General features: G+C 41.8%; 1 pseudogene; it reads left to right on the forward strand.

The window, feature by feature from the left end:
- The first annotated feature begins 41,432 nt into the window (after window positions 1-41,432).
- On the forward strand, window positions 41,433-87,475 carry LOC101391565 (charged multivesicular body protein 3 pseudogene; annotated as a pseudogene).
- The last annotated feature ends 56,704 nt before the right edge of the window (window positions 87,476-144,179 follow it).

Consider the following 144,179-nt stretch of genomic DNA (forward strand, 5'->3'; position numbering starts at 1 on the left):
GGCTGGATGTTGGTGTTCTTTTCTGGGTCTTTAGTGCTGAGCTCAAAAAAAAAAAGTTTGAATTTATGATGGCCCCCCCTTTATAAAACTTTCTATTTAACATATCCTTCCTTTTCCAAAATGGCGGTTGCATATCTTTTGCTTTTTCTCTTGATTATCTCATCTATGTGGAAACCTATGAGTCACATGATAGTCACAAAAAATTCTTTCCTGCTAAGAAGATCTGGCAGGTGGCCCTAGTAATACCTTTATTATCTAGGAAGTGGTTCAATTATTTTCACCTCTGACAAAATGATAAACTTCAGCGTACTCACCCAAGGAGAGAGAAGGGAGGGATTGGAATTACTAGCTCCATTACCCCCATGTGTGGTGAGATAGCTGAAAACAGCCTCGCTCTCAAGCATAAATTCCCTTTTCTCCAAAGAGCAGCAATGGCCGAGGTGTTGGCATGCAAATACTTGCAAAGTGAAAATGGATACACTTCCACAGCTCTTCATCCCTGGCCTCCGGAGGACAGCCTGCCAACCGTGCATGCATGTTGGTTTGGCACCGAGACAAATGTTCCCTGGAGCATAGACTGAAACCACCAAACTGATATCACATGGGACGCCGGCCAAATCCCGACCTTGCTCTCTGTAGGTGAGCGGCTGTGGAATTAACCTGTGATGGTCTCCTGCTCCTGCCTGGTTGGTGGCCTGGGTTTTTTTTTTTTTTTTTATAATGCCATATTTGAATCTTGTTGCTCTCCCCACTCCACTGGTATCTACCAGCCACAGAACGACTCGTGTGGTCTTGGCTTGTGAATGGTGGGCAGCTATTGGCTCCAAGAAATGGGAAAACCTCATGATTTCTTCTTGCCCAGTGTCTTCTTGCCCCTTGAGAGGGAAGGGCCACTAATGGACTGTTCTAAAATCATGCCCAGGTGGGAGGGCCTGTGGACTGGCGGCACAGCCACTTGTGATTGCTGTCTTCTCCTTTTGCATCCTCCTCTCCTATATTTTCTCCCTTGCTGCAACTCGTCCCATCCCCTTTTTTGTTTCCAACTCTTATTTATTTAGTATTTATTCCAATACTCTAAGTTTTTCATGAATTCAGGGCTTTAATTTAGCATGTGGGGTGCTGGCTCTTCCTGCAAGCTGCTTTGGTCATTATTTCCAACTTGAGGGAATAAAAAGACAGCAGGGTGCAGTGGGAAGAGTAGGGGCTGGAAGCCAGAAGGCCCCGGTACTAGTCCCAGCTCTGCTTCTAACTAGCGGTGGGACCCGCTGGGACACACCCTGGCTGAGGGCCTCAGTCCCCTTGCTGACGGGATGAGGAATTTGGACGAGATGATTTCTAAGGCTTATCTCCTTCTATCATTCTATGGAGCTCACTGGCTATGTGAAATCCATGTCGGGTTGTGCCGGTCTCACTTTTCTTTTTCTTTTGAAAAACTTGATTGTTAAATGAATGAATGAGGAGATGTGAGCAGCGTCCCTAAGCTAGATTTCTCAAATGCAGAATATTGAGGGAAAAATCTTTCTGTAAATCAGTATCAGAGGCTTATAGCCTAGAAATCAAATTGTATTTCCTGTCTTGAAATGTGAAACAATGTTTTTCACCAGGATAAGAAAATGATTCAAGTGGTATTTGTTGTTTTTTAAGGATCCTACTTCTGTACTGTAACATGAGCACATATAATTGTTCAAGTAAAATTGTACTTTTGGAAGGAAAAGGTTAAAGTTGGCTACTGATATTCATCAGGAGATGGATATTTAATCTTTCATCTCTTGTCCTAGGCCTCTACTTTGGATCAACTCATTATCCCGAATAAACGATGTGTCATTCCCATTATTTATGTTTCACTGCAGCCAAAGTATCTGGCCCTCGTTTTAGTAAGCGCCATTCATTTCGACCCATTCAGTATTAATCTCCCTGCTAACATCTTTCCTGTTCTATGTGCTGTCTCCTATTTGCTTTTATGTTTTCTGCAGAGTGTTTATAAAAGGATAATCTTCTACAAAGCAGACAGAATTTTTGTGTATAAACTGCTCTGTTTGAATGCCTCATTGATATACCATCTAAAAACTGAAGTGTTCAGCAAGATTAGCAAAGCCCTGAGCTATTGAGCTGGGGGAAAACATGAGAAGCAGTCCCTTCTCTATAGGAGGCAAAGGTGACGAAAGATGCCTTCGCTTTCGCAGCGGCGGCAAAAGCAGAGCCGTTGCCCACACAGGCCCTGATAAGCCTGGTTGCCTGGAAATTAAAGGGGCAAGAAGCAAGGAGCTCAGAAGTCACTGGAAAATGGGCGAAGAGCATGGTGGTCCTATGACTCCTTTCCTGGAATTTTCTCAGAGAATTCCATGGCTCTACAAATGCTGAAGTTACATGTAGTCCCCACTTCAGCTAAACCCTTTTGAACTTTCATGAAGTGTCTGCATGCTGTTGCTCAGTTGCTCGCTGAGGTTAAATTATTTGTGTTATTCTGGTCTACCCTGTGGAAAGGGCAGTAGGAACTAAGTGAGGATCCAAGGAGGAGGACCGTTTCCTCCTCCTACCTCCTCCATCTCCTCACTCCAGGGACTGGGATCGCATCCAAACAGCTCTCTTTGGCAAAGAGGAGGGAGAGATCACTTCATTTTACAATGGACAAAGAAGGTTCCTTTGTGGAATTTTGCATGGCATGGGGTCCCAAATATGCCATCGATGAAAAGACTTAACAGATGGACTCTGAGAATAGGAATACGTTCAAGAAAAAAACATTTTAAAAAATCAGTGGAAGGGGGTTGCAAGTCTGGCCACTGTGGGAGCTGAGCACAGGAAGCCACACTGAGCAAATGCTTTGTACCTTAGACGGGGTGAGTTCAGCTGGTAGAGATGCATGGAAGCATCTGAAACGCAAACTGTGCTTGGGTTTTTAGTTGGCAATGCTGTGGGGAAAAAAAAAACATCCCAAGTTGCACAGTGCCAAAAATTATACGTGCCTTCAAAGAGTATTTTTTTTACAACAAATTGATCACTTTGATTGCTCAATGGCAAGGCTTGTTATTTTTTCAGGCGTACCCTTTGTATACGTGAGAATTTTTGCCTGCATATCCACATTTATTAGGGAAAAGTTCAAAACAAACAAGTAGTTGTGCCATTTTAATGGCATAAACCCTTAAATACTAAGGGCCTGCCAAATCTCTTCTGAAGATCTAAGCTATAAAAACACTCAAAATTTCTCCGTCAAGACTATCAATAGTAAGCACTATTTAGGATTTTGTTTTAGCTCAATGCCACCATTGTTGGCCATTTATTACAGCATTCACTAGGATGGGTGCCCTTGCCTTAATCTGCAATCCACACCAAGATGAGGGCTGACAAACATTTAGGAAGAACTTGAATCCAGTTCTTTGGGGGCACTCTGTGTGGACTTTGGGAAAAATGACAACCAAATGACAGCTCTTCCTCACCACTTGGCCAGAAAGCTCCGTACCTCGGGGTGGTGGAGGAACTGGGAGAGATGGGAGAATTCTTACAGTGAGCCTGGGTCAACTGCGATGACGCAAAGAATACAGCGACTAGGTTCTCATGACAGGGAGTCACCCTCTTGACTGTGGGGAAGTTCACGGTGTTGGCTCCTTTCACTTTGAAGGGCCATCTTAAGACTACAAAATAAGTTCCTCAAGTAGAGGGGCTACTTAGTGATTTCGGAGGTGTTGATCTCAGTGGTGCCTTGTTTTGAACTTTATTTCTTCTATTTTCCATTCTTTTTTGCTTCTACACGTTTATTTCTTTTTCTTCCCTTCTTTTCCCTTTAATTTTAATTTTCTTTACTCCTTCCCTCCTGTCTTTCTTTCTCTTCCTCTCTCCATCATTTCCTTTCTTCATCTTGGAGCTATTGGGCACTATAGTGTATAGAAAATGTGATCCTTGCTTCTAAAAGGTTACAGTATAAATAGGTAAATGTTGCCAACACAAACAGTGTCTAATATAAGGATGGCCAATCGAACTCATTTTGCATTTCAGCGCCTATCACTTATTAGTGGCTGCCTGGAGCCCAGTATTGAGAGGATTCTGAGTTCAGAACTGGGCTTAGAGGGAATGAATGCCCTGATCAACTAGATGTGACAGCAGAGGACATGGGGGAGTGGGGAGGAGGAGCTCTCGTGGCAGAAACTTGCCATCCTGGGTCTAAATCAGGGTTTATCAGCCATGGCACTATTGACATTTGGACTGGATAATTCTCTGTTGTGGAGGCTGTCCTGTGCACTATAGGACGTTTAACAGCATCCCTGGATTCTACCCACTAGATGCCAGTAGCACCCCCACAGTTGTGACAACTAAAACTGTCTCTAGACATTGCCAAATGTCCCCTGGGGGGTAAAATTGCCCCTGTTTTAAAACTATCGGTCTAAATAATTACCAAAGGACTAAATATAATGTAAATGAGAAAGTTATGGGGCTGGAAGGATGCAGAGCTTTTGGGAGGAGGTAAGGCTGTGTGGGAAGTGTAGGATGTGTGATGGCAGAGAAGAAATCCTCAGCCACTGCTATTGCCTGATAGGCTGTGCATTGTGCTATGTTTCCACAATTCTAAGGTCATATCCATGACTAGACCAGGACCCTGGGGAATAGAGCTTTATATCACAGCAAGAAGGGTAGTCTATTGATGGTAAGATTGGTGGAACTCTGGATCATATTATTAATGCAGGTGAAGTTTTCTGTGCTGGAGATTTCAGTAAACAAGGATGATGATGCTCCTTAGGGCTCATTAGAAGGTGGATCAGCCCAGAGGCAGGGGGACAGGAAGGAAGTTCTCTGTGCAGCCCTGGGAATCTTTGAAAAGCAGTGCAAGCCAGGACCCTAGGAAATGAGGGAAACTGGAATCGTATCCGTTATAAACCCCCTTTATGGGGGCTGGATTTATTCACTTTAACTTTCTTGACTTGATTTATGTATTGGTAAACAGTGAGAAAATACTAATATATTTGATAAAATAAACCAGCGGCTTCAGGACACATTCAAAGCGCCCAAATCAATTCCTGACTCTGCTTCCGTTTATGGAACTGGGTTTTTTGCACAGAGCGTTTCAGGGAATGTGTGATGCAGTGAGAAGGTCTGGGTTTGAGTGTGAGTTCTGCTTCTTGCTCAGAAGCTGTGAGACAATGAGCAAGTCATCTCATCTCTCTGGCCCTCAGATTGATATCTGTAAAATGGGGATGGTGTTGCCTGCCTAACAAGGTTGTCATGAGGACTAAATGAGATGATATAAATCAAACGCTGTCGCCCGGCTTTGGCACAAACCAGGGGGCTCACAAAGTGTTAATGACCTTCCTTCTTGCCCTTCTCACTCAGAGTCTTGCAATCCTTCTTCTCCTAGGTTAAGAAAGTGGGAAAGGACAGAGACTTCAGGTTTCTGATAAAGATTTCCTTGAAGCTGCCTTCGATTACATTCCACCCACTTTCGGAACACTGATGGCTAATAAAATATGTGCAAGCCTCAGGTCAGACTGAGGGTTGGGGTGAGTGAATATAAACTTAATCCTGAGGCAGTAGGTCCTCTGGGCATCACTGGTTTTTTGGAGCATCCTTCCTCACCCTGTTCATGCTCTCTGTGCAATTGGAGAGCATGACCTGCCACCATTTCTCTAGCCCAATGAGATACTTCATAGTGCATAAAAAACAAAAGTCATCTCAAGGAACCAAAAGAGAGGATTATCTATCATCTTAGACAATTTCCTCCCAGAAGCTCATAGGATTGAACCATGGAAGCCTCAATATTTAGACAGGAAGGGACTTCACTGAGGATGTGAAGTCCAGCTCATTCTCTTCCTAGATGGGGCCCCTGGAGCCTGGGAGCAGGGACTCACCCAACTAGCACGGCCGTCTTGCTAGAAGTAGTCCTGGGACCAGAGCCCGGGTCTCCTGTATGTTTTGATCTGAGTGCTCAGCCTGAGCTCACACTGCCATCCTCTCTGCACTTACCTGCTCGACGTGTTCTGCTGTGGACCAGATAAAAGCTGTTTATGGGCTTCTGGCCTGCTCTACGGATTTAGTCTTGGCCTCCTAACCAGGCCACGTTCACACGTGTATTTACCACGACTTCAGTCATTTCCAGGTACACATTGATTGTGTTCACATCACAACTCCACCACTTACCAGCTCTGAGACACTGGGCAAGTTATCTAACCAGTGTGAGCTTTGTATTAGTCAAGGTTCTCCAGAGAAACAGAACCAACAAAAGATATCTATCTATCTACCTATCTAACTATGAATTTTGTGTATATATATACATATATATACTGTCTCAAAATGCTTAATGATTTTTGAATAAGAAGCCCTGCATTTTCGTTTTGCACTGGACCTTGCAAATTATGTAGTGGTCCTGGAGTGAGGAATAGGGAGTCTTTCAAAATGCCCAAAGAAGTGTTAGTGAGCTATCTGGGCTCTGCTACATCTAGATTCCCCTCCCCCACCGCTGAATTCTGCAAGCATGAAAATTCCCACAAGACATTCATTTTTAATGACTTGTTATGGGCTTCTTAGCAATATATCTTTGGGTATTAAGGTGTGGAGTCACAGACTTAAAATGATTGATGTCTGTGCTCCACACAAGGGGTCTCCCACACTTACCTAGCGCCAGATATCCACTTGGGAAATTTATGAGAGCTCTTGGCAGCCTAAGCGGCCATCAAATATTAATCAAAAATATGTAATAACTAATATATACTTAAAGAATTGAAGAAAATTAATATTCAAGGGAAGCATTCAGGGACCCATAAAAATAACAAATGCTAAAGAGACTCAGTCAAGGTTGGCAGGTTCAGAACTCACCCTGCTCTAAACTTGCTTTGAGATTCTGGGTTTGCTGGCTGATCTTCAGATGCTGAGATGGCAAGAAGAGGGGCTTAGTGCTTATTCCATTGCATCTGGACTCCTACCAACGAAGAGCGAACTCCTACTTCAGGACACTGGATTTTTACCCCCTTGCTCTGTACGTCTTTCTCGTAGCACCTACCACACCCAACCTGCAGCTAATTCTTTCTGGGACTCTATCCTGGCAGCCCCTTGGGGCTCGATTGTGTCTTGTCTCTTTCTCTATTTTCAACACCTAGGAGAGTGGCTTGCACAAAGTATTAGGTTGAACCATATGATATTTCCACTCTTGTAGGTCAAAAAATGGGCAAATAGCAATTTTCCATGGCTCAACTTAAAAAATTATAAAACTGGACCTGGCCTTTTTAGTAGAACTTTTTAATTAGAACTGAATAGTATCTATGGAGCAGACTGGAAAGATTCTCATAATTCTTGGTTTCAATGACTTAAACTTCTGATTATCCCATAAGCAGTAGGCAAATGTAGGCATGTCCGGTGATTTGCTGGGGAAGTCTCATTTTGCCTTTCCTTAGCGGAAATAAAGGGGCGTAGACTTGCCTGGGAATTGGCAAAGTCAGTTCCGTCGTCCCTGGTTGCGACTTTGGGTTGAGAACTTCTATAGTCCTTTCTTCCCAGTCGTGTTTTTGGTCTTCAGCTCATTCTCAGTTCTGCTTGCTTTGGCAGCACTGGGTACATGGAAGAGTTAAGTGATTAATTTTTATTCACAAAATAAAAGTTATTTAGCAGCAGAACTCAAATGAGCGGGGCTGCTGTGTGTGGTTCTCCCGATCTCATCCATGGAAAGACCCGGATGCCCAGCTTCGCCAGGGACAAGCGGTGCTCTTTACTCCCCAGAGAGGAGTGGATACCAGCAGACCGCGTCTGCTTGGACAGGAGTGGTTTGTTCGGGTGTTGGACCACCGCAGCAGTTGCTCGTCTCTTCTGTTGTTGTGGAAAATCAGGAGCGGAGCCTGTCACTTGTCATCTGTTCTTCGAGTGTAACCAACTTTTCTTCCATGGGCCATTTGGTGTGACTGTGAATGATGGCTCTGGCTAAATGACACCATCCTGATGGTGGGGTAAACAGAAGTGGTGCTGGAACAGACGCCTTGGATCCAGCCTGTGTTTTCAGAGAGCTGCAGAAAGGGCACAGGATGGAGAGGAAGATGGAGAGGAAGATTGAGAGGAATGTGCAGCATGCTTGGGCTGAGGCCTTGCGTGTGGCTCTTTTAGTCTCCCTGAGCTACTGAGGCACAAGCCAGGCTGTTGGTTGGAGAATGAACCTATACACACTCACTTGTACTAGAGAACACCCATGAAATTTCAGTATGATTTAGCTCCATTCTCTCATTTTCTAAGCCAGGAGATGGAGGCTCAGAGAAGCCAAGTGGCTGGTCTTAGCTCATATGGCCGGTTCCGGCAGAGCCGAAATGAGAACCAGGTTTCCTGCATCCCAGTTATGTGCCCCTTCTACTCTGTTGTGCATATATCGCCATGCTATTTCCTCTGTTCTTAGGTGCCTTTGTTTTAAAAAAAAAACGTTTCTTTTGAGGATTAAAAAAACTCTCTGGTCCCGTATTAAATGTATACATCAGGTATAAAATTTAATTTAGAAATATTAAAATGAGAAAAAAATGCATCAAGAGGTAGTGTGGAGTAGTGGATAGAAAAGCAAGTCCTGGATTTCAGAAAGCCTGGGCTCCAATTCTAGCTCTATCCCTTACCTCTGATCTTGGCCAAGTTACTGGCTGTGTCTCAGTCTCATCAGTTGGGGCTAAAAATAGTATCTACTCCAAGGGTTGATGTGACAAGTAATTGAGATAATACATGTAAAATGCTTGACGCAGTCCCTGGCGCAGGGTCAGCACACAATAAATTTGGGCCATTTTTATTGTTTGTATATATATTTGCATACATATATAGTATCAGTGTATGGGCGAGATGGGGGAGGAGTACTTCAAAGACGGGAACAATGCAGTTTTGGGATGGCTGCCTGGTTCTCTGTTTCTGTTTGCCTGTGGGCAACAGAAGATATTTTCTGAGGCATGGCATACTGTCATAATCCTTGGTTTACAGAAGCATCTACTGGTCAAGCTCTAGGCAATACTGAAATCTATTAATAAGATATACTGTTTTTTATATTTTTTGCACCCTTTTTAGCATCCTCCCCCAGAGTTTAATAGAGTTAAAGAAGATAATTCATGCAAAGTGCAACCAAGTACTCTTTGTGTATATATATATTTGCTTTGCACATATCTAGTATATAGTAACTACTCAATAAACATTGTGGTTATTATTATTATATAGAGCCTATTATGGAGTTGTATGAGAGGGAAAAGAACAAAACATAATTAATTTCGCAAACAACTTTTGGTTCATCTATCTAGATGGCTTATTAATTTCCCAAGCATCCTCACAACCCAGTTGGGAGCAATAGGATGTATTCTTTCCATTGTACAGGTGGAGTAACCAAGAGACTGAAAAGTGACATCACCAACAGGCAGTGACCTAAGGAGTCAGGGCCAGAACCAGGTCTGGGAGACAGACTTCCTGGCTCCTGACCCAGGTTCCCTTCTGCCATGCGGCCTTCACCGGGAGGCTGGAGGGACCAGGGAAGTATCTGTTTCAGGGCTCTCTCGGTTGCCCTTGGAAGTTTATCATCTATCGACTGAATGTTGACCAAAAACACACTAATTCCTGAGGAGACCTTACAGGATGTCCTGTTGGGACTTTTCCTCCTTTTTTGTCAGTGCTTTGCTGGCAGATTAAAATTCAGTGGACCCCATTTGTAGGAAGTCTGATAAAATATTCTCATCTCAATTGCAAACAATTTCTCCATCTGCCACTTGGCTGCGAGGATCAGACTCAAACACCCTCATGAGAGGGGAGAGTGATACCAGGCAGAGGAAGGTACAGGAAGCAGCAAGAGTTTGTGTCTGGACCCAGTGTCTACCTGGTCTATTGTCTGATGGAGCTGATGAGTCAGCTCTGTTAAGCAGCTGGTTTTTCTTCACCAAAGTGACTGAATCTGCCTAAAATTACTTTTGTCTATTGTTTGGTATCTTGTAGATGCCACTCTATATATACAGTGCATAGATCTGTAAGAGAAACAACAAATTTGGGGTGGGATGTGGGCATAGATGGACAAGGGGAGGAAAAGATTGAAGGGTCTGTGAAGCGAGATCAGAAGAGCTGATCTGGGAAGGGTAATGCAGTTTGCAAAATAATACCACCTATTTGCAAAGAGATGTTTTGGGGTGAATAGAAAATGAAAAAGACATGATCCTAGATTCAAACTGGTGAGGGAAACATTCCTTCATTCAACAAATCTCAATAAGTGCCTATCGTGTGCCAGGCACTTTGCTGGATCCTGGAGATATGCTGGTGAACAAGAAAGATATGGAGCCCACCCTCCTGGAATTTGCATCTTAGGGAGAGAGAGCAACAAGGAAAATGTGACCATAGTTTGGGATAAATCCTAAGAAGGAAATCAAGAGGGTATTGTGATAGAGAGTGTCAGAGTAGGTGGAGTGGTGCTATTTCAGATCAAGGAAGCCATAGAGAAGAGCATTATAGGCAAAGGGGATTTCAGATGCAAAGATCTGAGAATAGAAATTTTGGTATGCTCTAGAAACTACCTGAAAGACTACATAGTTGGAGTGTAGTAGGGAGGAAGATAACAAAGCCAAAACAGGAATCTAGATGAGAAATAACAGTGATTGGACTAGGATGTGGCAGTAGAAGGGAGACAAGTAGATAAATTCAACTTGTTTAGGGTAGAGGGTGGAAGATGGTAAGACCAACAGCCTCAACTGAGGGATTGGATATGGATTGGATTGGAGGGATTGGATATTGGAGTCAAAAAACACCCAGGTTTCTGGATTAAGAACTTGATATATGGTGATGCTACTTACTGTGACAGGAAGCCCAAGGAAGGAATATCTTTGCAAGGAATGGAATAAAGAATTTAATCTGGAGGCTGCATAGTTTGAGGGGAATGTCCAAGTACTCATGCTAAGTATGTGTGGTTAGATTTGTTGGTCTGGAGCTCAAGAAGAGGTCTGAGTTGAAGACTTGTAAACTATTAATATAGAAAGAAATAAAGAGACAAGTAAAGTGCTATGTGTGTTTAGAGAATGAAGCAATTAATTCAGGCTAGGTATATTTAGATGACTTTAGGGGCATGTCAAGTTCAGCAAAGACCATAAACAAAGGAACAGAGAGTGGCTAGAGAGAGAGTTAGAGAAATATGTATGATGAAAAGAAAAGGTTGAAGATTAGTGATACCAAAAGAACTATACCTCTAAATCTTTCCCCAGAGAAATTAACTGGGAGAAGGGACCAAGTGAGGTCTGCTCCATCATTAAGAAAATGAATACTCAAGCCACAGACTGAGAAAAAAATATTGCAATATATATATGTGACAAAGATCTCACATCCATAATATATAAAGAACTCCTACAAATCAACAAGAAGACAAGCCAAAAAAATGGGCAAAAATCTTGAACAGATATTTCACAAAAGATCATGTACAAATAGCAAGAAGCAGATGAAAAGCCATTAGTCCTCAGGGAAATGCAAATTAAAACCATGGTAAGCTACTATTTCACACACAACAAAATGGCTGACACCAAAAAGATTGTCAATACCAAATGTGAGCAGGTGGAACAGTCAGAACTTTGATATACTTGTTGTTAGGAGTGTAAAATGGCACAACCACTTTGGGAACTATTTGATAGTTTCTTAAAAAGTTGAACATCTATCTATTCTATGACACAGGAATACTAAATTCTAGGTATTTACTCAAGAAAAAATGAAAACATGGGTGCACAAAATGACCTGTACAAAAATGATGATAGCAATCTTAGTCATAATAGCCAAAGACTGGAAACAGCCCAAATTTCCACTGACAAGAGAATGGATAAACAAATGGTAGTCTATCCATATAATGGAGTACCATTCAGCAATACAAAGGAACAAGCCACTGATAAATGCAACAATATCTCAAAAACACTATTTGAGTGAAAGAAGCTGGACATTAACAAGTAAGTGCTGGGCCGGCCCTGTGGCTTAGCGGTTAAGTGCGTGCTCCGCTGCTGGCGGCCCGGGTTCGGAACCCCGGGCGCGCACTGACGCACCGCTTCTCTGGCCTTGCTGAGGCCGCGTCCCACATACAGCAACTAGAAGGATGTGCAGCTATGACATACAACTATCTACTGGGGCTTTGGGGGGAAAAAGTAAATAAATTAAAAAAAAAAAAAAAAGTAAGTGCTCTATGATTCCATTTACATAAAGTTCTAGAACAGACAAAATTAATCTATAGTAATAGAAATCGAAAGTGATTGCCTGGTAAGGGGCATAAGGAAACTTTCTGGGATGATGGAAATGGTCTATATCTTATTTAAGTGGTGGTTATATGGGTGTATACAATTGTCAAAACTCATGAAACAATGTTCAAAATCTTAAGATCCTGCATTTTATTGTATGTAACTTATACCTCAATTAAAAAAAAAAAATCTGGATAGTTCAGCTCCAGAGCCTGCTTTCTTAAAGTACTTCCCAGTTTTAGGGGGAAAAAACATGAAGAGACTACATGGGGAAAATTTATTGAAATAAAATGGATGAATTTAAATTAGCAGGGTCTAATGATCTTGCTTCTTGAGTAACACACATGGTCTCAGCCCACAGCTTCTCAAGTTGATCTGTATTCATGTGGACATGTTGATATGTTACTGAATTAGAGAGCTGAAATTGTTTTGTGGGTATAGTGCAATATGACCTACATATATGTAGTACCTACTGTTTACTGGGCCCTGGGTATGCTGTGTTTCCTAAAGTGGCCTGTTCGCTCCCCAAGGGACGGGCATTTTGGCTTCTATTTCTCCGGTTTCCTCTACAATATGGCTTGCTCTTTCCTTGATTGCTCATAGGATGATGTCTGTGCAGAGTGGGTGCTGAATAAATATTTGGTGAATGAATAGATTAAGAAATGAATTAATGAATATTAAGTGTATGACAATCTATATGAATATAATAACTCAGTGTCTTTCTTTTAAATAAATGTTACCATATATCTGACATTTAAAAAAAGACAAACAAAACGAAAAAACAAGCAGAAAAACCTTCACCAATTTCTCTTCATTCTCTGTAATCCAAAGAGTGGAACAAGTGAAGAAGATACAGAAAATAATATGGTTTCACTCTCTGTCTCTTTTACTTCTGATGTTAAAGGCCAAACTGATGACAACTGGGCTAGTGGTTGGACTTTGGATTATTAAAAAATATTTTGCAAGAAATAAGCTTGGCTTATATGAACCAACAATGAGATAACCTACTTTGCTAAGAATGACAGCAACAGTTGATAATTCTAGGCGAAAACACGAACCAAAACAAGAACCCAAAAAATCCCTTGCAATCTCAAGAGGCAATGGAATATAAGAGAGATTAAATTTAGCTGCAGATGCCAACAGAGAGAACCTTTGGAAGATGTGTTTAGTGAGAATCTTTTGTCAAAATTTACCAACTGCCAATATTTTTTACATGGCATATAAAGTGGCAAAATAAAGCATTTAAAGATTTTAAATCTAGAATATATTTATAAAAATAAAACAGAATTAACCTGGGCCAAATGCTTCATCCTTTGAATGCTTCTCTTAACACTGTGAATTAGTTTAGTGATAAAAGAAAATAAGTTTAAATAAATCACTGTGTTGAAAAATAGAATGTAATTGATAGTTTATGAGCCAGCAACCTTAACTTAAAAAGAAAATCTATTCTAATTTATACATTTGATTTTAGATGGCAGATGAAAACTTGTTAAGTATTTGGAAATATATGAAATTAAGTTTTGTGTTCTGATTCTAAAATTTAAAAACCCAGGTAATATGTATTTATTGAATATTTTTATAAAATTTCAAAATTATTCTATTGCAAATTTAATGAAGAAAATAGAGGATGCATTTTATTTATCTCTGTCTTTCCATGGAATTTAACATTTCTTGCAAGAATCCTTAGTCTATCATAAAATAGAAAACAAATATTGTTGCTTTGAGAATATAAATAGGACACAGGGTGGGAGTGTGATAAGAGGGAATATTTCAAAATAGGGAGAATTTGCAGGCTTTAGTGTCTTATACTATTCAACTGACATTGAACCACAAGTTTAGTTTTAAGTTTTCTGATGACCAAATCAGATAGCAAAACACAATTTATTGACATGATTTATAACCAAATTTACGTTAACTATATTGACCTTAAGCAAAGAGTATCCTAACTAGGAAAAAAGACACAACTCTTAGGGCTAAAAAAGATGTGTGTGTGCGTGTGTGTGTGTGAGTGAGTGTGTTGATTTCAGGAGACTGAATAACAAAATGGATAATGTTCTCAACAATATCCCTTTAATAAATGTAATAGAGAATTTTGTTTGGAAATTTCTTCTCCAGTGTCAACTTGGAAGAGGTAATGCTATATATGAGGAGGCCAAGACAAATAAGGATGGATTGGGCTATAAACCATCTGCCAAGTCCTCCAGAACATACTTCTCATGTAAGTTGAGCTGTAAAGAATTTGAAGTTATCTTCTCCGACATGGTATTGTCAGAGAATACCCTTCTGTGAGGGTATTGGGTGGTGAGCAGTCAGCTTTAAGCATCAATTTAGAGAAGGAGAGTCCTGGCAGACTTTAGCGAAAATTGAGAAGCCAGACTAGGTGAGGATGTGGCACCTGGGAAAGGGTGGGAAATGGCTGATGACCGCAGTGATGATGAATCCTCCTGTTGCTGAGAGTCAATCCACGTAGATGAAATGGTATCCTTGGGTTTGGCCGTCCAAAGGCTTGACATCACCTTTTACTAATTGGGTATCATAAGCAAAATCTCTTAACTTCTCTCTCTGTCAGTTTCCTTACCTCTGCAAGGATACTGGGGAGGAGGAGTTTGTTCCCCACTCCCGATGTTTCTTTCCATGTAGAAGGTGTGGCATTCTGGACCCTTCTCCCTCTCTTTACTCACTTGCTTCAGGGGACTGACTTGTCTGATTGGTACCTTTAGGAAGAATAAACTGGACATGTTTGACCCACCCCTTCCCTTTTCCTTCTGGGGAGCTATTTGCCTGCCGGCAAGAAGCAGGACTTCTCTCTCCCTCTACATTGAACAGGCCATCTTCCCCAGTTCAACGTGCCTGTGCCTGAGAAAGCAATTCTGCCTAATTCTGGGGCTCTCACACTAAGCAGTGTCCTTCCAGTTGGCCTTTATTGGTGACAAAGATTTTATTTTGGCTTCCGTCTGCCACTCCTTTGTTTGATTTATCAATTTGTTCAGATCTCAAGTGAAGAAGGGTGCTATGTATTGGCCACCTCTAGAGACCCTGACAGGATTGGCTATTTTTTAATCATACCCGTCTAACACTGAGTGTGAGGCCTAAACAAGATAATGGCACAATGGTGGTATGGTGTGCAGTGGTTGGTGTGGAGAGTTACGCTATTGGTTATTACTGTGTTGGCCATTTCCCCCAGATGGTTAGTCTGGAGGCATAATTGAGGAATATGGCTCACAATATCCATAATGAGACAAGAATCTCTGGCATCACAGGAGAATCAGTGGAGTCTCAGGTATTTTCCCACCGAATCCTCACATCCTGGTCAAGCGGCCTGCAGACACCTGACAAGTGCTGTTCTTGAACAGCTATCTTCCTGGGGCTACCTATAGGGTCTTACTCCTTGAGGGGACACCATTTATCATGGCTGCAATGTAGCTCCTATCTCAAGATTCTTTCCAGTGCCACCATCAGGCCAGAAAAGCCTTGTTGGCCTCAAGGTGAAAACTACGGGGTCTCTAGAAACAAGTGCCAATTTAATAAATATTAGGAATGGCCAAGTGTTCAAGGTCCTGTTGTCCAACAGGGCGGTACAGAGGACAGGGTGGTAGGCTCCCCATGGCGGTTCTTGTTGTTGAAGATCAGGGCTGACAAAAACACCGTTTCTGGAAACATGGTTTCTCAGCGTGGTTTCAGGTGCCTTCTCCATCTGCTCCAGAAGCATTATTCTGGGCATCTTGATAGGAGGCCTCCAAATGAAAAGGGAGAACAAAAAAGTGCATTTTTTTAATCACCTCCAAATACCTACAGCTCAGCGATATGAATGAAAAACACATATGTGGTGACCTTTCAGGCCTACTGTAGGAGGAGGACAGGGAAAAAAACCCAACAACTATTAAACACAAAGGTACCATCTTGTTTCTTTTCTCGATTCCTCTTTATTTAAAAGGGAAGCAAAAAAAGAAACCTGATGTTTAAACCAACCTGTTGACAGACAGTTTGCTTTGATTTGATTTGTACTTCATTTGCATTAATAAAAAGTAGAGGGAGAGTACTGTGACTTAGTAATATTAAAGCTATTAGAGGGACCTTGCTCATGAGCTTGTCATAGGGCGATTATATCTTGCTTTCAATCACCAAATGCCATTTAAAACATTCCCCCAAAGCTGTGGAGATTGACAGAATGTACAGATTCCTTCACTTCAGGGCATGCTGAGTCAACCGCAGACTGTAAAATTTACCACATTCCAAAAAGAAAAGAAAAGAAAAGTGACTGCTCAGTAACTTAGAGTGTCTGCTCAGTCAAGGACAAAGGGGAAAGGGCAATGTCATCCTTTAGAGCCAGAGAGCTGGGATAGCAGAGCAAGAGCACGGCTTTCCTTCTCCCAAGGAAAGCGCCTTGTCCTGCTCCTTTCCCATGGACGGGACACGGGAACTTTGTGGAACTCACCTGAAAATGCATGGATTCTTCCCCAGAGGGTCGAGGCCCTGCCTGGAGAGCCCCACTCTCCTCAGTATAATCAAAGGTGGTGAGGCCAGCCCCAAGTGTAATTAGAATATTAAGACTTAAGAAGTATTCACAATAGCAGGGGGGCCGGGGGGGAGGGGGCGGTCACTGTGGAAGTATTTGGCCTGAATCCATCTAATTTTAGGCAAATTTACGAGGCTTATGGGTTTTCAGCAGTGCCACATTTTCATTCTAAATCCTTTTTTCGCTTCTTAGCAGAACATTCTCAATTCTGTCATTCACAGGTACAAAAACTGATAATAACATAAAGTGTTGTCCCTTCTAGGGGTATTTATATTTTAATAGGGATTGAAGCCTTGGCTTTTTCTGAGAGTGAGCCTTCAGGACCCTTCAGGACAGTGGGTGGAGAAAGGTTTGAGGCAGGGGAGACAGGTCTACTCAGAAACTGCTGAAGTTCCAGCACTGAGATACTTTCCTAGCTTCTCAGGGGCCAGGAATGTATGTTCATGATGAGAAAAGTGGCTGGATTTCAAGTTTGATTCATAATATTTGTTAGGATATGAGTTTGGCTGCATGTAACAGAAACTCAAAATAACAGTGGCTTAAACGAAATACAAATGTTTTTCCCGTGGAACAGTCTGGAAGAAGGTGCTGCAGTGCTCATATGGCGGCTTTGCCCTTTGCAATTTTTCCAGGGGCCCAGGCTCATGCTAACTTTTTGCTCTCCCTTCCTAGAGTATGGCCCACATCTCCTTGATCCAAGATGCCTTACCACCATGTTCACATTGAAAACAGCAGGAAGGAGGAAGGGAAAGAAAAGGGATCACATCCCTCCCTTTAGGGACATGCCTCCAAGTTGCACATGGCTTCCCCTTACGTCCCATTGGCCAGGCCTTTCTCATATGGTCTTACCCAGGTGCAAGGGAGGTTGGAAAATACCATCTTTATTTGTGTGACCATGTGCCAGGGTTTTGCCTCTGTGAGAGAGAAGGTGAGATGGTTATTGAAGGCCAACTAACAGTCACGGTGAACAGGTTTGGGGAGAAACTGTTGGAAAGCAGAAGTTGCTTGCTTGGGAATGAAGAAGAGGTGTTCGTGTGGGGTTGAGGGGGAGCCACGTGATGAGAAGTCTGGATGCTTATTCTCCTGTGACTTCACTTCCTGCAGTTTGGTTTTATGTGTTTTTATGACTGCTTCCAATCTAATGTATTCAGCCCCAGGCTCCCTTGTACTTCTCAGACTTGTTTTCAGCTTTGGGTTAAAAAAATATAGTCATAGTCTTTAGTCAAATGATTCTATTTAATAACCATCAAGTGAGCAAATACTATAGTTTACGTGACATGTTAGGTGTGGGAATATAATGTTGAATAAGATGTACTGTTTGCCCTTATGGCTTTCTCAACCACAAAACTATTGATATCTAGGTCTAGATAATTCTTTGTTGTGGGGGGGCTCTACCCACTAGATGTCAGAAGCCTCCCTACTTCAAGTTGTGACAACAAAAAATGTCTCAAGACATTGCCAAATGTCCTCTGGGGGCTGGGGGTGGGGGAATCACCCGTAGTTGAGAACCATTGGTTTAGAGTGAGTTAGATCACTGGATCTCAATGTGTGGTTTCTAGGCCAGGAATGTTGTTGAAATGTTGTCAGAATCACCTGAAACTTTTAGAAATGCAAATTCTCAGACCCTACCCCAGAATGACTGAATCAGAAACTCCGGGAATGGTGCTTAGGAATCTGTGCTTTAACGAGCTCTCCAGGTGATTCTGATTATTCTGATTCTAACGCTTCAGAACCACTAAGCCAGATCATTCATCAGCTGGCTTCAATTCAATGTAGTAAGTGGTATAAGGAAGGTATATTCTGAATGCCATGGGAACCCAGAGAAGGGCAGCTATTCCAAACTGTGGAGGTCAGAGGAAGCTTGTCAAAGAAGGCAGAAATGATAACTGCATCTGGAAGTTTATGCAGATAGTAAGCAGATGAAGGAGTGGAGGAGGAAGGATAAATCGCATTAAATAAATCTACTCAGAGGCCTGAAGGAGCACAGTGCATGAAACAAATAAGAATAGTTTGGTATTGCTAGATTGCGAAGTCCTAAGTCAGGAAGCCCTAGGCTTTGGGGATGGAGGGGCAAGCAGGAACTTGGTCACAGGGGGCCTGGCATGGTATGTTGAACAATTGTTTTTTTGTTTTTGCTTTTCTTTTTTTGTGAGGAAGATTAGCCCTGAGCTAACGCCCGTTGCCAATCCTCTTCTTTTTTGCTGAGGAAGATTGGCCCTGGGCTAACATCCGTGCCCATCTTCCTCTACTTTATGTGGAACGCCACCACAGCATGGCTTGATGAATGGTGTGTTGGTCTGCGCCTAGGATCTGAACCTGCGAACCCCGGGTCGCCAGAAGCGGAGCCCATGAACTTAACCACTACGCCCCCGGGCCGGCCCTGAACAATTGTTTTTAAGCTGCTCAGCATCTGAACCCCTTTCCAGTGTGTGGACACTACACTTATGCATGAATCTTGGTGGGAGGCCGGGCTCTTCTTGCATTGGAAAAGGTGAACTTTCAGAAGCTAGCTCTCCCCTGCCCTGTGGCCGTTACGGTGTGGGCATATACCTTAGGCCTGCCAGTCAGATGCCCCTTCCCAGGCTTTGATTCTGGAGCTAAGATGAAGAGACAGCGGGGTACTCAAGCCAGTGGCTGTGGAGGTGTTGAGAGCAGCGTCCACTGTCATGTATGGCTGTGGAGTTCTGTCCAGCACGAGCAGTGGCATTCTCACCAGGTGACTCTTCAGGCATGACTTTGCCCATGGTCCTGGCTGTCGAGGCTCCCTTGGTTCTTCCTCATTTTCTTACCTAGTTCTTCAGCCTTTCTGGTGATTCTGTGAATTACCTTTCAGTAAATTTCTTCTCTGTTTAGCTCTTCACAGCTCATCATTAGCCAGCAATGGTTTCTGTTGCTTGTGACTAGGAATCCTGGATGTCACATGTGGGAAATGAAATGCCTCTGCCGAAGGGATATTTACCATTCATATTTACCATATACAAAGTGAAATGAAGTAATAACACCAATCATTTACTGAGCACATTCTATGTTAGGTCCTTTACCTAGATTCTCTCTTAATCCTCAGAAGAACCCTTGAGTAGACACCGTTATTATCATCCTCATCTTACACATAGAAAGTTGAGTCACAAACCCAGGGATTCTGTCTCTAGAGCCTGTTTCCCTGACAACCATGACCAAAGTCCAATCCAAATCCCAAATTTCCTTCAATACCTGTATCAGTCGTCAAACCCCCACCACAAGATGACATCCTTCATCAAGTTTGCCTTGAGTACCTGACGATCTTTCCCTCATTTTTTATTTTACTCACATGCTGTGTCTGCTCTCTGGCCCACATGATCAGGCACTGGTTTCATGTCACCGTAGAATTATTTCATATCTCTTGAATATCTACGTCTTCTATCTAATCCTGGCTGTGCCACTCACTAGGAGGTGGTCACAGGCCAGATACTTTGAGAATGTAAATATGACCTTGCAGCATTGCAGTGGCCAGGGCTGGTTTTCAAATGGTATATTTAACAACTGGTTCACAAGGGCACTGGCCAATCAGAACAGTCAATGGCTGTAAATATGTGGAATGCCTGTACATGCAAAGGACTGCATATTAGCTCTGGTTGTAAAAAAATAATGGATGAACTTCTTTGTAAGTTGTACAGCATGTCAAACATTCCAGGCATTGTTATTTTGCCTTCTATGTCTCTTTTAGCTGCCTGCAAAGCCTAGCATATTCTTATGTATTTGTTAGGTATTAATAAATCTCTGAATTAATGGATGAATGAGTGGATAATCAAAATGGTCCATTTCCCCCACCTCCCACAGATGGGTGTCAAAACTAGTAATTTCTTATTGTGGTTGAATGATAATACCCTGGTCATCTCTTTGATTATTTGGTGGTGAGGGGGGTTGTGCATTTCTCAAACAATTCTCCCACCATACTTAACTTTGATTCACAAATTTGAACACAAAGTGATATGTCTGCACCTTCCCAGGGATGGAGACTGGGGCCCTCAAATCAAAGTAAGGAAGCTGGTGAGGCAAGTCCTCTCTCAACTTTCCTGGGTCACCAGGCTCAGGTGAGATGATCAGTGTCCTGCTATGCACACCCTCAGGAAGGGTCTGGCTGCTGAAGGGCTGTGTGTGGCATTCTCCCAGGCAAGCAGCAGCTCTTGGGATCACCCAGTGGATCGGCCTTGATTGCCCCAGAGCCCACCTACCTGCCTGGCACTCAGAGCCTGTTGCTGAACGTTCTTCTCACCCTTCTGTTCCATCTTCCATTGCTATCACGCTGACAGCTGCAGGAACACATGGAGGGTGTTTGGCAGCTGCTAGACACAGATGCTGGGCTCTGTAATGCACTTTTTCCCCCTCTGCTGCTGCTTCTGAGTGTTTCTCTGGCTGCCTGGATGTCTTCGTTCCAGCCTGTGGGAGGAGTATGCTCCGAGGTGCTGGTGAGGTGTGAAGCCTTGAGGGAATGGTGCTGCTGAGCAGGCAGGATGGCGAGGTCCTTAAGATTGTCTTTGCCTTTTTCACACTCAAGTGTCAGTTTTTAACTGTTCTGCGTGCCTGAGAATGATTTCAAGCTGGCTTGGAGGAAAATAATGTTGGGGCATCTTTTTCTCTCCCCCCTTGAAGCCCCTGCCTTCATCTAGGTCTTCATTATTTCCTGGTTGCTTTCCTGCCATCGTCTCCTAGTTTAATGGGTCTCTGTGCCTCTGACTTGCTGCATTTCTTCCACCTTCCATGGTGCTACCAGAGTGATTTTTCTATAACTGAATCTGACCACATCTCTTCTTTTTTTTGGAATCCTCATAGCTTGCAAGATCAAATCTGAACTTAGTGTAACTAAAAGGCCCTTCATGACTCATCTCTGCTGCAGCCACATCTATTTTGACCGGAACAAATCAGCTGTTTCTTAACTTGATCTTTCACTTGGGTTCACTCAGCCTGGGAATTTCTTCCTTCCTGTTCCTGGCTGTCCACTCGGTTCACTCTGTCTGAGCAAGAGGGCCTTCTAGGGTGCTCTCTTCTAAGTGTAGCCTCTCTCGGCCTGATTCTCAATGGGCCAAACTAGAGAAGTTGCCGACAGAGCCATCTCTGTGTAGAGGTAACCATTCAGGCAAAGCTGCTGATTAAACAGCCCATTCTGTGCCAGGCACTGGGATACAAACACGAACAAGACACAGCGCCGGTCCCCAAGGAGTTCCGAGATTGTTGGACAGATGTCTGAGAAACACACAATTAAAATAGAGAATGAAATAAGCTCTGTGATAGAGGTAAGTACAAGATGTTACAGGAATTAGATGCCCTCCCTTTGTGCTCCTGTAACATCTTGACCTTCCTTCTATTAGCTCTATACTAATCTAATTGTGTGTTTTCAGTTTGTCTGTCTCCCCAACAATCTCTGAGTTTCTTGAAGGCAGGGACTATCTCTTATTCAAGTTGTATCCCTCATGCCCACCCACTGTCCAGTGCAGAATTCAAGAAATGTCTGAGTTGTTGGGCAAATGCACCTGAATGACTGTGTCCACGTGGAGATGGCCCTGCAAAAGGCCCTCCACTTTAGGCCATCATGTGTCTGTCCAGGTGAGCGGCAAGCCCAAGGAGGTGTCTTGGAATGCTCTTGGGTTGAAGGACACACGAAAGAATCCATGGGAAGTTAGGGAGCTTATAGGTTCTGGAAATTTTCAGAGGCCTGAACCTCTCTCCTCTGCTTCACTTTTCTTCTGCTTTTGGTCAGAAAAAGCATCCATTAAAGAAAATTGCATGTTATTTAAAAGTAATACTGGGCCGGCCCCGTGGCTTAGTGGTTAAGTGTGCGCGCTCAGCTACTGGCGGCCCGGGTTCGCATCCCGGGCGCACACCAACGCACCGCTTGTCCGGCTATGCTGAGGCCGCGTCCCACATACAGCAACTAGGAGGATGTGCAGCTATGACATACAACTATCTACTGGGGCTTTGGGGAAAAAAAAAAAGGAGAAGGATTGGCAATAGATGTTAGCTCAGAGCCAGTCTCCCTCAGTAAAAGGAGGAGGATTAGCATGGATGTTAGCTCAGGGCTGATCTTCCTCACAAAAAAAAATAAATAAATAAAAAATAAAAGTAATATTTATAAACACTTAAAATAAATTAATTTTTACATCTGCACTGTGGAGAAATTAGAAAACTCTAAGTGAGAAGGGAAAACAAAACCTTGAGCAATCCCACCACCCAGAGCTGCCCAAATTGCTGCTCTTGATGTGTTGGTGCACGTCCTTCCAGACTTTTCTCTACACATATGTATAGAAAAGTGTTTGCATTAAGACTCTGGATTCAGGCTGCCTTAGTCCGAATCCTGGCTTCACCACTTACTAGCTGGGTGACCTGGGCCATGTTGCTTAATCTCTCCGTGCTTCCTCACGGCTCAGTGGAGTTCATAATAAGACTTACAGCACAGTACTGTTGTGAGAATGAATTTTCTATCAAGTGCTTACAGCAGTGCCTAGTGCATAATAAGCAGGAATTCATTTAATTAACAAATATTTATTGAGGGCCTCATGCCATGCACTTTTCTAGACAGCATTTAACAGCCAAAAGATCCACTGCTGTTATACAGCTTATATTTTGGCTTAACCACCAAATACATTACCTGGTTTTGTTATTACAAAGAGTATCATACTATATATTATATGGAATCTGCTTTTCTCATTTACAACATCTTGCTATGTATTGTAACATTTTTCTGTGTCATGAAACCTTATATTATTCCTGTAATAGTGGTATACTATTTCATTGAATGGATACCATACTTTATTTAATAATCTCCTTTTCTAGATATTTAGGGAGTTTCCAATTTTTCACTATTTTAAAGACCAGTATGCACTTTATGCACTTACCTGGGTATTCCATCAAGATATAATCTTACAGATCAGGAAGTGTGCACGTGTGTAGGGCTTTTGGTAGAAGTGGCCTCCTGTGAAGATCATGTACCAAATTGCAGTGCCTCCTGCTGTAGGAGAGAGCCCATTTCTCCACACTCCCATCGGAACCGGTACTGAACTTCTTTATTCTTTCCAAATTTTGCAAATTACGGTAAAAATGGTATCATGTCCTTTTTATTTACATTTCTTTACCTTCCAGTGAAGCTGATTTTTAGAAAATGTATATATTTCATTGGCTATTTCTATTTCTTATTTTCTGAGTTGACCATTTGCATCCTTTAAAGCCTCCATTCCGACTTTGATAAGATGATCATGGATGTTGCTTAGATTGAATAGGTTTTCTCTGTTAAAGACCTAGACCTGTGTTCAGCTTCGTGAGGTAATGGTTTCAAGGGACATGTGAACCAATCTTCTCTGCTATGTATTTGCATTTTCCACTAAAAATGTCTAACATGTTATAAATTTGACTTTTCTGCACTTTGGCAGTGATGCGGTTTTAATACTAATGAACCATTTTTTGTACATCTCAGTGAGAGCAGTGGCCACTTTTGCATAGACTGAAAGATGCTAAGCAGTATCTGGTTGTATATCATGGATGTATGATCTGGTGCGCACTTGTATTTTCCTCTGTGGTAGGTGTTGGCATAGCTGAGTGCACATGTGTGTCTGCGTATGTTCATGTCTGTGTCTTGAGTTGAGGTCAGGAAACAGTATGTGTATTTTGGGGTCTCTGTGAAATTACACAAGTACTTTTGTATTTCCACAACCTGAATCTATCTCCCAAGGAACGTTTAGTTCAAAATCTGCTTCTTGAAGGAAAACTGTCCTGATTTCCACTCATTGTCAGATTACTTCCCTGACTGTGAACCTCCTGAGCACACGTATTTCGTATCTAAAATTACTAATGCATCGCTAAAAATGTGTCCTCAATGTAACTCATGTATAGTTTTTCTTGCATGAGAATTGTCTGCCTTTGCCTATGAGCATTTGGAAATGAGATTCTGGGCTTTATCACATTCCCTCAAAACAGACCCAACCCACAAAGCATTAGTGAGTAATGTAGAATTGACTACAACTTTATGGGGAGATAAAAGAGAAAGCTACATGATATGATACCCAGCAATGAATAAAGACCAAGATTTTCACTTCCTCTCATCAAAGTTCCTCTTTAGTCATGGTCCTCTGGGTCTCCCTCGCCATCTCTCTGAAACTTTCCCTAAAGCAGCCACTGAATATCTCCTCCTTTCCTTTCCAGAGAAATTTAACTCTCTCCTGACAAGTCTTAGTCAAAGGCATCAGCTGATCCTAATGCCCAGGAAGGCCGGCATTTCTTCAACAAAAGTGAATCTCTTTCTATGGGAGAATTTACTGCTGAGAAAAGTAAGATTTTCTTCAAATTGTTCCACCATCCTATTTCACGAGGATTTGTTTTGTCCTTCTAACCAGTTTTATGACCATGACCATGTCTTCCATTAATTTTGTGTCCCATCTCAGTCTCCTCTTCTCCCCATGCTTCCTCTAGGGCTTTGCATAAAGTAGGTCCTCAATAAATGTTTGCCAACTAGTAGGGAATCTCTTGTATATTCGCACAGCCCTTGGAACTTAGAAGGCATGTGAATACACAGACAAATAAATGATGAAGCCTTAGTCTATGTGCCTCAGTAATATAGTGGATAAGATGGTGGGACTCTAGCTGGACCCTGTACCGCTGGTATGCCCACTGCTGTCCCGGGGGTTGGGCATCAGCTCTGTAGGGCTCAGCCATTCACTTCCTGTTACTTCTAGTGCTTTTCTCTTTTCACTCTAGTTGGCTGGCACGGTGTCCTTCTATAATTCATTTTATGTCTTCCTTCACAAAGGATTGGGCTGATCTAGGAGAGGATTTCCAAGATCTGTTTCCCAGAATGTGACCCACCATGGGACTCCACCTCCTACCTCAACCATGAGTAATGTGGTTCTTCCCAGCCTCTCCTACATGAGACCTGAATTGTCCGGGGCCTGCTTCTGAGGCCCTGCTTCTCCCTGTTTCTCCCTAGGCCTCCTTCAACTACACAAGGGTCAGGAGGAGGAAGATCTCAGGAGACTAAAGGTAGACATATGATTGATTGCATAAAGGGCAGAAGGGGCAGGAGAGGGATGTGGGAAGGAAGAGAGGATCCCACAGAGAAAAAAGGTAGGCCTGTTCTACTTGGAAATAAAGATGACTGGATGATTGCATCAAATTCATTTCTTGGATTTTTTTTGTATGGCTCCTTCCTCTATGCCGTGGCATTTTCTCTTGACTTCTTTGTGTTATTTTTTTTTTGAAATGCACAAAATGAAATATACCAAACGAGTGAGAAATGGTGAGAAGTAACTGGGAGTCAGAAAGGCATTTCAGTATATCTTTGTATCCAATACCTAAGGAAGTCAGGGGGTTAGCCTGGAAGATGAGGCTTATCAGTCTAAAATCTGTGCAGATGAAGAACTGTCCATCTCCCTCTGGCTAATTCTCACTCAGGAAACCCTGTGCTTTCTTTTTTTCTGCCTCTTCACCAATAGTTATATCTCACAGGATTAGAGGGGGCACGAATGAGTGCTAAATAAAGAGTAAGGTTTTCTTTCGTAACAGTTTTTAATGACCGCGGGTGCTTTTGTTTTCCTCTCTGAAGGCCTCTGATTGTAGGAACTTCCCAGCAAGCCTGGCGCATCTGCCCTTGCCTGAATCAGACTCACCCTGCACCTCTTCATCTCAAACCTGTGCGGTTTTTTTTCCTAATTTATTTGATTGTGGTAAGAACACTTGACATGAGATCTGCTCTCTTAACAGATTTTAAAGTGTACAATACATTCTTGTTAACCATAAGTGCAATGTTGTACAGCAGATCTCTAGAGCTTCTTCATCTTCTTAACTGAAACTTGATGCCCATTGGTTAGTAACTCTCCATTTCCCCCTCCTCCAATGACCACCACCCCACTGTGTTTCTATGACTTTGACTATTTTAGCTGCCTTATGTAAGAGGGATCATGCAGTATTTGTTCTTCTGTGACTGGTTTATTTCACTTAGCATAATGTCTTCAATGTTCTCAAACCCGTGCATTTAACCCCCGCCCATTCTTTTGTGACACGGTGTACGAAAGAACTCAGAGTCCTTGCCCACCTCTGCTTTGTCCACATTGCAGTCCCTTCTTGATAATTCACTGGCCTCCTGGAGCCTGGAGTCCTGCTCCCTAATCCCCTGGTGCTCTCCTACTCTTTTCCCTGAGCCTCCCCAAGCCCTACTTCCAGCCTGTCTGGCCCTGTGGGCCATACCTGCTCCTTGAAGCTTGCCTGCCTCCTGTCTGCCCAGCTCTCCTGCCTCTCCAGGCATCCAACCCTCCCCTCCTGCCCAGACCTGCCCTGCTGAGGCCCCTGCCTGGCAGGACATGGCGCCTCTGAGGACTAAAAATAGGAGTTGTATAAAAGAACGGTGGGACCCAAATAAAGTCTGAAGCAGGAAATATAATGATCCTCCAAAAATATGATTCTGGTGCTTCCACAGGAGTCCTCTATCTGCTTCAAAGCGTGTGAACTATCTTTATTTTGCATTCAAACTATCTTTTGGGGCCAGGTTTCCTTCATAACACAGCTTATTGCAAAACGGATCTGAAACCCTAGGGAGTTTATCTGTAGTTAGGTGTTTTTTTTTTTTTTCTTTCCAGTAACTGTGGGTCGGAGGTATTCCAGCCATTATTAACTAAAGGACTACCCTGTTTTATGACATCTAATCAGGTGGATGTCCCACTGGGAGAACAGATTGTGTCCCTTTTTTCCCTCTGGACTGAGGAGATAAAGAGATAAAGCTCCTGTGTTGTTTTATTTTTTTAAAAAATCAACAGCATAGTCCCCTGTGAGATCTTCACGTGAGCCTGTTATGCATGGAAGTCTGGGCTTAATGGGGGAGACCTAGGGGCTAGTGAGTAGGACGTTTTGTCCTCTGAGTGTCTGGGCTTGGTCTGGTCCAGAAAAGTTCCTATTCAAGGTCATGTTGGATCCCACTGGTTCAGATGAAAATGGCAAAATCGGAGTGTGCAGTCCCCAGATGTCTTCACTTGCCTGAGACACCAAGATCAGCTTTGGTTTAGAGTTGGAGAGGAAGCTAGTGCTTCAAATACTGGGTAAATAACTTCTCAGAGCTTCTGTTGCCTGTTACATAAAGTGGGCCTGATAATGCCTGCCCTGACGATATTCCGGGACTCTAGTGAGACCCCAGGCAATGTAAAACATCCAGCTCTACTCAAAAGCAAGGTATTATTGAGGCCTTGGTTACAATGCAGCTCAAACATCTGAAACTTCCCCTTAGCATATCATATTAACTCTAGCATCCCTACGTTTATGAAAACCCTTCTTGAAACTGTGTATGCTTTCACCCCATGTCACCTCTTAAGACAGCTCATGTCTTGAAGTAGGATAATCTTTCATTTGTCCTGAAACTTCCTCCCTCAAACCAGGAGATGTCCTCTGGGTCCAGAGCTTTGGGATTTGTGGACAAACCTGTTTTTACTCTGCTTGCACTTTTCATGACTGTATAAGTTCCCCTCACTTTCCCTCAGGGTTGGCTTTTGCAGCATAAGTAGGTCTAATTCCTTCAGGCTGTTCTCACACAAAGGTCCCTCCATCCCTATGATCATTTTAGATTCTATGTGAATGCCATCTGTCCATTGGCATTTCCAAATGTGCGTCAGTAACTGTTTTGTCTTCCTTAACCGTAGTCCCCCAGAGGGAGGGAAACACGTTTTAGTAATATCTCAGCCCAGTGCCTACCATAGACCTATGCCTTGATAAGCACTTAGAAAGTTGATTTTGGTAAAGAATTTATGGCTGAGGGCTTTAAGACAAATCAGTCAGTTTTAGTGGCTCTGGCTCATCAAATCTCAGGGCTGAAGGAACCTCTAGGAAGAAACTCCAGTGCTGCCCAAGCCTTTAGTAGAAGAGTAGGGGAGAGATTTCAGAAGTTCAGCAAGGTACCCTGCCTACAACCCTCTTTCCAACAAGTCTACACAGTTCTTTAAGGCATATCCCTTGTTAAAATGAGGGGGCCACCTGGTGTAGTGGGTCAATGCACGGCTCTGGGGCTGGACCACCTGGTTTGAATCTTGGCTCTGCCATTTCCTAGATGTGTGACTTGATCTCTTTGTGCCTCAGTTTTCCTGTCTGTAAAATAGGGAAGATAATAGCACCTACCTAACAGAGTTGTCATGAGGAGGAAATGAATTAATATTTCTAAAGTATTAAAAGATGCTTGGAAAAGAGTCAGTGCTCAGTAAACAGACTAGCAAATGTTCCTGGGAAGAACACAGATAGATTTCACACTGAAAAATACCAAGGTATGAATGCATGGCCTCCCACCTCACGCAGGAGACGGTGGAGAGCAGGAGCTCCTGGTAGCACAGCCCAGTCAAGAACAGCCCCAGGGAGGGCTTTCTGGCTGGAAAGCAGGAAGTCACCTCCTCAGAAATAAATAATAGAAATAACAAAGAATATTGCCACATATTGAGTACTTACTCTAGGCTGGACCCTGTGATAAAGGTCCTGTATTACTATTTCAGTCTTACAGCAACCTCATGAGAAAGGTGCTGTTTCATTCCTATGGGTGAGAAACCAGAGGCTTGGAGAGACCAGTTCACTTGCCCAACACCACATGGTTAGCAAGGGATAGTGCCAGGAGACAAAGCCCATTCTCTTAACAGTAGATCCTCTATGTTTTCATCTACATATCCATCAAGGCAACTTCTGATCTTAATTTCATTTCTCAAGTGGGTGTTATCACTAGGATGCTGGAGTTTATATTATCAGTTCGTAATTTGGCTTGTGGGAAGAGCACTGAATTAGAAGTCAGGAGACCCAGCTTCTGGTCTAGCTCTGCCACTTACTATGCCAGCTGGGACAAGCTATTTACCTCTGCTGGGCTATCAAATGGGAACTAATAATGCCTGCCCTGCCTATCTCAGGGACTATGGTGAAGATCAAAGGAGATCATTCACATTCAAATTCATCAAACAATGAGTGCTCACTATAGGCTCAGTCCTGTGCATGCTGCATTTACATGTATTTTTCATTATTGTGAAATAACTTAGGAAACACTTAAAATGCAAGATTGTATTGTTCCTGTGAATTTGGACAATGTAAACTAGTTTTTATTAGGGCCTAATTGTCCCCAGGCAGGCTAAACATTAAGGCTCCAGAGCTGGGAGACCAAACCCTGTGTTTCAGAGAGCAAACCTTACTCTTGAGACCTTCCCTGGCTTTCAGCCTGCCTTTTCCAACCATTACATGAGTAATAGGCATGTTTAGAGTTGCTTCAGAACCAGGATGCCAGCAAAGTGGGGAAGCCAAATTGAAGGCCCACCATGAGGATGTCTGTTAAGAAGAGGTCCTCATGGAGCGCTGGGTGCTTCTGTCCCTGCATCCATCCACTTGCTATGGTGGGATGTTGGGTTGGCTCCATGCTTCACTAAGAGGAAAGGTATCAAGATGGAGAAGGATTTGAGAGCTAAGGCAATAATAAAAAACAAATCCAGGATTCATATTCAGCCAGTATGTACCAGGGTGGCTATACTGGTCTTTCCCAGCTGGCATCTGTGCTCATTGGTCAGTGCCCATGGTGTGTGGCTTGTTAAATACATTGACTCTCACCCCTGGATAAAGCTTGCCTGATTTTGGGTTTTGCAGAGGATCTCCTTGATTCTGTTCTTTGTCAGGTGCCAACTCTTTCTCCATCTGCCTCCTGGGAACATAGTGGTAGCACAGTAAATAGCATGTGGTCTCGGGGCTGGGCTCCACGCAGGGCTGACATGGTGTGGCTGAAATATCCATTTCCCTGATGTCCGGGAGGACCTGAGGAAATGCTTCTATTCAACTGGCTGAACTCTGAGAATAGGAGCCAGATCTTCTTTAATTCTTCATCAATGATAGTCCTGTGCTGATGTCTAGAAGGTGCTCAATATGCGATCGATGAATGAATGAATCCATCAGAAAGCATCCATTGAGTGCCACTTTAGGTGAGGTGCTGGGTTATTCATGGTAGAGAGTGAATTAAAAAGACTGAATCACAGCTCTCAGAGAATTTCCAGCTGATGGCAGATGATCCCATCCCTATGTGACAAATATAAAGGACACACAAATACCAGCATTTTATTTGTGCAAATAGATTTAATTTTAAAAAGCAAAGGTTATCACTAAGTAAAATGAAAGAACCAAGGGAAATCGAGGGTGAAGAGAGATTTTTCTTGGATGTAAAGGCCCCAGGAGAAGCAAATTCCTTTGGAAACAGCCCAACGTGTGGCATTTCTCATCCCTTCCTTTTGCAAAGGCTGGTTTTGTTGGGTTTTTAACTGAGAGCCTCAGGATGGAAGGAGAAGCTATCTTCTCAGCACAGAGTTTTCTTCCCCTTTTCCAAAGGGAAGGCAGATTTGGGAAACTGGCACTGCCCCTGCCCAGATGGCAGCCAGCAGCTGGCTCTGGCAAGGGGAAGTTCTCACTCTCGGCTGCTGGCTGCCCGGCCCCTCCCGTTTCCCCAGCAATGCCGGGCCGGGCCTTTGGAAAGGAGAGAATGTGAGAGCCCTGCCATGCCAGCAGCTCCTCGCCACCCTGACCTGGCTTCTCTGGCTCTGGCACCCAGGCCTGCAGCCGGGGAACAGGGGAGCAGACCCAGCAGCACCAGCCAGCAGCTTCAGCCTCCCGCTTCCTGCCTCAGCTGCTGGCTTGGCCCTGCGCTGAACACACAATGGCTCCTGACATCTACAGGGCTGCAGCATGAGGGACAAAGGGTGGTGATGATTTCAGAGAGACTGGCCTGGCCATGCAACCACAGGCCGATTTGGGTAATAGGGCCCCAGATGATCAGGCTGGCCCATGGCTGCCCCCTTCCCACACCAACACTGCCGCGTCTCTCAACAGACCCTACCTGTTCTCATTTTCTCCACCCTAGGCAGATTTTTCTTCCTTCCTTCCTTGCCTCCCTTTTCATTCTCCCTTGTTTCTCTTTCTTTCTTCCTTTCTAGTCTTCTTTTCCTCTCATTTTCTCTCCTCTTTTCTTTTCCTTCCATCCCTCCCACCCTCCCACTCTCCCTCTCCTCCTCCCTCCCTCCCTCCCTTCCCTTTCTCTTCTCTCACAATGTGTTTCTCCTACTTTCTTGCTTTCTGCCTCCTTCTTTCTTTTATTCTTCAAACATTTATTGATAACACATTCTGTATCAACCCCTCTGCTGGGTTCTGGGAATACACAGATAATAAAGCTTGGGCCTGCCCCCGAGGAGCTCACCACCTGGTGAAGACATTTATGCATGAGCTGGGATGAGTCTACAACAATTAATGACAATAGAGTGTGTTAAGTACAATAAAGCACACAAATTACTAGGAAAGCAAAGGAAAGAGCCATTAATTTCTACCTGACCCATTTGGGGAAAAGTTAGCTGAGGAGCTGCCATTTTTCAATTTGGTTGCTCCCTCTGATTCTTATATTCCTGAGAAAAAATTTTATGTCACTAAGTCTGGTTGGAAAAATGAAAGTTTTGCTGTTTGTTTCAGTTCCTGCTTATGACTCAGGTCTTGAGGTTTTGAAATTTTGTCACATCCAATTTATCCTTTTTTTTCTTATGGATAGCACTTTTGCTATTACATCTAAGAACTTTTTGCCTAACTCAATGTTGCAGAGATTTTCTCCTATATTTTCTTTTAGGAATTTTATAATTTTACAATTACATTTACATTTAGGTCTAGGATTCATTTTGAGTTAACTTTTGTATATAGTATGTACTGAGGTTTTTGGGTTTTTTTTTTTTTTTTTTTTGCATATAGACATCCGATTGTTCCAGTACCATTTGTTGAAAAGACTATTCCTTCTCTATTGAATTGCCTTTGCACCTTTGTCAAAAGTAAGTTGACTATAGGGGGCCTGCTTGGTGCCATAGTGGTTAAGTTCCTGTGCTCCGCTTCCGCTACCTGGGGTTCGCGGGTCCGGATCCTGGGTGCGGACCTGCAGACCACTCATCAAGCCATGCTGTGGTGGCGTCCCACATGCAAAATAGAGGAAGATTGGCACAGATGTTAGCTCAGGGACAATCTTCCTCAACCAAAAAAAAAAAATAAAGGTAAGTTGACTATATTGGTGTGGGTCGATGGGTGGACTCTTTGAGTCTAATGTATTATAAGATGTATTGTCTCACATGTTTTTTCTCTGTCTGTCTCAAAATAAATGTGTTCTTACTGTGTAAATAGTACCCTATGTATGAACCAGAGTTATTATTTGACTAGGCAAAAGAGAAGAAATTTTGGAAAATCTAGATTAAAATTAACTTTGCCACTGATTGCAGTGTGACTTTTGTGTTTAGGACGTTTTGATCTTGAGGAAATGCAGGTGAGACTCGATAAGAAGTGTCACAAAGATTAATGAGGGCCATGGCTGGGAGAGGACCTGGGATTTGCCTCATCAGCATCCAGATATTTGTGTAATTTCTTCTGTCCCATTTTATAGTGAAAATATTTGGGGGTGGGGTGGGGTGGCAGTGAGGATAACTATGACAATAAGTGTATTGTTACATTATGAACGCTTTATAGGAAGGTCTGTCTTCTTTTGTAGAAAAGAAGCACTTCCTGTTGCCCCTACACTAAGCAGTAAACAGATCTTCAGTATCTCTTGCTTACTTTCTGCTGCATCAGGTCAAATACAAGAATTACCCAGGAGATGTATTTAATGCCTTAGTCCCCGTTGCATTCCTTTGGCTCTCCTTTACCAATAGAATTACTCTTTTACGATTTTTGGAATGAAAAGCATGCAAAATGGTGTCTTCATATTGCTTAAATGCTTTCCACCCATGCCGCTCATTTCTAATTTTCCATGGCCTTAAACCACCATCTGCTGGAAGGGTGGGAAGGACACTTGCAAGGTCGTTGTGTCTTGCCCTCTAGCCTCAGGCCTGGCTGCACTGAGCCTCCAAATGAGAAGTGTTTTTGTCTTTCTCTGAAAGGTTTTCAGAGCTTAGTTCTCATCCTTGGAGGTTTTGTCTTTGGAGTAGGCCCATTTCTTCCCTCCAAGGACTGTATTCCCAGTTGATGAGCAAGGAGACTTCATTCATACCAAACATTCTGGAAAGCTTGTACCATGATAATCATTTTGTGTCTTTGACCAACTTTGCTTTCTTTTCCTTTATAAATCATTTAAACACTTCAAGTCCAAATACTAACATGGGGGACAGCTTGTGATTAACCTCTCTCCTCTCTAAGAAGTAGCCAGCATCAGTGATTCTTCCTTCTAAAATAGCTTAACTAGTTTTTAATATACCAAAAAGACTTTGCCCATAGCCCTCTGGTCATCTATTTTCCTTAATAGCCTTTTATGAGGGACCTTATCAAAAGCTTGCAAGGAAATCCAAGTAAATTATGTTCCTTGGTTCACCTTTACCTACTATTTCATTAACTTTTTCAAAAACAATATGACATAGTTTTCAACATAATTAAAGGGGTTGGGAAAAAACGGGAACTTTAACTACTGCTTGACAGTTTCCGTAGTTGCTTACGAGAGCGGGTCACTGCTCACATTCTGCCTCTGCTTAAGGACACTAATTCATTTCCCAGGCTGTCTGGCAAGGTCAGCCACCAGTTCAAGGTGGAAATGACAAGTTTTTAGGCTTTCAAGTGTGCAGTACTCAGCTCTCCAGAGAGCACGAAGGAAGGAAACCACAAGTTTATCCAGGTCTGGCCCAGAGAAAGAGGAAATGCTGGGAAGAACCAAGACAGGGCAGAGGGCGGTGTCTCTGCAGAGAGGGGCTTGCCCGCGAGAGTCTCAGACACTCCCTAACAACTCTTTATTTTTCATATGAGAAAACGAGGGGTTGATCATAGAATCTGGGGAAACTTTCAGTGTTCCACCAGAGGTATGTCAGGCCAGAATGCAAGAGTGGGCAAAGGCTGGTAGAATGAGAAGGAAAGAGTTAGGAATTAAATAAGCTTACACAACTAATAGTAGCATCATTAAAAAAGATGATAATCATCATAATAATTGCAGTTATGTTTATTGAGTGTCTCCTATGTGCAAGTATGTGCTAGGCATGTGCACGTGCCTATCTCATTTAAGCTTAATAACTGAGGATGGTAGATATCATTATCCGCATTAATAAATGAGAAAAATAAGGCACAGAGAGTTTAAAGGACCTGAAAGTCACACAGGTAATAAATTATCTGTTTGGGAGGCAACCTCTTCTTGCTAATTCTGAAGTACATGGATTTTCATGATGCTAGCTAGTTAATTTTTAGCCCATTTAGTAGCAGAATTTTCCCATAAGTCAAATATTCTGGTTAACTAAATGTTCTAAACATTCTAAATATGAATTACTAGTTTTCATAAAATAAGTATCATTACTCAGTGGTTAAAAAAAAAGGCAGACATTATGTAATTTATATTAATGATTCACAAAAGCATTTAAGGTTGCAGTCCTCAAAACATCTTTATGAATCTCCGTTTTCACTGGTCTGAGAATTTGGAAGTACTTGTTTACAAAGGACTCTGGCTGACAAAATGCTAGTAAAATTGGCTTTTAATGTAGAAAGGAACTAGAAAGGAAAAGCAGAAAAGCTTCCATTTCTTTCTGGCTTCTTGATTTCCACTGGCTCAATGCCTATTTTTCCTTATGTCCTAAGAAATGGGCCATTTTTAGTCTTTTCCACAACTTCAGAAAGCCCACCATAATTGTCCTACCACATGCTTCATGATCTACTGGATGTGATGCCTGCATATTAGAAGGCACTTTTTTAAGTGTCTTTTGAAGACCTACATCCTCTCCCCAGGTGTTCCTGCAGGCTGTTGTGTTCCCATGATAATGATACCTTACCTGCTGGCTCGTGTATGCTTCTTGTGAAATGTCCAGTATCTAAGGGAACAGGTAGGTACCTGAAGGCTCCTGGGCCAGGCCAAGCAGCCCAGCTAATAGGCTGCCCAGTCCTGATTTGTCAAGACAATGGCCCTTCAGACTAGGAGCTTGAGAAGCTGAGGAACCAGAAAAGCAACTTGGGTTTTTCTTCAAAGAATGAATGTGCTAATTGGAGAGAATGCAAATGTGGCAGCCAGAGAGAAAAATAAATCTTTCTATCTAGCATCAAAACTGGGAACCTGAGAGAGAAAAAACAAGTCTCCTGTCTTAGGACCAGAGATAGCCTGGGCTGCTGGTCCTCCCTCACTAAGGTCAAATAGAGTCCAAGGTTGGCAGTTTTGAAGAGATGTTTCAGTGTGCATTTCCGGAGAACAGGAGGCATCAGCCCTGTGTGTTCATTGGGTGTGTGGTCATTAGGCAGGTCTCTGTGTGCCATGCTGGGCAGAGGTGCAGAGACCCTGGGCCATGCGAGGAAGCAGAAAGGTTCCTACCAAGGTCATGCGGCTGCATTGTAATTCTGGCTCTGGCACCTTCTAGCTTTGGTGACCTTGGACAAGTGACTTCAATTTATAACTGTAACATGGGAATAATGCTTGACTTATAGGTGGTTTGAGGAATATGTAAGACAGTGTATGCAAAGTGTCTGACAACACATGGCAAATGATTTCTTTCCCATGAATTTGTGGCCTGTTACCTTTCTAAATACAAAATATAGATTCATAGCACAACTATGGGTGTGAATTTATGTTTTTTTTTGTGTGTGTGTGAGGAAGATCAGCCCTGAACTAACATCTATTGCCAATCCTCCTTTTTTCCTCCTCTTCTCCCCAAAGCCCCGCTAGATAGTTGTATGTCATAGTTGCACATCCTTCTAGTTGCTGTATGTGGGACACCGCCTCAGCATGGCCGGACAAGCAGTGTGTTGGTGTGCGCCAGGGATCTGAACCCGGGCCGCCAGTAGCGGAGCGTGTGCACTTAACTGCTAAGCCACGGGGCCAGCCCCCAACGAACGAATTTTATGTTTTCTATATTCTCTCCACTGATGGTAAGAAAATAACATTTCTTAGATGAAAATGTAGTGACTAAATATTTCCCCCCAATGGGACCTATGATGTGAAAACCTTTTTATAATGTAATAATAGATGAAAAGCCGTACAAAGCTATACAATTTAGATGACATCACGTGTATTTCTATCCAACCTGCGTTCTACCATTTAAAGCAGGGATAGGGCCTCTGGGCATTTTGACCTGAGACTTTGCATCAGTAATACAGTCTGAGGTTAAAAGTCACATGCACTATGCTCAGCTGAGTTAAAAGCATAGTGCATTTTATGTTTCTGGTATAATTTCTCATCTTGCTCTGACCCCCTTGTCTCTCTCTTATAGGGAAGTGGAGGGGAACTGGATGGAACTTAAACCTGACAATTAAAGGCAACCCCTTCTCTTGTTGACAACAGCCTCTTTGGAGTAAATGCCCAGTCTTCCAGGCCCTCTCTTCTCTCCTTTCACCTGTCAGCTAGATAGCATGTGGGCCTGGAAAGAGGCTTATGCACACTCATGGTAGTGGGTGACGGGACTTTGGGTAGGCTTGTTACCTCTGAGTCCTTGCTGAGTTTTGCTACAGGATAGCTCTGGTCTATTCCCTGGGTACCCTGGACTAGTAGCCACAGAGGAGTGGCTTCTTCGTCTAGTCATTTGGAGTTTGTGTTTAATCCTGCCCATGGTCCTGCCATTTGCTTGTGGTGGTGGAGTCCTTGCACTCTGTGGCCATCTTATTCTAACCCAAGGACCCTGCATGTCCTCTGGTCTCTCAGTACCACTGTATCCTCCCACAGGAGTATACAGAAACTTCTGGATTCCATGTATATCAAGTGCAGGCCTTGGGAAGCCAGAAGCTCTACTTTGGGGCACCTAAACTACTATCTCAGCCAGGTTCACCTACCTGGCAATGGTACCATATTGCTGAGGTTTCAATATAAATTGAGGGAGAGGAAGGTTGGGATTCAAATTCTCCTGGTGTGTTCACAGGAAAGCAAAGAATAAGCCCTATTGCTCTGGGGAATTCCTAGTGTGGGTGGCGAGAGAGGTCAGGGACACAATAACTGGCTAGTTTAGTTTTTCAATTTCTTCCTCCTCCAAGCTCCAGAACAACTTTTGACTTTCTCTCTAGGCAGGTAAAAACGCTCCTTATGTCACATTCTAAATTCTCCGTACCTATAAAATCTCATAATGTCACTCAAAGTATTGCTTTGCTTACATAAAGGGAGCTTTTGAAATTTAGAAGTCCCTTTTTCTGAAGGCTTAGCTTTCAAGATCACCATTTTATTAAGCACTGAAAAAAAAAATACTAATTTGTTGGTAAATGTTGAGCAATGACTTCCTTTTTCCATCACTTAAAGACTGAGAAACATTGATTTGATGGATGGAAACTGTAGGAATCGTGATTTAAAGGAAAGGGGAGAATATTTATATCACTTTAACTTGAAAAATGATACCTGTTAGGTATGGTTTGGAGATTACCCCACCCTGGTTATCTGCTGTCATTTAACTACTTAAGTGGAGCTCAGGGATAGCATTGGGGAAGGAAGGCGCTTTGCTGAAGGGCCCATCAAAGCTATAACCAATTACCAGTTTGTGCTGAGCATGGGAAAGTGGCACTTAGCCAATGCCTATGCTGAAACTTCCAAAGGTGGGATTTTCCTGGGCTGTCTGCCTGTTCTGGGCACTATATCTCATCATTAGAAGCATCTACTAATTTCCTTCCTTATGGATTCATATAAACTCATCGTAGGAGTTGATCAGCAGTCTTGTCTCCTTTTTTAGGAGGTGACTTTCTACTCACCTTGCTTGATTTGAAGACTACAAGAAGCTGCAATTCTGCTGAGCAGAACTTTTTCAGAACTTTATTGAATCTATTTAATAAATATTCATTGGGTGCCTACTATGTGCCAAGCTACTGTTCTAGGCACTTGCCATGTCTCTGTTGTAGTACTAAGTATGGAGGAGTAGAAAAAGAGAACATTTGAGGGAAAAGGAAATAGAAAGACAGGGATGATTGCATTGGAAAATCACCAAATACACCATACATCATCAAAATCATACAAAAGATATACATTTCTTTATTTTCCTCTCTGTACAAAGGTTTTGCGATTAGCAGAATCTATTATAACTGTCCATATCAGTACCCTCTAGAAACACAATGATCACTCAAGGACTGGAATATTGCCTTTTATAATTCATAAAATTAAGTATCATTTAACTCCAAATGAATTTGGGGCCCTGGTGATAAAGTTCATTTATCTTGAATTGCCCTCCTCTCCAGTCTGATTGATCTTCTCAGTGTTCTCTACTTTACCAACCTTTACGCTGAAACGTCTCCCTTCCTCTGGATATCTCGAACCTAGCATCCTCCAAACTCGTGGAGTCACCTTCTTCATGGAAGCTTCTTTGAGCCTTCTAGCCAATGCTGACATGAATTCTCTCTCTGAATTCCTGCCACATTTCTAGTTAGCTTCACGTAGTTGGCCTCAAAACTAGATTGAGAGCAGGGTCTATGTCTTAAATTTCTTTGTATCTTCTATAGTGCCTAGAAAAATTGTAAGGCTATTGTTGGCCTAAATAAATAAATAAATAGGTACGTATATACTTATTGGGCACATTCAGGGATGATATTAAAATAGTCAATGCCTAGTGTAGCATGAACAATGACTATTTAGAAACTCCTACCAATTCACATTATCTGAATATCAACTATGCTTTATATATATATGTCTCAGATACTCAGAATGTTACACAGGCTAGATATATTATCTTCCATTTCATAGACAAGAGATGATGGAACTCAGTTTCAGAGGAGTTCCAACTCCTTGCTCAGGGCATACAACTGATGGAAGACCCTAGATCTGTTTCACACAAAACTTGTGCTCTTTCCACTCCACTACTACACTGATTACTACTTGTTGGTAGATTGGGTCCTCTCTCCCCTTGGGTTGAGGTATGCCTGTCAAAGGGGAGGATGTTGAATGACTGGCAAGTCTAACTAGAGCACACAGATAATCAGCTCACTTAGACTAAGCCATCTCCATGTGGGGACCTGCATGGTCATGATTAACTGTCATTTACGGCCAGTTTACACACTAATTTGCCTGGGTTATACAGATTTGGTCAGAAAAGTTTATTTTTCAAAGCCAAAGTTCTGGTAGCTTGTTGGATGATTCACAGTGGGTCCCTTGAAACCTCTCAGTGTTTCAATTTTGTCTCATTTGTTAAGTGGGAAAAATCATATTTGCCTTAAATTCCTTATAAGTAATTTTAAAACACTTTGAACCTGCGTTTTTTTATATAAAAATAAGATGTCATTATTAGATGCATCTAATTGGTGACCGAGAAAAGTTTGTTTGTTTAGTAATCAGTAAGGAGTCAACTCCGATACAGGATAGAGAGCTATAAACTCATCAATCCCATTTCCTGTTCCTGAGCACACAGGAACATTTCACTTACTCCTTGGTAGGTTGAGGTCATGTGACAGGGTTCTGGCCAAAAAATTAGGACAGAGGGATATAAGCCATTTCTAGTCCCACCCCTTAAAAACATCTTAAACAGTATTCTAGCTTTTGCTTCGCCTTCCACAATGAGTTCAGACACCACTGGTTTAAGATTCCAGTGTCACAAAACAGAAGGAGTTTGGGTTCCTGAGTCACCACTTGGAAGAGAAGCTCCAAGGAGGGCTGCCAGACTTGCACTGGACAGCGACATGAGGGAGAAATAAACCTACATGTGGGATCCCTGAGGTTGTTGTTACAGCAACTGGTATTTATTGCTCCAATACAGAAATTGGTACCAGAAGTGGGATATTGACATAACCAAATCATATTCTTTGACTGTTACACTATCCTAAATGTGTATTATTGGTTTAGTAGTTCAGCAACAGGCAGAGAGGAGACTAATACTAGAAAATGGAAAGATGGACATTTAGGTTATGTGGTGACAAAACATTTAGTGTAACTATTGCCTGCTATTTGTTAGAAGGCAGTCACATGCACAGTTTATATCTTTAGGGGAAATGGTTAGAAAACAGCATTTTAGCAGTATTTTTGGCTAATCTAGATATGTATTGCAAGAAAGAAATGACTCAGGAAAGAATTCATGAGTTTGCAAGCAGAAATAGAATAGAGTAGAGTTCAGAAATTTGGGCTGTAGGATTGGAAAAAACAAATTTATTTTAGAGTCAGACAGTAAGACATGGTACCAAAAAAGTTAAGTGAGAAATATCCAGTAAAATTTCTAAATTGAATGAAGTTATTTGAGGCAGAAATCAAATCAGTGGTATAGCCTTCCCACCTATTGTTTCTGATAGCCTCGATATATTTAGGTAATTAAATTGAGAGAAAGGCATGGAGGTGAATAGGCAAAGAAAAAAGGTAGATTTGATAATAATGTCTAGAAAATAACTCTGGGTGTGGTTACTAGCACATGGACCTGACTGGAAGCAAATATATCATATGCCTTCTAAGTTTTTGACAATCACATTGCCAAAGAAACCAGGGTCTTGGACTTGAAAAGTCCTTGCTTATTCGGGGCTTAAAACCATTCTTGAGTTCCCAACCCGTTCCAGACTGAGCAGAAGTCAAGCTTTTAGAGCTGCACTGTTCTGAAGAAAGGGTGTTCCCCCAAACCCTCTTACATGTGGCCAAGGAGAAGAATAAATAAGGGAATCTGTCCTAGAGCCAACTCCACGCATCCACCATCTCCAGAAGGTGTGGGCTTCACAGCGCTGACCCAGGGCAATTCAGCATGGCTGTGGGCCACAATGCTGCATATTGTCTGCTATTTCTTTTTTCAAATGGGATTATTTTCCTGCCCTTTTTCCATCATTATAAATGGGTTGTGATGGTGGGGAAATAGGGTTCAGATAACCTGTCTTTTTAATCTGTCAGACTGATGGAGAAGATGGTGCATCACGTGGATATTCTGGACATTGATCTGGAGGTGGTGATTGGAGGGGACCTTGCACTGTCTTCCTCAAGGTGAGGTGAGTGTGCTCCATGAGTGAGAGGAAGAGTAAAATTGATATTTGGCATCCAGAAGGGCAGAGAACAGCCAGAAACTTTTAGTGGTCACCATTTTGGAGTCTCTTCTTGGACAAGCAGGAAGATTACATCTCCCAGGCCACCCTGCAGTTAGATGGGCCATGTGATCCTGAGCTCTGGCCAATGGAACATGAGCAGAAGTGATGACTGCTACTTTGAGGCCAAATGTATTAAAACCTGGTATATCTTCTTTACACTTTCTCCCATCTAAATAGCTGGAAGCAAAGGACTCCAAGATGAAAGAGCCACGTGATGGAAGGAGCCCAGCCTACCTCAGAGGTGCATAAGTAAGTAATAGCCTTGTATCGGGTTATAGTACTTACATTTGGAAATTGTATTTAATAGCAGCCTGCATTGATTAACTTGACTAATATACTATTCTAAACTGAAGGCTAGTTCTTAAAGCTGGAAAAGCTCTTTATCTCTCTTGAAAGGAGGGAAATCATCCTCCTACTCCATCATCATCACCGTCATCTTCATCACATTTGGTTAAAAAAATACTTTTTGAGTATCTATAACTTGTCAAGCACCATGGCAGGTTGGAATGCAGAAAGGAATAAGACATCGTTCCTGGCCTTGTCCATAATCTGGTGGGCGAAACATATAGGTAAACAGATAACGAGATATAGAATTACATCCTAAGTGTATTCTAGCTATGACATAGCTAATTCTGTTTGGAGGTGGGGAGGGGCAGTGATGGATACAGATCTCACAGAGGAAGTTAGATATGTATCAGGTTCTTTTTTTTTTTTTTTTTTTGTGAAGAAGATCAGTCCTGAGCTAACATCCGTGCTAATCCTCCTCTTTTTGCTGAGGAAGACCGGATCTGAGCTACCATCTATTTCCAATTCTCCTTTTTTTCCCCAAAGCCCCAGTAGATAGTTGTATGTCATAGTTGCACATCCTTCTAGTTGCTGTATGTGGGACACCGCCTCAGCATGGCCAGAGAAGCGGTGCGTTGGTGCGCGCCCAGGATCCAAACCCGGGCCGCCAGTAGCGGAGTGCACGCACTTAACCGCTAAGCCATGGGGCCGGCCCATGTATCAGGTTCTAAAGGATGAAGAGGGATTTTCGAGACAAATAGGGCAGGTGGAAGGCATTCTAAGTAGAGGAAACAATTTGTGCAAAGGCATGCAGATATGAAAATCAGGAAAATGAAATCGATTTCTACAGTTGGAGATGAAAAACATATTTATCACTCTCATAATCGTTATCACCAAATTTATCATCCTATAATCAAAGTTATTTTTTAATTTCCATACAAAGTGACCACATGGATTTGATCCTAGTTCTCCAGAACATCTCAGTCCAAAGGAATGTGGGTAGCAGATTAAGCACTGATCAGGTGAGTTAAGCTCTATAATTCACTTGCTGTGTAATATGTGCCAAGTCACCTGTCTTGTCTTGATCTCCCTAGCACTGTTGTACTAAAGAGAGGACTCATATTTATTCTCCCTGACTCATAGAATTGTTATGCAAATCCATTAAGTAAAACCTGATTTGAAAAAATTGTAAATAGCTAACATATATGTTTATATTTTGAAAAGACAGGTAATGAAGGAGGGTTGGGGTGGGCCAGGCATAGCAGTTTGTATGCCATCATATTAAAGGACACATTTTACTTCTTTCTGGTGGCAGTTGACTGATGTCCTCCAACAGATCCTACCTGTGGGCTGGGGTGCACGTGGTGGGAGAGCCACTATTGGGGGGCGGGAGGGCACACTGACATAGAGAGGTCCATGGGGCAGGCTGGACTAGGTGGGAGAGTTTACTCAGTGTGCATGAAGGCCATCCAGCCAGAGCAGGAATCAGGAATTGGGATCAAAGTTTAAGAGGAAAATAAACATTTTAGTCAAAAGGTGGCTGGTTTGGGGGGGTGAGTGGGTAAGGCTGTAAAAGGGAAAATATATCACCAGACCTGAAGCCAAGAAGATGAGGAAGAAGTAGTCAGGATGTAGAATAGGAGTGAGTTGGGACAAGTGGTTCCGAGTAAGGTTTCAAATAGTGAAGGCATTGAAGGTCCACCTTTCACCATGGTTCCTTTTCTATGGTCTAGGCGTATGGCAGGAAAGCACATTTTTACACATAGTAGGCCGTAACAAGGAGATACGAACCTCAATCCTTAAACTGAACATCACTGTCCCGAAGTTGAAAGTTCCAAGTGAAATAAACACTTGTTCACTTGTTTCCTGTCATCTGTCTTCCTTCCTATTTCAAAGCTTCAGCATAGTGGTGACTCTCGATCTATCAGTGGCACCCAAGGAGGCCATGCAGCAGGCATGGGAATGCCACTGGCCCCTGTAATTGGAAGTAAGTCCCTAAAATACCCCATTTTCTCTTGGTGGTCCATCACAGAGCTGTGATCCATGCATCTCTCTAAAACCCTCTTAAGCCTATTTAGATTATCATAATCTATAACCTTGCAAGGACACAAGTCCCACATAGTCAGCTATTTTGTAAAGTGGTCCTTCCATGTCTTTGAGATCTTAAACCTGCCTCATCAACGCGTAAATGCTTCTAGTATTTTGATATCAGGTAAACCATTTCATTTTAATCTATCGAGATCTCAAAGACTGTGAGCGAGGTCTAGAGCTTTATCTTTGTCAGCTGGGCCTATATGACATTACCTACCTAAAAGTCACTAGTGACGCATCTGAGAAGCTCAGGCCAAACGAAACCCAGGGTAGAAACTTGGATGATATTGCAGCCTATCCAACCCATCGATAAATCCTTGAAGCTTTAACCTTGCCCTCCACCTCCCCCCAATTTACAATGCCCTCTTTTAGGGGAAGGATGGTGGAATTACTTTGCATTAGAATTAATGGTATAAAGAGCTACCTTCTCATCCGAGTAATGCTAATTCATTTCCATCCCTAGTCATTCACTATCTATTAGAAATATCCTGACAGCCTGCACCTCATTACCATTGCAGCAGGTTCGGCTCCCAAGAATAACCTTCTAAGGAGGATGAAATGTACGCCAGTGGCATCTAATACCAGGGCATTCACTTTCATATTTTTAGCAGCATATATCAGTTAGCCCAACCTTTAGTGTACTGTATGTACTTTTAATAATCTCCATAAAAGCCTGATTTCCAATCCCTAGGCTCAAGCTGACAGTGCAAATAAAATCACCCAAATCCACAGGGTAAGAGAAATGAAAATGACAAGGATTAAAATTTGGTCAAACCTCTTTCTTTTTAAAAATTCTGCTTCCCTTCCAATTGGATCACGACCCTCTGTGTGCTCAGCTTAAGACCAGACGGTATGCTTTCACTTTTATTCCTCTCTGCAGCAGGCTTACAGTATTTAGTGAGAGTCCGTAAAGAATGTGTGCTGGGTAGAGAGTTAATACCATAATCCCCTATCGTTGGGGTCAAATGGTGAATAGAGCAAAAGAATTAGAAAACATGTTACATACAATGGCAGGAAAAAATGCATCAGCACGCTGTTCTGTGGACACTAGCATTCACCACCTGCAAGGAATGGCCGTGAGGTAATAGAGTGTATAAAGAGAGGTGTACTTGAAGTCTAGTGTGTGCTTCTAGTCTGAAAGCTGGGATGGAAGACTTGAGTGCAAGTCTTAATACCTAGGTACTCTGGGAGGTATCTGTCACCATTTTTTTTTTTTTAATAATTTTATTTATTTATTTATTTTTTCCCCCAAAGCCCCAGTAGATAGCTGTATGTCATAGCTGCACATCCTTCTAGTTGCTGTATGTGGGATGCGGCCTCAGCATGGCCGGAGAAGCAGCGCCCAGGATCTGAATCCGGGCCGCCAGCAGCAGAGCGCGCGCACTGAACCACTAAGCCACGGGGCCGGCCCTCTGTCACCATTTTTAATTGCTTCTTTCCAAGTACCTGCCTGGATTTAGTTCCTAAGTAACACATTTAGCCACTAAATTGTTTCACAGAGTTGAACCTTGAGCTATCTCTTTTCACTCTTCAGCAGTGGGTGTGAATATTGTTCTCAAAGTGCTGAAATACATCTGTCTCGGGAGAATTCTCTTAACGAACAAGTAGAAATTTGAGGCATCACAGGCAAAAAGGATTGAACAGCCACCTTCCTTTGTATCTTGTGAAAGTCAACCGAACTCCCCCGGAGTAAGATTACAGGCAAATAAATAACTTTGTGTGGAAGTTCTATAAAGACAAGTGAGTGTGTGTGTGTAAATGGTTTGAACATTAAGTGACAAGTTGAATTAATTTTAAACACTATCTTTCGAAGTAGTAACTGTTATAGATCACCATTTAAAATTTTTTATTTATTTTTAAATTTACATATAGTAAAATTTACTCTTTGGGGTATAGAGTTCTGTAGTTTTGACAAGTGCAGAGTTGTGTAAGCACTACCACAATCAAGATACAGAACCATTCCATCACCCTCAACAGTCCCTTGTGCTGTTTCTTTGTAGTTAGACTTTTCACTCCCAAGCCCTGAAAATCTTAAATCCTTATATACATGATTTTACACATGTATAGCTTGCACAATGACCGGAACAATGACCTGAAATCATATTTTATATATATAACAAAATTACAACAAAACAACATCATCTGCACATTTTAAACAAGGTTTTATATATATACTTTTATATACTTAAATAACTAGACAGCCAACTTTCTCTGGTCAAAAAAGGCTTACTTATTGCTCAATACGTGCAGTGAGTGCAGTGACAGAGTGCAGAGACTTAACCCACTATTGTATTACTATGAATAAAAGTGCTTATGAAATGTATATTGAATTGGATATTAACCCACGGATTGAGTAATGATTTTTACTTAAAATTTTAAAAGCTCACAACAGCTATAACTAGAGATGTGGCACTCTCAGTATTGTAATTATACCTTAAAGACAGCCAGAAAAGAGAGGTAAGGTAATAAAGAAGAGGAGGAAAGATTGTGTGTGTGTACACGTGTGCACACGTATGTGAGATTACATCACAAACCCACTAGCCCACTAGAGTAATGGTAGAAATTGGCTTGTTTCTGCACATGACCAATACTATATATGCATATGATGAAATGACTAAAAGCTAATGGCCTTAAGGAGAAAACTATTAGAAAAATTATTAATTAGGGTTTTACAGTTATATTTATGAAGATAATCTTTTGTTTACTTAAATACGACACCAGGATTTGTATGGATTCTAACCAGGAAGCATAGGACACATTATGAGTAATTCAGCACATCCTCTCTTTCCTATACGGCATATTGACTAAATTACTAAAGAAATCTTATTTCAAGCAAATAAATCATTACTGTTAAAAACGGAAATGTTAATATGTCCTTATTTTTATGCATTATCTTATCTACATTTCTATTATCCCTAGGTCAACCTCTTAGTCTTCTTTCCTGGCTACTCCTCCTCTACCTGACCCATAAATGTTGGTGTTCCTTTTTGCATACTTCGATTTCACGGAGAAATCACTTATACGCATAATTAGATAGGGACTTCCAATCTACATCTCCAACCCAGGCTGGAGTTACGGTTACATATCCGTCAAACCAAATGGTTCCTCCTCCATAGAATTTTCCGTATATATGTGTTAGCTCTTATCTCACTTCCTGTTTCTTTCGCTAGATCGAAGGCAATGAACATGTGTCTTTTCCTTAGTGCCTGGCACAGTGCCTGGCATCTGGTAGGCATTTGTAAATATTTGTGGAAGGAATGAATGTACATGACACTCATATGCATATAAATAGGGATTTATTTCCACTCCAAACCCCAGTGTTTATGAATGTTTTTAAAATGGATGAGTAGGGCCGGCCCTGTGGCTTGGTGGTTAAGTGCGTGTGCTGCGATGCTGGAGGCCCGGGTTCTGATCCCGGGCGTGCATCGAGGCACCACTTCTCCGTCCATCCTGAGGCCGAGTCCCACATACAGCAACTAGAAGGATGTGCAGCTATGACATACAACTATCTACTGGGGCTTTGGGGGGAAAAAAATAAAATAAATAAAATCTTTAAAAAAAAAAAAAAAAAAAAAAAAAAAAAAATAAAATAAAATGGATGAGTAGCTTTGATACACATATAGATATAAGCATTTATTCCCACCCCAACCACCAACTACCGTGACTGCACAGTGTCTAAAGATCAAATAATGTCTGCTTTATGCACAGGGAAAATAATGAGCACATTTCAGGTTTTTTCCTCTTATTTTTTTCATTGAAATTATATTGTTTTTTTATTCAACATTATAACAAGCATTTTTCCATGTCTTAGAAAGTCCCAGATACTATTTTCACTGACTGAATAATATTGCCTCCAAAAGAAGTCCTTCTTGCTTTATACCAAAAGTTCAGTTTGAAGCATCCTGAGGACCTCATGTAGAACCTACTCCTCTTCAGCAGTCTGTACTCTACACCAACAATTCTCAAAGTGTGATCCCTGGACCAACAGCAGTAGCAGCATCTAGGAACTTGTTAGAAATGAAAATTGTTGGGCTCCACCCTATACCATGTGAATCAGGAGCTCTGGTGTGGGTCCTAACAATCTGTGCTTTAACAAGTTCTCCAGGTGGTTGATATACAACAAAGTTTGAGAATCACTGTTATACACTTTCCAGTGAAAAATCTACCTTCTATATGGAATCTTCTGAACTCTTTGTTCCACCCACTCTCACTATTCAATTAGGTCTCTCATCAGTTCCACATCATATTCATATTGAAAAAAGCCTTCTGTATTTGACAATGAGTCTGTAGAACAGAGCCTCGTTGCTTGTTGTACATTAAACCTAAGTGTGGTAAAAGGCAGTCATTTTTCAACTTATTTTTAGCAACAGAAATTTTCTTCAAATGAAATATTATGTGGGAGCCATACGTATGTGTGTGTATAGAATAAAAGGGAACTACTATAGTTGAATGTGGTTGAAGGAGTAGGGGAAGTAGAGTCTGCCCAATCAACTGGGCTTCCTCCCACCCACCCCCTTTCTTCATAATGTCTCCAGGGAACAGAATTTGAAAACCTCAGAGGCAGTAGAAAGGGAGCTAGATGGGAAGTCAGGTGACCTGGACTCTGTTTCTTGGGGCAATTGATACAGCATCTATGCGCCATATTTTCCTTATCTGAAAATGATAGGTAATCTATAATTTCTCTTCCAGGTGGAAGTTTGTTTTTTTCTTTTATATTGCTTAGCTTCTGATAGAAAGAGATCCAGGCTGTCTTGAAAGTTCTCCCTTCCTTGGAGACCCAGGAATAAATGTTGGTTTTGCCATTTGCTAGTCCTCTGTCTTCTTCTTCGGTGTTGACTCAGAGGCATTAATGAAAAAACAGGGCCAGGCTGCCACCATTTTGAATGCCAATAAAGAAAAGAAAATCTTCCATGAGAATCACACTAACATTGAACAGATTTTCAACCCCAGCATTTGACTGGGAATGTGGGCTGACGGGATGGGGATTTGTGAAGAATTTACGAAGCAGCAAAGCATAGTTGCATTGGCCTTTTCTGCAGCCTCCTCCCCACCTTCTCTTTCCCCCTTCCCCTCTCCTCCTCTTCCCTCCCCTCCTTCCTCTCCTCCTCCTCCTCTTCCTCTGAGAGCTTGCAAAGAACTGGCCTAGAGTCACCCTTCCCATATTACATAATTTGACTCTCTGGATGTCCTTGGTACTCTCCACAATGGGTAACAAAATGTTCAGGTGCCCTCGAGAATCGTGAGTGTTACTTTCCCACTCCCTCCTACAGGGATCTATGTATTTCCATCTTCTCTTTCTCCCCGGCTCTTCTCTTGCTTCCTCCTGCTTCCTCCTCTCCCTGATTTCAGTTCCCCTGACTCTGCCTGAGGCCTTTTAGGGACAACTCTAAGCCTACTGGTGGCTATCAGAGTTAACGTGGGAGATCAGCCCTGGTCAGAACTGTGCTATCCTACTGCTATAGACTGAATGTATGTCCCTCCCCGCTGAAATTCATATGTTGAAACCTAATCCCCAATGTGATGGTTTTTGAAGGTGGGGCCTTTGGGGGTGATTAGTCATGAGGGCGGAGCCGCCATGAATGGGATTAGTGCCCTTGTAAAGCCCAGAGAGCTCTCTTGCCCCTTCCATCATCTAAGAACACAGTGAGAAGACAGCCATCTATGAACCAGAAAGCCAGCCCCGACAAGACACCAAATCTGCCAGCACCTTGATCTTAGATTTCCAGCCTCCAGAACTATGAGAAATAAATTTCCATTGTTTATAAGCCACCCAGTCTATGGTATTTTGTAGCCAGAACAGACTGACACCTATTCTTATGTAAAATAGGGCTTGCATGTGCATGTGTGTGGGAGGGTAGGGGGGTGGGGTGGAGCAATGGTGAACCTGGGGGGCAAGGTGGGAATGATCTTATACTCTTATAACTGCTCCACATAAAGTCTCCTATGAAATCGTCTGGGAAGAAGGTCATTCTGGCCTTGGCTCAGCAAATGGCAAGGGGCTAATTCTCTGAGATGCAGAGACCTTGCTCCATCAGTCATTCCTTGGCGTGTCAGAGGTTTTGACAGAAATACCAGACACACTTTAATTAAATTTGTGGACCAAAAATGGCCTCTCAGGGAAAGCATATTGATAAAAATCTATGTTATAGCTTACATTTTACATTAGACTGTACCACTTGTGCACATACAATTTTTTAAATGAGATTTTTAAAATGGAATCTATGTATCTGTGTTTTTGCTTGCTTTTATCATATGGAAAACTAAAGTACTAGACTGCTTGATTTGGACAGCTGACAGCCTTATCCATCCCCCTTCCCTCTCTCCTGTACAGTCATGGATCGCTTAAGAACGGGGACATTCTGAGAAATGCGTCATTAGGTGATTTTGTCGTTGAGAACATCATAGAATGTATTTACACAAACCTAGATGGTATAGCCTACTATACACCTATGGTACTAATCTTATGGGACCACTGTCGTATATGCGGTCTGTCATTGACTGAAAGGTCGTTATGTGGCCCATGACTGTATTTTTAGTCGCCCAAGCTTTAGTCTCCTTTCCTTCTGCATGTAAATGGGTGCAAATCTCTCCATCTTTTGCCTTTGTGTTGCCCTTTATCCCCCGCTCAGCTTCTCTTTTTCTCTCAGTCAAGCTCATTGAGGCAAGAGTTAACACTTAGGATCTACAGTGGTGACCCTGCTTTCTTCCTCACCATTACACGTGAATCCTCTGGCTTCCACTGCCCTCTACCCTCCGACCCTGACTCTGCTGAAACTGCTCTTGCCAAGTCACCCATCTCAAATCCCCTGACAACGTTTCAGTCATTATTACCTTTGACGTCCCTGAGAAAAATGGATCATTTCCTTCTTGAATTTCTTCCCTCCTTCAGAGTCCATGACCTCCCTGTCTCCTAGTTTTCCTTATAGATCATTAATTCATTCTTCTCAGTCTTTGCTGGTCTTTTAAATACTGGTATTCCCTGAGTTTCTGTCTTTTGCCCTCTACTTTTCTATGCTATTTACTATTTCTAGGCAAAACCACCCACACTCAGGGATTCAGCCCTCACCTTCATGCTGGTAGTTTCCAAAATTATACCTTTAGCTCAGGTCTCCCTCTCATGGGCTCCAGATATATTTATTTTAGAACATCTCCATTTAATAGGTACCTCAAAATTAGGTCTCTTAACAAATTAAAATTATCACCTTACCTTTTAAACTCTACTCATTTTGCTTGATGAATGGCACCATCCAGCCACCCAAGTGAGAAACTGAGATTCATCCTAGACTTGACTACACCTAATTTCAATCAGTCAAACCCTCCTAATGCTACATTTGATATTTCTCTCTAATCTCTCTACCGACTGTTATTACTACCGCCTATGTTTTAGTTCAGGCTGTACTCACTTTTCATCTGGGAAGATGCCTTCTGGGTTCCCTTCAATCTCCCATACCTCCAAATCACCTTCAGTCCATTCTCCAAATGATCTTTCTAGAACGATGTTATCCAGTATAGTAGCCACTAGCCACATATAGCTATTTCAATGTAAATTAATTAAAATTAAGCAAAATTTAAAATTCAATTTCTCAATCACCCAAGCCACATTTTAAGTACCCTATAGCCCATGTGGCTAATCGTTACCTACTGAACAGTGCAGATAGAGAGCATTTCCACTATTGCATAAGGTTCTATTGGATAGTACTGTTCTAGAACATAATCTGTCATATCTCCACTTGCTTCCCTAATGATTTGCCACATATTCAGATTAAACTCCAAACTGCTTAGCTTGGCATATAAGATCTTGCCCTCCAGTCCACTCTCCCTTTCACTGCCCCCTCCACTTGAAACTTGTGTTTCAGTCATATCAACCCACTGCTCCCTGTCCCCATGCCTCTGCACTTCGGTTATGCTGTTTCCTCCACTTAGAAGGGCTGCCTCCCTTTGACCCTTTAGAACTCCTGTACATTCTTCAAACTCAGTTCAAGCATCGTTCCCTCCATAAAGCTTTTCCTTGCCTTTCTAGACAGAGTTTAGACTCGCCTTTTTATAATTTCACCTGGCAGCTTATACTATCATGATACTCCTCATTTAAAAAAATCCTTTGATTCACTGTGTAAGGCTGAATAATGCCCCCTCAAGACATCTACAACCTAATCTCCAAAACTTGTGAATATGTTACCTTACACGGCAAAAGGGACTTTGCATATGTGATTGCATTAAGGATCTTGAGATGCGGAGATTATCATGAATTAGCCAGATGGGTCCAGTGATGTAATCACAAAGGTCTTTATAAGAGGGATACAGGAGTGTCAAAGCCAGAGATAGAGAGAGAAGAAGGATATAGAATGAGGGAGGCAGAGTTTAGAGTGATGTACTTTGAAAATGGAGGAAGGGGCCATGAACCAAACAATACAAGTGGCCTCCAGAAGCTGGAAGAGACAAGGAAATAGATTCTTCCCTGGAGCCTCCAGAAAGAATGCAGCCCTGTTGACCCATTTTGGACTTCTGACTTCCAGAACTATAACACAATAACCTTGTGTTGTTTTAAACACTAAGTTTGTGGTACAGCAAATTTGTTGTGGTACAGCTGTAATTTGTTATAGCAGTAATGGGAAACCAATACACTTACTCTTTAGTTATCTATCCATCCATGTTATATATCTTTTGACATAGTTTTACTGAGTGCCTGCTTTGTGCCAGACCTAGTATTATATACTAAGAATATGATAATGAATAAAACCCAACTATTGTTGGGGGAGGTAGGATGGGGGAAAGGGAGAAGGCAGGAGTCCTGGAAATTTGGAATTGTAAAGATAGTGAGGGGCCAGACTGTGAAGGGTCTAAATTTGAGGCTGTTTTCTGTAGGTAATGTGGAGCCATTGAAGGTCTTTGCAGTGTTAGTTCATGACGGGATCTGTGGCTGACCTAGCCTGGAAATAGGTTGATGCTGGAGGCAGGAACTCACATCAGGCTGCTGCAATTTTCTGGGCGAGAAATGATGAGGGCCAGAACCCTGGAAGGGCAGTATGGAAGTAGATCTGGTACTATTTGGGTGATATTTCAGAGGTGGAATAGATGGGATTTGTGATCAGTGAGATACTGTGCATGAGAGGGCAGAATCCAAGATGACTCTGCTCCAAGATGACTCTGAGAATGGATGACTCTAAGCTCAGTGCCTGGCACACAGTGGATAAGAAACAATTGTCTTGAATTGAATTGTGTGGCAAGAAGACAATGGAGTAGATCATCACTGAGAGGGAAGGATGATGCCAATGGATCTGAATAGTGGAGGAAAATAAATAGAAGAATAAGTGTGTGTGTGCGCAGGGTGCTGGGAAAAGAGGATGTGAAACATGTGCCCTGTTCCCCTCTGTGATTTTTACTGCTCGGTTTAAGCTTTTGCTCCTTAAACTAGAACCATGTTCAGAGAGCAGGTTTAGACTGTATAACCACCTTGAAGATGCCATATTTCCCTCAATGGCAAGTTTTGCTATTGTTTTGATCTGAAATGATTTTGAGCAGGGGAGGGAGAACAGTGATTTGGGTAGATTTTTACTGCATTTGCTGTATCACTCTGGAATGTGGGCAGCGCCTCTGCTTTCTCCCTCTACCCATCCCCCTTTGCTATGGGCTAGGCTGATGGCTAAATCTGGGAGTGGAATGTGCTCTGGCACTGTGTGGGGTTATGTAGGCCTCCCTTGCCCAAGACCCTGTGCAGGGGCTGCATGGTGGTGAATGTTTGCTGTGTTGAAAGGGTACCTGTGATCTCTGCTCCTCAAAGTGCCATCCTGGTTCTACCGCAGTGATGGGAGACTATGCACAATTATCTAGCAAAGGCCCTGAAACCCTCGTTTCCCACCAACCCTCCTCTGTGGCATATTGACTGTGTCCCCAGTACAGCACAATGGGGTCCACGGTGGGTGGACTAATCTCTTCTTGGATTTGTGTTTACACAACATCGTTCTAACAGCTATTAGTTGTGGCTTTGTAGACTAAGGAAAGGGGAAAAGTCTTTTGGTCTAATTAGTTTGGGAAATTTTGGGTTTAACAAAAGCACTTAATTCTGCAAGACTTCTGGAAGCTTTACTCTACAAATATGCCCTGTGAATGTCTGAGAGAGGGGTAAAGATTTTCCTAAACATATTTGATTCCAGAGCACTATAAACATTGTGTGGAAAAGTGTTCCATGCACCAGTTTGGAAAGTGTTGTCCTGCTGAAGTAGAGAGTGTCCAAGATGTTCTTATATGCCTGGCACACTCAGCAGGAGGCCATAACAAAGACCTTCAGCCATTATCCATCTTCACAAAGTCTCCAGTGGGCATGAATGACTAAAGATAGACTGAAATGGTAATTGGGCCAATCTTTTTGTTCTGACACTTTTAGTTTGGATTTGAACTCACTTTGCTGATGGGCCAGGATATGGTTATAAATCAGAGCCGCTTCTATCATCATTCCATATCTTAGCACATTTGCTGTTTCATTTCCTCCCCCCACTCCCCAAATGGCATCTTATAATAAAACAATTCATGTTGGTTTCCTTCTTAAAAATTATTTTAGGGGCTGGCCCAGTGGCTCAAGCGGTTAAGTGCACATGATCCGCTTGGGCAGCCTGGGGTTCGCAGGTTTGTCCCGGGCACGCACCAACGCACAGCTTGTCAAGCCATGCTGTGGCGGCGTCCCATATAAAGTAGAGGAAGATGGGCACAGATGTTAGCTGAGGGCCAATCTTCCACAGCAAAAAAAAAAAAAAAAGAGGAAGATCATCATCAGATGTTAGCTCAGGGCTGATTTTCCTCACCAAAAAAAAAAAAAATTGTTTTAAAAATACTTTGAAAGCAATAGGTAATTTTCTTTGGATATTGCAGCATAATACAATAGCATCTAGTTATTTACGGTCTGTTTCTCTTAATCCCATGTGACTACAAATGCACAGTATTTTGTAGTTTTGAGGGATCTTTATCGTCTATAATCTCATTTGATCGTTAAAACGATTTTGTAAGGAGGAGATGATAAAACCCATTGGCTTAGTCTGTTCAAGGTGCTATAACAGAATACCAGACTAGGTGGCTTATAAATAGCAGAAGTTTATTGCTCAGAGTTCTGGAGGCTAGAAGTCCAAGATGAGGGTTGGGTTCTGGTTTTGGTGAGGGTTCTGGTGAGGGCCCTCTTCCACGTTGCATACTGCTGACTTCTCATTGTGTCGTCACACGGTGCAAGGGGCAAGACAGCTCTCTGGCGCCTCTTTGATAAGAGCACTAATCCCACCATGAGGGCTCCACCCTTATGACCTAATCACCTCCCAAAGGCCCCACCTCCTAATACCATCAGACTGGGCATTGGGTTTCAGCATATGAATTTGGGGGGACACAAACGTTCGGTCTATAGCACCCCTTTTATAGAAAAGTGAAGCAAATAACATATTTGGATGTCTAGTTTGTGCCACGTCTTCAGCTAAATGTTCTGCATATATGAGCTTATTTAAAGCTCCTATCAGGGGCCAGCCTGGTGGCACAGTGGTTAAGTGCGCACACTGGCTTCAGTGGCCTGAGGGTTCACAGGTTCGGTTCCCCGGGCGCGCACCAATGCACCGCTTGTCAAGCCATGCTGTGGTGGCATCCCATATAAAGTAGAGGAAGATGGGCACAAAAGTTAGCCCAGGGCCGGTCTTCCTCACAAAAAAAGAAAAAAATAAAGCTCCTACCAACTCTATATATTAGGACATGCTATCCTTATGTTAGACATGAAGAACTTGAGGCTAAGAGAGTGAAGTAACTTGCCCAAGGTCACATAACTTACAAAAGTAAGGTCTGGTGTCTAAACGCATGTTTGCTTAACCCCTAAATCCACTCTCCTTCCACTATGGCACCCTTAAAGGGGAAGCCAGGACCAAGGGCAGCTAAAGATTTGCCCAAGTTCAGCTGGCAAGTTCGAGAAAGTGCTGGGATTAGGACCTAATTCACTTGACTTTTAGTTCAAGGGCCTCTCTTCCACATACTTTCGCCAGGTCACTGTAAGAGGTTTTCAGGAATAAGTAACGCCCTGTGACGTGTCACTGACAGCAGCAACAATAGCAACAGCATGAGAGCAATGGGGAAGAGGAAGAAAAGCGGGGCCTTAATATCTCCTGCCCCCCCCGCCCCCCGCAATGTCCTTGCTGTTGCAAAGTAGAGCAGATCCTGCAGTTCCGAGAAAAATGCCACTCAAACTTCATTCTCTTTTGTCATATAGGTAAGGGGGATGGGACTCCTTACTTCTCCCACCTAAGGTTTTGGCTCTCCTCACCTCTTCTTTACGTGACCAAAAAGAAAAGAGAGCAAATTCTAGCCCCCGCCCATGATACTTACTGTTTCCACTAATTGGATGAACGTGATTCAGTAACATTTACAGAGCTTCTCCTGTGGGTGAATCCCTGTGCTGGTTCACCATGGGGACAGCTATGGAGGTGAGGAGGGCACATTTTCTCAGAGCCTGCAGTCTAATAGAGAAGTGGGGTGTGAGAAGCACCACGGAAGAGGTACAAACTGTCAGGAAAGCAAGAGGCCAGGCACTTAGGGAGATTAAGAGGGAGCCCCGGGCATTTAGCATGTAATGTCCACCATAATCACTGAGAACAATGACTGAGCGGGTCCTGCTGGCAGTTACCATGTACTTAGTTTATCAGGGACATTTACTGTCTAGTCCCTAAAACACAGCAACAGTAGGGCAAATTTTTGTTGCCACTTTCCCAAACTCACAGCCTTTTTAAAGCTTTCCTTGAAGCTAGCTAGGATGGAACAAAAAGGTAGTGATGCTTCTATATCCTGGTTCCACCCTCAGAGCTCCGTGACCCACACAAGGTCACGTGAAGCTCTCAGGGGAACCAGGATAGTGAAGCAGAAGGGAAGGGTGGTCTGGTCTTCAGTGCTGAGTTCCTGCCTTCCTCTTGGGAGCAGGGAATGGCTGAATTCATCTTCTGCTCTCTGGTTCCCAACTGTCCCTTCCTCTCTCTTCTGCCCAGTCGTAGGCAGAGTCTGAGCTTGGGCCCTGTGCAGGGTTATTGCTGGTGGGAATGATGTGGGAAATCATCTGATTCTTTTTACTCATTCAGGTTGTAAGGGTAGGGCAGAAAGAGAGGCATCCAATAGGGGAAATCTAATGGATGGAGCAATGGCTAGGAGTCAGGGTAACAATCTATTTCCAACTTTTTTTGGATTATTTTATTATTCATGTATTAGTTTCTTCAGCTGCTAGATGAGGATCTATAGGTCAGACCTTACTTCTGTTATTAATAAAAACTTTGAGGATAATGAGGGAAATATGGAAAAGGGTTTTGGCTTCTCAAAAAAGAAAAAGCATTTTATAAATCCAAGGCAGTTACAGCCTCTTGGGTTGAAAATTCCAATGGGCTCATCCACATTGGCCATGCCTATGTGTGCCAGTGCCCAATAATTTTCCCTCTTGCACATTTAGGCTTCCAGATCGTTAGGCTTGGAGAAATAAGTATTTCCCTTGAGGAAATACAGTTACTACTACCCTACTCCCCCAACCCTGCCATTGACTCATGGAATCTCTGAGAATCTCTGGAAGGGACTTCAGAAGTCATTTAGTCCAGCTGCCAGTATATTCCCTTGATAAGCAGACAAATGGGAATATAAAGTAAAAGTGCAGTTAATTCTCAATTATTTGGATGTAGATTGTCCACAGACATAGAGTGAGAGATTTGTGCATTTGGAGACAGTGATTGGGTCTCTTCTTATCTGTTCCTTCTCCAAGCCAAACAATCATAAATCATTTCAGTATTCCTTAGAGGGCTGATTTCAAACTTTTGAAATCACATAAATTAAAGCCATCATCATCTAACTAGGTTGATACTGCCTTGATTTTCATTCCAGAAACTTTTGGCTATTCCCCATTCAGAAGGGATTGACTGCATTTGAAATAGGATGACAGAGGAATTACTCTCACTGAGATTACCCTTCAGCTACATCCCTGTACTGAGACTCTGCTCACTGCTATTGCCATAATGACTAGCAATCACTGCACAATCACGGAAATGAATTAAATTATTAATTTCAATAGCACCCCATGGTGCATTTATAAATTCCACCATCTGGGGAACATAAATATGGAGGTCCACATTCTAAACTTGGAGGCATGGTGCTCAGTGCCAAGGGCTGTATCTTTGAAGGCAGTAAAGATTTTTCAAGATACTATATGTGGAGAAGCAAGCTGTGCATTTGGGAGAAGGCTCTGTCCCTGGGTCTCCATTAGCTTTACCATTTATTTAAGAGTCTCTTCTCCCTTATTCTTTTAACCAGTTCTTATCGATAGATCCAATGTGTAAAAATCTTGGTTTAGGAAGGGGAGGGACAGAATGGGGAATAAAAACCTGATTTGAACTATTTAGTTATTCAACCCTTTTTCTCTTCATTGAATCTGCTTTTGTCCTCCCCCAAAGTCTCGTCTCTTATCGACTAAATGCAAATATGTAAATCTCTGTGTTAATAAGTTCTTCAAACTGAGACAGCTATTCTTGGGTTTTGAATGTTTTCAAAATCTGTCTAAAACTTTAAGATAATTCCTCCTGAAGCAGAGGGAAGGGAGGTCCTGGGATGGTGTGTAACCTAGTCTAATAAAAAAGACTTAGGTTTCCTTTCTAATGGAACGATTTGACCAGATGTTGGGGTTCAGGGAGCCTTCCCTGTTTGCCATCTGTGACATCCCCAAGGGCTGGTGAAAGAGGAACACTTCTAAAGATCATATGTAAATGACTTCCATGGAGCCCTGCAGAGGCACCATAGGCCACCTTCTTCCTACTATGGATTACCAACTCAAAGCCAAGTAACAGCACGGGCCTCTGCCCCTGTACCACAATTTCTAATGCATGAGTTCACTGAAGATACAGAAGGGAAACGTATAGCTTTCTGCAGGATAAATAAGTTTATAGCATCAGTGGTCTTGTGCAGCTTTTGATCTTTTTCTCTGTGTATCCAGGGCTTTGAAGCAATTTGTGTGTCTTGACTGACTGATGATGAAGATGACTATCAAGGAGTGGAGCTGCTCATTTCAGTGCCTCTCCATGTGCACATCTAATCTGATGTAGCTTAATCAATCCTATAAGTTAATGTAGGCCTGAAAGCCAGTGTGATTACTAATTAAGACTGAGGGCACACTCTAAAAGTCTCCCCCTGTCCCCATCAGCAGTTGCTAATGTTCACTGGCCAGTCAATGAAACATAGCTTTGGTATGTGAGATTAAGTGAAAATATTTTGAGGATGGGATATTTTTAGCAACTGTCTTTTAGGTTGATTCCCTTCAATTCCCTGTAGGGTCAAACATCAGGATAGCTTGAGATATGGTGATCTGGAGCTTTGGAAATAGGTGGTTTGTGCCCGATAAGAATTTCATTTCTTCATTGTTTTAGATACCACTCTCATAACTTAGCAAAATTAGCTTATTATTAGCCATTTTACAAGAGAATAAATAGAACCTGCAGTCACAATGGATTTAAATGAAACTTCTGATCTTCATGGCAGGGTCCTTGCCAATAGCTTCCCTTTCTGTCCTTGGATCGTAAACATAAATGTTCATCAAATTTGAGGAGCTGGACGTCTAGGGACTCCCATGTCCGAGTTTATTAATGACAATGAAGGACCCCAAATCAGTGATTTATGCAATTTAGCCATGGCTCTCCCCAACCTCTGTGGGAGTTAGTAGACTGGAATAATTACAGACTAAATAGTGATGATAAGGAGGAAATGTACTGTAGTTGGAGTTAGTGGGCTGAGAAAACAAATGTTTCCAGTCTCAGGAGAATCTGTTTGCTGTTATAAAGGAAAAGAGGAGAAGCAAAGAGACCTTGCCCTGATTTGTGTGAGTTCAGTAGCTGAGAAAGACTATGTAAAGTCATCACAAAAAACAAGAGGTGATAAACACAAAAGACCCTTCAGCGTCCTGCTCCCTGCTCAGCCTGCCACCCAGCAGCGGGAAGACAAACCATCGACACTGTTTTTGAGGTGAAAACCCTGAACAGCCACTGCTTTGCTCTCAGAGCCAATGCTGGTGAGCCTGGAGGATCCGGGGTAACTTTGCTTTGGAGCCTGAATTTGCTTCTGACTCAAACACTGGAGAAAACTTCTCTCCCACAAAGAATCGAGAAATTTCCTGTTCTGAGGTGAGCAGTGTAAGCCTGTCACAGCAGCAGCTCTTGGTAATTGCAGGGCTTCTTTTCTCCTTGGGTGTCAGAGTAGCTCACCCTAAACCACCAGCAGCTCCACATTACGAGCTGAATCTCTCTGAGGGCCAGCTCAAGTGGCCTGCCCAAGGCCATGATGGAGGGCCCAGGTAGACGCAAGCCCAGTAGGCCTGGCTTCCTGCCAGAGACAATGCCTCTCAGCTACAGTCTCCATGGAGAGACACCCTGTCTGACACTGCCCTGCAGCAAATAAGGGGAAAGAAGAAAACCAGCATTTCTTTCCAAGATGAAAGCATACGGTGCCACCAAGAGAGGGTGGGGAGAAGCATGCCTGGGAAGACTCAAAAGCATGTTGGTTATACCTTCAAGGACAAGTAGTATAAGAGAAGAAGATGTTTGCTTGGGCAACATCTAAACAGCCCTTCACCCCAGGAGGGGAGAATGCCTGCCTGAGTGAGAACCAGCTCTAAATTGACTCAGCTCTTCTCCTTCAAAGGCACTTGCTTATCCAGGTGACACTCTTTCAGGTGAATTTATTTTATTGATGTATAGTTGACATACAATATTATATTAGTTTCAGGTGTACAACATAGTGATTTGACATTTATATACATTAAAAAGTGATCACCACCATAAGTCTAGTAACCACTGGGCACCATACAAAGTTATTACAATATTATTGACTCTATTCCCTATGCTGTACATGACATCCCTGTGACATTTATTTTACTAGAAGTTTGTATCTCTTAATCCCCCCACCTATTCTGCCCATCCCCCTACCCCCCCACCCCTCTGGTGACTACCAGTTTGTTCTTTGTATCTATGAGTTTGTTTCTGTTTTATTTTGTCTGTTTGTTTTTAATTTTTCTTTATAATAACATTTGATGGCCAATTTAATTGGCCCCTGGGGCCACAGGATAGAGAAACAATACAGCTCTGTGGAGAATTATTTAAGAAAATTTAAATAAAATCCATTCACACATTGATCCCTTCTAATAGGGCCACTAGAAGGTATGCATAAGTTGGCAAACATCAAACCCAGATCTTTCTAGGACTCATCTGGCTTCCCATACCTTTCATTCTTCCACTCCAATGCTTCCTGAGTTTTCCATGAGGGAAGCAGTATCAGACCCTGCTTCTTTAGGGAGACTTTCTGAGAAGGTCCGGAGGATGCTGATTTCTGCTGGAGGGTCTCTGGCTGCCCCGGACCCCACCCAGCTGCCCCGCAGGCTCAGAGAGCAGTATCTCCCAGCACGCTTGTAACCCATTATTGGCACCTGGGTGTTTTGTGACACACCTGTGAGGAAGCACTGCTCTTCTCTACCCAGATGTGCTTGTTGGGAGGATCTCCGAATGGAGCGGGACCCTGTTTTAGTCATACTTCTGAATGTCTGATTGCTAGCCTGTCCCCGATACTCTGACTTTTAGGGCTGCCTCCAAAGCTCTCAAGAAATTAATCACAAAAATCTACTTTAGGGAAATTCAGTTACATACGGATTCCTTGAGGCCTTGCCTGCGTGATTCTACGTGATCATTATCAGATATTATTGGGTATCATTGGACATTACTTGGAATCAATAGATAATCTACATGATTATCACCTGTAGGCCCACCCACACCTCAAGGCCATCTCTGGCCCTGAGCAGGGGAAGGGCTGACCCACTTCTGAAGATGAGTGGGGTAATATCTAGCTGCCCAGAACCAGGCCTAGATCCTGTCCTCTGATTGTCCAGATATTTTATGTTTGTCTGGATCTCTGATACTTGCTCCTTGACTTATTTATTTATTTATTTATTTATTTATAATTTTATTTATTTATTTTTTCCCCAAAGCCCCAGTAGATAGTTGTATGTCATAGCTGCACATCCTTCTAGTTGCTGTACGTGGGACACAGCCTCAGCATGGCCGGAGAAGTGGTGCGTCGGTGCGTGCCCGGCATCCAAACCCGGGCCAAGAGTAGCAGAGCGTGCGCACCCAACCGCTAAGTCACGGGGCCGGCCCAACTCCTTGACTTTTTTAGATGGGGTTCTCTAGGAAACAGACTCTGAGGCGTAGGTTTGTGTGCATGTAGTTTATTGGGGAGTACTCTCAGAAACATCCTGTAAGGGACCAAGAGAAGCAGAATTGGGCAGAGGGGGAAGTGGAATTGTGAGGCAGTTATAACTGAAGCTTGGCCAACCTCACAGTGAGCTCTAGAGTTAGGGCGGCCCTTCCGAGTTTTCCTGAATTAGGCAAGTGTGCCAGAAATTGGAATTCCTGGTGCTAGGGAGCTGGAGGAATTCAGCATAAGCCAGTCTCTACAGCAGCTCTTGGCTATAGATGAGGGCTGCCCCTGGTGAAGGGGCATATCCTCAGCAAGATGGCTCCCTTCAGTTGAGGGCAATTGCCAGAGACGAACTCCACTGTGAACCATCAGGAGCCAACTCACAATTGCTGGAGGAATAAGTGTCCTGGTTCTTTAAGAGCATGTCTGTGTGTGTGTGTGTGTGTGTGTGTGTGTAGGGCTGAGTGGCATACCATGGCAAATACTATAGTCCACCCCTTGACCCACTCAGATACACTTCATTTGTCTAGTAAATTCTCCCAGTCTGGGAATAGTTCCTCCAGGATTCTGGATGGTCTCTTTGCCTGTGAAAATTTGTGAGATTATGATTAATGGGACTAACTACAGTTCCCACTGCTATAGCTGGTCTGGAGGCCACAACTGATACTCATCATCTCTATCCCCTACTTCCCGTTTCATGTTTTCCCTTAACATCAGCACCTCTGCCCTCAGTTGCCTAAGTAGGTGGCTTACCTGATAGAATGAGCCAGACCCTGATTCCTGACATGTCCTCCTCAGACCACATCCTCCTCAGACCATGACTGCTGTACTTGTCTATTTGCCATCAAAATTAGGCAGGAGAGTATGAGAAAGTGGTCCAGTGGATCAGCTGAGTGCCAAACCTATTCTTTCCCGCCTTCATTGTAAGAACTCTGCTTCCTCCTCATGATCATGTTCTTAATAAAAGCATCTCTCCTCTGGGAACTAGGATCTCTAGACCCATAGAGCCTACAGTTGTGGGGATGGAAAACTTGGATTTCTCAAGTGGGCCACTGCGAGTGATGGTGAGCAGGGCCACTCTAACTTCAACTTCTTGGTCTCCATTCCCATGAATTCTCCCTATGAGAGCACAGCACCACGTAACAGTGGTTGATTTCAGATGTATATCTCATTTGGGAGGATAGTGCCCCATTGATGATGGGCATTGATCATAGATGATACCCATTGCAGGTATCATCTCTAAGCCAGCACTTCAGCTCTGCCATCAAACAGACATTTCATTGATTTATCAGGTCTACAGATTCTGTGTTGTGATATTTGATAGGACCAATGACCAATGGATCCTTTGGTTGTGTGCCCACTGCTACATCTCCTTTTCTTTAAAGTGGGCCCCTTAGTCAGAGCTGCCATTAAGTGGAATAGTAAGTGGATAGTAAGTGGCATATTGAGTGGATAATTAAGTGACACATTAAGTGGATGCCAGTAGAAGAAACATCTCTAGTCAAGCTTGGCAAAGCCTTGCAAGCAGGATGTATGTTGAGTTCAGTCAAGAATTGCTGCCCCATCCAGAGTGAAAGGGATCCAGTTTGATCAATTTATCACCAAGTGACTGGTTTGTCCCCTTGAGGAATGGTGCCATATAAGGGGCTCAGCACTGGTCTTTGTGAGGGTCAAATTGGACATTTGACAGTGACAATAACTAAGTTGGCTTTGGTGAGTGGGAGCCCATACTTTAGGGCCCATGCACGGCCTCTATTCCTGTCACAATGGCTATCTCATCCATGAACCTATCACACCAGGATTAGGGTGACTAATGACAGAGGCTGGCTAAAATTGACCTGCCTAGTTATTATGTTTAGTTGGTTATTTACTTGGCTATTTATTCCATGGTGGTTACATTCAGATGGGCATTAACATACTGTAAAAAGTTTTTCATGTTTTATGCCCACTCCTACAGATCCATCAACATGCTTCTTTCCCAGATTTTCTTGTCCCTGATCTTCCAAACTTCCTCTTTCTAGGTTCCTGTCCAGCCACGCCATTCACTGCCACTCATAAGTCTAAGTATGTTCTTACCTCGGCTGACTTCTCTTTTCATACACAGTTTATGATCAGATATACCACCTAACGCTTTGCCTATTGGGAATATTTCCCATCATTGATTCAGGCCACCACTGATTGGGGCTGTAGTTCAGCAGGAGTTCATTTTCAGCTAGCACCCACATACTGAGCCATCCGTAAACTGAGTTTGGCCTTTTCCCACCTCCATCAGTTAGTCATAAGGGGCCTCCCATGTGGTCATAGATGTGAGCTGAGGGCACATGCAACAGTGGTGGATGACATAGGCTTCTGGGACACCTGCTTCTGCAGTTTGTGCCCTCTGGCCCTGCTCATGCCTGATCCTGTCTGTACTACTTCTGTGTTACAATTGATGGCTTTAGTGCCTGCCCAACCTTGTGACTTGGTGAGTCTTACAAAACTCACCTCATGATGGGTAGCTCTGGCTGTGTGGTCACTTGATGTCTTATGGTTGATGATCCTTCTCTCCCAGGGTCCAGTAGCATGGTGTTTAGTTCTCTGTTGCAGATGACATAGCCTTGCTCCAGAATCTTTAGGGTTCTGCATTCTGATTCTTCTGTTGGGGTTTGCCATACACTCTGCGCAACATCTTTTTGTACCATAAGATCCAACAGGTTGTGTAGATCAAGTGGCAGGCTGCTTGCACCACAGTCTGAACCTGCTGCTGAGTCTTTTCCTTCTCCGAGCCCCACTCTAAGCTGACAGCCTTTCATGTCACTTGGTAAATGGGTCAGAGTATATTCTCAAGTCAGGAACCTAAAGAGTGTACCAAGCATTGTGCTTTCTTTTTGGCTTTGGGAGGGATGAAGTACAATAACATCTCCACAGGGGGGTGAGGCAGTGGGATGTCTTGGCGTGCCTCAGATCATTTAATACTGACATAAGGTTTATATTCCACTGTCTGGATAGGGAGATGTGTATATATTTTCCACAAAGCCTCCAATGTCCTTGCCAGTTTTTGCTCATCCAGGTAGATTAGCAAGATGTTATGGATATAGTGAACATATATGTTCTGTACACTGCCGAGATGGCCCTGGTCTCTTCAGACTCTATTGAGACAGAGGATGGGGGAGTTCATTGCACCTTGGGGCAAGACTGTACACTGTTATCGGTTCCATTTGAATTTTAATTGCTTCTAATCCTCCTTTCTGACAGAGATGGAAGAGTTAATTCATCAGGTCAATGCCCTTATACCACGCACACCTGAAGCTGTGTTATTCTCTGGACAGATACCACATCTAGTGCAACAGTTCCAGTTGAGTTTATGACTTGGTTGAATTTGCAAGAGTTTACATCATCCAACATGATCCCTCCATTTTTTGTAGGCGCCATACTGGAGAATTAAATAGGGATATTATGGGGACCGTGGGTTTTAGGGGTGGCTTTAATCTTCACCATTCCCCCATAGGAAGCCATTATTATCTTTTCTTTACTCTCTTGACCTGGGGTGAGGACAATTTTAGAGCCTTCCACATGGCCTTCCCCACTATAGTAGCTCTTAGTCCATAGGCCAAGGAGCCTATATGGGGGTTCTTCCAACTACCAAGTGTGTCCATTCCAATTATACGATCAACAGTCAAAGAAATAAAGAAATGATCACAGGGTGGATCCAGTGACTCAGTGAACCAGACCTGACTAGGGCTCCATTTGTTACCTGGCCCCATATGATCCCACTCAGAGCCATGATGACACTTTGGGCCCCCAAGTATCAAGATCTCCTCAGAACCTGTGTGACAAATTTGTGCCTCAAATATCTGGGTATTCCCCTTTCCATAGTGTATGGTCACCTGAATCAATGCCCATAGGTACCTTTAGGGAAGGACTGAGGGAATAATTGTAAACCTTTGCCATTTGGGTTGCAGGGTCCTTCCTCATGGGACCTGGCCTCTCCTTCAGGTGATGGGCTCAGGTCCAGAAACTGGGCAAGGAATCACAGCTTTTACTGGGGCAACTGCCCTCAATCTCTTGATCTTTCATCCTTGATTCCTTTGGTTGTATAAACTAAGCAGTTAGTTGGCTGCTCGTATAGTATGCCCCTAGGAACACTATGTTCTAGCAATCATCTCATAGCTCTCTGTCTATTGTTGCCTTGCTGACCTAGATGCTCATTATTATAATTGTACCCACCTTGCTTCTGACCGTTATGTGTGACTACCTGACTTCTATTATATAGCTGTTCAATCATCCCCACTGTTGTCAGGGAGCCCAGTTTTATAACAGCAATTCCTATCATCTCCCTTGGTCAACAGAGGACAGCCACTACTACTGAGTTTCTCAAGGATGCCGGTGCCTCTATCACTAATGTATTCCTTATTATTTTGGTAAATGGAGTATGCTCTGGGTTCTCCCACTGACTAAATGTTTTACACTTACCTGGTGTTGGAAGTTGGGATCCTCAGGAAGCAGACTCTTAACTCGGACTCTGAGATGGAGTTTAGTGCATTGGAAGTTTATTCAAGATGCTCTTGGGACCAGCAGCTGGGAGAAAGGAGGCAAAGGGAAAAGTTGGCCTCTGACACGGTTTCCAAGCAGGCCTCAGCTGTCTCCTCATGGGGCTCTGAGGCTGGACCAGCCCTTCTGCATTGTCCTGAGTTGAAGCAAGTGGGCCAGGCATTTATACTCCTACTTCAAATTGTCACTGTATGCAGACTGCCCCTGGGAAAGGCCCCTCTGTTCAGCTGAGGGCAATTCCAAAGAGAGCAGACAGCTGAGGGCAGTCAGCTGAGAGTACTCCAGTCAGCTGGGGAATAAGCCCTTGGTTCCTAAAGAGGATCTGGGAGGTGCATCACAGAATCCACTACGCCTAGTAAAGCCATTCTTACATGCCCAGTTCTCCGAGCCTTTTGGTTCCTTTGTCCACCATTTGCCACCACGGTCTGGGATTTCTACTTCACCAATTTGCAGAAAAATTTGGATTAAAAACATATCCTAAAAATGTTCAGGTATTTGCAAATTGATAAAGACTAAATAGTTGAATGACTGATTGATTTTCCACTTGAACTCAAACTGAATTACTTGATGTTTGTCATATAAAGAAATAGTGAATTCTGGAACTTATATTTGTATGTTTTAGAGACCACAGACACTTAAATCAACAAACGAGAGTTTGACAACAAATTGGGGCAGAGTCCCTCTTGGAAAGTTTCCAGAGCCCTGTTTAACTCTGGCCTACAGGCTTGTTTTGATCCCTCCTGTCTGGCCTCTGAAAACAGGAAGCAAAAGGAGGACCTGGCCTGCCCTGGGGCTCCAAACAAGGATGGAAAGATGAATTTTGTAAGTGTCCAGGAATAGGGGCCCATAGTTAATGGGGTAGAAATGTCTGTTTCCAACCTGTCACAGCCCCAATATTGGGACACAGTCACTTGGCTCACTCCATGGAATGGTATCAGAGTACAGGTGCCAGGAGACACCTACAGCTACTTGGGTGGTGATGTCATGGAGAGGCTAGAGAGAGCTAGGCAAGAATGGTGCTAATTTCTGCTAAGGCTCTGAGTCTTTCTAGTATGGAAAGACCATGGGCTCAAGTGCTGAAAATGCAGGTCTGTTCTCAGTCCAAGCAGAGTGGCCTCTGGAGTTGCTTAGCATCTTTGTGAGCCTGGTGTCTAAGCTGAGATGAGACATTCAGCAGAAGTTTATTTCTTAGTACTGTGTGAGGCATTCACAGTCACAGAGGCACAAGATGTCAAAAGCCAGAACACCCCTTGGCGAGCTCTCAGAGCTGTGTGGTTACTTGCCCAAGACTTTCTCTGACTTATTTCACTTAGCACAGTATCCTCAAGGCCCATCCACGTTGTAGCAAATGGCAAGATCTCATCCTTTTTTATGGCTGAGTAGTATTCCATTGTGTATGTATGTGTGTGTGTATATATATATATATATATATATATATATACACCATATCTTCTTTATCCATTCATCTGTTGATAGGCACTTAGGTTGATTCCAAGTCTTTGCTGTTATGAATGCAATGAACATGAGGTGCATATATCTTTTTGAATTTGTGTTTTGTGTCCTTTGGATAAATACCCAGAAGTGGAATAACTGGATTATATGGTAGTTCTATTTTTAATTTTTCAAGGCATCTTCATACTGTTTTCTGTAGTGGCTGCACCAATTTATATTCCCACTAGTAGTGTAGGAGGGTTCCTACACTAACACTTATTATTTCTTGTCTTTTTAATAATAGCCATTCTAATGTGCATGAGGTGACAGGATCTGTCTTTTTGAGGGTTTATACCACCTTGTACATTTTTCTGATTCTGCCTGCCTCTCTGGGCTTCCTGGTATTGACCTCAACTGGGTTTCCCAGTAAAACTTCCCTTTTTAAGCCACATTAAGTCTTTTGACACTAATCTTTTGCCTAGTTTCTGCCTAACTCCACACTCTACCTGTTGGATTCATCTTCTTTCAGGCCTGTTATTGAATCTGGTCCCTGCTTGCTCTACTGTAGGAATGGGATTTGTTCTGAACTTCATCCTTCTCAGGCTGCTCTGGGCTCTCACACATAACTTAACCATATCCTGGGGCATGAGAAGAGCAAGTGTCATCAAAACTCAGGTGGGTTCAGCATGAGGTGCATTGGCAACTTGACAACAAAGACGTGAAGTGAGAGGACAAGCAGGGAGAGGAGAAACCTATGGCTGAACTCAGGAGAGCAGCACAATGAAGATGTGACAGGGAGTGAGGCAAACCAGGAGAGGTTCAGATAGGGGTCTAAACTCAAGCTAAGTGGCAGGCAATGGTGTCAGAGTATAGGTGGAGGCAGGAGATACTTAAAGCTACATTGATAGTGATGTTGTGGGGGGCTGAAGAGTGCTAGGCTAGAGTAGGGTCAAGTCCCTACTCAGAGAGGAAACTGAGGCATGAACCCAGTTACAGAGTCAAGGCCAGTATTGTAGGGAATGCCTTAATGAGCACTTAGGTCCCCAGGACTCTTGCCAAGACTTCAGATACCTGATTCCCACTGTCTGAAAGGCTGAGATGCTGAAGTACTTTCTTCTCTGGTGAGCCAGTCAGGATAGAGTGTGGAAAGAAACAATCCCAAGCTTTCCTGACTTAAAACAACCAAGGTTGATTTCCTGATTACCCTACCATCTAGAGGTGGTGGTGTAGGGTTGAGGGCAGCTGTGCTCCACATAGACACCACTCAGGATCCCAGGCTGATGAGGTGCCATCATTTCTGGTGCTGACATCTCACAGGAGGCTCAGGTTAGCCTCTGGGTTTGTTGCCACCAAGTCTAGAGAGTTAAATATGAGCAATTAAATGTTTTGGACTCTTCTGCTCACATTTCATTGGCCCAGACTACTCACATGGGCACACCCAAGTTCAAAAGGTAGGACTATGTAGTCTTCCTTATGCCTGGAAGTGGAGGAGAACAGGATGTTGGGACACATGCAATGCCTATCAAATTGAGTCAGAATTGACTCACAAACTGGGCTTTTCTACAGATGTAAATTGTATGTGTGTGCTTGGTGGGAGGTGAGGGGAAGCTTCATTGCTGTCTCATGCTGGGCAGAATAGAGGGGAAGGAATGGTTAGCAGCTAAATCCATAGGATCAAAAAATATTCTATAGAGTAAAATATTTCCTGAAATATGGCCACAGTTTGAAGTCTGGAACTGTGATTCACCTTTGGATGGGTCAGCTCTAGCTTCTGGGCATGTGTCTTCTCATTCATTAATTAGTGCTGCCTTTAGTGTATGAGGACAATATGAAGCTAAACCACTGCCATCAGAATTGGATTTTTTTTTTTTCTAGTAGAGAAGATGCCTCTACAGTGAGCTGTCCATGCTCTATCTCTCCTTGTCCTTATTATGTAAATCACGCCATGTATGAGCTGGTTGGCCCCGCCTAAGGTTGTGGCCTGTGGCTATAGAGAAGCTCTATGGCAGGTCCGGGAATTGAGACATCTTCTTTGATTTTATTAGCATCATGCCTTGACTGACCAACTGTCATTGCATCCCAGGAGCTTATTGAAATAACTTCAATTTTCAAAAAAAGAATACAACTAATTGGATGTAATTCAACTGAAATTTTTAAAAAAATTCCTAAACAATTATGTATACACTATACTCATGCACACAAAGACACAAATTGTACAAATTCGCTACCTTTCAGAACAAGGAAGTTGTACTTAACAGTTTAAGAACCACTTTCAAGAACCTCTATATTGTCATAGAATAACAAAAGTCATTTCAATTGTAAAACCCATTGTGGAACTATCTCTGCCAAAGATCCCTCAGTGGACACTCCAAAGAAGTGTTCTGTTCATAGGCAGAGCTTCAAGTGTCAGGACTGACAGCGTGGAAGGGTTTCAAAGAGGGAGCTAGGGATGAGGGATCACAACTGCAGAAGATTCAAGTTGGCTCACAAAGACCTGAGAGTCTTTGTGAGAAGGTGCACTCCAGCACACTCTAGCACATCTGTCCCAGGGTGATGCTCCCAAAGCCTTCATCACCTTCTAGACTGTAAACCACATTGACAGCAGTTCTTGTTCGACTGAGCCATGCAAGGAGTGAAGATTCTTAGAAATCGCTTTTGGATATTCATACTGTGGTTATTTGACTGGAGAAACATTCTCTTCTTAACAACCAGCAGTTGTAGGCTTTTCTTGGCTCCAGGTGAAGAGGTGACTTCCCTCTTTGATTCAGTGTTCATAATTGGGCTGTCTGTTAGCAGAGGTGGTGAGAAAACAATGCTAATGAGGTCAGGAGTTCAGTGCCCACGTGGGTCAGTTAGCTTTCCTTTGTTCTTTGGCCAAAAGTCTATATCCTCTAACTGTGTCCAGCTACTATGATGACAGTAGAGACTGGGAGAGTGAGGGAATGTGAATCCTATTCTTCCTACAGTGGAAAACAACTCCAAGTTCATGTCCTTTTGCAGCAAAGTCATCTTCAGGGTTGAAGGACTGCCCATTAAGAAGCAGAAAGGAAAATGAAAGGTATAGTTCCACAGTGATGTTAAGGAGGCTGAACTACAGGATCAATGCTTACAGCTAGAGAATCACCTTGGTTATTTATGCTAATGAGAAGACAGCAGCAGCAAAGATAATTATTATCCACTGCCAATTTTCAATTTCTTATTAGCCAAAGTTTCAATATTTTCTAGACATTTGTGTAAGGAGTAAAGTGGATTGATTTGAGTTTCATGTCTCTTTTTTTTTTCAGCCACTATCCATTGAGGAATCTAATGAGCAATGAAATGCCTGTAGATAGCCAGAAAGAGAAGGCTTGAGTATTCCCAGAAGTAGGGCTCCAGTCCTGGAGTGACTTAGATCTGGCTTTTTAATCACAATTCATAATTCCCCATGCCATGCACTATTTTCTAAGAATTACTATATATTCTGTAATGCTATGCAGCAACATAAATACATCACGGTAGGCACTAACTAAGCATGACGGAAAAACTATGGGCTTCTAAGTTGATCTTATGACTGCTTAGCTTTGTATGTATGCATGTGTGTGTGTGCATCCCTGGGAAAGCTACTTAACTGCTTTTTATTTATTTTTTTTTTTGGGGGGGGTGGGGAAGATCAGCCCTGAGCTAACATCCATGCCAATCCTCCTCTTTTTGCTGAGGAAGACCGGCCCTGAGCTAACTAACATCTATCGCCAATCCTCCTCCTTTTTTTCCCTCTCTTTCCCCAAAGCCCGAGTAGATAGTTGTATGTGATAGTTGCACATCCTTCTAGTTGCTGTATGTGGGATGCTGCCTCAGCATGGCCAGACAAGCAGTGCGTCGGTGCGCGCCCGGGTTTCCAAACCTGGGCCGCCAGTAGCGGAGCGTGCGCACTTAACTGCTAAGCTATGGGGCCGGCCCCTACTTAACTGCTTTGAGCCTCAGTTTTCTCGCTTGTAAAATGGGGATATTAACATTTATCTCATAGGGCTGTTGGAAGAATTATATGATAGAATATGAAGAAGTCTGGCAAGTCTAGTGTGGTACCTGGCATATTGTAAATATTTTCCCTAATGACTAGAGTTCTTATTATCAACATTGCATATATTTATTTTAATTGTTTGGCAAATTTTTCCCACTTTATTACAAAACGAAATGTGTAGAGCATACATTACTACCTCGTAAGCAGATGCTATTGATTGCCTTACCGTAGCCCTCAGCCACCTGAATTCACCAGCAGCTGCAATAGACAGTTGATATCTTCCCACCTCAAGGACCTGGGTTTTTCCTCTTTGCCTGAGGGCTTTCCAAGACACCTGCAAAACCTAGAAGCATAAGAGTTCATGCTCCTAGGGGCAACCTCAGCCTCAACCAAATGAAAGATGCCTACAGGTAGAGTAATTCTGAGACATACTCCACATGGTTTCTCAGAAGATTCTCAGCGGGATTGAACTGAAGGTGTTCACAGTGGAAACCCACTCATTAATGAAGCTTTTTTGACTTTTCTCTTTTCTCTGTCTCACATTCCTCATTTCTTCTCTTGTGATTCTTGGATTCACTTTGCAAATAAATTCCTAGCCTCCTTTTAACCCAGGGTTTGCTTTTTGGGGAACCTAAACTAAAAAATCTACCTCTTAGGGTTTTAATTTTTAATTTATATGCAGTAAAATTAACTTTATTTTTTGGTGTGTAGTTCTATGTGTCTTAACAATGTATATGTTCACATAACCACCACCACAATCAGATACAGAACTGTTCCCTCACCCTAAAAATTCCCTCCCACTGTCCCTTTGTAGTCAGAACATCCTCCCGTCCCTAACCCATAGCGACCATCTCTATAAGGTTTCCTTTTTCAGAATATCATACAGTGTGTAACCTTTTGAAACCAGCTTCTTTCTTAGGCATAGTGCCTTTGAGATTCATCCATGTTGTGTGTGTCTCACTAGTTCATTCCTTTTCACGGCTAAGCAATATTCCTTTGTACAGATGTAAGACTGTTTATCAGTTCACTCATAGAAGGACATTTGGATTATTTCCAATTTTCAAAGATTATGAATAATGCTGCCCTAACTATGCACATAGGTTTTCATTTCTCTAAGGAAATACCTAGGAGTGGGTTTGCTGGGTCATATAGTAAGTGTATGTTTAACTTTATAAGAAACTGCCAAACTTTCCCAGAATAGATATGCAATCTTGCACTCCCACCAGCAATGTGTGAGAGTTCCAATTACTCCATATCCTTGCCAGCACTTGGTGGTGTCATTATTTTTATAATTTTAGCCATTCCAATAGGGATATAGTGGTATTTCTTTGTGGTTTTAATTTGCATTTCCCTAATGGCTAATGATGTTGAGCATTTTTTTTAATGTGCTTATTTGCCATTATATTTCTTCTTTGGTGAAGTGTCTGTTCAAATCTTTTGCTCCCTTAATTGGGTGAAGTATTTTCTTATTGTTGAGTTTTGAGAATTCTTTATATATACTGCATACAAGTCCTTGATCAGATATGTGATTTGCAAATATTTTCTCCTAATCTGTAGCTTGTCTTTTCTCTTAATCATAGGGTTTTTGTAAGGACTAATGAATTTATACACTAAGTTCTTTGAAAACTAAATAGACACGCTATTTATGTGTCAACTGGGGAAAGCAATAGGGAGAAAAGTTTGATTTGGGACTTAGACAAACCTGGGTTTGAATCCTGGTTCAGTCACCACTAACTGCTTTGCCATGGACTATCCTGTTAGTTTCCTCATCTATAAAGTGTAGATAATAATAGTACTTACCACATAGGGTTGCTGTGAGGATTAAATGAGATAATATATGTCAGGGATTAGCCTAGTGCCAGGACGTTGTAAATGTTCAATAAATGTAAAGATTATGTTCATATTACAATGTTCTCTTTCGTCTCCAAGCCTTTGTGTGAGCTGCTCCCTCTGGTTGGATTGTTCTGCCCCGGCCCTCACCCCTGGCTCCCTGTTTTCTAGCTGCCTAATAGGATTCCTATTAAGGGGGCTTTGCTTGACATTTCCAGTGTGGGCCAGGCACCTCTTCTTGGTGCTCCTTTTAATCACTCTCCATGGCTCTGTGTTTAAGTACAGTAAGCTGCAAGCAACTCGAGGGCAGGGCTCATGTCTTTATCATCTACAATAATTCCAGGTCGTGTTGAATGAATGAATGAATAAATGAACGATTTCATCTCATGCTTTGTCTGAAAGTTCCAATTACACATCCCTCTGAGTATTGTCAAATCCAGTCCCTTTAAGACCACCTTAAACACCCCAAATCAGTCCCTTTAGGACCACCTTAAACACCCAAATGGATGTCTATGACTTACACAAGGACTCTGCTTGCAGTCAGCCAAATAGACACTGCATCTTTGACAAGTTGGATGCCGAATGGAGAAACTTGAATGCTTTGCATCTATTTACTTTTACCACATGCCATAAAAATTAAAAATACATTGTACCACAAGTGCAGTATTTAGTGTCTCACTTTAATTACATTCAAGTGTGTTGCTAAATAGTCTTGAGAAAACTGTAATGACCAGCTGTTCTACCCTTTTCCCATATGTCAGAAATGGTTTCTGAAATCACATTCTGGGACAGTAAGGTTGTATAATTAGACAGTGTATAGTTAACACTTCTAGATTTTCCCCTTAAACTGTGGACCCTTTGCACTAACATATTGTGTGATTCTGCCGGTTTGGCGCAATACAGTTAAATGACGTGCCAAACAGCAACCGAGATATGCAAACTCTGTCAGACTTGTTATCATTGCATCATTATTTCCTCATCTCTTTTTCATCATCAATGGCATGCTTTTGTGTGTGTGTGCTATGCAATATTCAGCATGTTCGGCTGACAAATAAACTTGGTAAAGAGGGCTGTAAATTTTTAATATTCCCTTCATAATGCCATTTATCTCACTAGAATTAGATGTGAGAGTGGCTTTTGCATCCTTTCGAACAAAGAGCTATCACTCAAATACACAGCAACCATTTAAGGAAACAAAACAAAACTAAAATTCTCCAAGGTTGTAATAGAAGCCAATATTATACATTGCTTCTGGTGGGGAAATGGGGATTTTATCTACCCCCAAACTGGATTTGGGAGATAAAAGAAGTTGAATTTAGACAATTGGTTGTGAAAATAAGTCATTAGTTACTTGCAGTTGCTTGACTCTGAGTTTAATGAGTTGTTTTGAAACTATAGTAATATTTTGTATGATTAAATTTGCCCAATTCTTTGATTTTTTGAGTGTAGACAAAAGACTAAAATAGAAATATAGAATAAGGAAATGGGAAAATTTTATCAACTAATACTATTCTTTGGCTCGCCCTCTACTTCTCCCCCAAAGAAAATGTCCTTGACGTTGTCCCAAATCACAAGTCAAAAATATAACTATGATTTCTGATCAAGAATCACTCATATAAATATATTAAGACCAAGTCACAAATGAAGCTTTCTTGAGTCCTAAAGCACCAAATTCATTTTTGTAAAAGGCTAAGAGAGCTTTACTATTCTAAGACTGATTTACAACATTTTTTTCTTCTAAGCTTGAATTTCCAATGACTTATTTAGATGTAAGCACTGACAGCTGTAATCATGTTTTAAATCTTGCTTTGTATCCTTAGTTATAATGTTGTTCAATTAATATTCAGAATAATGGAAGTGATGTGCCGTTTTGAAAAAGACTTGAATACAGTCCAATGCTTTGGGAAACTGACTCTCGAGAGGATTAATCAGCATTTAAAACTTGCATTAATAAAAATCTGATCTTCTGCCATGCGGCACGCATAATACTTTTCGTTTTTAAACATTTTAGTTTAATAATACAGCATCCTTTGTCCTGATTTTTAAAGGGATTTTAAAATTGAGCTCCTTCACATCAATTCTGCCTTGACCCTTGTACATAATTGGACACTTGCAATTTAAAAATATAAGGATGCTCTTTTGGATGGTGCACTAAACTGTACTTCCATTATTAAAGATAAGGGCAATAGTGGACTACAGCTTAGTACTTAACATTTCAGTTTTTTCCCCTAATTTATATCCAAAGAGTTTTCAATCTTTCTTCAAAGCTCCATTATCCAAACCCAGTCCTCAAAAGAAAAAGAGCTAAAAACTATGTTCAAATAATGAAAAATGATCAATAGTAATAGAATCTTTTTGCCATAAATGCTATCTATCAAGCAATATTGATAATAACTGGTCTCTTTTTATTTGTTTTTTAGTTAAGTGTAAATAACACTAAGTTATTTACATGCAAACAAGGATTTTGGTTATAAATTTAAAATAAAATGACATGGAAAATGAACTGGAAAACAGTGGACTGAGGGCTCTGTTCGGCTTACAGCTAAATGGGAATGAAATCAATTTTAGAAATAAGGAAGAAAGATGATTGTGCAGGCAGAATGAAAAAAAAATGCTGTTTTATCCTAGTAGCATAATTGGTTGCTTTATGACCAGAAATAAAGTCAAGTGCGCACGTGCTTCTGTCGGTTTTCTCTCTCCTTAGACGGGCAGCTTGCTCTCTGGCCCGGGGCTAACTGCTTTTCCTCTACTGAGACCCAGTCCGACACTGCTGACCATAAGGAGAGAGAAAGCTCTCCTTCCTGGGGCTACAGTGGCCTGGAAGGATTTCTATTTCCTCTTGCGTGATTTTAGAAAAGTCTCTTAGTTTCCATGATAGAGCAGTAGACACTGCAGAGCAAATTCTTATCACTGCTGGGCTTTGTTAGGATTTTGTAGCACAGCAAATGGTCAATAAATGTTTATTGAAAGAATCCCTTTAAAAGCCCTAATGAAGTGCCTGCCCGCCTGCCATGGCTGTAGTGGTTTCCGCTCAGGAGCTTGGCTCACCTGGCCCTCTTTTGCAGCAGACGGGTCCCTGTTTCTCTTTGAGGAAGAGCCTCTTTCAGTCTCCTTGAAGTCCCATGACTGCTCGGAGATGGAGAGAGAGAGGGAAATGCAAAGACCGCGACTGAGGCCCTCGGAGGGGTGGGGCGTGGCTGCGCTGCTGAAGGGACGTTAAGGTAATGAGGTACCGCGGGGGGAAATTGACCGGATGTCGGCTTCTGACCAGGGCTCTGAACACGGACGGGACAGAGAGGCAAGAGAACAAAAGCATTTAGTGTTTACGATACGACTGGACGGTGAAGCGTTTGCATCATACGTAAAACTAAGGGCATGTTACATTAACAGGGAGGTTAAAAACAAAGCCCGAGAAACAGTGAAGCCTCCGGGAAGCATTGGTGGCGAATGCAATTTTACCCACAAACTGAGTACATTTGTGGAGGTGATTGGGAGTGGGTTTGAATGCAGAGAGACTGAGGGCTGCAGCTCCTGTATTTCTAAGAGGAGTCTGTGTTTAAAAAATCTCTTTCTGGGCCGGCACTGTGGCCTAGCAGTTAAGTGCACACGCTCCCCTGCTGGCGGCCGAGGTTCGGACCCGGGGCGCGCCCTGACGCACCGCGTCTCCGGCAGTGCTGAGGCCGCATCCCACATACAGCAACTAGAAGGTTGTGCAACTATGACATACAACTACCTACTGGGGCTTCGGGTGGGGGGGGGCGTGGGGGCGGGGGGAGGATTGGCAATAGATGTTACCTCAGAGCCAGTCTTCCTCGGCAAAAAAAAGAGGAGGATTAGCATGGATGTTAGCTCAGGGCTGATCTCCCTCACAAAAAAAAGCCAAAAAAGTCTCTTTCTCAGATCACTGAAAAGGTTTTAGTTTATGAGTTGGTTTGTTTTCCTTGCTCTGTAATGCTTTGTCTCCATGCGTGGCTGTCAGAGAGGTAGATGGCAGAGCAGGACCCTGGGCCCCAGAGGGTACCCTGCCCTCTCCTAGGTGAAATGGGGCAATGAGGGCCTGCTCCCTGGATATACTGTCCCAGGATTCTGGCATTTGGGGAACTTGCTTGTTTAGCTTCCTGGGGGAAGATTGCACCACCCCTGTTTTGGGAGCAAATTATGAACATTTTGATGGGCTCAAGGCCCGCTCTGCTCTTAGCCCAGTATACTCGTTCTAAAACTTAGACAAGATTAGGTCAGTCCCTTGCTTTAAAATATAAAGTTTCCTCTAGCCTATTAAAAGAAATCCCAAAGCTTTAGCATTACCAACCGTGCCTTCACTATCTGACCCCAGACCACTCCTCAGGCAGCATCTTCTCCTTTTCTTCCACTAACCCCAGACACCTTGCACTCAAGTCAGAGTAGCTCAGACATCACTCCTTAAACATAAGTGCTTTTCCTGACTCTGTGCCTTTACTTAAGGAACATCCCCTCCTTTGCCCTTTGCCTGCATGGAGAGCTCCTACTCATCCTTCAGTGCCCAGCTCACATGCCACCTTCTCTCTATGGCTTTTCCTGAACTCCCCTGATGCTCTCTCCTCCTTTCAGCTCCTCCGCCCTATGCCCACTCAAGAAGAATTAATCACTTGTATAGCTGTACTCCCCTACTATAGCATTTATCACTTATGCTATAGGTATTTTTTGTTGTTGTTTCTCCCACAAACTTGTGTGTTATGTAAGAGTTGGAATACTATCTCCAAAGTTCTTATTTCATAAATATTTGTTGAAGTGACTTTGCCCTCCAATAAGCACTAAGTCAATTTCAACTATCTTAGAACTAAAAGAATATCAAAGAGTTTATAGTCAAAAGTTGGTTTGTTTTCCTTGAGTCTATCAAATATAATAATATATAAATTAAGAGCTTAGACCCACTCTTGAAATTTAAGAACTTTCTTCCGAGAGATAGATATTCCTCTTTTTTCTACAGTAGACTATAAGATGCAGTGATACATCTAATAATCACAGAAATGTCTATTTTTTTGTGATCTCAGAAAAACTTAGAATGTAAGTAGATTGATTTCTTGGTTTAGACTGTATTTCTAGTAAAATTCCCTACCTCCAACGAGAATGGCACTTAAATATGGATCTCTGAAAAGTATTTGATCAGATTCAATGTGAGCATACATAGATTGCATTGAAGGAATGATAAAAATATAGTTTTCTGTACTATGATGTGGATAGGGAAAGCAGTAATTACTCATGTCTATGGTGGTGCCTGTGACACACCCTCCAAAGTCACAATATTTTCTAGACAAGCAGATCTCAAGCCTAGTTGCCCATAAGAATCATCTAGAACAGGAGGTGGAAAACTACAGCCCACAGGCTAAATCCAGCATGCTGCCTGTTTTTATAATAATGAAGTTCTGTTGGAACCCAGCCACGCCCTCTTGTTCTCATATTGTCTGTGGCTGCTTTTAGGCTACAGTGATGGGTGAATAGTTGCAACAAAAACTATATGACCCACAAAATTGAAAATATTTACTATCCAGTTCTTTATAGAAAACATTTGCCGACTCTTGACCTAGAAGTTTCATTTTTTGTTTTGTTTTTTTAAATAATATGGACGCCTGAGCCCTATCTTAGATCTGTTAGTAATTAAAGGAATAAATCCTGGTCATTTGTATTTTTAAGAAGCTCCACATGTGATTCTGATTACAGACTCTTAATTTTTGTTTTTCAAGAGGTTATCCATAAATTGTGCCAAGCAAATTCTCACAGCACGAGGGATGTCCCTCTAAGACAAGCATCATATTTTACTTATCTTTGTGTCCATAACACAAGTAGATGCTAATAATACTTTTGCTAAGTGAATGAGTGAATGGACAAGGTGAGGAGTCTTAGATTGCAGATGCAACTGGAACGCACTAAAAATCACAATAAATTGCAAGTACCCTCTCAGGCCCTGGACACGTGCCCTGTTACTTTCTATTGAGATTTCTTTCTTTCTCCCAACTTCAACCTAACCTAGAGAAACACAAATGCTACTGATTCTCTGTGGATCTGAGATTTTCAAAAATTTTCAAGAGTGTCAAATGATGCATGCCTTGGTCTGCATAAACATGGTCATCTTCTCATTGCTTGGGATATGCAGGAAAAAAAAATTTAACTCATCATGAAAAATGGTGCAGATGGTATATTTGGCATCCCCCGCCTGCATAGATCAGAGATGCATTTATTTACATGACTTTGTTTGCGTTGTGACCATTTATCTGGGCCCTTGCTCACATTTAACCTTTCGAGGGGCTGGGAGGGAGTGAGCCATTTTGCCCTTGGGATTGGATGGAGCAAGCCCCCTGTAGGGACGATGTTTGCATTTCTTCCTACCTGCAAAACACTCATTTCTTGCAGCATCAGAAAACATTTGGTTATGTTATCTCGTGGGTCCAGGAGGAGTGTGGAGTGTGCCAAATTTAAGAGCCATTGCCAAATGCCATGGTTCGCATTATGTACACAGCATGCCAGTGGAACTGGCACTAACTAGTTGTAGATTCAAGCTCTCGCCTCTGAGGCAAAGGATCCCTGTTAGTCATTTCCAACTGGGATCGTGCCCTTTGCCTTTGGTTATGAGATATCTTTGTGTCTGTGCACAAACCACGGCCTGCAAGCACACCTGATTGACCACTGTGACTGACCTCTTCTGGGCTGGGACAGGGAGCCCCCAAAATAGCACCAAAATGGTCTCAGACCCCATGTGTGACTTGGAGATGCTGAAAAACCTTGGTGGTGCTTGGCGCCTTAGAAAGGGCCTTGGAGAGCTTGGTTCTAGACCTGGGAATACCACTTGCTGGGGCTAGTCACTGGAGCTCTCATCTGTAAAATGGGAACAAGTTACTTTCTCTGAGCTTTGGTTTCCTCGTCTTTCAACAGGGATAATCGGAGTTGTTATGACAGCCAAGCCAATCCATATAAAGCGTTTCACACAGTTACTGGCACCAAGTAAGTTCGCCATAAAAGTTTTTATTATTACTATTATCAATATAATTAATATTGATATGCACATATTGCTTAATGTACATGGTAGCCGTGAAGATGAAATGAAATAACTGATGTTAAAGTGCTCTACGAATATGCAGAACTTGGCAGATGTGAGGAATGATTGTTTTGGAGGGAAGAAAGGGTAATGCCTATAGAACCTATCTGTCAAGGCTCATTTCAACATGAGCCAACATTAGGCCAAGAGTTCCTAATATTTTTGAAATAAGAAGCTACTGTTCGTTTTTCTAAACCCTTGAGAGACCAATGGCCTATCCGTTGGTAAGCAGTTGTTCTGATGTGCTGTATAACAGTAAGGAGGTAGCTGATGTATTGGTGGGAATATTCCCGCGGAGAACGAGGGTGGGGCCCAGAGGCTGCCTGGTCTGCACTTCTTGCTGCATATTGAAGCAGTTACTGAGGGAATGTGAGAGGAGTTCTACCAGAGGAAGAGTGTGAGATGGCAGCAAACATCTACCTGGAGGAGCGTCGGGACAGAGAAATGATTCTCTGGTTTGTCTGGAAATGTGTTACCTCAGTTTGCCTGTGAGCCTAATGGTTTCGTTCAACAGGCATTTATTGCTTTCCTACTGTACCTAGACCAGTGTAAAGAGGCTATGCTTTGAGAGGCTGGGTGAAGGTATCTTCTTCCTGGTTGTAACAGGAAAAGATAGAAGGAATCAAGGCTGCCCTTGAAAATAATAGGAAGGTGTAGATACATTAAAGTCCATTGTTTTTTATAAGCACATCGCAATGTTGCTTCACGAGGATAGATTATCGCACAGTGTTCTCTACCAGGTTCTCATAAGGAGTCTTAAATGCAATTGGAAGAAATCCTGGATACTCAAAATGACAGCCACTAGTCACGACAATGGTGTCTCAGAAACTGTGGTATCCCATGCCTCACAGTTGGGGTGCCCGTGGGTGCCCTGCAAGGCCTTGTCCATACCACTCTGAAACCCTCACCTGGGTCAAGCAATTCAGTAAGAAGTCAGGTCAGTCATCAGTAACTAGCATGTTCCCATATACCTCACCTGCCTAGCAAAGCTCTAGGCACACAATAAGTATCAATAAAAACTTAAGACTAATATAATAGTAATATACAATATTTGTTAAACACATACTAGATGCCAGGCCCTTTTAGAAGTGCTTTGTATGTGTTGTTAAGATTAGCCTAAGGAGATAGTTAGCATTTTTATCACCATTTTTAGAGGTGAAGAAATATAGCCTTTGAGAATGTAGGTAACTTGTTCAAGGTCACACAGGTAGGAGTGGTGGAGGTGGGGTTCCACCCAGGCGGACAGATTCCGAGCTCATCAAACCATGTGCAAGCACTACAGACTCGATTTAGAAGTACCATGTATCTTTAAAGAGAAACAACACATAAATTAGGGGGCTGTCCACTAAAGATGTTTCTTTAAGTGATTGCATTTTAATTCATGGCTCAACATTTAGCTTTTGTATGGGTATAACTTTAGTAAAAATTATGCAAGACAAGTAGATTATAGCATGTAGAGCAAGCACTTGGTGATTGGTCTGAGGCCATGGAAGGAAGGAAGGAAATAAAGAAGGAAGGGGAGAGAGAGGGAGAAAGAAGGAAACACATGAAACTGATCTGGTGGTATAGATAGAAACAGTGAGTGAGTGTGTGTTCTCTATGGAGGCAGCAAGGAAAAGAATGAAAGCATCCCTCCACTTTAAGATCTCACATTTCATGCTTCCTGCTCCTTTATAGTGTGCTCTTCTCAGAGAAGTGTCTAACAGTGACCCATTACATTATAACTACCATATCCTGAGCATAGTTTTATATCCTTCAATGCAGGGGCAAGAGGGTCCACAGAATTACAGAATTTATGGCAGTGTTCACCTGTGAGCAATTCCGCTCCAGACACCAGAGGGAAAGCTCCAATAGGCAGTTCCCTTAAGCCTGGGAGAAGGAGTGAATGACAGCCAGACTCTCTCATCATCCAATCAGATCTCAGGGGTTCGGATTTTTCTCAGCTCCTTGCAAGAGAGGGGCCTGGAGATGATGGGGAGTTTGCAGACATCCAGCGGCACCACCTGTACCCACACCAGCCACCACTACTCTGCTTAGCAATGGAGGTGGAAGACCACACCAAGATGGAGAACCCCTCCTAAAGCTGAGCCTATTAAGCTCTGCCTGCAAGGTAGACCACACAGAAGGAGGCAAGGCTGCTACTGTGCCAGAGAGGCTGGTTGTGGATGTGTTACACAGAGCTGGGAGGCCAAGGAGCAGCGATTTACAGTGAACCAGGTAGCCAGATCTTGGATAGCACTTTGCAGAGGGATCAGATGGTCTCCAACATCTAGGAGGGTTGCAAGAGAGATGAAAGGGGAGATTTCAGCCTGAGAGAAAGAAGCGTAGCACACACGGAGAAGAGAAAGAAATGGAAGGCACCCAAGGAGACATGCTTGTCTTGTGAAAAGGTTTTTAGCTGTTCCAGTGGAGAGGGAGGTATGTGTGGTGGGCAGAAGGAGCACACGTAGTCTATTCTAAAGTTCCTGGGCGATGTGAGGTGCCAGGGTTGTAAAGTTAGGCTCAATAGAGCAAAAGAACTCCGCTAAAGTGCTTTGAAACATAAGAGAAAGTATTATTAACCTCCCAAGTGGTGGAAGGATGATACAACTTGCTAAGTCTTTTTCATAGTTAATTTCTGCCACTGGGTAATTAACTTAAAGAAATGGACATCTGCTGTGTGTTTTTGTCCATTTTGACTTTGTAATACCATTTTTTCAGAGGTGCTGTGGACTGAATCGTTACCCCCAAATTCATATGTTCAAGCCCTGACCTTCAAGATGACTGTATTTGGAGTAAGGAAGTAATTAAGGTTATACAAGGTTGTAACAGTGGGGTCCTGCTCTAAGAGGTTAGTGTCCTAGTAAGAAGAGACACCAGAGAGCTCCTTCTCTCTCTCCATCATGTGAGGAGCACAGCAAGAAGGCAGCCATCTGCAAGCCAGGAAAGAGCTCTCAGTAGAAACACAATTGGCTGGCACCTTGATCTTGGACCACCCTCCAGAACTATGAGAAAATAAATCCTATTGTTTAAGCTACACAGTTGTGGTATTTGTTATGGTAGCCTGAGCAGACTAAGAAAGGGGGGAAAATGAAATGCTTTATTTATCTGCAAGCCCCATCTCCTGTAACCTGTGCTCAGAGAAGACTGCAAAGCCAGAGGCTGTTCATAAAACTTTGGCTGTCTGTATGGGGCCGAGGAGTTACCCCCATATGGTCCATCTGAGCCCCAGGGTTTGCATTTGGGGGACCAACATTTATTTCGAAAAGTCTATAAACATTTTTGAAGATGAAAGGTGCTGTACGGAAAGTAGCACTGTTAAAGCAGAGAGTGAATATAACATGAGAGAAGAAACTCGAGAATGAAAAAAATGCTCATATTGGCCTAGAGAGAGTAGAATGCTTAGACCAACTTTAGTACTGAATATTTCCTTTTAAAAAAAATCACCTCTCCTAAAGCCAACTCCATGTGGAGACATAAAAACCCAAACACTAGAATCAGGGGAATTTTTCCAGTGAGGGAGAACATTTTGGTAATATTAGTAATTTAGTTTTCTCATAAGGAAATAAAAAGGAAATTCATTCAATGATTTGTTAGAAATAGTTACAAAAATGTACAGTCTCAGAGATTGGTGGGGACTCTAGTCCTGTTGGAGGCAGCAATTCTCTGGTCTCCTAGAGGAGATGAATTACAATATTTTATTTGTGTTTGAGGTGGAAGAGAGGAATAGGAAACTCTCTAGCTCCTGTCCCCTTGGCCTGGAAAATGTACAGACTTATGTGGAATATATTTCCTGCTTTCTTGCCTTATTGATTTTCTGTTTTCTTTTTTTCCCTGTTGTTTATATTCACTTGAATTTTTTTCCATCTTTATTGAGATATAATTGACATATGACATTGTGTAAGTTCAAGGTGTACTATGTGATGATTTGATTTGATATATGTATATATTGCAAAATGATTGCAACAATAAGGTTAGTTAATACATCCATCACCTCACATAGTTGATTTTTTTTTTTTGTGGTGAGAACTTTAATGATCTATTCTCTCAGCAACTTTCAAGTATACGATACAGTATTGTTAACTATGGTCACCATACTGTACATTAGATCCCCAAAAATCATTCATCTCAAAACTGGAAGTTTGTACCCTTTGACTGCCTTCACCCTCCCCCCTGTCCCACCCCTGCAACCACCAATCTACTGTCTATTTCTACGAGTTCGGTTTTTTTAGATTCCACGTGTAAGTGAGATCATACAGTATTTGTCTTTCGCTGATGTATTTCAGTTAGCATAATGTCCTCAAGGTTTATCCATGTTGTTGCAAATGGCAGAATTTCCTTCTTTTTTATGGCTGAATAATATTTCATTTATCTATCTATCTATCTATCTGTCCATCTATCTCACGTTTTCTTCATCCATTCATCTGTCAGTGGACACACAGGTGGTTTTCATGCCTTGGCTAAAATGAACATGAGGGTGCAGATATCTCTTCAAGATAGTGATTTCGTTTCTTTTGGATATATACCAAGAAGTAGAATTTCTAGATCGTATGGTAGTTTATTTTTAATTTTTGACTAACCTTTGTACCATAGGTTTTGTTTTCCATAGTGGCTATACCAATTTATATTCCCACATCCTCGCCAGCACTTATCTGTTGTCTTTTTGATAATAGCCATTCTAACAGGTGTGACGTGATATCTCATTGTGGTTTTGATTTGCATCTCCCAGATTATTAGTGATGTGATGAAAGTAATAGACCTTTCCATGTACAAATGTTGGCCATTTGTATATCTTCTTTGGGAAAATGTCTATTTGGGTCCTTTGGCCATTTTTGATTGGGTTATTTGGTTTTTGTTTTTTGTTTTTGCTGTTGAGTTGTATGAGTTCTTTATATATTCTGGACATTAGCCCCTTATCAGATATATGGTTTGCAAATATTTTCTCTCATTCCATAAGTTTTTTCATTTTTTTTAAAATTTTGTTTGCTGTGCAGAAGTTTTTTAGTTTGATGTAGTCCCAGTTGTTTATTTTTGCTTTCGTTGCTTGTGCTTTTGTTGTCAACTCATTGCTAAGAGCGCTGTCAAGGAGCTTACCCCCTATGTTTCTTCTAGGACTTTTACAACTTCAGGTCTTACATTTAAGTCTTAAACCATTTTGAGTTAATTTTTGTAAGTAGTGTAAGATACGGGTCCAGTTTCATTCTTTTGCATGTGAATATCCAGTTTTCCCAAGACCATAATTGAAGAGATTGTCTTTGCCCTATTGTGTCCCTTGTCAAATATTAGTTGACTGTATACGCATAGGTTTATTTCTGGATTCTCAATTCTGTTCCATTGGTCTATGTGTCTGTTTTTATGCCAGTACCATACTGTTTTGATTACTATAGCTTTGCAATACAATTTGAAATCAGGAAGTGTGATGCATCCAGCTTTGTTCTTCTTTCTCAGGATTGCTTTGGTTATTCAGGGTCTTTTGTGGTTCCATACAAATTTTAAGATATTCTTTTGCATTTCTGTAAATAATGCCATTGGAATCTTGATAGGGATTACATTAAATCTGTAGATCACTTTGAGTAGTATGGACATTTTAACAATATCTGTTCTTCCAATTCGTGAACATGGAATATCTTTTCATTTATTTGTATCTTCTTCAATTTCTTTCATCAGTGTTTTGTATTTTTCAGTGTACTTATCTTTTACCTCCTTGGTTAAATTTATTCCTAAGTATTCTCATTCTTTTTGATGCTATTGTAAATGGGTGTGTTTTATTTCTTTTCCAGATAGTTCTTTGTTAGGGTATAGAAATGCAACTGACTTTTGTATGTTGATTTTGTTGATTAAGGCAGGAAATGAGAGTTGTTGGCAGGCAAATAAGAGATGTTCAAAGAGAAGAAGAAAATGTGAAACTCTCTGTGAGAGATGCTGCGAAGAAGGGCCAGAAGGATATCTGTGTGTTCTGGCCAAGGAGATCATCAGGTGAAGGAAGACTGTGAGCAAGCTGTATGCATTCAAAGCTCCCATGAACTCGTTGCTCATGGGGATGAAGAACCAGCTGATGTTTCCCCGTGGCTGGTTCCCTGCAGAAAAGCACAGAAGTGATGAAGGCCCTTCAGAGTCTTGTGAAGGTCCCATAAATCCAGGCCCTCATGTGGGAATTAAAGAGATGGTGAAGTCTGGGATCATGGAAGAGATATTAGAGGACACTTTTGAAAGCATAGGTGATCAGGAAGATATGGAAGAAGCAGCAGAAATGGAAATTGATAAAATTCTTTGAAATTACAGCAGGGGCCTTGGGCAAAGCACCTAGTAATGTGACTGACATACTTCCAGAGACTGAACTTCCAGGAGCGATGGCTGCCTCAGACGATGAGGAGTAGGAAGAGGCCCTGGAGACTATACCATATTCCACAGTTAGGAGCTGCCCAGCTAGGCCCTAGACCTCAGGGTATACACACTCCTCTGATGGAACCACCATTTAATGTATCTCTTACATTACACCTCTATGATGAGGTATTGCATTCTGGAGGAGGTTCTTTGCTAATATCTCTTCACTCTCTGTGGAGGTTTTGGGATCTCGATGGGATTATTCTTATAAGAAGTGGTGTAATAAATGCATCATTTTCAGGAATATAAACAGAAGTATCTTTTTTGTGTGTGTGTGTGAGGAAGATCAGCCCTGAGCTAACATCCGATGCCAATCCTCCTCTTATTTTGCTGAGGAAGATTGGCCCTGGGCTAACATCCATGCCCATCTTCCTCTACTTTATATGCGACATCGCCACAGCATGGCTTGACAAGCAGTGCATCGATGCACACCCAGGATCCAAACCTGAGAACCCCGGGCCGCCGAAGCAGAGTGTGCGCGTTTAACCGCTGCGCCACTGGGCCGGCCCCAACAGAAGTATCTTCTTAGGGGGAGAGCAAAGAAATCTGTTTTGTCTCAAAGCACTTCTGAGAATAGAGTTGATTGCTTGAATGTTGAGGACTTGTACATTTTTTTATCTATAAAACATTATATAAATAGATTTTAATAAATTTTTGCTTTAATGCTTGGAAAAAAAGTTTTAGAGTTTTGTCTATATAGGATCATGTCATCTGCAAATAGAGACAATTTTGCTTCTTCCTTTCGATCTGGATGCTTTTTATTTCTTTTTTCTTGCCTGATTGTGCTGGCTAGGACTTCCAATACTATGTTAAATAAGAATGGTGAGAGTGGCCACACTGGTCTTGTTCCTGATCTTAGAGGCAAAGCTTTCAACCTTTCACCATTGAGTAGGATGACAGCTGTGGTCTTGTCATTTATGGCCTTTATTATGTTGAGGTATGTTCCTTCTATACCCAATTTGTTGAGAGTTTTTATCATGAAAAGATGTTGAATTTTTTTAAATGCTTTTTGCCACCTATTGAAATGATCATATGATTTCTATCTTTCACTCTATTAATGTGATATATCTTATTTATTGATTTGCATATGTTGAACCATCCTTACGTCCCAGGGATGAATCCCGGTTGATCATGGTGTGTGATCCTTTTAATATGCTGTTGAATTCAGTTTGCTAGTATTTTGTTGAGAATTTTGCATCTGTATTTATCAGGAATATTGGCCTATAGTTTTTTTCTTGTAGTGTCCTTATCTGGCTTTGGTATCAAGATAATGCTAGCATCATAGAATGAGTTTGGATGTGTTCCCTCCTCTTCAATTTTTTGGGAGAGTTTGAGAAGAATTGTCATTAATTCTTCTTTAAATGTTTGGTAGGATTCACTGATGAAATAATCTGGTCCTGGGCTTTTCTATGGAGATTTTTGATTAGTGATTCAATTTCTTTACTTGTTATTGGTCTATTCAGATTTTCCATTTCTTTATGATTCAGTCTCAGAAGGGTGTATGTTTATAGTAATTTATCTCTTTCTTCTAAGCCATCCAATTTGTGGTGTATAATTGTTCATAGTAGTCTCTTATGATCCTTTGTATTTCTGTGGTATTAGTTGTAATGTCTCCTCTTTCATTTATAATTGTATTTCTTTTATAATTTTATTCGAATCCTTTCTTTTTCTTGATTAGTCTAAGTAAAGATTTGTCAATTTTTTTTATCTTTTCAAGGAACTAACTCTCATTTGTGTTGATCTTTTCTATTGTTTTCCTGTTCGCTATTTCATTTATTTATGCTCTAATATTTATTATTTTCTTCCTTCTGCTAATTTTGGGCTTAGTTTTTTTTTCTTTTTCTAGTTCCTTGAGGTGTAATGTTAGGTTGTTTGAGATCTCTTTTTTTCTTTTTTCTTAATGTTATATGTGTTTATAGCTATAAACTCACTTCTTAGAACTACTTTTGCTGCATCTTATAAGTTTGGTATGTTGTGTTTCCATCTTCATTTCTCTCAAGATATTTTTTGATTTCCCTGTTGATTTCTTCTTTGACCCCTCGGTCGTTCAAGAGTGTGTTGTTCAATTACCACGTTTTTGTGAATTTTCAAGCTTTCCTCCTGTTGTTGATTTCTAATTTCATACGATTATAGTTGGAAAAGATACTTGATATAATTTCTATATCCTTGAATTTATTGAGATTTGTTTTGTGGCCTAACATATGATATGTCCTAGAAAATGTTCTGTGTGCACTTGTGGATATTAAAGTCCCCAACTATTATTGTATTGCTGTGTATTTCTCCTTTTAGTTATGTTAGTATTGGCTTTATATATTTAGGTGCTCCAATGTTGGATGCATAAATATTGTTATATCTTCTTGATGAATTGATCTTTTTATCACTATATAATGAACGTCTTTGTCTCTTATAACCATTTTTAGCTTAAGTATATTTTATTCTGACATAAGTATAGCTACCCCTGCTTTCTTTTGGTTATCATTTGCTTGAAATATCTTTTTCCATCACTTCATTGTCAGTCTATGTGTGTCCTTAAATCTAAAGTGACTTTCTTGTGTGAAGCATATTGTTGGATCTTGTTTTTTATCCATTCAGCTGTTCTGTGTCTTTTGAATGGAGAATTTAATCCATTTACATTTAAAGTAATTATTGACAGGTAAGGACTTACTATTGCCATTTGCTAATTTTTTTCTGGCTGTGTTTTAAGTCCTTTGTTCCTTGCTTCCTCTCTTGCTGTCTTCCCTTGTGGTTTGATGACTTTTTGTGGTGGTATACTTAGACTCTTTTATCATATTCTTTGGTATATCTACTACATGTTTTTCCTTTGTAGTTACCATGAGGCTTACATAAAACATTTATAGTTACAACATCCATTTTAAGCTGCTAACAACTTACCTTTGATAGTTTATAGAAACTATACTTTTAGTTCTCTCTCCTCACATCTTAGATTATTGATGTTATACTTTACATCTTTTTTATATTGTGTATCCAATAGCAAATTCCAAGGACGTGCTTCAGCCTCCCCTCCAGATTCTGGGATTTTTGTAATGGGGTCTTGTCTATGGATAGTTGCTAGTTGGTCTCGTGAGAGGGACTGAAGTTGGGAATGATCTATGTCACCATCTTGATGACATCACCTCCAAGTTTCTGTTTTTATTTTCTGCCTTCTTCCACTTGTTGTCTTTCTTTGCTCTTTGCCTCCTCTTACAAAGTGAGATTTAAATTATTTTTAATAAAGGGCCATAAGAAGAAACCATTTCAGTCCCCCTTTTCTCAGTGCTTGTGATATGTTTGCACTAATTAGAGTCATTTGTGGTGAAAAAAAAAAGAGATGTAGTAGGGCTGAGTAGAATCACAAGTGAAGCATGTGGATTCATGTAGGTAAGTCAATATGTGGTGGTGAGATTGGAATTTAGAGCATCAGGAATGAATTTAGCCATATGCTAGCTCCAGGCTAGCTAGAGTGGTCAATACAACCTAAAGCCCCTTCTTCTAGGCTGCTTAGTTAGGTCACAAAGGACTGTGAGTGATGGTGGGTATTTATGACCACATTGAATTCAATATTTATTAAATTTGTCTTGAAGAGAAGATAAATGCTAAGCCAAGGAGAGGCAGAAGAGGTCATAATCATCATTAAAGGAAAATGAAACAGAGCAAAACCCAAAAGACAAACGCTGGAAAAGGAACCATTTCTTCTTTTAGCACAGAGTAAGCCCTCAATTAAAAGGAGCATATGGTTATTGTGTGGTAGGTACTGAGTGAGGCATTTTAGATCACTTTATTTTGGACAGCAGCGCTTTAAGAAAGCTACCGTTCTCATTTTACAGATGAATCATTTGGAGCTCAGAGAGGTTGAAGACTGTGTCATTGTCACACCTTGTTAAGTAGTGAAGCTGAGATTCAAATACAGATCTCTCTGATGATAAATTCCTCAGGTGTTCATAAACTAAAGAAGGCGATGAATCATCTTGGCTCCATTGGGTTTGCTAGGTGACAAATTCTGAGCAGGATGGAAGGGGGATGTAGTCACTACACTGGGCTCTACCAGGAAGCCAAAAGCCATGGCTTGATTAGTTATTTCTTGCCACTCATCTCCTGGCCACAGTTTCAAGCAAGGGATTTCAATTCCCGGCTGAGGCAGAGGCTGGCAGGAACTTCCGTAAACTTATTGGTGGAACATGGATTAGCTGCTCTACTCTTTGGCAATTTCCTTGAGCCCCTCGTGCTCGCAGAAGGGATGGTCCAGATGCAAAATTGAGTGAATATGAAGGTACAGATTGGAGAGAAAATAGACTGAGTCAATAGGGACTTCCTTTGGGTCATTCCATGAGTTGGCTGCTCACTCCTTTTCTTCTTCCCAACAAACTATGATGCACTTAATAAGCTGTACACACTTACTGAGGAAATGTGTCAAGCACAATATGAGGTGCTGGTGATACTAATTGAATTAGATATTCTTTCCTTGTGCCCCTGAGATAAATAGATTGTGAATTTCACTATCAGGGTACTTGCTAGATTGTATATGTATGTTTGTCTCTCCACATTTCTCTGCATGTGCTCCTTGGAGCAAAGAGTCTATGTTATTATTATTTTTTTTGGTCAGGAAGATTAGCCCCGAGCTAACATCTGTTGCCAATCCTCCTCTTTTTGCTGAGGAAGATTGGCCCTGGGCTAACATCTGTGCCCATCTTCCTCTACTTTATATGTGGGACGCCTCCCATAGCATGGCTTGATAAGTGGTGCGTACGTCCGCACCCGGGATCCGAACCTTTGAACCCTGGGCAGCCGCAGCAGAGCACGCGAACTTAACCGTTACACCACTGGGCCGGCCCCTATGTTATTAATCTTTGTGTTCCTAATGGTTAGCACAGTGCTTAAAAATGGTTTCTAGGTAAAGATATTCATTTTTGGATAAAGAAATAAGAGGAAGACTATAATAATGTATTTTTATGTATTATCATAGGGAGACAAATAGACTTGACAACAAATGTGTCTATTAAAGGCACTGTGATAGAAGTCTACACAAAAGTGTGAAAAAGAAAGGTGATCAGTTCTAAGTAGTGGGTGGTGGCACAAAAAAGAGTGAAGGAGTAGGTGATTTTTGAGATCACTTAAAAAAGATAAATAGATGTTTGTTTGCTAGATAGAGATGGGGAGGAGGTATTAGAAGTATTGCAGGTAGAAAAAAAAGTTGAACAAAGATATGGATCATGGTGGCATGGACTAGCATTGTGAATGACAGAGATGTGAGATGTGAGAAATTTGCTGTGATGAGAACACAAGGAGTGGGCAGAAGTTTGGTAGAGGAAAGTCTAGAGAAGAGAATCTGTATGTCATGCTAAAGAGTTTGAACTTTATCTCAAGATCAATGGAGGTCTATTAGAGGGTTTTAAGCACAAAAGTGATTTAAATAAAATTATTTTTGTTGTTGTTAAGGAAGATCTCAGTTGATGCTTCTGTTTAGGAATATTTGACAAGGTCAAGATCAGAGTAGAAAAGTGTTTTAGGGAGAGGGAACAGTGGGAAGAATGTGGGAAAGCAAGAGATTAGAAAAAGCTTGGTTTACAAAAAGGAAAAAAAGATCAGAGCAGAGAGACCATACCAGGAGTTCCAAAGAGAAATGGCGAAGGTCGAGCTGCGGCAGGGAGCGTAAAAAAGAGATTGTAGAAGGGACAGATTTGGGGGAGAAGTTTTGATCAGTGGAGTTTTGTGCATGTTATTTGGAGGTGCTTATGGAACACCAGATTAAGATGGTCCAGTAGGCAGTGTGCAATTTAGGAGTAAGGTTTGAAATAGAAATAAAAACATTGACGTCAGCAGCATATGGACCAGTAACAGTTCAGGAAGCGATTGAGATTACCTAGGGGCAATCTCATTCAATGTATTGTGAAACACAAACAGTACTATAAGTAAAACGCCTGGGTAGAGGGAGGGTGTCAATGTCTAAGAAACAGGCAGGGGAAGAGGAGCCAGAGAAGGAACTGCTGGGTTTTTACGTTTCTGACTGGGAAGGAGAGAAGTAAAGTAGTAAGAAACTACAGAGATTCAAAACCAAAGTGAAGACTTAAAGGAATTTAAAGTTTACAAATCAACAATGAGGGAGAGGTGGAATATACAGCAGAGGTAAATACTGTATCTGAAGAGAGATGATGGAATTGGATAAAGAATAGATGAAAGGGTTGATCTCATACTGAAGGGCAGATGGTTTTCCCCGTGAAACCAGAGAAAAGGGAACAAAGCAGGGGGTAGGGAGGACTCCAGAACTAGCTATAGATTCAAGGATGGGAATTCCCACCTGTTAACCTTGATTTTCTCAGTAAAGGAGGAGTCAAGTTCATTTGCTAAAAGGGGTAGGGGAGGGTTGATGGTTGGAAAGGAATAAGAAAATTGATAAAGGGGTGGAATAACAACCTTGGGAATTGGGAGAGGTACTTGACCAGGTATAAAGACGTATAATAGAGAACTGCAGGGATTTAACGGAGTCCTGTGTACCGCCTAACTTCCTCGAGGGAAAACATGTTGCCGACATGTCAGACATGTCAGACATATCAGAAAAAGAATAGAAATTTCTAAAGTACATGAAATTGGCTAAATAAATTGTGAAATAGACACTGTATTCTATTTTAAAGAAGAATGAAAATCCACAAAGTTTTTATATCAAAATAAAAGCCAAGCAAACTAAGCATTGGGAGATGTTGGGACTGGAATCACTAGTGTCCAAAGATCAAAGAAGAGAGAAACAGCTAGCATGGACTGTGGATAAAAATCACTGTTGTGGTGCCCCCTAACTAACAGACAAATGAACAAATAAAAAATACCCCAAGCCTAAGTATAAATCGATCACATGGCTACACTGGTAGCAAGACAGGTTTGCAGTGACACAAATTTGAACAGTTGTGTGAGTGTTTCGCAACTCAGCTATAAAAGCCATGTCAGATGGTACATGGCCAGTCTGACCCGAAGCAGAGGGTGTTGTGTCCTGTGTAGCAGAAGGACAGAGCACAGGCTCCTTCCCTGGAGAAGCAGCTGGGTCCTTAGTGAAAGGCCAGGGTCCAGTTAAGAAAAGCATTGGATCAAAAGCTTTAGCCTCCTTTCCCCAGTAAAACAGACAATGTTCTAGTCTGTCTAATCAAGACAAAAAAGATGTAAATTAAACATCAATCATCAATTTTAAAAACTCTGTGTAATCGAGTAATAGAAATCTACTACCTGGGTATGATTTAGAATTTCTCTCTGAAACCAACAGCCAACATAATATTTAAAAGTAAAGTAGCAGGAACATTCTTATAAAAGGTAAGAGCAAGATAAAGATGACATCATAATTATTCACTTTACACTATTCTGAAGTTATAGCTCATAAAAAAGGGTGAAAAAGAGAAATAAGAAATGTAATTATTGGAGAAGAAAGAAAAATTATCGTGATTTATAGACAATATGATTTTCTATGTAGAAAACCCATGAGAATAAATTGAAAAATTATTTGAACTAGTTAGGGAGTTTAGAAAAATGATCAGTTACAAAATTAACATAGAAAAAGTTTACCATATGCCAGAACTTATCAATTAAAAAGTATAATAAAAAAGTCCTGCCTACCAGAGTAACATAATTTAAAATATCTACTAATAAATTTAATAAAAGTTCTTCAGGAGCTACATGAAAAACAATTGGAAAATTTTACTGAGGGACATAAAAAATCTTATATAAGTTGACACTGCTGCTGTATTCATGAATGGTAAGATATAGCAGTATAAAAATACTGATAGTCCCCAAACAGATGTATTAATTTAATGTGATTTTTATACAAATCCCCAATTGTTTTATGAAACTAGTTAAAATTATTATGACTTTACCTACACACGTAAGCTTATTCTCATAAGAGTCAAGAAAAAACTGAAAAAAAATGAGAGGGAAGTTAATACCACCAGAGAGCTAAAAATTATTATGAATGTACATTTATACATTCATAGATAGAAATAGAACCAGAAATAAACTCTAGTATAATTAAGAACTTAGAATATGGTGAAGTTGAAATTTAAATTGGTGGAAAAAGGAGTGATTGATTATGTGAAGCCGAGATAAATGGTTAACTGTTAAACTCACATCCTCTACTAGACCAGTGTAAGTGCCTGTCTGGATGTCCCAGCTCCACCAACCTCCTGAGCCACTGTTGCACATCTCCTAACAGCCCTGCTCCCTCGGCCTCCAGGGCACAGCCTCCGTTGCTCCTGTTTATACACAGGAGCCATGGAACTTCCAGCACCCAAGTCTGACCTAGGTGAGTCCATGGAGCCCAGACTTCCCTAGCAGCCGCCTGGAGTGTTTGGGTAAGACAACTCAGAAGCACAAACCTTGACCATTAAAAGAAAGGAGACAGAGAATCGACAGATCAGTTCCTATCTCCTCATCCCACCTCTGCTCCACTGCACTCATGCATTGGCTCTGTCAGCTTCTCTGTTGACATCCTGCATGACTGACCAATGGCTGTGTTTTCCTATGAAACTATGGCCAACCTGGTAACGATGCACCACCTTTGATTTTCTTTCCTCCTGCCCTTCTTCGCTTTCCCTTTCCTCTCACTCTTGATGCCCCTTTGGAGGGATGCCTCTTCTCCAAAACCTTTAACGTGTAAGCTTTTCCTCAGGTTCTGCTTCGCAAGGAACTGGGGCCAAGATACATTCTTTCTTCACACTTCATACTAAAATACATCATAGATGCATTAGAGCATTCCAGTGTAAACACAATACATTAAAAGATGAAAAAGAAAATATTAGTTTGTCTGTCTATAAACACATGTGTTATTGAGGTGTGGAAAATCTTTTTAATGCAAGAATTTGATAGACTTGATAGAATTTTAAAAGCCTGCAGTTTAGAAATATAATAAACAAAATTAAATGACAAATAGCAAACAAGAAAATATTCAAAATGCCTTTGGCAGAAATAGATTAACGTATGTTAATAGATTGGTATACGTTAATATATAAAGAGCTCTTATAAATCAATAAAAAATAATATCTCATTAGAAAAAAATAGACTAAGGACTTGAACAAGTAATCCACAAAGAAGAAACACAAATGATCAAAAAGTATATGAAAAAAATACTCAGGCTTACTAAAGTCAAGGAAATAAAAATGAAAACAACAAGATTTATTATTTTCTTCTAATAGATTCCAAAGGCAATACCCCAAATCAGGGAGGGTACAGCTGTGCTTTCACAAACTACTGGGAGGTCTGAAAATTGGTAAATTCTTTCTGACAATATGTACCAAAAGCTTTAAAAATGTTTTTATTTTTTAAACTAATAAATCCACGTATAAAAATTTATGCTAAGGAGATAATCAGAGATCTAAGACTTAGATTGAAGAACACTCAGAGCAACCTTGTTTATAATAATAAACAACTGGATACAAGATAAATACCAACAAAAGAAACTGGCTAAATACATTTTTGCATATTAATAAGGTAGGATTCTCTTCACCTATTTCAAATTATGGTTCTGAAAATATGAAAGGTTGTGGGAAAATGTTCTAACATATATTGGAATATAAAAATATGCTTATAAAAATTATGCAAAGTAAAATTTTAAGTAAAAAAAAAATCAAAGGGCTTACTAAGTATATGCATCTCTTGTCTCTCCTTTCACGTCTTCTCCATGACAAAATTAAACTAAACTCATTGAGAACTAGAAGCACAAACATTAAAAAACTAATGGCGAGTTACTCAGTGTTTTTTTTCTAGAATAATTTTTGCTTTCGTAATCATGGTGAGTCACTCAGTGGTTTTTTTCTAGAATGATTTTTGATCTCGTAATCGTAAGATATTATTTTTAAATGGTTTTGGGCCATAGACCTAAATGTAAAAGACAAAACTATAAAAATTCTGGAATAAAACCTAGGATCAAATCTTTGGGACTTTGAGGTAGGCAAAGATTTCTTAGGACATAAAAAGCTCAAATCATAAAAGAAAAAAAGTAATAATTGGACTTTATCAAAATTTAAAACTTTTGCTCTTCAAAAGATACCATTAAGAAAGGAAAAGACAAGGCCAAGTGAAAGAAACATTTGTAATACATGTATTTAACAAAGACTATAATATGTGAAGAACTCTTATAACTCAATAATAAGAAGACAATCCAATTTTGAAAGTAGAAAAAAAGATTTGAACACACATTTTACAAAAGAAGATCTACAAATGGCCAATAAGTACATGAAAAGATGGTCAAATCATCAGTTATCAGGGAAATGCAAATTAGAACCACAATGAGATATCACTACATACTCACTAGAATGGTTGAAATTTAAAACTGATAATACTAAATGTTGGCAGGGATGGGGAACCATCAGAACTCCCATATATTGCTGTGGGAATGTAAAATGGTGCCACTACTTTGGAAAACTGTCAGTTTCTTAAAAAGTTAAACATATACCTACCGTACCACCAGCTGTTCTATCCTAGGTATTTACCCAAAAGAAATCAAAATATATGCCCACACAAACTATTATGTCGTGAACTATAATGTTCATGACAGTATATTGATTTGAAATAGCCCCAAACTGGAAATAATCCAAATGTCCATCAACAGGTGAATAAATAAGCAAATAGTGGTATATCAATACAATTGAATATGAATCAGCAATAAAAAAGATTGAATTACTGATATACACACCAGTATGGATGAATCTTAAAGTGATTATAATAAATGAAAGAAGCCAGATACAAAAGTGCACATACTGTGTGATGACATTTACATAAAATGCTAGAGAATACAACTAGTCTATAGGGCAAAAAGCAGATCCGTAGCTGCCTGTGGGCAGGAGTAGAGGAAGGATGGATGGTCAAGGGGCACAGGATAATTTGGGGGAGTTAGGAAAATGTTCTATATCTTGATAGTGGTGGCAGCTTCATGCATACATACATTTGTCAAAACTCATTGAATTGTATATTTTAAATGGAGGTAGTTAATAATATATAAGTTATATGTCAATAAAGTTAGTAAAAAAAGTATTTTCTTCCTATGTTCATTGCTGGATGAGATCTATTTGATCTTGATTACTCCTTTGCTTTTTGTCTCTTCTCCTACTTAATATTGTTTTGTCCTAATAAACTTAGGGACACAACTATAATTGCTTCTGTGTGTGTCTGTGTGTGTGTGTGAGAGAGACAGACAATGAACTGAGGAAGAAGAGATTGAAGATTCCAAAATGCAAGGGGATTTTTGGTGGAGAGAAAGTTCCAGAGGCATGGAATCCCAATACAGATGGAGGTATGGGGCTTGGAGAGGCGTAAGAACAGGACATTGGGAAATTTGTCTGAAGTGGCCATATCTGATGACGTCAAATGTTCCACAAATGTAAAATGACATTTTCTAAGAGAGTCCTGGATGGGCTGGGAGTTGAGGAGAATGGGGTGTACTATGGAAGTCAGCAAGAAATGAATGAAGGATTCACTTCAAACAAGGGAGGGTCAAGGGATGAGCAGAAAATTCAAGAGGAACCCTCTCCATGCTCTCAGTGGGTTTTCAGGCCTCATCTTCTCCTACGATGAGCATGAAGGATAGTACCCTGCTGACCATTCATTATCATCCACACTTTAATTCCTCATCCAGACCTCACAAATATTTGGCAGCTGTCTAGAATTGCAACGTGGAGAAATTAGGAAATGGAGGGGCTTATGTCCTGATTATGGTAGGTCTTTGTCTGGTTTTCTTAAGCATCACTGAATCTGTTCTATCTCCAGCTGATGGAAGCATGAGATGGATCTACTCATGATGTAGATCATCCATCTCCAATAAGCAACATCCTTGGTCTTCCTTTGCTAAAAGGATTATATTATTTTGCACATAATCTGTGCATTAAAGATCCTTTGCTTTCTGTTGGCATGGTAAAAATATAATCTTGCTAAGGAGAATCCTATGTGCCTACTAAGTGGGTTGTGAGGTTGGAACTGTGTGAGAAGATCTATGCCAAATAAAATTTGTTATAATGACTTTGGTCTGTATCATCAGTCTTAAGATAATTGTGCTGCAGCAGACATGACTTTCTTCCAGAGGCAGTCTGTTAGAATGCATGACATAATAATGCCATGATTAATCAGACCTAGCCCTCACTAGAGGGTCAAAAGATACAAATTCACAGACTCCTATAACTACTGTAAAATGATACATCAATACAGCATTTGGGGGTGAGGCATCAATCCTAAAATATATTATTAAAAATAACACCCAATGAAAACAAACACTTGGATATTTGGACCCCTATAAGGAGGGCAATTAACAGATCATAAACAGGGTACATGTCTGATATTTTAATTTGGGGTTTCAGAATTTAAACTTAGTTGCTGATATTCATCATTGCATTGTTATTGAGACTGCAGAAAGAGTCCCCTCCCACCTTACCCTTACTTCTATTTTTTAAAACTAGGTAGAAAATTTATATATTATATTGCTGAATGATACTTTCCAAATATTAGTAGCCAATCTCTAATTCCACTTGATTAACTTTAATTGCCAAGAGGGCAAAAAAAAGCACTGTTACTGTTTTTTGATGTTTTGTTTTTGATCATGGTTGTAGAAGAACTGAAAAAAAATGGTTTCAAGAGAGGATAATTAGCAAGCTAATTAATTAAGTTCTGTTTATATTTTTATTTTCAAGGCATTTATTGATCTTAACTAAATATTCTATTTTCATTCCACACATTAGGGCCCACCAAGGGGCAGTGAGGCCGTCGAGTAGAGACACAATTTGTGAGCTGGGAGAGTGGGGAGGCTGGAGTCCTGCGGAGCTGGCTGGCCTCTATCCTTTTTCATTTTTTTAGCTAAGAGATTAAAAATTCCACAATACTAGGGATTACTGGGTGGAGAGAAATATCCCAGAGGCCCCTAGAGGCATAGGATCCAGGATACGTAGGGAGGAATTGGGCTTAGAAAGCTCTGTTCTGAGGGTTTTACATGCCTTACGTTTAATCCTCACAACAACTCTAGGAGGTAGGTGTTGTTATTGTCCCTATTTTTCAGATGAGAAAACTGAGGCACAGAGAGATTAAGTAATATGTGCATATTCAGAGAGCTAGTAAGTGGAGGGACAAGGATCTTCATCCGTGCAATGTGGGCTGAAACTCTTGTAGCTGTGTTGTGATTAGGTAATATGTTATATCAAAAGTAGCTAGCTTTTGATGTAGATGCCTAATAGGTGCCAAAAATGTTAGACAGTATTAATTTATTTGGATTTCACAGTAGAGACAAAGTCAGTTGGTATCTATAGATGTTAAGGTCTCAAACCAACAGCAAATGATAACCCTTAAGCACAAGGTAAGCAGAAAATTAACAAACATGCTCTTTGTTCTTCCCTGCTCAAGTCAGTGTGGTCCATACAGGACCCCTAGTCTGCAAACCACAGTTACACATGTGTGCGTGGTGGTGAGGCTGTGCAGTGAGGTGGGAGGAAGAGGTGACTGCTCCCATCAGTCACGGAGAGATGAGACCTCAGTTACTTGATTTGCCCTCACGATTTTAAAACAACCAGTTAAAGCAAAAACTTTGGAGTGAAAGTGGGGAGATTCAAACTTGTTAGGCAACAAATAGAAAAAACAACCAAATCGCTTGGTTGGTGGTTTCCAATCAATGCTTGCAGAATTAAGAAAGGAACTCTAGCTTGTTATTTATTTTCTTGTAGACCCAACTATTTTGTTAAAGAGTTTAATGTAAGGGCAAACACTAAGATTTGGACCATTAATTTTCCTGTTTTAGTGGGCAGAGTGTGGTGGTAGAGGATGGGTGGTGTGTGGATGGGGGTAAGGTGCACACCTGACTTCATACTTTTTGCTTTTTTCAAGGTGCATCTTGCTGGATGAAGTCTCTGAAGAACCATATATAGTGGGCTTTTTGCTTAAGGAACTCTAGCAAATTTATATCCTTTCTGCATTCACATAGTATTGTAAGATTTTTAGCCATTCTCTTATTTGAATTTGATACTTTACACTTTATATACCATCATTACATAAAGAAGGTCTATGGTATTTAAGCAGATTTTAAATTTTTTTTTTTTTTTTTTTTGCTTTTTAGCATTTTGTCTCTTGCTTGTAACTTTGGGAAGAGCATATCAGGGCTTACATAGTTAATAAAAGCAAACTAAAGCAAATAATCACCTTCTAGTACTTCTAATTTTTTAATGGAGAAAATGCATTCTTAAATTAAACATGCATAATAAGGAATACTAATAATAAGAATAAAGTGGAATATGTGAGAATGAATCTAGTGTTGTAAGCAAAATGCATTTGATTTGCTAAGGATAAAAGCTGGCTTGAATCAGTAAGAATCAGTGCAAAAAAGAAAAGCCTCATAATGTTCATAAATTGTCCATAATTGTATGGATTTTAAATATAAAAGTTGGCAGTGGCAAAGCTAAAAGCCATTAGGAGAGAGACTATTGTGCGATACACTAGGAGCAGTAAGTCACAATCTTATGAAAAAAAAAAACCTAGCTAGAGTTTTCTAAAATTTTGATAACCATACTTGAGACTTATCTTGATGTTTACTACAATGCTTGCATTGTTCAGCATGCCATGGCCTAATGCATATATGAATCAGATTTGAAAAGAGCTACTAATTAACATGAATAGTCTTCTTCCATGAAGGTCGTTTATTGCAAAGTTCTTTTTTTTTTTTTCCTTTTTTTCTAGCTGAATATCACTAAGGGAGTCCTCAACAACAGCCATTAGTTTAAGAGACTAGTCTGTTTTCTCCCTGACATTGGGTCATAGTTTTAGAGAGTCTTTTTCTCCTGCCAAGAAGCCGTAAAAAATAATATTTAAAAGTGAGAGAGAGAGAGAGAAGAGAAAAGAGAGGAGAAAATAATCTTTCTTTTATTGAGCAGAACATCCATTCATTAAGTTTTGTACTGTCATCAACTTTATTCTCTCATCAACTTCTCGTTATAGTATTTAAGAATTATTTAGCTAAACTGTTAGACTTTATTTCAAATAAAATCGACCAGAAATGTTTCTTTGAAAACTGGGTTGGCCAATACTTTCCTAGGATTCATTGAGATGGTCCTGAAATGTCTTCCAGATGAGTAAAAGCATTTTAGGACTTTGCTCTACTATTCTGCGCTGGAGGAACTTCTAGAACATTCCACTGTTTCAATTTGGGGTTCGGTAGGTTTTTTGGCTTAGATGTTTCAAGAAACTTAGCCAAGATGAAGGTATTCCCAAGGATTGATGCGAAACAATATTACCCTATGCTAAAAATGTCTCTTAGCTGAATACACGTAGTTGGAGTTTTGTCTCCATTTGTGACGGTTAATTTTATGTGTCAACTTGGCTAGGTTATGGTGTTGTAGGGGAGGAATGCAATTCCTCTACTCTCTAGGTCCTTCTGGCTGGTCTAAGAATTAAATTGACATGAGACAGAACAACAGGAGAGAATTAAACAAAGCTTTATGACATGTGTATATGGGAGAAACCCAGAAAAACTGAGTAACTTGCCAGAATGGCTGAGGTTACCACCTTAAATACCATCTTCAGTTAAAGACAAGGAGGATGTTGGGGGTGGGAGAAGTCAGTTATGGGAGATTATGAGAAAAAGCTCAGTAAACAAGAGTAAGGTTATTATGTAGATTTAAGTCCTTGCCTTCCGCATTTATAAGAGTTTCTAGAGATAAGGTCATCCCCCTCTTCCTGGTACAGAGAGGGAGACACCTTTACAAATGGAGATTTCCCTTACAAATGTAAATGTCTCTTACAAAGGGTAACTTCTACTTGGTTTTCAGAGCTTTTCCTGTGTCTGCAGTTTTTTTAAAATAACCAGCCCAAAATAATCCTCAGGCCAAAGACACACATGTTGAGGTGGCAAATTCTGCTCCCCTACAGTGTCCAGTTGTTTGGTCAAACTCCAGTCTAAATGTTACTGTGAAGATTCTTTTTAGCTGTGGTTAACATTTAAATCGGTAGAATTTCAATAAAGCAGATTACTCTCAATAAAGTGGGTGGGCCTCATCCAATCAGTTGAAGACCTTAAGAGCGAAGACTGAGGTTTCACAAAGAAAAAGAAACTCTGCCTGAAGACTGCAATGTGGGAAACCCTGCCTGAGTTTCTACCCTGCAGATTTTGGACTCAAGACTGCAATACCAGATCTTCCCTGAATTTTCCACCTGAGCCTGCTCTACAGACTTGCCAGCCTCTACAGTTGTGTGAGCCAATTCCCTAAAATAAATAATCTCTTTCTCTCTCTATCTCTCTATCTACCTACCTACCTACCTACCTACCTACCTACCTACCTACCTATCTATCTCCATCCTATTGGTTCTGGTTCTCTGGAAAACCCTGACTAATCCAATACACCATTTAAGTAAAACTAGTAAGAAGTTTCTAGTACAAAACATGTTCTCTTAACTACTTGGCCTCTGAAACAGAAGTGGATTTTGGGCCAGGTTTGCATGATGTAACAAGGTGATTAAAGAGTTGATCACTTTGTGATTTTGCCTACATGATACCAGATAACCTATTTGATAAATACATACACAATTTTTACTGGTCAATCTGGTTAGAATAAGTCCCTGAGAATTTGTCAGTTGTGTGCAGTTGATATCTGAAGACTATGGAAGTGTTGAGTGGCTATCATTAGAAGTGACTGAATCACCTCAGCGAGACTTGGCTTTTGGAAATACCAAACAACAGTTCTCACATTGAGTTTGTAATATGCACCTTTTAATATTTTTATAAGTTTTCAACCATGTAAGTGTTTTAAAAGTCAAAATTAAATAAAAGGCATTTAATAGTCCCTTTAGTCTACACCCCCTTTGCCCCAAATATCTCACACTACCAGTTAGCCAGTGAAAGGGGCACAAATGTGGTGGATAGAGGGGACAAAACCCTTTAGATATTACCTCTCCCGTCTTCCTGGTACCCTCATTCATAGAGTCAATCTACAAAATCGTTATGTTTCTTGATGGTTCATCATGTATGAATGTCTTAGTCAGCTCAGCTACCATAAAAAGTACCAGAGACTATGTGGCTTAAACAACAAAAACTTATTTTCTCACAGTTATGGAGACTGGGAAGTCCAAGATCAAGGTCCAGGAGGGTTTGATTTCTTTTGAGGGCTCTCTTCCTGGCTTGCAGACAGCCACCTTTTTGCTGTGTCCTCATGTGGCCTTTCTTCATTGTGTGTGTGGAGAGAGAGACCCCACACTTATGACCTCATTTAACTTGACCTCCTAAAGGCCCTGTCTCCAAATACAGTCACAGTGGGGGTTAGGGCTTTAACACATCAATTTGGGGGTGGGGAACACAATTCAGTCCGTAGCAATGAGTTACTCTGTTTTGTACTCAAGACATCTCTTTATTGGGTACTCTCCTGGAGACTGCAATGTTGTAGGGGGTGCTGGGCAAGTGTACAAATATCTGTAACGTGAGGCAGAATGTGATAAATGCTAAAAGCAAGGGTCTGCAGGACTGTAAGGGGTGGAGAGTCACATCCAGCTGAATGATCAGGAGAGGCTCCTGAAGAAGGAGCCCTTGCATTAGGCATTGAAAGGGGTAGGATTTTGGTCAGTGGCAGGGTAGAGAGAAGATTTACAGTGAAAAAATTGGCTTAGGAAAAGCAGTAGGAGAAGAACATGAGGAGGAAAATGGTCAGGGAAGACAGGCTGGTCTAGGTTGTCTGGAGCTTACTGAAGTGTAGCAGGGGCTGCGGTAAGAAGGGCAAACTGAGGCCAGAGAACAGAGGGGTGAAATTCCAAGGGACTTGCTGGGAAGGCATTGGTGAGTCACCGTAAACTTTTGCCTGGTGAGGTGCTGGTTATTTTATAAACTTCCTTTCACTGCTGCTGAACACACTGCCTCAAACATCTTTACTGGAAAAGTCTGATTTTATCATTAAGAAACTGATTCCTTCAAAATTGGACCATTCCCTCTCCAAATGGAAACTTGCCCTTGTGCAGAAACATGTCTATGAGAGATAAACCTGATGGGGGTTGGGCAGGCAGTCGGGGGAAGGAAGTGAAGAGGCTCTGAATGAAGGAGTTTCCTTAAATAAATAGCAGCAAGCATAGTGCAATGTGTGTTCCTGTTTGGAAAGTTTAATTCTTCATGGTTTGCTTGGCTGTCAGAACGCTTCACGTTTTTATTTGCGAACATATATGGTGATCATCCTTAAGACAAGAAATCTGATGGCGGGTCCCTCGATGCCCTTGTTCAGAGCAGATGTTGCAATCAGAGTTGGGCTTTCAATTCTCACCTCTGAGATGTTGTAACTTGCATTAAGAAGCATCTCTCCTACACTCTTCACGTTTCACATACATCTTATTAAGGTAATGTTGGAGAAAAGTTGAAATAGCCAAACGTAACAGATTTGTAGCTCACTAAGACAGAGCCATCATCTGCATTGATGCAATTCCTCACAGCTCATGTGACAATCAAAATATACAAACTCAACAGGGGAATCAAAAAGAAAGAGAGACACACACTAGTTCATCAATGTGCAACAGCTTTGTGGACCTATTAGGTCCAGACAAAATTTCAACATTACTTTTAGCGTTGGGGGACTATAGATGGGTGATGCAAGCTGACAGGGATGGCCCAAAGACAGGGTCTTCACTTAGAAAACAGTAGGGCTTGTGGGATTATAGATCCGGAGCTGAGAAAAGAAGTTTTTCTCTTAGTGGGAAATGGAGTTCTCTTGTTCCACTTCTCGTCGTGCCGAGATCCTCTCTCCAGCATCTCTGATGTAGAGCCATTTCACCTCTCCATGACCTCTTCCACAGGCTGAAGTTCGTGCATTCCAGCTTGTTGTTTGGGCTCTGTTGGACATAACCTGAGTCTGGATGGCAGGGTGAAAATTGGATAAACAGCCACACTGACTCCAGGGAGATTTTTCTGTGCAAACATCTGTTTCTTTAATTCGGCCATGGTAAGGCCTAGGAGAAGGGGGAATTTCGATTGATGAAATAAGATCAAGAAGATGCTGCCTCATTCTTTTTTTTATTTTTTATTTTTCTGATTCAGGGAGTATAGAGCCTGTCTCCTTTCAGCATTACAGAGGGAGAAAACCGTTTCCAAGTTTCCTCTGATACTGGGTTTACGCCCAGTTCTCGTGTAGGTGAGATCATGTGGGTGCTTTTTCTGGTACTTTGCTATACTACAGATGTAACCTGCTTTGAAAGAAACTCCATGTATGCATATATGAACTTAGAGTAAAAATGAGTAGAGCAATCATCAAAGATTTATTAAGCCCTTCCCATGTGCCCAGCACTGGGCGATATACTAAAGTGTATTAAGAAGTATGCAGGGATGAATCCTTGCACGTGGGGAGCTTAAAGTTTTCACAGGAAATTGAAGTGGTGAAGAACAATAAAAGACAACCTATGATTTGGTACTAAATTGTGAGGTGCCAATATTAACAGTTGTGGTTATTCATAATAGGAGAAGACAGTGGACTGCTGAAGCTGAGAAGGCTGCAGAAAAGAAGCTTGCATCACGCGGGATCTAAGGTGCTGAGGAGCTCTGGGCAGGCAGAGCTTAGGCGAGAAGCATTTCCAGTGGGGGAGGTCGCATGAGCTAGCAACAACACTTATTGTGTCAATTGCTTGTCCACTTGCTAAAAGCTAATCATATGGGGCATTGTTACCCCCATTCACCAATGGGGAGATGAAACTTGGTGACAGGGAAGTGACAACAATCATAGCGAACACTCATTTAGCACTTACTGGGTTCCAAAACTGTGCTAGGCACTTTGCATATTTTAAATTTTTTAAGCCTCATAACAACTCTACGAGGTAGGTACTAGTCTTATACCCCTTTAGGCATGAGGAAACTGAAGCACAGAGATGTTAAGTGACTAGCCTAAGTTCACAGAGGCAGTAAGTGGCTGGCCTGGGATGAAACCCAAGCCTCTCTAGTTCTAAAGCCCACCTCTAAGATACTGGATGTATGAGGAGAGAGAAGTGTGGTGAGCAAAATAATATTGACCTTGCAGGAGGGATTAAGTTCCAGGTGGGGGATGGTGTGATGTGCGAGGTGAGGAGGGGTGGACAGGTATTATTCTTGTTCTCCAACAATTCTTTGTTTTAACTTGTGAGAGCTCATAATGAATTTAACATGTGAACCTGAACACCAAAACTGAGGGTATGCAAACCACTTCACGACTCCAACATTATATTAAATATACATCAGGCCCTTTCAGTGCAGAAGGAAACTCATCAGAATGTTGGTCTTAAGACTTCCTGACAATCCAGCCTTCCCCGAGGCCAGGGTCACTGGAGAAGAGATACAAAAGCAGGTAGACGCCTCCCTACCTCTGTGTAGCTTCTTCTCCTATGAAGTAGTAGTTATTAATTTAAAAACATTCCTTAGGTCTCTATATTTACCCATACACAGGCTTTGATCCCTGGAATTCACTGAAGATATAGGATTATGTGGGCCTTCTTTGCATCTCTTGGTAGAACAACCAACCTAATTGGAAAAAATATATGATATCAGGTTGTTCCTCAGAATAGGCCATATGGGGAGAAAGAGAAAGTGATTTAATCAGAGAGGATTCAGGCTAGTCTTTCCTTATCAAAATGCCTTCCTCTTATAGACACCATATTGCTAAAATCCCATTAGTAATGATTCATTTCTTTGGGCTTCTTTCCATAATAAAGCCAACAAATCTTCCAACGGAAAAACTATTTAATCCAGTGGTTTTAAACATAGAGTCTTAAACAGAATAATTAATGTTTCTCAAATGAATTCTTGATTATAACCTCAATATATAAGATAAAACGTGAGCCAGTCTGGGGAAATCATGTGACAGGGGAGGAGTTCCTCCTGCTGGCTTAGCCTTTGCCTTGTTCTCCACATTAGACCCTGAGGCAGCCCCCTCTCCCTGAGTCTTCGGGCTATGAAACGTAACATGAAATCTTTCATGCATCTCAGTTAGGATGCAAGTAACGGATTACCTGACTAACCTGTGGCTTCAACAAGTAAGGATTCATTTTTCTCATAAAAATAGAAGTCTAAAGGGAGTGGCCTGTCAGTGTTAGTTCAGTGGCTCAGAGATCTCAGATCCAATGTCTTTGTGATTTTCTTGCTTCTTCCTCATGATCTAAAGAAGGTTGCTTCAGCTCCAGACATCACATGCATTTTTGCTAAGGGCAAGAAGAAGAGGGAAAGGCAGTGCCAGCCATATCTGTTCTCTAAAATCAAGAAAATAAAAGCTTTTTTGGAAACTTCCAGTAGACTTCTGCTTAGATTTTCTTCGCTGAAATATGTCACATGGTCATTCTAAGATGCAAAGGATTCTGGGAAAACAAATATTTAGTTAGACATATTGCCACTCCAAAGAATATTGGGGGTCTATTCTGAAGGAAAAATGTACGTGTGGCTATTGAATAGATAACTAACAGTGTAAACCATAGCCTGATTGTTCTCTTTGTGTACTTTATGAAGAAAAATATTACAGTTTAAAGTTTTCATGGTTGAAATTGCACTTAAAATTAACTTATACTGGGAAACTAGTGACTTCTCTTTTGATGGGAGCAAGGGAGTGTCGGTTCCTATGGGTTGTCGACGGAGAAAGGGGGCTGAAAGGGGACAAAGGTGCAAAGAAAATGACAGAAAAGCATTAAAGATAAATTACTGGCAATATAGGATACTCCATGCAATTTTGACTGAGTGTACATACTTTGGCTAGTAAGATGTCAGATATTCTGGAACAATGAGCCTAATATGATGCAGCTTCTTAAAAAATAGCATTTTTGCCTCAAGTGTAAGCAGTGCAGCTTGATGAACCAAATACCTTTGCCTACTTATCCAGAAAACTGATTTGTTGAGGTACAACTGAACTTATTAGATACATGATAGAATAGACGTAAAAGTTAACTCAGCAAAATGTGTTTCAAAACACACACATGCACACACACGTACGCTCATATACACATACACATATGCACACACACATACGCTCATATACACATACACATATGCACACACACGTACGCTCATATACACATACACATATGCACACACACACACACAGCTGTGCAGATAAAAACCAGTACATGGTGCTTGCTCCATCAATGCTTTTCTGCTGAAAAATGAATTTTGCCCCCATGTCTCTCCCTTTCTGTTAAACAGATAACCAGGGACAGTTGATTATGTCTGTCTTTGGGTATGGTTATGAAACATTTTCAGTGGAGAGCATGGATGAGTGGAGACTTGTCTTGAAAAACAGAACAAACAGAAATTATTAATCATGTTTCCCTTTGTATATTTACTGTTTCGCTTCTGAAGGGAGTATTAGTCCATTAAGAGATGCATAATTAGAAGATATGCCAGATGGGTAATCAATGTGACTTTAAATTTTGATGGAGAGAGAACAGTTGTAGCTTGGACTTTTTTTAGAAGGTACTTTAGTTCTGTGCAGTTAAAAACAAATATCTTGCATTAGAAGGTTACTGTCTTCCACGCAATAATGTTGAATATGTTCTTAAATCCCCCTTCTATTATTTAAAAACCTGATCTGATGGAATAGAAGAGCTGGGTGAGCCTGCCACATGGATGAGAAAAGCTACCCCAGAGATGTGAGCTGAGGCTCCCTGCAAGGAATGGCTGAGAGTTTGATTTCATCATCATCGTCATTATATGAAAAAAACAAACAATAAATTCCATCTCCCTTCCCTTGTTTCCCAATCAATTGAGATTTACTTGTTCTCTCTATTCTCGGGCTAGAAGGAAATCTAAAGAAAGCGCTTTCTCGTATTTAAATCCCATATTTAAGCAAAGTGAGTGAGATCTGCAGCCAAAGGGGTTGCTGCTTGGCCAGTAAGATGGGGTTGGTGATGAGATCATCTTAGAGGATGAGGAAGCAGAACAGACACCCCAAGGGCAATGTTTTTCAAACTGTGGGCCCTGACACATTACTGAGCCATGAAATCAATTCAGAGGGTTCTGACTGCATGTTATTTCCTAACCAGAGTTGCACAGAATAGAATAAAATAGAATAAAAAATGTAATTGTGAGTCTCATATAGTAAGGGTACATATTATTCGTGAAATTTTTGTTTCAATAATATGTATGTGTTCTTATAGAAATCATATTTCTTTATATGGGTTATGGTCAAAAAAGTTTGAAAAATACTGCTGCAGGGCCAAGTGTAAGAGGGCGGTGGTTCTTTAGCTTACGTCAATTGGAAAGAGAAGAGGGCAGAATGGAGAGTCTCTGGGCTCCTCCTGTCCCTGTTAATACACGTCACGGCTAGTAACACATTTAACTCTGGGTGTGTATGTCTTCATCATTTTCATGCTGATATTCTTTCACTGGACGTTGAGAAAATTTTTACCAAGTTACTCACCCAGAAACATTTAGAATTTGATTGGGATTGCATTACATTTGTAAAATAATTTGGGGAGAATTGACACCTTTACTTAGTTGAATCTGCCAATCCAAGTGTGTGCGGTGAGTCTGCACTCATTCTAGTCTGTCTTTTTCTATATCCCTTAGCTCTATTTATACTATGTTTTTTAAAACTTTTCGTTTTTTACTTTCTTGTCGACTCCTACATATTTGGCGTGTTTTGGTTCTATGTTTCTTTTTTCGGTTTTGACACTTTTTCTCCAGATGCACTGAACTCTCAGGCTCACTGAACTTGTGGATGTCTTCCACGTATTCCTGCCTCTGCTCATGCTGTTCCTCTGGGCAGAAGGCCTTTCCCTGCATCTTTTGAAGAATATTTGAGCAGCTGTTACTCCTGCAGCCTCCCCGCAGGCAGAGCTGTCTCTCGGGGGGCCTCCTGCAGCAGCCTCCTAACTAGTCACTTGTTTCTCCTCTTATCTGCCTACCATTCTCCGCATAGCCATTGGGGTGATCTTAGAAACATAAATCAGGTCATGCCGCTTTCCTTCCTATGACATCTAATGGCTTCTGTTGCCTTTGAAAAATCGCAACATGTTTCCAGACCCACAGGGCTCCCCGTGATCTGGCACTGCCCACTTTTCTGACCTCATCTCCTGAACTTCACCTCCTCATTCATGATGCTTCAGCCACACTGGCTTTCCTTTGAGCCCTCAACATTCCAAGCTTGTCCCGCCTGTGGCACATTGGCTGTCACCTCTTCCTAGGATCCTAGGATACTCCTGCTGCAGATGTTCACAGGCCTAGCTCCTTCTTGTTGTGTGGACACCAAATAAATTTTGTATTTAGTTTTGATTTTAAAAGACCTTTTTTGAATCCCAACATTAAATGGCACTCTCCATACATCTAGCCGCTATCCATCATCTTCGTTTTAAAAAGACTGTATAGTATCTGCTATTTTCTTATTTGCTTCTTCATTTTCTATTTCCCATTCCCACATCTCCCCACCACACACTAGAATGCAAACTCCATGAGAGTAGAGACTTTTCTCAGTAACTGCTCTCTCCCCAGCCCTACAAAAGCACTAAATAAATATTTGTTAAATTAATGAATAGTCCCATACACTAGGTGCCATATTGAATGTAGAGTACAGAAAACACGCAGTGCTTATCTTCAGAAAGCCTTCACTCTGAAGGCAGTGGTGCTGTGAAAATTACCTGCTCAGTTTTAGGAAATTATTTTAGTGTGTGAGTGTGTGTGTGTGTGTGTGTGTGTACACAAGCAGGGCTATATGGAAGGGAGACCTTTAGAAATTAACTCTTAAGAATATATTTTAACGGCTAAAGATACATTTTAACTATTAAGAATATGTTCATTGTTAAGGATACATTTTAATTTGACTTTACAGTGTGTTTCGAAGACTTTGCTGTAAGTAACTGGGAACTCTGGAGAGAGACTCAGATGAATCAACAAATCTCCATCCTTGAAGGAGAATGTTTTTAATGAGATAAAGACATTTATAAAAACACAATAAGGCAGTGGACTTGAACAGTGGTGGAAAGGATGCCCCTGTGAGGGCAGTTATGGGACATTGGCTATGGCTCAGGCCGTCCCAGTATTGTGGTGAACATTGTCTGCTTTTTCATAATAAACGATTGCCAGCCAATCACACTTTAATTTATTTAAAATCATTTTGGATGAATTTAACATTCTCTCCCTGAAAGAAGTAATAGTAATTTGATCTATAATTAGAAAGCAAACGCACAGAATGAATGAGCCTTTCTAAGGAAAGTCCTGTGGTATGTTCTAAAAATGGTTATAACATGAATGAGATTAAAAAGTTTCCCACCCACACAGTAGCAGGCCGCCCTGACTCATCACACCTCCAGTGGCTGAGATAGAATTAGATAGAATTAGAACCTGTGGCTCAGCATGCTGCATGTGTACTGCATCCGACCACTTGAGTCCGCCTGGCCGAGGAATCCTTTGGCTTTGGAAGTGATGATGTTTCTGTGTAGAGTAGTGCCAGGTGTGGAGGGGCCAGGCGTATCTCCCCCTTGGAACCTAAGATGTTTCCACGTAAATTAACTTTACATTTATAAAGACCACAGAATCTCCTCTGAAATAGAGAGATCCTGCGTTGAATGAGTGTGGAAATCTCAGAACCAAGAGGTGGGAGGATAGGGGAATAGAAGAGACACAAAGAGAAGCCCTTCCAGACAGCATGGATGGGCCATTCCCTCAGGACCTCGTCACTGGTTGAGGTCTACTAAAAGCCTAGTAAATGTCAGTCTAACAAATGAATGAATGATCCCAGATTTGAGTAGGAATCATCTGAAATGATTTTCGTTTTTCCCAGGAGTGAGGATGAAGGTACGTACAACACGTGGCCTTCTGGAGACTGTAAGAGCCTGGTGCTCTGGGTATCAGTGGGGTGCAGTTTTCTGGCCTCGGCCCACAGCATCACTCCTTGAAGTTCATTTCTAGACCATCGTCATGAAGTATGTTTACATAAGGAGTGTCTCGAGTTGCCAATTAAGCATCCAGTATTTAGTGGGGAGTGGGGGCCTGCCATGTTTCCATCACAGAGGGAAAAAAGTGGTCATGACTTGGCCTTTCTGGGCCACAGTTCCCCATTCTGGGGTTCTGTGAATCTACACGGCTCCCAACTGTGTCCTTTAGTCTTCCCTCTTCTCCTCAGCCCTCTCTAAAGCTCGTCTGAGCAAGGCTGGAGAGCTGTCCCTGCCCCCTCACCAACTCTAATGCTTCTCATTACCACTCTGCCCAGCAGTAGCCAAGTTGGAAGTTCACAGGAAGGGGAGGTCCATGAGAAGGCCTGGTTTGTGGCACCCTGTACCTCATCACAGCAGGCCAGTCTCTGGGCATAATTTTCCACTAGACTGGATCTGTTCTTTCCTAAACCTAACTCCAAAACTATCACTAGAAAATCACTCTAATGCAAAATAAGAATGACCTGGGACCCTTGATCCTTATCTAGGATTGGGTTTTCAAGTGCTCCCACTGTGTGGGAGTGCCAGTGTGCCCCAGGAGGTCTTTGATAGGTATTCCTCATAGAGCCTTTGCTATATACCAGCCACACTGTGTCAAGATGGCTCAGAAGATTCATTCCACTGAAATACTTTGCTATAAGGCAGGCAGTCCGCCCCATAAGAAAGAGGAGAACTTTATGAATATGGTGATGTAGGAAAAACTTTGTTGAATACCTACCATTTTGAAATCTCCCTTCTTCTTTGGCCCTCTGCCCTCACCCCAATGACCATAGGCCTTCCATGGTGACATATCAGTTAAACTTGTCCTGTGATAGAGGCCTCTCCACTCACTCTCTACTGAACCCTAACTGTATTGTGTACTATCACACCAGATTATCAAAATAGCAGCTAAACTGAACAACTTACACTAAGGTATAAATACATATGTGGTTATAATTTTATGTGATATCTCTCCCATATGGCATACCTGAAATTTTATTAAGCCCTCAAAACCTTAATTAAGGAGAGTGTTGAATGATGGGAATTTCAGCTAAGAGAGGGCCACTGTAGGTATTTCCCAGATCATGCTGTTTTGGACATTGCTTACCTGCAATTGTGTATACAGATCTTATCATTTTTATTTGTAAGCCATCCAAACCCTTAAAAAAAAGTTTAAAATTGAACAGTGTAGGATTTTCATGAACTGTCTTTAGCAAAGCTTCTAAGTGGTCATTAGAGATATTTCTGTGCAAAGTCAGTGAGGATAGACTTAAAGGGAAATTTGCTAATGGGACAGCCTCTGCATATAGCTGTGTGTAGCTGTCTTTATCACCTTACACACCTGGGCCACACTCACCTGGCACCAAAGCAGAGAAGGAGGATTATGATTCCTATTAGCTTTCAACAACTAAAGGCAGTCGACTCTGCAATAGGCGTTTTATATTAACGAGCAATAAAGCCAGATAAAGAATATCTCTAAGTCGGCAAATATTACACTAATTATGTAACTTCTGTTAATTTCAGTTTTTACTTTCTCTATAGGAATTTTGAATTTGACCTGCTATAACCTCTAAGGAAAGGAGGAAAGTCCACAAGGGTTAGTTTCGCTGACAAGTTTTCAAGTAATTCAACTAACAGCGTCTTATTCCACTCTTCAGCAAACAACGTTATATTAAGTTGAACCATATGAAATGGCTGTTTTTGTAGGTCAAAAACAGTTAAATATCAGCAATTTCATATGATTAACCTAATCTGTTGTTGTACACCCTGAGAATAATGTAAAGCATCCCACCAAGCGTGAATCAATCCTGTTGAGCCAGGAGAAGCTATTCAGGTGCAATTCATGCCGCATTTCCTATAGAAAATAGAATAGAATAAAGAAATGAATATTCTTCTTCTTCTAAATATTGCTTTTTAATAAATCTCTCTAATGAAATGAGTTTCTAAGTCAATGTTTAAGCCATGGCCCAAGGTTTTATTTAGCCTTTCTCTTTAACACTTAGAACTCAGATCTGCCATTACAATGTGCTAATGGTAACCTAGAACTTGAGGAGAGGAGAATCTAGGGTGGGAACTTGCTGATCTGGTGGAAATTCACTACCTGGGTAGGTATGGAGAGGGCAATTCAGGGGTCCAGGAACACTGACTGAGTAAAGAACCTCAGTCCTTATTCTGAATAATGTTGGCCCCAAGGTATCTGATGAGTTGCTTGGAGTATAACAGCAAGGCATTAAGGGGTGGGTCAAATCCTATGAGTTAAGCTGGCTTTTAGTTTTTATCCAGGAATCTTTTCAAGGGTAGCTGATGTATGTGGTTAAATCTGGGGGTAGAAGGGAAGGAAATATGTCCAGAAAAGAGATGAATAAGAGCTAAGTGGGTCTTACGCTCTAGTCAGTGGGTTGGGTTGAGGATGTGCCTTCTGGTCCTAGAACAGGAGTCCTTAGCAGGGCAAGCAAAGAGAATTAAGACTTCTTCCTCCTAAGGTTGGCGTGCTTAGGCTCATACCCAATCCCAAGATGAAGCCAACGTAGTAGGCAGGTTCAGCTAGAACTTTAGAGCTACTTAAGCACCAAAATCTACCTCAGCAGATTTCAGACCCATATAATATTTTGGCTGAAAAAGAGACCTGGATGTGAGACTAGAAACCAACTAGGTGAGTCTGGGTCACAGGACTCAGACCCTAAGAGAGTAGGTTAAGTTCAAATCCACTGGACAGAGACCATTGCTTCCTGCCATTTAGAAACAGACAGGCTGGAACCTGCATGTGGAGACCATCAACAGATCCAGTTGTGAGGAGCTGGTGATAAAAGATACAGAGGAAACCAGGTAGGGGCGAACACTCTTGGCTCATGTTAACAATAAGACTCTGTTTTGAGCTGCGCTTTGTCAACCTTTTGTTGAGTATCTATTATGTTCCACATATCAAAATAGGTTCTTTAATTCCCTTAATTCTCATGACAACTTCATGAGGATAGTTTATGATTTCGATCTTAGAGATGAGAAGGCAGAGAATGTAATAATATATCTGAGATAAATTGTTGGGAAAATTATTTTTATTGGAATAATAACTATTGGAACGTATAATATTGTTCGATATACTATTGTAATGGAACACAAACCTGACTCTTTATGTTTCCATGGGAGAAGGCGTATTTGTGTGTGTAACAAATTGCCACAAATTTAGTGGCTGAAAACAAAACACATTTATTCCCTTATAGTTCTGGAGGTCAGAAGTTTAAAATCAAGGTGCTGGCAGGGCTGGTTCCTTCTGGAGAGTTAAGGGGAGAATTGCTTGGCCTTTTTCAGCTTCTAGAGGCCACCTGCATTCCTTGGCTTGTGGTCCCCTCCTTGCATCACTGCAACCTCTTGCTTCCATCTTCATCTCCCACTACTGATTCTAATCCTCTTGTGTCCCTCTTATAAGGACTCTTGTGATTAGATTGGGTCCACCTAGATAATCTCCCCATCTCAAGATCCTTCACTTATCACTGCAAATTCCCTTTTACCATGTAAGATAACATATTCACAGGTTCTGGGGATTAGGGGGTAGACATTTTGGGGGCCCATTATTCTGGAGGGAATAGGGGGAAATGCTTTGAGCTGGGGAGGTGAAGGTGGCCAGATAGAAGGGAGAGTTTTAACTTTCGCTGAGGCTGGTGTGGAGCAGGGACGGGGAGCAGACAGGAGTCCCTCAGCATGCAGGAACTTCAGTGGAGGATGGCGGCAGGAGAGTGGTTCTCAGTGAGGAAGGACCACCGGCAGAGGGATCTCTGAGCTGCCCAGAGCAGCAGGGACCACAGACAGATGGCAGGACCAGCTTTCAGCAGCAGCATCTTGAAGCTAAAGAAAAAGCCATAAAGCTGATGACCATCATGCAGAAATCCCTACCCACTCCCCTGGCTTTCTGGAAACCTCAGCCAGCATTCTTGTGTGATCCCATAGAGTAGGGTAAGGGGTTCCCCAAAGGACTGAGATTGAGTATCTGGTTAAGCTGACAAGTGGGGACTGAAACAACATTAAATATGATTTCAAGAGTTTTTAAGGGAATGTGACATTGGACCTTAGTATTGTGGTTTGAAAGTCATACCTCTTGGAGTTATAAACTTTTGCCATGGCCATGGAAGGTGGTGGGGCAGGTGAGAGCAGAGAACAAAGATTTTTCTGCCAGTGTGCTCCAAGCAATCTCTTTAGCTGGTACTAAAGATGAGGGGCATCTCACTTCCAAATGCTCCTTACCAGGGGTCTAAACCTAAACCAAACAACCTGCTAGTTAGTCAGGCTCCTTGGATGGCAGATATTGTCTGAATAACAATAACCATATTAATAAATATTTCCAGCGGGGGGATAAAAAGGTGGTAGGGTATTCCCAAGAGGAAAATTAATTTCTTTTTATAATCTGCCGTAGTTTATTTCACATATTCATGACCCGCCCAGTATGTTTTTTCTTTATGACGAGCCATAAAAATGACAAAATACATTAGCCAAGTTCTTCGTTTCTGCTAAAATGACCATATTCAAAAATAATAACAGAGACTTGTATCAGCGATGCAAAAGATGCATGAAGTAATTGGGGCTTAATTTGTACACAAACTGTCAAGGCAGTTTTCCTCACGGCCTGCATCTTCTGAATTCATTAGTCTCTAATTACGGCCAGTGGGGACCAGCAGTTAGAAGGTTAAAGAGGTTCTGACAGGCCTAATCATTGCTCAGGAAGCTGAAAATGTATGCAAAGTCTCGGCAGATGGGGTGAGAGCGGCTTCTGCCAAGTGATAACTGTTATTCCTTTGCACCTCCAAAGCTGTCATCCTAATAGGCACATTTTAAATTTATTAATGCTCTAGTTACAATGCATACACAGTCTCTAATGGTATGTCATTCTGAGTATATAAACTGAGCAATTAACACATATTACCTGGTAATGGTAAAATTATTTGTTGCCTGCTTAATTTTTTTTTTTTTTTTTTTTTTTTGGTTGTCTCCTCTTCTAGTAAGAATTGTCCCAGGAAAAGCTTCCCTTTGTTAAAATAGAGGCAGAGCTACATTGTAGATGGGTTTCTCTTTTTACTGATATAAGAGCCGATCTGAATGCCTCTGTCCACGCTATACTCGACCTGTCTCATCCATCATCGATTTCTTGTCTTTCATATCAGAATCCAGTAGTTAAAGACAATTCGGGTGAGATGCTTGGTCAGACTTTTGGGAAAAGATGGAGGACTCCAAGCTTTGATGAAATGACCCTTTAAAGTGAGAAGAAACCCAGGGTCGTATTTCCCATTTGTGACTATATGCTAACTCATAAAAGTAGAAGTAAGTGTGTACTTTGCAATTTTCCAATGCAAAAGTCATCAATATCTTATCCTTCTTTGGTGGCCTCCCTGACTTTAATCCTGATTGCTTTAAAGCTAACTAATCACTAGCGAGGGGTGTTTTTTTTAAACAAACGAGGTCTCTTGTCTTTCCTGTGACTATAGCCATGACATGGGAAGGGCCTTTAATTAAATGCAGCACTTAGTGCAACAATTGTTTGCATGTAGGAGGCTTTGGAAATGGAGACAGCTGGAATGGATAGTCCCTAAATTGTAGGCTTCGTCAGGACTACGAGATTCATAAGCGGTCCTAATAGCATGATAAGGTGTTAATCTCAGCAACAGAGCAATTATCTGTCCAGTGACTGACCGCCGCTCTCTGCACCCACTAGCCGTTTCGGCTAATTGATTTACGCTGTATAGAAGTAATATAGTAAAAAGAAATGTTGCAGAGACTTTATGTTAATTAAAAACTGTGATTACATTTCCCTACTGGGTGATCTGTTTGAGATTTTTATATCATACAGAAAAGATATCAAACTATTAGGTAATAAGTTTTCTTTGCCCGAGACCAAATAACCCATCCATTGTGGTTCCTTCAGTGGCTGGAAGAAGAGCCCTGGTTGATTAACAGACGTGAGCTGTGTGACCTCGGGCAAGTGTCCTCATTTCCCTGAGCCTCAGTTTCATCATCCTACAGGTGAGAAGTGGGCCTAGACTGTCTCTGACCTCTAAGATCTTTCTCGGTTCTGCCAGTCCTCAGTTCTATGAATTCAAGTGCTATGGAGCCAGGAAGGACTCTACAATTGAGCCAGAGCAATAGTGAGCAGTAGGCTAGGTCTTTGATCTTCCACTTCCCATTTTCAACTTGAAAGTTTAATCTGGTTTCTGACTATCCTGTTTATTTATAACTTTTTTCATAATATGTGCACAGTGGATTTTTCCAGCCCCTTTGCTGTATTTTTGCTCTATGACGTATCCATTCATTCATAGAGATTTGAAAAAACTGTTTTAGCATCTCTTTAATGGGAAATCCAGGAAAGAGAGTCTAGACATGCCCTGCAGTGTCAGCTTACTTGGTGTGATGTGGCACTGTCGGGACAAGGGATGTCCTGTGGGCTCTAGGAACTGTGAGTATGTGGGGTCTGCTCACGTGGACCCACCTACGCCTGTAAGAGTGGACCCCACTCCATGTCACTAGACAGCCATCTGGCCTCCTCGGACCCTCATTTCCTTGTCTATAGAGTGAAAGTGCTGGGTTGACTGCTCTCTAAGGTCTGTTTCAGCAACAATGTTTTATGACTCTCGTTCATTCTGACAAAAAGGAATTTCCTCGAAATTAGAACCTTAGAAGCCAAATGGTATTTAGAGGAACCAGAAGGTAGGGAGAGAAACTGGGGTCCTGAAAGCCATTTACAGGAGAAGAGTTTGCCTGAGAAAGCCTCATCATTTCGTGGATGGCAAGTCATGGTGTGGGGCATGATTTATTCTCCAGTAAAAAGAAAACTATTGGTTAAGATTATTAGCCAAAGTCAAAAAAAAAAAAGAAAAGTGGCCTTGGAATCTACCATCCACTTGCACGTCTTGGGGTTGCAGTCCCTCCTTCTTAGATGCATCATCTGACTTGCTTGAACTCTCCTCAAAGCTGCATTGCAGCTCGCTGTGCCCCTAAGGGGAAGGAAGTGTGGTCGGGAGTGATCACTGACCCTCCCCTGGGAACATTCCTATCGTTTTGTAGATGACATTTCCCAAGGAATGAACTGCCTCCATCAGAATTCCTGGAGGGCTTTTTAAAAAGTCCGATTCCTGGGCTATACCCCAGACCTGTATACTCACAACCCCAGGGGACTGAGCATGGGACCCTCCATTTTTTTAAAAAGCTCCTGAGGTGATTCTCATGCACCCCTGAAGCTGAGGAACCATGGTTCCAGAAAGCAGAAGGCCAGGTGCCTAGTGTTCTTCCCTCCAGGGACAGTGCTCTTCATTTCACAGCCTCCTATGCGGCAGGTGGAGGGCCCAGCATGGAGGTTCCTCCCATGGGACCTCCCGAGGAGCAAGATCACAGCCATGAGCTAGAGGTCAAGGTTGTTGCAGGCAAGCCCGGTTCTGCCCAGAGATCCTATCTTCCAGCATAAGACTCTTTTCCATAATTGGAGCCTGGTGAATTTTCTTGATCCGAATCTCTTTTACCCAGCCTGCTTCAGCAGGCTTCAGTTGTAGGGTTTCAGTAACATGAGGGGTCCAAGAAAAATGGTTCCCAGCTCCCTTTTACTGCTTTGCTCACATGCATCCACTGACACATGTGCAAAGGCCCCCAGTCATTGCAGGTCCTTGGAACTGTGACAACCTCAGTGTTACTCAAACCCAGTGTTAATCTTAGGAGAGAAGAAAATTAAGACTCTGCAGAGTAGAAATCTATTAATATAATTTCCAGACAGTTCTGGAGAACGATCTCTAGAAGCAGTGTAGTGTAGTGATCTAATAGAACCTGGACCCAGGATGCCTGGGTTCAAATCCTGGCTCTGCCTCATGTCCGTGGATCCATGGGCAAGATGCTTAACTTTTCTGTGCCTCGGTTTCCTTATTATAGGGAGAAAATCGTAGTACTACCCTCCTAAGGCTGTTCTGAGGATTAAATGAATTAATAGATGTAAAGTTCTTAGCAAGCACTGGTTAAATGTTAAAAGTTAGCCATGGGTAATTCTGGATCATCCATGAGCAGGTTACGTGTAGGCATGTATCTGTGCTATAGCAAATGTCCCTGAGCTCAGAAGGGCTCCATGCTTGGTTTAGTGCTCTGTTGTTGCTGTCTTGAAATTCTCAGTAATTTTTGAACAAGGAACTCCACATTTTCATTTTGCACTGGACTCCACAAATTATGTAGCTAGTTCCATCTATAAGGTGGTTGTGCTAAAATCTAAAGTCTATATAACACTGATACTAAAATGACCAACCTTACCATTACCTTATCAAGAAAGGTCAGATTTTTCCCTAAGGAGAGTTTCTTTGATAATTGGCCTAAGGTAAATATTCTATGCACATTTGCAGGGAACCAGTGATTACTTGTCTTTACTGATATAATTTAATGATGATAATACTGCTCATGTCTATCTGTGCTTCAGAGGTTTAGCATTAGTCAGATCTTAAACTTTAAAAATTATGGTATGGTTCTAAATTTCTTGTATTAATTTCTAGTTTTTTTTTAAATAGATTCATCTTTTTTCTCCTAAAGATAGAGATAATATATTAATAATCTTCTGTATTCTCTGAAGTGCCCATCATAGTCCGGGGCAACTAGTCATTAGTTAGTAAATAATTTTAAAGATGATCAATAAGATCATCACACAGCTCATGAGAAAGAGTGAACATATCTGGGTAACAATGAAGTTAGTATCCAATCAGCCTCTTCCCCCATCACGTATTTTGATTGTGCTCAGTTCATGGGCTTTGATTAAAATTTAAGAGCCAGATTATATGGGGGACACAACTGCTTATTTTTGTAGAAATTGCTAGCAACCATTCCACTAAGCGCAAAGGATTTTTCCTGATGGTATTCCACTATAGGCCCTTATTAAATTCCAGAATATCGGAGCTGCATAGGGCCTCAGAAATCAGTTTCTCGGTGCCTCATTTTGCAGTGGAGGAGATGATACCCACAAAGATAGTGATTTCTGAAAGTCACGCAGTTCATTGGTACTTAGCGAGGGGTTCTCCAGTGTCCTAGGTCATTGGACAGGGCATGATCCACGTGGTGGGGCAGAGTCTGGGCACAGACAAGTTATTCCAACCTGGGCAACCGAGTGATAATGGGCTGGGCACAGTGCAAGGGGTTGGCATTGACTACCTCGTAGGACAGGGGCAAGGACATCTCAGTCTCAATTCAGCTTCTGTCTAGCACTGGGGAGCTCACTGGGGCAGAAACTGGAATGTTTTCTCTCTCCCAGTTCATGTCTACTCTTTATCCACATGTTTTTGGGGTGACCTGTATGGTAAGCGTGCCTTCAATCTTGCTGTATCCACATTTAGACTATATTTGAATATTGGCAGTATTTGTTTTTGGTCCTGTGAAAGGTGAGTCCTCTCTAGCTGTGAGGAGGGGACCCTGGGGGGACCCCTGAAGCATTTGGTGAATCCAAGGGTGGAGGATGGATGTGAAGCATATTATTGATGCTTCAGAGCCTTAACTATAACCAGGATTCTTGCTTCCCCAGATGCCCTAGAACTCCTTTTGAAATTGGTTCCATTTATCTTTTCACTTGCTCTCCTGCTTGGAGAGACATCCCTTCCTCTCCCCCACTCCTTTTTCTCTGGTATAGCACTGCAGGGGAGGGGGTGGAGACCTGCTGGGAGAGGGCCCCAGTGTCCCACATCAGTTATTCCTGCGAGAGAAGCAGCAGGTCTCCAAGTAGCCCGTGGGTACCACTGCCAGGACTGCAGGAGGAGGGTATCAACACACGGGCCTGGGGGACCCTGTTTCTTGGCAGTGTGGACACGGTCATTTTTTCAGAAGATATTTTTCTTTAGGTGCTACCTGTCAGGTGAGGGGGTTGAGAACCTGGGGCATCAAGACTCCTGTTTACCAGATGGAGCTGAGCTAACAGGTAAGGCTGGGGGTGAATTAATTGCTACATAGATTCTGGTTGTTAACTTGCAGATGTGAGGGAAATACATGTCCTTCAACTGGGCTGGGAAAGAGGATCAGCTGTGAGGATGCGGAGGGCCCTCATAGGGAAACCAGGACACAGATCCTCACTGTGTCCCTGACTTGGTTACACTTTTGGTGGAGTCACATCCCGTTAGCAGGTATGGGGATCTGGGGTCTTTCTCACCGCAACATAGGATGTCTTTAATGATTGTTGCCCTTGTCTTTATGGGATTCTTCAGAGCTCTGAACAATCTGAACTAAATCTGGACAGGAGGGAGGGTGAGAGAGGGAGACTTTCTATGGGTAGTAGCTCCAAAGAGATCTTTTCCAAAACTAAAAATTTCAGAGACATTTGGCCCTTCTCTTATAGCTGTGTCAACTTTGAAAAGTTACCACATCCCTTTTGTACCTCAATTTCCTTGTCTGAATGTGGGGATCAAATTTGTACCGGCTTCATAGGGTTGTTAAGTCATCTAAATGAGATTATATATGTAAAAACTTTAAAATAGTGCTTGGTATATCGTAAGGTCTTAATAAAAAGTCCGTGATTTTTTTTTTATCATTATTGGGGTATGTTTGTGTGTGTGTGTGTGTGTGTGTATGTGTGTGTGGTTGTGATAGCCAGCACCAAAGATGTCATACTCACTGCATGAAGAGCAAAGTCTTAATGTTTTACATAGACAGAATAGAAGGAGAGAAATTGACCCCTTGCTCTGGGATCCTCCATCCTGATGGGAAAAGAGGTAGGAGTTATCATACTTAAGGAAAATATTCCAAGAATTACAGACTCACATAGCAGTACAATCCTAATCCCACATCATTATTAAACTGTTGACCCAGGTTGTCAATCACCAAGTATGTATTGAGGTCTCACAGGGTATAGAGCTGAGGGCCTGGCACATTCACTCATCAGTTCATTCATTTATTTAACAAAAGTTTGTTGAGCATCTACTACATGCCAGACACTAGGATAGGGCATTGACCAAGCCAACAAAAATCCTTGCCCTCAGAGAATTTAGATTCTAGTTGGGAGATAGACAATAAACACATAAATACTTGATTATATGATATACTATCATGTGGTAAGTTTATGAAATAAAGTAGGGTGAAGGGATAAGTATTACTGAGAATGGGATGGTCTGGGAAAACCTGCCCAGAGGAGGTGATGTCTGAATAGAGACTTGAAGGAGTGGAGCCATAGGGTTAGAGGCAGAGGAAAGAGGAGGTACATAGACCTTGGTTTACAGCTGAGCGAAGAAAGTAAAGGACGTGGGGATTAGGGAGACAGTCATGGGCGGGGAAATAGGTGGGGTATGGAGTCTAGATTTTATTCTAATGTGGTGGAAGGACATTGGAGGATTTGGAGTGGGGAGAGTGCATGGTATGACATGCTTTGGAAAGATCACCATGACTGCTGTACAGAGAATAGATTATAGAGAGTCCAAGAGTCACAGCAGAAACCAGTTAGGATGCTGTTACACTGATCTAGGCAACAACTCCAGGATGAGAGGAGTGGAGATGTGAGAAGTGAGGTGAGGTCTAATAGGACTTACTTCTGGAGCATGTGAGAGAAAGAGAGGAAGCAAGTATGACTACTAGGTTTTTGATCTGCAAAATTGGAAGAGTGAAATTGTCCTTAGCTGAGATAGAGAAGACTGGGAGTGGAGCAAACCTGGCAAGGAAGTCTCGATTCCTGCTCTGAACTGCTTTAGTTAATTTGCAGAAGCGCAAATTAGACATCCCAGTGGAGGTGTCAAGTAGACAATTGGATAAGTGAGTCGGAGCTCCAGGCGAGGTCAGGGGATGGATACATGGATTTGGGAGTTAGCACAGACGTAGCATTAGGTGGAACCATTGAAATTGCCCTTTTCGTGGGAGAAAAAGATTGAATATCAGATGTTTCTTATGATTGAACCTGATATTTAAATCCATGAGTGAGAGCAATGACAAAGGGAGGTAGAGTAGGGGCCAAGGAGTGAGCCCCGAGTTACTCCAACTACTAGGACTTAGGAAGAGGAGGAAGACCCAGCAAAGGAGTGTCCTGAGATGTAGGAAGAAAACCAGGAGCTTGTAGTGCCTGGAAACCAAATAAGGAAAGTGCTTCAAGAAGGACAGATGGAGTTTATCCTGTGTCAACTGCTGCTGCATGGTTGGGGGCGGCACAGAGGCGATCACGAGACATTGGTCCCTGGGTCACCCAGTGAAAGTTCCTGACCGTGAGGAATGTCAGACCAATAGGGGACTTCCTGCAACCAGCGGTTCTTTAGTGCCTGAATGCAACCTTGATGCATTGATTTTGGAGGATGGCAACTCATCAAGGGCACTACAGACCTATCATGAAGAGGCTCCTCCTTGAGAGAAATTAAGAGTGGTATTGTCATATTTTCTCCCAACGATAACATTAAATGAATAAAATTCCCCATCTAGTGCAACCTCTCCCCAGCTGCTTGCTTTGAGTGAAGTGGGTAACCTCCATTCCTGCCCACCCCTGTCTTGTTGGAAGCCTCATTTCCTATTCTTGATAATGTCACCTCCTAGGACATGAATCATAAAGAAAATGAGATCTTAGTGACCCCAGGGACTGTGGCTTCACTAGCCTTCTGCCCTGGAGGGACTAGCTGGGGAAGGAGCGGGTGGGGAAGGGGACGGACAATGGGCAAATGTCTTTGCAGAGCATCAAGGTGACAGAGTGGTTGGTTACGTTGTTTGGACCTGTGAGAGAAGGGGATTATAGAAAAATACACAGGAAGAGGGAGAGAAAATAAGAACAAAACAGGAGGCAGTGTTGAATGTTTCTACATAAAAGGCAGCCGATTTCCAGGCAAATATGTGATTTTACCACGTTTACCACCATCAGTTAGCACAAATAAAAAACATTATTGTGGAGCTGGACTTTGGGTAAAAGATTAACAGTCTTTTCTCTGCAGTGTCTGTTTCCCTCTGGGCTTCCATAGTGGGGAAAGGAGAACTGGAATGGATGAGCCTGCTCCCTCACCCTGAGAAGCTCCCCCATGCCCCTCTGTGTTGCTCATTCATTCCCTAGTCATTTCTCAGGCATAGATGGAGCCCACTGTGTGCCTGGCACTGAACTGGCATTGCCTGGGGTTCAGAGATGACAAAAGCCACAGGGAGCAGGTGACAGAGACAAATGAAGGTCATGAAGGATAGCAGACTAAGAAGGGAAGATAAAAGTGGGGGAGCGTTCTAGAGAAGAAGTTAGAGTGAGGCTGACCTGAGTACCCCATTTCTGTAGGCTTTTTCCCCACTGCAGTGCCCCTTCTGCTCTTGGGGCATCTCAGGGGCTTGGATCAGAGGGGAAGGTTGGGGACTGTGTTGGGCCAGAAGAGGACCACTGGAGACAGAAATGCTTGTCCCAGGGCGAGAGGATTTTTTTGAGGGGTGGGATTTTCAGGATCTCTCAGGTCCCACTATGCAGGAGCTGACTGCATAGCTTAAATGTAAGGCAACTCTCTGGAGTAGTTTGCTTTCACCCAACAATGCGTTGTGGGCTCCAAGTTTCCAAAGGGAGGGCTGAAGCATGGCTTCTCTCTACTCAGCACTGATGTACACCTGCCCCCATCCGACTGGGCCGTGGAAAGGCTAAGGTTCCTCTCTTGGAACACATTCCCCAAGATGCCAAAATGCACCCAAGAATGTCTCTGGCCTTCTCTAATCAGAAATTTGGTTTCATGTGTCTAGTTGGCCACGATAAAATGTGGGAGGGAGGTGGCCTGGGTGAAATGACAGATTTCTAGGAGGCTCTCTGACAAAGTCCAGGCCCTCAGTGCCCGGTGAGTGGGCCTGTGTAGTCCTCGCTGACACGGTCACTTCACACCTCACCAGGAGCCTCTGCCAAATTCTAAAGGGGAGAGAGGTCCCATGCGGCCTTTCTGGAGGCTGTCTACTTAGCTCCGTTTATTTTGCTTTATTCTGCTGTTTGTTCTTCCCTTCCCCCAGGGGAGACCAGGGGAAGCAGTTTTAGGGCAGCCTCAGGGCAAACTTTTTCCAAGAAGAGGGCAGAATCCCCCTCCGCCCAGACATCAGCCCAGTTGGAGGCAGTCTGTGGTCCAGGGACGCACTTGCCAAAGTGCGGAGAGAATGGAGGTGAGTTCGGAGGACTCTAGCATGATGGGACATGGGGTCGGACGTCCTTGTCCACATCAGTGCTGTCAGCTGTTGATTTTTTGTGCAGATCACATGGATTTAAAGCTAGTTCTCAAGCAGCCCCTCTTGGCATATCCATCAATTGCCTCCCTTTCCTACTGTTAATCGGTGTCTGCTAATTAGAGAACAAACTCCTGTTTGTCCAGTTGCTTATCTACCAACACCGCCACCCCAAGGCAGCTAAGTGAGTATAAATGAGTCACTTGTTAAAAAATGATTTGTTTATCAAATTCTATTTATGTCTCTTTTATATCCAAATTTTCTATAGATTTAATGACTGCAAATGATAAGGTTTTAAGCTACAGTAATTTATCCCTTGAGTAGCACAAGGTTTGGCTGTATTTCAACGTTAATGACAACAGCAGCAGTAATGTTAACAATTACTAACATTGGCACTTCGTATGGGCCAGGCATTATCCTCAGCACCATACATGCACTATCTCATTTAATTCTCACAAAACCTCTCGGAGGTAAATATTATTATCTTCATTTATATTTAAAGAAACTAATGTTCAGAAAGTTTAAGTCAACTAACTGAGGTCACCCAGGTGATATTTCAGAGGCCCATCCTAGGTTCTCTTGGGCCAGTGTTCTTCTGAGTGTGGACCTTGAACCACTGGAATCAGAAAGACCCGGGGACTTTGTTAAACTTTGCATTTCCAGGGCCCCTCTTAGGCCCAAGGTATCAGAATCCCTAAGAGTCTGGCCCTGGAATCTGCATTTGTAAAAAGAGACTCCTATGCACACCAAATTTGGAGATTCACTATCATCTCTGACCTCTGAGATGTTTTAAACACACGCTGTGATTTCACTAACTAAGGAGTTGGACATTGGGAAGGGAGTGTGTGGTTAACCCTGGGAGTAGAATTGCTCCCCCCCCACCCCCCCGTGGAGCAGTGGGAAGACTGGGGACAGAAGACCTGTGTTTCAGTTCTTGATTGACTTTATACCATTTGTTTAATCTCTCTTGGCCTCCACTTTCTCAACTCTAAACCAGGAGTGATACGTTTCTTTTCCAGGTGGTTGTGAGGATCGAAGGAAATACCGTATATGAAAGTAGAATAAAATTTAAGAAGGAGAAAGTGCTCTAGAAATGTATGTGATATTAATCATGGGTTTGCCCGGAGTCTGGGGAGGTGACCAGGGTACTGTGCGTAGTGCTGGGCACTTCATGTGGATACAGAGAAGAGGAAGAGAACAAACCCTCCCAGGGACTGGGTATCTTGGGGATCTGTCCAACCTTCTTGGGAGGGGCCATTTCCTCTACAACTCAAAGGAATTCACTCTTTTTAAGTCAAGGAGGCACACTTTCTATCTGGTGCTGGCCCTCACTTACCCAGCTGTTTCACCTGGTACTGAGGTGTGCTTTCTGCCTCAATTTCCCCCATCTGTTCAGAGAAGACAAAAGTACCTGCCTCTCCAGGGCCATACCCGCTGTTGGCACCATGTCCTTAAGCCAGAATTCTTCAGTGTTCTCTGTGTGCCAGAATAATTATCATGTATTTAATTCTCACAATAGTGCTATGAAGTCTATACTTCACTTAGACCCATTTTATAGATGACAGACTCAGGGAGTTAAAGTACTCTGCCCAAGCTAGTAAGTGGTGGGACACTAGGACCCAGGTTCTTATCCTCTATACCACACCCCAGGGAAAGGATGTTAGGAAGAAGGGGTGTTAAGCTTTGAGCTGTTCTGAGGCCTCTGAAGGCACGTCCATATTTGAAAGCAACCTCTTCCTTTCCTGCCCCTCTGCAATGCGGCCTAAGTTATTCAATTAGGGAGAGAAATAATTGGCAGTGGAGAACGCCTCTAGCAGTGGTAATTACCTCCAGCGCCTTGTTGGAATAGTCAAGCTACATTTCAGTTTATGCTGTAAAACCTTAATTATAATATAAACAGCTGCCCTTCAGCCCTGTGGGGCAGCCTTCCCCCGCCTCCCTTCTCTGGCCTCGGCATGGTGCCTCCTTCATAAGTGGTCAGGGAGGTCCAGGAGTGGGAGGGGCTCTTGGGGAGGAGGGAGCTAATGCTGTGTGTGCAGTGGGGTTTGGGAGACTAAGCTACAGGGAGTCCCTGTCAGGGCCTCATCTTCAAACAGGGAAGCCAAAGGCAGCATCCCTATTGGCACCACTCACCCAAAGTCTCTTGGGGGCAGAAGTCCCCAGAAGTTAGCAGCCAGCCTAGTGCCATTTGGCTTGGATGGGGTTTAGCAGGATATGTTGTAGTTTTGGGGTAATATGTCTTTTCGTTTACTCCCTTCAAAGGAAGAGCAGAGTCTTCCTTTCTAGATTCAGCTCCATGGCCATGTATGGGGCCAAGTCGAGTGCCCAGTGCTCTCTAGGTGCTGTGCTACGCATGGTCATAAGTGATTCTCCATTTAAACTTCACAGCACTTGTGTACATGGGGAATTACATCCCCATTTGACTGTTAAGGAAAATGAGCCTTTGAAAATTCAATCAGAGATAAGGCTTGAAATGCAAATAACCCTGTGAGAGACTTAAGTTCAGGTAAGTTGCTGGAAACTAGTTTTGTTCAAGCACGGGGAGGCAGAGGCAGGGGTGGGTCACCAGCGGGCATCTGAGAGTGCCCAGAAGCAGGGTGCTGATGAGGGGAGGAGGACATGGGGACAAGAGTGGCTGAGAAGCTGCTTTGCCGAACCCACAGGTTGCCAATGACTGGCCCTGGTGCCCAGCTAGGGGACAATTGGGTTTAGAACATGGACTGAGAGAATAAGGAGTCAGTGTGGTAAGGTGGGGTAATCTGATGGTCAGGGCTCTCTCTTCAATCTTTGTGGGCCAGATGGAACAACATGAGCTTCTCAGTGGTCTTCCAAGTAGAGTGAGCAAGATAATCTCCTGAAGAGCAGGGATAATCATTTGAACTTCTTTTTTTTTTCTATCATTTCTTCTTTTTAATTTCTGATTTCTATATGTATTATTATGGACATATGCACAATAGGACAGTTATCTAATTTATGCACAAATATACATATGTATGTCTATGGGATGTGTGCTCCCATGCTCAAGAATGTTTTACACCTTGGGTATATGATCAAAAAGTTTGAAGTCTACTGGGCTAGATGCTAACGTGGTTATGTGGATCTCTAGCTTTAAAAAACAAACCATGCTTGAGGGGTAATGGCTCATTTACTTTGTTGGTGACTTGGAGTAATAATAATTATTAGCCATGGAGTATCTGTGGCTCTGCTCTACTCTCTCATTTAATCCTGCAGAAGCAAGGTAAAGTGGTGTCCAGAGCATGGATGCTAGAGCCATGCGACCTGGATTCAAATCTCTGATCAGTCTTCTGCTATCTGTGTGATTTGGGGTAAGTTACTCAGCCTTTCTGTGCTTCAGTTTCTTATCTGTAGAATGAATCTCACAGATTCTAATCTACATCATAGGATAGTTGTGAGGATTACATGAGTTAATGCATGTAAAGTGCTTATAACAGTGCTTGACCCTGAGAAACCATTTAGTAAATAATGTTAGCAAGGTGGGATAAGGAAAGGAAAGGAAATGGAGGTTCAGGGAAGTGAGTGCAGGAGCTGGCATTCCAGCTTGGGCTTGGCCACTTCAAAAGCCCACGTATTGGGACCCACAATGGAAACTGTCTTAAGTCCTTACCAACAACCAGATGGGGCTGAGAAGGTGTATCTGCTTAGATGCCTGCTTCTGCTCCTAAGAACCTGTGATTCTACACCTCCTACCAGCAGTGGCCCTTCCCATTTCCCCAGCCAGCACAGAGAAAGGACAGTAGCACGGCTCCCTCTCAGTTGAAAGAAGCCCCACAAGTTGGCTCTTGCTACCATCAACCCCAATAGGTGTGCTGCTCCATCTCTCTATGGTCCTCCAGAACTCTCCCAAATCCCTCAGGGTGTCTTTGCTCTAAGGAGGGATTCTAGAGCTTTCTGGAACCACAGACAAAAAAGCAAGAGTGTTGCAGAAAGGAAGGTGCCACAAAGGACTCAGGTAGCAAAGGGTGTGCTTCCGCTGGGCACACTGGGGAAGATGTCAGGGTGCAAGGGATTGGGCTGGAACTCACATCAGCGCCTCTGCCCTCTGGGGTTCCTTGACAGCCACATGTTCTAATTCTGTGTAAAATCCAGGAGCAAGGTGTCCTTACTGTAAAGACCTTGAACCCCCTTGGGAGGTTTAATTGATTTCATAGGCATCTGAGGTTGCTCTAACCCCAGCCTCCTGCCCCCACAGCAGCCACTGGGTGAGTTTGAGGTTCATCCAATCTGTAAAGAGCTTCAGATCTAGGACTTGGGTGGTGGGGAGAGGTGGTCACCCTGGAGAGAGTAGGAAGCTGTGGTGAGCTGGGGCATTCTTTGCTATAGACTTCCAGAGACAAACTCGCAGGTCGCAGGCCAACTCTGCCCCACCCCGAGGACTGGCATTCCTACTTCCCTGCTTCCAGCACCATCTCTGGCTCCATCTCTCACAAACACCACAGAACAGATTCTCTGTTCCCTTCTCCTGAAGAGCATAGCCTTTAGGGAGTTGTTAAGGGTTTTCAGTGTAAGTAGCAGCCAGAAGCTACCAGTAAGTAAAATTTCCAGAAATAAAGAGAAACTTGCAATGTTCCAAGACACTTTAAATGATGCACTTGAAATAAGAGGCTTGCATTAGTATTTAAATTAAAGTCTTTGAGTGGCTTTTTGTATTTTTCTGTTAACCTGACTACCATTTTATCTTCTGCATTTACTTCTAAGAAGTCCTTCTTGGGCCGGCCCCATGGCTTAGTGGTTGGGTGCACGCGCACCGCTGCTGGCGGCCTGGGTTCGGATCCCGGGCGCGCACCGACGCACCGCTTCTCCGGCCATGCTGAGGCCGCGTCCCACATACAGCAACTAGAAGGATGTGCAGCTATGACATACAACTATCTACTGGGGCTTTGGGGGGAAAATAAATAAATAAATTAAAATTAAAAAAATAAAAAGAAGTCCTTTAATGAAGAGTTGAAGGATGAAGCTCATGCTTACTCAGTGTGGGACAGGCTCACCATCTTCAGCTTGTCACTTACCTCTTGGTGGCTGATGGGACAGGGGAAGCCTCTCAGAGAATTAAAATGGTGCTTTAAGAAATCCTTAGCAAATAAAAAGTTTCTTACAGAGTTATCAAGCCTCTCTCTGTGTCAGTTTTCTTAGCCTTCTCATTTCAACTGTCCAATTACGGGTTTACAAGCCCTTGGGGATTGCTGCATTAAGTAGATTAAGAGGAACGGTCACATTCAGTGTGAGCTGAATACCCAAGGCCAGTAGTAGGAAAAGGAACTACCTCTTAGGCTTTTCATAAAACCAGTCCCTAAAGTAGAAAGAATACTTCCCTCAAGAATTGCCCTCTGGACTGCCTTTCATGGGCTGGTTCATGTTTATAAGCCAATTTGTCTGGAAATAAATCTCTTTAACACATTCAACTAACTCCAAGAGGTGTGTCCCACGGAAGCCGATCTTCCTTAAATGAACTGTCTCAAGAAAGCCTTTAGCAGCAGCATTGTTGATCCTGGAATTTCCGCCTTCAAGACAAAGATATATCAGCAATAGACTGCTTGGAGACAGAATACAGGCATACCTTGTTTTATTGTGTTTTGCAGATATTGGTTTTGTACAAATTGAAGGTTTGTGACAACCTGCGTCGAGCAAGTCCCTCAGCACCATTTTTCCAACAGCGTTTGCTCACTTCGTGTCTCTGTGTCACGTTTTCGTAATTCTTACAATATTTCAAACTTTTTCATTATTATTGTATTTGTTATGGTGAACTGTGATCATTGTCCTTTCCGTTACTATTGTAATTGTTTTGGGGCACCACAAGCCATGCCTATATAAGACAGCAAACTTAATAAATGATGTGTGTGTTCTGACTGCTCCACTGGCCATTTCCCTGTCTTTCTCTCTCTCCTCAGACCTCCTTATTCCCTGAGACACAACAATATTGAAATTAGGCCAATTAGTAACCCTACAATGGCCTCTAAATGTTCAAATGAAAGGAAGAGTTGCATGTCTCTCACTTTAAATCAAAAGCTAGAAATGATTAAGCTTAGTGAGGAAGGCATATCGAAAGATGAGATAGGCCTAAAGCTAGGCCTTTTGCACCAAACAGCCAAGTATGAATGCAAAGGAAAAGTTCTTGAAGGAAATTAAAAGAGTTATTCTAGTGAACACACTAATGATAACAAAGCGAAACAACCTTTTATTGCTGATATGGAGAAAGTTTTAGTGGTCTGGATAGAAGATAAACAAGCCACAACATTCCCTTAAGCCAAAGCCTAATCCAGAGCAAGGCCCTAACTCTCTTCAATTCTTAAAGGCTAGAGAAATGAGTAAGCTGCAGAGGAAAAGTCTGAAGCTAGCAGAGGTTGGTTCATGAGGTTTAAGGAAAGAAGCCATCTCCACAACATAAAAGTGCAGGGTGAAGCAGCAAGTGCTGATGTAGAAGCTGCAGCAAGTTATCCAGTAGATCAAGCTAGGATAATTAATGATGGCGGCCACCCTACATGACAGATTTTCAATGTAGATGGAACAGCCTTCTATTGGAAGAAGATGCCATCTAGGACTTTCATAGCTAGAGAGAAGTCAATGCCTGGCTTCAAAGCTTCAAAGGACAGGCTGACTCTCTTGTTAGGAGCTCATGCAGCTGGTGACTCTAAGTTGAAGCCAATGCTCATTTACCATTCCAAAAATCCTAGGGCCCTTAAGAATTATGCTAAATCTACCCTGCCTGTGCTCTATAAATGGAACAACAAAGCCTGATGACAAGCACATCTGTTTATAATATGGTTTACTGAATATTTTAAGCCCACTGTCAAGACCTACTGCTTAGAAAAAAAAGATGCCTTTCAAAATATTACTGTTCATTGACAATGCACCTGGTCACCCAAGAGCTCTGATAGAGAGGAAGGCTCGCTGAAGGCTCAGATTATGGTTAGCATTTTTTAGCAAAAAAACATTTTTTAATTAAGGTATGTTCATTGTTTTTTTAGGCATAGTGCTATTGTACACTTAATAGAGTACCATATAGTATAAACATAACTTTTATATGCACTTGGAAACCAAAAAAATGTATGTGACTTTCTTCATTGCGATATTTGCTCTATTGTTCTGGTCTGGACTCAGATGCACAATTATCCCTGAGGGATATCTGTACCTGGAGTTTAAGAAAGTGCCAAATTGCATCCAGACACCTAAATAAATCTTCACATACCTGGTTAAAGAGAAGGCATTGGAAAGAAACCGATTTTTGTTATACAAGCCTGAAACTCAATGATGGTCCATCTGACCTGAGGTTAATTTAGACAGCAGTTGGGTTTTTCATCTGCCACAATTTCTTCCCACATGGCCAGAAAAGAGGGTGCGTAGTTTGGAAAATCTGAAGTTTTCTTCCCTCCCTCCCTTCCTTCCTACCTTCCTTCCTTCCTACCTCTTGAGGGAAAAAAGGGCAGCCCACGAGAGTTAAAATGCAGCTCTAGGAGAAGACTATTTTTTGGTTTTGATTGTTTTTTTGGTGGGAGCTTGTACAGCCTCATCTCAAAAATGGAGGCATTTTTATTACATATTTTTGTTGAGATATAATTAACATACAATAAAACTATCTAATTTACAGAGTTTTAAGTCATAAGTTTATAATTAAATAAAAGAACATGTATGAAAGTGCCTCTGTTCAATGCTCAACATTGAATTATAAACATGACATTATCACTGGTGCCACTTTTTTATTTAAAAACCTTCAATAGCTCGTCATTTCTTGGAGAAAGTCTAAAATCTAAAGCTTAAAAATTTAAGCTTTTTAGGGGCCAGCCCGGTGGCGCAAGCGGTTAAGTGTGTGCGTTCCACTGCGGCAGCCCAGGGTTCGCCGGTTCGGATCCCGGGCGTGCAGCGACACACCGCTTGGCAAGCCATGCTGTGGCGGCGTCCCATATAAAGTGAAGGAAGATGGGCACGGATGTTAGCCCAGGGCCAGTCTTCCTCAGCAAAAAATGGAGGAGGATTGGCAGATGTTAGCATCCTCAGCAAAAAATGGAGGAGGATTGGCAGATGTTAGCACAGGGCTGATCTCACACACACACAAAAAATTTAACCTTTTAATAATTCAACCCCACTCTGCTTTCTAGTCTTATCTGTGGCTACCATCTCTTACACACAACACTTGTCGGATAAAACTGGCTAAAAGGGAACTTTCCTATCTCTCAAATTTCCTCATGCTGCCCCATGTCTGTCTATCAAGGCCCTGCCCATCCTTCAAGGTCAGAAGCCACCTCTCTCAAGGAGCCCTCCTGATCACTCCAGCTGGTATTAATTTCCCTTCCTAAGGCCTATCTCGTTATGCTGTATTGTTTCTAAGGTATTTGCCAAATTCTGTTTTGTATTAACTACTTTTGATGACTAGCTCCCTTCTTTCATATAATTTTGAGAAATGTTCATTGAGCATCTATAATATGTGGGTAGAAAGCTAGGCCTGGGGAGGGGCTGGGCTAAAGTACAGAGATGAATGACATGGTGTTTGCTCTGCAAGAGATGATGGTCTGGTGGAGAGCCTTGAAGTCGCAAGCCCCACCGTGTTCAATTCTGTATCTCCAGCAGTGTCTAGAATGTCCCATGCATAGCAGATATGGATGCTAATAAAATCAAAGACTGCTAAAGGTGAAAAAGTTCAGAATGTTAAATGTAATTGCCTCATCTAGGAAAAGAGGAAATTAAGGCTCATGCAGGCTAAACAACATGTCCAAGATCACCAACAACTCCAGAGTTATAAGTCAAGTGCTATAAATAACCACAAACCAAACTGGGAAGAGTCCAGCTGGCAAGATCAGGCATAAGGTCTGTTTTCTTTTTTTTCCCTGAAGTCCAGAGTTGCCTTTGGTCATAAGAAGCCCTTTTTTGCTCATGGAAATTGACACCATTTCCTCTAAGGTGCTGCTACTCTTTGGCCTCAGTGGAACCTGGGTTTGAATTCTACATCAGCCACTTACCGGGTGGATGCCCTGGGATGAGAGACTTAATATCTCTGAGCTTCATTTTCTTCATCTTCAAAAAGAGGTTAGTAGTAATTATTTCATGGGATCCTTATGAGGATCACCTGAATGTTTGACTTAAATTAATATATGAAAAAAATGAGTCCAGACCTTGCCCCCTGGTAAGTACTCGTAGCAGTGGTCATGGTGGTGGAAGTAGATGTTATAATTCAAACACACCTGCGAGTTAGAATTAACTTTCTGTTAATGGTGCTTGTGTCCAGAAGCACTCATTTGATAACTTAGTCTCCTAGTGATTTGGGAAGTCTCTGCATCTTTAGTTTCCAGGGTTCCCATTCCATACTTATCAACCAACCTTTTGTAGAAAGGGTTAGAAATAAATTCATTTCATATAGTTTGCTGAATCTTCTTTTTCCTATTCAGCCAAGCCCTGTGTCTTCACTCAGGCGACCCATGGCAGGGCCATGCATGCAGAGAAGAATAAGAGAGATACTCTTCTAGTACGAATAATTTTGACACTTGTCTCCCCATCCTACCTAATGTGTCTTTTTCTACACGCTCTTGGTATCCCAGGAACTGGTCTTCCTCCCTGGATTACTGACCCCATCTTCTCAGTGATTCCTTGAGGTCAACTTCCAGTATTGCTTTGCTAGTTCAGACTCTCCTTCTCAGCCATGCTTCATACTCATTCTGGGGACTCAGTTCCCTACTCTAGGTAGCTACCTGCCTAATTCTATGTTATCTTGATCCTTGAGCAGCCAGGTCCTGCAAGCTTTCTCAGTTCCGATGATAAGAAGTCAAATGATGAGGGTAGAGGATGGAAGTGTTGGTATTCATGGTGGAGAGAGGAGAGAGGCTGGCTGTGGTGTATTTCCACCCTTCTCACACTGATACTCATAATGCAACTATTCTAGACAAGCTAGCAGCTAAAATTTCAAAACTACTGTCAACTCTTCTTTTATTAAGAGAGATAGAAAAGACAAAGGAATATACTGGTAACTAGAATTGATTAAGAAAAATTACTTCTAGAGAATGTATTAGGGTGACAGCAGATTCAGACCAATCTTGTTTATCCTCTTTATGTACAGCATTACTGCACAAGGATCTCTGGTGTACAGATTGCTATCTTATTATTTAAAGATTCCCCAGGTGCCTTCTGAATCATCAAAAAACAAAAAGCACAAAAGGTTATATTGCATGAGTATCTTTTTGATATTGAAATGATTGTACTCATCTCTAGTTCCTTGAAAATCAGTTATTTGTGAAGGAATATCCAGTAAATTTTTGGCCAACTAGAATATTCAATTATCCAGAATACTGCCTAATTCAAAGCTGTAAGAGTTTATTGATCATCTACTCCACGCCAGCTCTTTATTAGACACTCTGGAGTAGCAATTCTTAACCTATGTCTGTGGAATTCCAAAAGATTTACGAATGGAGTTCAGGAGCATATGAACCCACTGAATTTGTGTGCAAACTTTGATATCTGTATATTTATGTTCATTTTTCTACAAGAGAGAGTCCATAGCCTTCACCAGCACTGTTATGAGTTCTAAGTAGACCTTATGTCAGGACCCTGGATGAATAGGTGTTTCCGCCACAGCACGTGCTTGGGAAAGGATGCTTTAGTGCAAGAGTGTCACAGATTTAAAAAACGTTACCAAGCATTAGGTAAATTTCCCAGAAAATAGTTAATCCAAGGGTGGATTTCTGACTCCAACAAAATCACTCCAAAAGTGATTCGGTTCTTTTTGTTGTTGTTTTGTTTTATTTTGTTTGAGGGGAGCCTTGCTCAGACCCTGGAATAGTGGACCCATTTTCCCCAACCCCCACCATGAAAATTCCTTTTCTCATTCCTTTGCTTCCACTACCTTAATTTTTTCCTCCCTCTTTTTTCACTTGTGTGCTCTAAATTCTTCACCCTGTCTGTTCCCTCTCTTTGCTTCTCTCATTCCCACTCAGTTCCTTTCCTCTGCCCTTGGCTGCAAAGCCGCTCTGTAATTCACAACTGAGCAGCTGTCGTCGGCTGGGAGAAACAGGCTCCTTGGTTTTAGATGGCCCCGGAACAAGGCAAAGACTTTGGTCTCTGGGATCCTCAATAGGCTGAACAACAAAGCTATGGTGAAAGAAGGTGTCTTCTAAGAAGTTCACATTACGGCCTGTAGTAAAAGAAAATGGTGATATTGTTACAGCCGCCAGTTTCTTCCTATTGTCTTCCTTGTCAAAAACATGCCCCCTCCAAAGGGATGGGATGCGTTTCAGTACAATTTGAGAATGTTCAGTAACCCAATATTATCTTCCTCTCCCTCCTTGTTTCATGTTACTTTCTGATCCTTGAGTTCCCCCAAGTTCACAGCAGTCCATGACATTACGGTGACTTGCTAACTTTCCCATTATACTTACAGTCAATGGGAGAACAATAGATTGTGTTATTCTGTATTTCGCTTCCCTGTCACTCAGTGTTTTATCTTCGTTGATACCCCGGTACCAGACACAGAAACCAAAGTAGGTTGTCTTGTCTTCAGCGAATCTTGAATGCCTTTTGTTCAGAGAGGCGTTTTGTATTCATCAGTCAACTGAGGACTCATCCTGAAGAAGCCGTCAGTCGGCACACAGCCCCAAGTGAAAAAAAGATACTCAGGTTGTGAAATATTTATAGCAAAAGGGACCTCAATCATGTTCACCTTTTGGCCCCTTGAGGCTGGAAGGATCACCAATAGTAACCAGCAAATCTTGTGAACGTGAACATTTCCTGGATGAAATAACCTGCCATGTCTCATATCCACGTCTGATATTAAACCTATTCACACAGGCCCATTTATCTTCCTACTCGATCTGCCAACACAGCTGTGTCAAATAGTTTTAATAAAAGTCCAAAGGTGAAATGATAGTGATCAAAGTTTAACCTGATTTCTTCCCCTTCTTCTTCGCAAGAGGTAAGAGAGAGCCTTTGTCCCCCTCCCATACACTGCCTCTTTAAATGCCTCTCTCATGGTGCTTAGAGACAGTACTGAGGGCAAATTAAATGGCATGTTGTTTATGTTTCTGAAGAATAAAATCTAACCAGATCAATAAACTCATGTCCAAACAGAAAGTAACTGAAGAATATAATGGCTGTTAATTGGATGCAATCAGTTGATGACTATTAGGTGTCAAATTCAACCAGAAAATAGTCGACAGAATCCATAGCAATGCACAGAGACAGGGAAAAGAGAAGGAAGGGGGGAAGGGCAGGAGCCACAGATAAAAATACCATTTTCATTAAGATTTACTCTCTCAGAATTCCTGATAAAATAAGAACTAAATACTCAAGATTCCAGGGAAGCTCTGTTTTTGTGTAGATCTCAATTTCAATGGTGAGGAGGACTTACTTCCATGGTAAAGAATGTAGGTGGGCTACAACAAGGGAAAAAAAATGTTAGTGAATGAACCCCGTGCTCATCACAGGTAATTTATACCTACTTTGCTTAGTGCCTGTTATATGTCAGATACTGCACTAGGCATTTTACAGGCAAACACAAGAGGGTGAAAAGAAAGTTCAAGAAACTTATTCACAGATTTAACTTTAGTGTGTGCTTCATCAAATACTACTTTCTGGAGTATGAATATCCAAAGTAGACTCTGGCCAAGTCTATACTCCACAAGAGAAGTCTTTAAGAAAGGGTTTGTTACAACTTCCCAGTGCCTTTGGAAATGAGAAGGATTTAGATGAAGAATGGTAAAGAGAACCCAACTCAAACAATGTCTTGGATAGATCCTAGTTGCTGCCTTCAACACTGTATTAAGAAGGATTCTGAGACTGAGTCTAGACTCAGAAGGAAAAAATAAACAAAAATCTGTACTAAAATCTAGCAACTTCTGCCAAGAGCATGGTGGAAAAGTTGGTAGGCTTTGTGATTCTGAGCTTAGACTTAAGTGTTCTTGGTTTCTGAACCATTTAAACCACGGAACACAAGAAAGGCTGCAAAGGATGACAAAGCAGTTGACTTTGTTGGGAAATGTAGATGCTAATTTCATATTAGGCACCTAGAGCTCTCTGGAGAGAAGGCCTCTGCCAATCTAATGAATAAATAAAATACAAATAAAGCTCCACGTTCAAGCCTGTGCGCCCCAGGGAGATAGTCTCTTGGAATTTGGTAATCAAGATGCCTGGAACTCTGTGCTGGACCTGTCAGGGAGACCTGGCTGCATCAGTGCCCAGACTCCCAGTGCCTATCAGCAGCATATCTGGCCCCAAAGAAAGCAAATAATTAAGCAGGCCATTAGGAAGTCTATAAAAGTACGGATATGCAGCTACGCCCTGCCGTTAACTTCAAAAGGTGACCAAAAGGCAGAGATTCTTTGTAGCAAAGGAAAAAGCAATGGAAATAGTGAAGTCTCATGAACCTAAGGGCTACCGGGATAGTTTATTCCACAAAAGTCTGTTCCAGCCCAAGCAGGCCAAGTGGCTTCCCCATTTGCTTGGTCTGTGCTCTCAGAATCCATCCAGGGTTAGGCTGTCGCTGGGGTCTGCTCTGCCTCGTAACTGTAGCAGGGGCTGGAGGGGGGGACAGTGTGCCCCCTCAGGAGGCCAGCAGCCCTGGGAGTCCGGGAGCTTGCCCTTTGGCCTTGGCTGGGGCAAAGCTGTGAAGTGTGCCTCTCCATTTCCTTCCTTCAGGGCCCTTCCAACTTTTATATGCCCTGTGACCTCCGATTGCCCAGGGTCTTATTTGGGCAGGGAAGGAGAATCAGTTAAACTCACTCACACTCAAATGTAAATGACCCAAGTGTCCTATCTGGGTTCATTAGAAATTTCAACAGTTCTCCAGAAAGAAGACAATATTTAATGGTGGAATTTCAGGCACTGTGGCCCTTATGTGGGGATGATGTTTTAGCCTCTTAGAAGTCTGTTTTTTCTTGTCCCCAAATCTTATTTCCCATTCAAGTAAAGGTAAAGTCACTGCTGTCTGCCCTAATGTAATGCAGATCCACAGCTCCAGGTCAGTGCTAAAAAAGGCTCCTATGTTCTAGGCTTAAAATGGGCTCTCATGGTTGGACTGGAGCATACCGGTCCCAAGACTTCCTCCAGTCCCTCCCAATTCTAATCTGACCCCCTGGTTTGAAGATGGTAAAAACAAGTTAGAAATGCCAATAATGGAGAATTAATTTGGCTGGGGTAGGGAGACTCTAAGTGTTCATTTGGGAAAGTACTCAGAATATTTTCATTAATTCTTCCTTCCCCTCTGTCCTCCCTCCTGCCATCAACTGCAAATAACATTTCATTGGGTACACTTTTTCATTTTTAGAAGACCTGTGTTCCTTTACTAAATTTATTTATCTAGTGGAGCCCTGATGTGATGTACTTTGGAGGAAGGACAACACTGAGTTGGTGTAATTATTTCTTAATATTTAAAAGCTCGCTTGGTTAATATGTTTTCAGGAACAAGCTGTTAAATCATTAGGGATGGTGTTTTGTGGCCTTTTTCTAAGCAGCAGCTAATGCAGACTTGAGCTGTTGGGCTTAAAGACCACCCCAGACTGAGCTCCCCATTAACATGCTGGTAATGGGCTGGTGACCACCTAACAGGCCTGATTACTAGAACTATACTTGATGGATGTGATCATAATTGAACATTTTTATTTAAAAAAGAAAACGAAGGCAAGTTTCTTTGTCAAACTTTATGGTGTACTCTAGGAGCTGAGGGAAGTGGAGGAAACTTCTGGAAGCTGGAATCCACAGATGACTCAAGGATTCCTTCAGATGTGCTTATGTGTTGCAAAGAAATAAATGTTGGAGTGAGAACAGTTTGAGACAGGAGAACAGGATAAAAATCATTCTGTTGTTGTTCCAGAGAGGAGAACCTGAGTAAGACATAATAGATACAGTGAAGAGAGCTTCAGCTCCTTTTAAAGATGCCTTTTCTAATAGACAGGACTACAAAAGAACAGAAGGAGATGCTCCTGCAGTAAGGAAGCCCACATCATTGGTGGTCTTCAAGAAGAGTCAGGAAGACTACAGCCCTTGTAGAATAAATTCATGTATTGAATAGGAAATTGGAGTGGTTTCCTTCAAGTTCCTTTGCTAAGCTAATATTCCCTTAATCATTCTGTGATTCAATATGGAAATGGAAAAAACGGGAGTCAAGGATTCAGGTTGAGTCATTAGTGGCGGAATCACTACCATGGACAATGTTTATGGTCAAGAATACTAGTCAGGTTGGACAAATCTGTTGATGGGAATGGGGATCACACTCTCACTGTGCTGTCCATATGTGGGTCATCTGGTTACTGCGAGCAAAGAATAGTTCTCCTGATGGACTTGAATGGGTGAAGAATAGAGCCACAAGCCAAAAATAACTCCATCCTGGTCATGAGTGTCATCAGTCTTTCTTAACAGACACTAAACCATTTCTTAGTCTTCATCCTTTCTTTTTTTAAATCTAGGAGCAGCAAAACTACTTCAAAAATTTAGCACCTGAGATGGTGTGAGGTGATTTCAACTTTTATTAAAGTTTTATTTAATTTAATTTAGCGTCTTGCTATGATTAGAATGGAACTAATTTCCTTCTAGACCAGTGATAGTGGACCTCAGCTGATGGGATGAGGTGGTTTCATGGAACTCACATTGAAAGCCTTCTGGGAGAAGGTGGCAAGCTCAACCTGGCTGCTGTGGCTCAGAGCTCTTCTCCCTCACACGTCTGGTATCCTGGCATCCTCACCTCCACTCCCTTGTCCTGAGGAGCCAATGTGGAGTGCAGAGAGACTTCTGCTGGCTGGATCTCCCTTCATCACCTGGTGTCTCTAAATTGCTGTCATTTTGTCATCTTAGTGACATCTTAATGCAACCCCATCTGCATGGACTGGTGACAATGACAAGCTTATGACATTCTTCCAAGAGGTCGAATCATCTCCAAGGGAGAAAAAAAAAGCAGCCTTGCTCTTAAAGAAGCATACGCACACATATGAAGCAAGTTTTAAAATTTCAGTTTATTTTTCCTTTACCTCTTTTCCAAGATGTAATTGTGATTCAGTTTCCTTTTCCATGTAATGTTTTAAATGAAATCTTGATTAAATTTACCTTGATTAAATCTATGTGCATATATATAAATTTATGATGGTATATATGTTACAAATTAAACGTATGTAAATACACAGGAAGAAAGAAAAAAGGATGAAACTCAGAAATAAATAACTTGCTCTTTTAAGGAGAAGGAAATGGCACAGGCAGGTGGATTAACGCTGTGCACTTGGGATTTTCAGAGCCCATCATTGTGTGGGACAGTTTTCCTTAAGCTAGGCTCTGGGAAGAGTATGGAACAACTTGGAGAGGGGAAGTGGCTGGTTCAAGGTCAAATGGCTAAGGCACGTGTGTAAGAAACTGAGTACAGAAGACAACTGTCCACTAGATTACTTATCTCAAATTCAGTTCTCAAACAAGGCCAAGATATGCGATAAGTGTGGAAATGCTGCATGCGCTTAACATCTTTTGTGATATTGGAAGCCCCAGTTATTTTATCAGCCAGTGCCATGCCATGAACTGGGAATTTGAATACAGAATAAGTAAAGGCACTGTTTCTGCTTTGACACTTCTTCAACTATAAAGAAGGACCTGGTATGCCTCTCTAACATATTTCAAGAAACCTAAATAAGAGTGGGAGAGGAGAGGTGTGTACCGCTGTAGTGGGAATGGCCCTAATATAATTGAGTCCACCAGCCATGGGGCAAGGAACCACCAAATGAATTGAACTCATCTGCTGCCACTCTTTACATATTTTTAAATTATCTCCCACTGGAAAAAGCAAAGCCAATGAACTTAGAAAAGGCGTGCTAAGAAATCCAATCTGCCAAACATAAATGATTTTTAACCTATTTACTGCTGGAG

The sequence above is a fragment of the Ceratotherium simum genome, chromosome 2 (assembly GCF_057802395.1).
Source record: "Ceratotherium simum simum isolate JZ-2026a chromosome 2, ASM5780239v1, whole genome shotgun sequence".
Classification (NCBI taxonomy): domain Eukaryota; kingdom Metazoa; phylum Chordata; class Mammalia; order Perissodactyla; family Rhinocerotidae; genus Ceratotherium; species Ceratotherium simum.